Source organism: Dendropsophus ebraccatus, chromosome 8 (assembly GCF_027789765.1).
Source record: "Dendropsophus ebraccatus isolate aDenEbr1 chromosome 8, aDenEbr1.pat, whole genome shotgun sequence".
NCBI lineage: Eukaryota > Metazoa > Chordata > Amphibia > Anura > Hylidae > Dendropsophus > Dendropsophus ebraccatus.
The window spans coordinates 41,715,585-41,859,763 of NC_091461.1; the positions used below are offsets into that span (position 1 = coordinate 41,715,585).

General features: G+C 42.6%; 1 protein-coding gene across 3 annotated transcripts; it reads right to left on the minus strand.

Moving 5' to 3' along the window:
- Positions 1-28,290: 28,290 nt before the first annotated feature.
- Positions 28,291-113,893, minus strand: WDR11 (WD repeat domain 11). 3 transcript variants are annotated; one of them, XM_069980264.1, is made up of 29 exons: positions 113,790-113,893; positions 108,210-108,321; positions 99,878-100,031; positions 97,885-98,058; positions 97,244-97,430; positions 96,601-96,766; positions 96,350-96,464; positions 93,863-94,061; positions 83,359-83,462; positions 82,464-82,634; positions 80,540-80,624; positions 77,763-77,869; positions 62,016-62,091; positions 61,717-61,825; positions 59,574-59,698; positions 57,978-58,125; positions 51,811-51,917; positions 49,942-50,056; positions 47,018-47,189; positions 41,520-41,628; positions 40,752-40,814; positions 39,993-40,058; positions 39,714-39,861; positions 38,918-39,013; positions 36,474-36,639; positions 35,803-35,900; positions 34,806-34,951; positions 33,714-33,793; positions 28,291-29,552 (listed from the first exon to the last, which is right to left on the minus strand). In XM_069980264.1, exons 1-29 carry the CDS (start codon positions 113,873-113,875, stop codon positions 29,398-29,400), a joined length of 3,639 nt encoding a protein of 1,212 aa, XP_069836365.1. In that variant the 5' UTR covers positions 113,876-113,893; the 3' UTR covers positions 28,291-29,397. The 3 variants fall into 3 exon arrangements, with proteins under 3 accessions (XP_069836365.1, XP_069836366.1, XP_069836364.1); XM_069980265.1 differs by having other exon boundaries at positions 47,018-47,192; XM_069980263.1 differs by lacking the exon at positions 28,291-29,552 and having other exon boundaries at positions 33,626-33,793; positions 47,018-47,192.
- Positions 113,894-144,179: the final 30,286 nt, after the last annotated feature.

The following is a 144,179-nucleotide window of genomic DNA, read 5'->3' on the forward strand; positions in this document are numbered from 1 at the left end:
GCTTTTGATGTCTCAATCGGAACCTAGCATTAATGGAAGTTTCTGTAGATATCAGAACCTTTACAAGGAGGCTCGGGGGAGAGGGCATTCAGCCATGTTATTGCATATCTCTTACTGCATGTGCCAGACCGATTATGATGCACATTAAACTGTATACTCCAACATTATTTGGACAAACAACAAAAACAGCAACCTTGGGAACAGGATTTTTCTTAAATAGGCAATAGGTATATGCGCGCTAGTTTTTTAATAAATTTTTCTTACCACAAAGCAGTACTAACAATGTATCATTGTGATTGTGTTTTGTGTCTCCACTTAAATGCAGATATTGGGAATAGAGATGAGCGAAATCTTGAGCACGCCACCGGTAATCAAATGCCGCACACATGGGTTTGGACGGATTTGTGCATGCTCAGGTTCGCTCATCTCTAATGGGGAACCTTCGACTCTTCGGGCATGACATGGATTGTTATTTTGCAACAGATGTAGGGCTGAAGGTTCCCCTCTTCTTATTTAATGTATAAGCTCCTGACATGTGTGTTAAATGGAGGTTGTGACAGATGCCTACGTAACCATAAACTGTTTATAAGATTTTCATGATATATCAATTACATAGATGCCATTATAGGCTATGGATGATGGTTACGGTTCTATACTACTCCATACTTTTCATTGAATTATACACTTTTTTAAATATATTTTTCCGCCTTGACATGTAGAAGCCAGTCGGTAGCAGAGCAGTATGTATAAATGAAGAGAATACATTGAACCCCATTGCGGTACTGGTTAAAAAACACCGGACTCCATATCTGCTAGGAATGGAGGACTTGTCTGCCCCATATGCTTTCTATAATTCTTGGTCTGAAGGGATATTTCCTTCTCATAATTATGGCATGTCCACCCTATATAACATAACTATATAACATAAATATCTGATACATGTGCCCCACCTCTGGGACCCACCAAAACAAGAGTCCTAGCCCCATTTGGCCCACTCTTTGCAACTGGATGTGGTCATGGAGCTAAAAATGGACACGTCCATCAGATATTCATATCATATCCTGTAGGAAGAGATCTGTACATTATGGTTGGGAAGAAGACACCCAGGACCACTCTGATGACTCCGATGACTCGACAACAGCCAGAACAATAGTAATGACATGTTCCATTAATGTCTCCACTCGCTTGATGGTAAGACCTATGGATAGATGATCCTCCATAGGTTCTCCCACTCATCAATATGGCTTTCCTTTGCTACCTTCTCCTTGGGTCTTCTCCGCCCTTGTGGTACATACACCCTTGATCTGGAGAGGTTATATGACCATCGCGGTCTCTCAAGTTACCTATTTAATCCATAAAAAAAAATTGTGTCTCATTATGAAAAATTTGGATGCAGTTTCATGGCTGCTTTTATACAAACACTAGTAATAAGTAGTATGAATACACTACACAGGTCCTATAAATTATCCGGACTTCCTGACTGACTGCAAAAAAATATCCCCAGGCATTGTAAGTTAATATTTATTGAACAGCACTACTTAACATGTCAAGGAAAACATATGATTATGAACTAGTTAGAATTTCATGATGGGGAATGTAGTCCCGGCCATGTCAGCATGATGAATTCATACATAATAGAATTAGATAGACCTGATAAGTGAAAATAGGTCCTGGGAAATTACTCAGTGCAGAAGCCGTAAATAAGGCTGTGGGCCAGGATGTGGGAAGCTTTCCATTATTCAATATATTAAGTTTGCTATGTGATGGGGATGATCTTCCAGTGGAGCAGCCAAAGCGTCCTTAATGTCTAGAAGAAAGGAGGTTTCACTATCAGAACTGATGGGGGTTCTTTACTGTAACAGCAATGAGAATATTTGGAGTTGTCCATAATTAACATTCAACTAGGCTAGATATGATGAACCTGTGTCCTTTCTACTTTATCAACTATGTTAGACTGGGTTCACAATGTGTATGTGGTGCATATTACAGGATTCTGTTGGCTTCCCACCAAGAATAAGATACTGATGTATACAGTGAAATGAATGGCGCCCACTGATGGTTGCCAAAGGCCTGGACTTAGTATTAGTAGTAGAAGTAGAACAGCTAGTGGCTGCAAGTTTGAGTCTTTAAAGCGACTCTGTACCCATAATCTTACCCCCCCCCTAAAACACTTGTACCTTCGGATAGCTGCTTTTAATCCAAGATCTGTCCTGCGGTCCGTTCGGCAGGTGATGCAGTTATTGTCCTAAAAAACAACTTTTAAACTTGCAGCCCCGTGCCAAACGGAAGTATCTGTGCCCTAACTTTGCACCACCCCTCCTCCCCACCCTCTTCATCATTAGGAATGCTCCACGCATTCCGTCTATTCCCCACTTGTGTCAGCCCGGCACATGGGCTGGATTGTTAAGGCACCTGTGCAATGTTCAGCATGGAGGAAATGTTCCAGTGGAATTCCTAATGATGAAGAGGGTGGGGAGGAGGGACGGAGGGGTGGTGCAAAGTTAGGGCACAGATACTCCCTTTGGCACGGGCAGATCTTGGATTAAAAGCAGCTATCCGAAGGTACAAGTGATTTGGGGGGGGGGGGGGGGGGGGGTGTCAGATTGTGGGTACAGATTCGCTTTAAAGGGAATGTATTACCTAGAATGGTTTTCACTGATTAGTTCCAGACACTGAATTATGTTCTTTTCTGTATTCCGCTTCTATCTTCTAATTGTAATTTTTTTTAAATATTTGTAATTCATTGTTATCGGTGTTGCCATCTTGCCTGAGCTGTTTCAACAGCATTTAGAGACATGCTTTATGGCAAGCCTCATTGAACATCCCCAGACCCTATTCTGTGTAGGGGATACACAGTAACTTCTGTGACCCATGGAAATGTCATTTCACAGGAAGGAGGGAAGCATAGATGCCATTGTCTTTTGTATCTACTAGTATCCCCTTTCACTGTAACGCTGTACAAATCACTTTTCAGCAGCCTAATCTGCCAATCATCGGCTAATTGCTTTCTTTTAAACAGGTTTAAAAATCATTGACCGCCAGTCACACATCGCTATATGTAACAGTGATGCGCAGACAATGACTGAGAAATGTGTGAAGAAAATAATAAAGTTATATACTGTACTTACCTTTCCCTGCTCCCTGGTGTCCTAGCTTCTTCCCGCTTACTACAGCCGCTGCTGGCATGTCTCAAGCCATCTGTGCAGTGACAGGCCGCTCAGCCAATCACTTCAGAAACTGCTTTAGACTTGCCAGCAGTGACTGCGGTGAGCTGGGAAAAGCTAGAAGGACACCAGGGAGAAGAGACAGGTAAGTATTAGAGATGAGCGAACAGGGTTCGGGTTCGTGTCGATTATTTGATTAGCGGGGGCTGCTGAACTTGGATAAAGCTCTAAGGTTGTCTGGAAAACATGGATACAGCCAATGACTATATCCATGTTTTCCACATAGCGTTAGGGCTTTATCCAACTTCAGCAGCCACCGCTAATCAAATGCCGAAAGTTCGGGTTCAGATCGACTCGAGCATGCTCGAGGTTCGCTCATCTCTAGTAAGTATATAACTTTATTATTTTACACTTTTAAAGCAAGAGCTGCACATACATCACTAACAATGTCCATGCAGTCTTCACAATCATTGAGTCTTGTAATAGGCTCACTAGGTGAGCGCCAATCTAGCAGGATAATCGGTCCATGTAAAAATGCCACCTGTCGGCTGATTTAATCTTTTGTCCAGCCAAAAAAAATCACTGTTATTAGCCACACATCTCTCTGTGTAAAGAGATGTACAAATGGAAACATTTTTTTTTAAAAATCACCAAAACAAAAAATTCTTAAAAAAAAAATATGCTTAACTTAAAAACTTAATTTACACAATTTTCGGATAAAACTTTCCCTTCTACTGTTTATAATTTTATAGCTATAATTTTATCATTGAATGGTGTTTTGTGAGTTAATCTGAGGATACCCCCCTTAGACACTGTGTCATAAAAATACAAAACACAAAATGGTATTAAAGGGGTGGGTCACAAAAAGTTTTCTTACAAATCAACTGATGCCAGAAAGTGCCAGAGATTTGTAATTTACTTCTATTAAAAAATCTCAGGTCTTCCAGTACTTATCAGCTGCTGGACATCCTGCAGGAAGTGGTGGATTCTTTCTAAGCTGGAAAGCAGGAGAAGTTTTCTATGGGTATTTGCCACTGCTCTGGACAGTTCCTGACATGGACAGAGAGCACTGTATCAGACTGGAGAATACACTCCTTTCTGCAGGACATAAAGCATCTGATAAGTACTGGAAGACTTGAGTTTTTTAAGAGAACTAAATTACAAATCTCTGGCACTTTCTGGCACCAGTTGATTTGTAAGAAAAAAAATTAGTCAACAACCCCTTTAACTGGTGGGTTCCTAGAATCAGGTCAAGCTATATGAACACCATAGGATATAATAGGAGTTATTGTAAAATTTGGTAAAAAAAAAATTAAAAGATACATAAGATCATGTACAAATGACTGTAACCTGGGGGCAGCACTGTAATACTTGGTACTGTAATTATACTTATTAAAGGTCAGAGTTTCTTCATATAACTCTACGGTTCATATAACTCATATAACTGTATGGTTGTGAGTCCGTACCATAGCGCTGCAGTGTTCTCCATCCGCCGCGCATGTCTGGTTTTTCAACTCAAGCACTAGAGATGCTGATGAACAATTAGCAACTTTTATGAGAAAAAAACAAGTTTCAGTCGTTCTCATTATCAAATGATCTACGATTCATATAGCCTGACTGTAAAACAGCGGCTGCCAGAATCATATTAGGAATGAGGTAAACAGTGTCTGCAGGGATTAGAGTGTATCGGTTATCTCAGCCGCTGAGGGTGTAAAGCTCTTGTTTGGCCTGTCTGCTGCAACAAGTCTGTCTCCTAGTATCTTCCAATCTATTAGACATGACTACTTGGCATTGCAGATCAGCTGAGCTTGTCTGCCACCTAGTGTATAAGAACAGAACTGCAATAACTGATGTTCTTCCATCATCAGCTACAGGATTCTGGGGGTCAGGTAGAATGATTTGTGTATCAATAACCTGTTGTTACAAGTAGAATGTACGACCTTCTACAACAGAAAAGTTTAGATTATAACCTCTCCCCATTTTCAAGATATTTGTCTGCTTCTAGTGAATGAAAACATTAGCTCAGATTTAGTAAAACCAGTATTTTTTAAATGTATTTAATTAATTAATTAATTTTGTTTTTGCACAAACTGAGCCAGAATTCTGGTGAATTAAATCTGGGCCATTGTTCTTGACCTTTACAGGTTGCAAACGCATACTGTACATATATAGTCCTGTATGCAAGCAGGGCAGATTAAATATACTCTGGGCCCTGGGCTGTCCACCCATCCTGTGCCCCATCCCAGTGGGCAGACACACTGACGTGGGACCCTAGAGTGTCCCCCTATAGTAGACAGCCCCCTGTGTTTCCCACTTTAGTAGATAGCCCCCTCTGTAGGTGCCCCTATAGTAGATAGCCCCCTCTGTAGGTGCCCCTATAGTATATACCCTTCCGTGTAGGTCCCTCTTTAGTAGATGGCCCCATGTGTAGTCTCCCTTTGGTAGATGGTCCTCTGTCTAGTCCCCTTTTAGTAGATGGCCCCCAAGTGGCCCAATGTTAATAGAAGGCCCCCTACTGGTTAGTTCACCCTTTGGTAGATGCCCCCCTCCTGTTTATTCCTTCTTAGGCACATGGCTCAAATGATGACAAAAAAATAATAATAAATAAATAAAAAAACTGACACTGCTTGTGCCAAACATCCGGGATGTGTCAGCATTTGGGGCACACACAATTGAACAGTGCTTGCGCTGAGGGGCAGCCCTGAAATTCAATTCACTTGGGGGCCCATTGGATTCCAGGACAGGATCAGATGCTGTCCAAACCGCCCACATTATGGTCCGCCACTGCCTACAAGCTGAACAGCTTAGACTTATACATGGCAGCAAGCTACCTAGCAGAGAGATTAGTGTAGCTACAGCTGAAGTATTTCGCTGACAGAGCACTGGCTAGTCTGGTTACAGTTGTATTCACTTCTCAGGTAATAGCAGGACTCCTGGGATTTGCAAACTAAACACTGGGAAGTTACCATACTGATCAAGTCCTGAGATCTCTGTATTGTGCAGGATCTGCCTGGGTCCTGTAGGTGGGGAAGTCTGCTGGTTAAATGCAGCTCAGATTTGTAACAGCAGAAACTTTCTCTAAAAGTTGGGAATCTAGAATGTTCTATGGGACCTTATAATATATTAACATTAATGGCCAGAATAGTTTTCCTAATAATTTACGTTTTACTATAAATATTTTAAGCCATTCCATCTTTTGTGACATTCCTCCGATGTGTAGTAGCTCCACAGCCCTAGTCTGCTAGGTTTCCTATGTTCATTTCAATTTAACATCCTAATTAGGGATGGTACGAACCTGGTTCGGGTCGGGTTCGTATGAACCTGAACTCCCGGCAATGATTCCCGCTGTCTGCCCGCTCCATGAACAGGGTGGATACAGCGGGAGGACCGCCTGGAAAACTGGGATTCAGCCATAACCAAAGGCTATATCCCAGTTTTCCAGGCGGTCCTCCCGCTGTATCCACCTGCTGCACGGAGCGGGCAGATAGCGGGAATCTGATGCTGAGCGTTTGGGTTTATACGGCAGGTTCGGACCATCCCTAATCCTAATCTAAATGTTACCATATCATGTAGATGTTGTATCCTGTCCACATTAAGATGTCAAACAAACAGTAGACGGTGCCCAATCAGCCTTTGTATGGGAATGGGCTGGAAATGTTTAGTATGTTAGCCTTCTCAGAACCCCATTAAAAGGGTTATCCAGGATTAGAAAAAAACCCAGTTACTTTCTTGCAAAAACAGCACCACCCCTGTCCTCATATTGTGTGTGGTATTACAATTTCGCTTCATTCACTTCAATGGAACACAGCTGCAAAACCCAAACCCAAACTGAGGACAGGAGAGGTACTGAAGAAAGGGGCCATGTTTTTCTAAGCCTGGATAATCCTCTTACTCTGCACCACTGCACTGTACAGACTATCCTGATGTATTCATGAGAAGCGTTGGTTGTGAATAACATTTTCTCTCCTTCAGCTTAAAACAAATGCACCAGCAGATTTTATCAGTATTATTATTTTACAGTAGGGGGGAAGTTGCCATGTTTTTGTAGCGCTGGATAACCCCTTTAAAGCCATACATGACCTAAGGCATTACCTAAGGTACAGTCTACCTGATGGTGGAGTTTAAAGGTGACCATATCCCTTTTTAAAGGTGCCCTTTAAAAAAAAAAAAAGAGCCAAATTTGCCAACTTCAGTGGGATCAGCTGAATGTCGAAAGTGTTTGGCAGTATTCCAGTTCTCCTTTTTTATATAGAGGTCAGACAGTTCCTCTTCGTTCCCCACCCCTGATCAATGTACCAGCTTCCTTTGGAGTCCACCAAATGTATGCAGTATGCAAGATGGTGGTCAGACGTGGCTTTAGGGGCTCTTACCAGTTTGGGACACAGATGTTTCATCATATGTAGTAACATGTTCATAACCAAAAGTTGGAATATTCTATGTCAAACCATACAGTCATGGCCAAAAGTTTTGAGAATGAGACAAATATTATATTTTCACATGATCTGCTGCCCTCTGGTTTTTATGTGTGTTTGTCAGATGTTTTTATCACATACAGAAATATAATTGCAATCATATTATGAGTAACAAAAGCTTATATTGGCAGTTAGAAAGAGTTAATGCAGCAAGTCAATATTTGCAGTGTTGACCCTTCTTCTTCAGGACCTCTGCAATTCTTCCTGGCATGCTCTCAATCAACTTCTGGACCAAATCCTCACTGATAGCAGTCCATTCTTGCACAATCAATGCTTGCATTTTGTCAGAATTTGTTGGTTTTTGTTTGTCCACCCGTCTCTGGATGATTGACCACAAGTTCTCAATGGGATTAAAATGTGGGGAGTTTCCAGGCCATGGACCCAAAATCTCTATGTTTTGTTCCCTGAGCCATTTAGTTATCACCTTTGCTTTATGGCAAGGTGCTTCATCATGCTGGAAAAGGCATTGTTGATCGCCAAACTGCTCTTGGACGGTTGGGAGAAGTTGCTCTTGGAGGACATTCTGGCACCATTCTTTATTCATGGCTGTGTTTTTAGGCAAGACTGTGAGAGAGCCGATTCCCTTGGCTGAGAAGCAACCCCACACATGAATGGTTTCAGGATGCTTTACAGTTGGCATGAGACAAGACTGGAGGTAGCCGCTCACCTCATCTTCTCCGAATAAGCTTTTTTCCAGATGTCCCAAACAATCGGAAAGGGGATTCATCAGAGAAAATGACTTTACCCCAGTCCTCAGCAGTCCACTCCCTGTACCTTTTGCAGAATATCAGTCCAATATTGAGACCAGGCCTTGCTTTAAGAGTCTCCGCCTCACAGTGCGTGCAGATGCACTCACACCTGCCTGCTGCCATTCCTGAGCAAGCTCTGCACTGCTGGTAGCCCGATCCCGCAGCTGAAACACTTTTAAGAGACGGTCCTGGCGCTTGCTGGTTATTTTTGGGCGCCCTGAAGCCTTTTTGGCAACAATGGAACCTCTCTTCTTGAAGTTCTTGATGATGCGATAGATTGTTGACTGCAGTAGACTTTGTAAAAATTAATACTTGTATCATTCTCAAAACTTTTGGCCATGACTGTAGACAGTATCATTGATAGTTGTGGTAAATAACAAACTCAGCTCAGCCAGGACTTGTTAGGTGAGTATCACATGTCTACTAATATACTAGCCATGAAGTTAGCGTGATATAGGTTTTCTTGAGTGTTACAGTGATGGTGACTGGATTAATACTACATGTACACACATGAACATGGCAACGGATAACATTAAATTCTCTCATTGTAAACGTTGAGTCAATAAATACACATAATGGAGTCTGCTTTCACATCTTGGAACAACATGACAAGCCTGGGAAGCTGGAACATATGTTTTCATGTTCTTTGCTGGTGTACGTAAGAGGGATTATGGTATAAACATTGTGGGCCCCCGTCAGTGGTGTGACGTGGACAGCAGTAAGCCCCTGCACTGTACTAGGCCCAGTGCTTAGCTCTGCAGAGCAGGATCACATCTGCCAGATGTTCAGGCAGTCAAGACAAGGAAATACCGAGTTCACGCACCTCACACCACCATTGTTTATAGACTTGCTGTATACATTCATTTGTGCGAGGGGATCTTTATGAAGGAAACTCCTTTCACTTAATAAGCATACAACAGTCTAGGAGAAAATGGAAGGAATCCAAATAGCTCTACTTGTGACATTATATTATATAAAAGAAGGAGAAGAAAGAATGAGAAGAGGTATTTAGACTTGGAGACTTCATTTATGGTGAAGAAAATCTTTGAGACCATGTTCAATTATTGAGACCCCCTGAACTCTCCCACTCACACTGAATGAGTTCCACCAACTCCACCGACTTGGACAGGCAGTAGGTTTCTTAGTTGATAAAACCTTTTCCAGTGTCTTCCTCCTCGGCACTGGTCTTTCTAGATATAGTACCCTTCTCATGTCTACAGTATAATACCATCAACCTTATTTGGAGCCATAAAAGGTTCAACCTTGGGCAATTTATAAATCTGGCATATCTGACTTCTCATACCCATGGCCCTTTCTCTGGACACCATATATGCCATGTTTTTGGTACACCTTGTTCAGTTATCTGTAGTATAACTGTATTATATTACATCTCTATACTCCTATCTTGACCACAAAAAGGGCTGGTCCCTCAGCCCAATCTACTACAAAAAGGACATTTATCGTGTTCAATATCAATATAGTATGATCTATATGTGATTTGTCTTCTCCCCATGTTTACTATTTTAGGCCACTGGGCTTGAGTGCAATACTATACATTAAGGGGATTGTGCAACGAGTCATTATTTATAGACTACTACTAAATTTATTTATTGATTCTTGTGCAATACTACTTATTAATTTCCTGTGGATTAAGATTTTTTTGTCCTTATGTGCATGGCTATGTGGCTTCTTTTAAGAAAATGTATAAATCATGTTTTTATGAAATTTGACAAATAAAGTTTATTGATATTGAACTCGATAAATGTCCTTTTTGTAGGAGATAGTAGATTACATCTCTGTAATCTCTGTATTAATATTATTATTATTATTATTACACGGGCATCCTTGGTCATTAGTTGTCATCACTATATATATATATATATATATATATATATATATATTATAGCCCTTAGACCATGATATGAATTTGTCTATCCCTGGACTGTTACTTTACTGTGTGCATTATTCTCTTACTCTGAGATCACTGTATAATCACTGTCTGCAAAATATTTAAAGGGAATCTGTCACCAGATAAGTTGTTTTCTTATTATCTCTGTTTATCGGTCACAGGATGAGCCAAGTGTACTAGTTCTCTTCATAATACGTGTGTGGTCACTATCAATGTTCGTAATTTACCTCTGCCCACCCTCTCTTGGCTCATTTCTGCTTATGCACAGTAAGGGATGAAAGCTGTCAATCATCAGCAGAAGGGGAGGGGCCTACTGCTCATGACTATAAGGACTACAGAGTGCTGCAGCTAAAAAAGACACTTTTTTTTATACTACTACTACTACAAGAAAGTAAGCAACACAGTGCTTACATCAGGGTTTACATTGCTTGCAGAACTTAGTCATTCTGATGTACCTCATTAGTAGAGGTGATCGAACATCTGAAAAGGCTAGGTTCAATCGAACTAAAACCTAGCCGGACCTTCCATATTTTATTGATGATGTCTTCGTGGTCCGTGCTAAAGCAGGAGACAGCCCAGGGACCGCCTGGAATTTCGGGATACAGCCTATTACCTAGGCTGAATCCTGGAATTCCAGGCGGTCCCAGGATGTCTCCTCCTTTGGCACGGACCACGAAAACACCAGCAATCAAATACGGAAGGTCCGGCTAGGTTTGAGTTCGATCGAACCTAGCCTTTTCAGATGTTCGATCATCTCTATTTATCAGTTCTTGTATAATATGGGTTTGCTTTTATCTCATTGGCGGCATGTAATACCACATTACCCCTGTAGTGGGCACCCCAGATTAAAATGAATAAATCAACATAACCTTTCCTTCTCAATAAAGTGACTGCTGGCAGCTTTAGACGTCTCTATAATCAGAAGGCCCCTTTAAGGAACATTTCTTCACAGGCGAAACACCAATGGTCAAGACCCCTCTGTCCTTTCCCAACATTGTGGCATCATAAAATATGGTATTAGTAAGCATATACTAATACACAGGGGGACTCTGGCATCTGAGCTTTTTTGTTTGATGTGACGACTTCACACAGAACCTTGTGCCATAAGTGGAGTCCACGTGTCTGGAAAATGTCTGAAAACCACAAATTTCAACAAAGTTGCATCTGGAAAAATCAACAGACGGACACATTGGGTTGTTGTAAATTCTCTTTGTGTATCTCCTTTGTGGAGTTGTATATGTTTATTATATAATATTGCAGTTACACAGCGTATATCGATAGCGATGTCTGTGCTGCCCTTGCTTCAAAAGTGTAATAATAAAGTTCATACATTACCTCTCCACGATCCTTGGTGTCGCAACCCAGCCAGTGATTGGCTGAGCCGCCTGTCACTACAGAGAGGGGCTCTAAAGCTGCGGGGAGAAGGACGGGGAGTGTGGAGAGGTAATGTATGAACTTTATTATTTTCTTTACAGATTAATCAGCCGTCGGACACGCACCACTATTACACGTAGCGATGCGCACCTGGCGCTCTATGATTTTAGGCCAGGACCTAAAAGGACTACTCTAATAATTCTTTATGGGACTTCCCTATATCTTGAGCACCCAGGCATGTCCAGGAGTTCCATAGAGTATGAACAGAGTTGCAAGTGATCATGTGTGTGGCTGTACCATTCCCCTGAGACAAAAGGGGCATCTGTCCTGAGTGGTGAGAGCCACAGTAGTCAGATCACCACCAGTAGGAAACGTATCACAAATCTCCATTAAACTGCTCCCATGGTTTCCCTATCTCCCATATACTGCTACCATGGACTCCCCTATCTCCTATATACTGCACACAATGCAGCCCCCATATATACTGCTTCATATGGCCCCCTCTTACCAATATACTGCTCCCCATGACCCTCTTCTAATGAGCTTATGGCCACCTTTCTTACATAAACTCATCCCTCTGAGCCCCCCCCCCCCATTCTACTTCTCATCTCCCATATGCCCCCCCCCCATATACTTCTTCCCTGGGTCCCCACAACCATGCTCCCCTAGTACCTCCTCCTGTGTATACTCTGTCTGCAAATACCTGAAGACATCATCAGGAGAATCCTTGCAGATGGAATGAGTGTCTGTGCCAGTGTATGTAGTATAGTAGAGAGGCGGCAATCTGTTGGTGGTGCTAGTGGCAGGATGGTCCAGGCATAGTTGGTAAAGGATACCGGCACTCACCAAGTTGCACAATCGCTAAAGTATTATAACTGTTCTGGGGGCCCCCTTAGAGATGGGGACCCTGGTCAGTTGCCCAGATACCCCTGCTCCAATGCCACTCTTGCTCATTGATTCTGAATAAACACAACTTGATTCGTGCTATAAAGCCTAGCAGATTTAGCAGTGCTGTAAGAGGAGAATGGGGGCATTCAGGGTTTTGCTATAGGGCTCTAGTATATTATTTATAGAGCTCTGTGATTTCTTTACATTATGATATTAAGATTTTGTAGCAATGACTGATTCTTACTGACCGTCCTGCTAGATCTGTTGCCATTCCTATTAGGGAAATGCTGGTGAGGAAGTTGCCTAATATAAAATTGTGAACCAAAGGTGAACTCACACTTTACAATGTATGAACTGACATTGAAATCCTTAACTCTGATGGCAGATTGATAAGTCTGGAGCCAGTGAGATATGTCTGACTGCATGTAAACAATACCTCATGACTCCAGCTTCCTGCCAACACTGTGGGCTCAGGTACAATACGAGTCCCTGGCCAGTGACTTGGGTCAGAGGTGCGGCCCCAGAGAGGCCTCCTCTCCAGTATATGTGCACATGGTTCTGTTTACTACAGAATAACTTCCCTCATATCTATCAGCTGATGATAACCATGGGCGACAATTGCGTCACATGAGGCCTTATGCCTAGAACGGTTACATAGAGCACAATATACACAACATTTAGTGCACCGCCATGTGGAACCTCAGAACCCTCAAGAGCCACATAAGAAATTCTGAATCTGAAATGTAATTACTAATACAGAGATGTATAAAGAGAGCAGCCCATCTGAACATACCGTAGTTGTGGTCATGAGTTCAATATATATACTGAACACAAGAACAAGGGGCCACAATCTGAGGTTAGTTGGGGGAATATCAGAAGCAACATAAAAAAAATATTGGGGTATACCAAAGCAAAGTTTATTTGGGATAAAACACTATTTTGTTCAGTAAGGCTGGGTTCACACTGCGTTTTCAGCATACGTTTAACGGATCCGTATTTTGCAAAAAAATAAATGGATGAAAAAAACGGATTGCAAAAACGCAGTGTGAACCCAGCCTAAGATTAAAACAGAAACCACATAAATGTGGCTAACACAAAACATATAACAATAGGACGAGAACCTTACGTACCGTAAAAGAAAGGGGCTCATATGACATGTATTTCCAATATCTTTAACATAAAGAGATAAGTGAAGTCAGGGGAAGAAACACAACATAAGAATGGATGAAGTGAATAAGTATAAGTTTACACCAAATGGCGAACATATATGAATAGGCTAAGAGAAAAAAATGGCCCTTAAAGGAGAAGTTCAGGCTCAGACTTTTTTTTTTTTTCTAAAAGAGCCGAGGAGGAGGTGGGTGAACATAACAACATACACCTATCTTCCCAGCTCCAGCGCTGGAGTCCACTGTCCTCCACCCTGGTTACCAATCTGAGCAGGGACCCAGGTTGTGACGTGTCAGGTCTGCTCAGCTAGTCAACGGCCATAGTGGGGTCACTGACTGGCTTATCGGACCTGACATGTCACAACCCGAGTCCCTACTCAACTCAGACCAGGAAGCATCCGGTAACCGGAGTGGAGGAGAGCGGACCCCAGCAATGATATCGGGGGTGGGGGTGTTGAGTAGGTGCATGTTGTGATGTTCTGCCACATCTTCTGCACTTTTGAGGGGGAAAAAAAATAAAGTCTATGCCTGAGTCTGTGTAAAAAGTTCCTGCTACAGTGATATTGTTTGCATTTTAATTAAAAACTACGGGCACTCATTTCATTAAAAGTACGGTGTGTGAATATAGCCTGAAAAATCATGTTTCATACTGTTCATAAGTCGACATATTGTCTGTGGAGGCGCGGCATGCCACATTTATTGAAGAGCAGGTCATTGAGGTTCTGGAGTACAGGTAGGAGCCTCTACCCATCATTTTTCTATGGGATTCACTTCTGGAAAAAATTCAGGGCCCTCCATGTGAGCTCCCCCAGTCTCCAGTAGCCGTTCCCTAATGATGATGAGACCTCGATGTGCTGGAGCATTGTCTTCCATGGAGATGATATTAGGCTTGTATTCATGCAGAGGTACAATGACTGGTTTACTGTTATTCAAGTAGTCAGGGCTTGTCACTGTACCATTCACAAAGTGTAGGGCAGTCCTGTATTGACTAGACACATCTGCTCTGTACACTGTAACACCACCACCACCACCACCACCAAAGACAACATTGACTGCTGAACAGCACTGGGCCCACTGGTCACTTGTCCAGCATAGATGCTCTCTGGCCCATGTAAGATGTTGAAAATAAGAAAATATGTGAAAAAAGTGAAGGGGTCTGAAAACTTTCTGAAGGCATTGCATATCACAGCAAGGAAATGCATGTGTGGAGTCAACAATAAATTGCAGCATGCTTCAGTGCATTCAAGGGAGAAACCTCAGCAGAATGGTTCTGTTTTACCCCTTCAAGACCAAACCCATTGATGCACAAAAGCCAGGGTCAGATTAATGCAATGTTCCTCCCTGCCTTCTAAAAGCCATAGCATTTTTTTTTCACCCACAGGGCTGGTTGGGGTGTCATTTTTTGTGCCATGATCTCTAGTTTTTATTAATATCATATTAGTGTAGCATAAAAATTTGTATAGCTTTTTATTAATTTTTTCTGATATATAATTTTTAAAAATCAGCAATCTTGTTTTTTGTCATTTACGCCGTTCACCGTGCGGGAACAATAATGTTATATTTTAATAGATCGGACAATTCCACACGCTACGATATACAATATATTTATTTTTTTAATATTTTCAGTTTTATAATTACATTAGATTGCATGTACTGATCTATGCTATGCCATAGCATAGCATAGATCAGTGTTATCGGCAATCTAAGCTTAGAGCCTGCCTGTGCATGGATGGCCGATCCGACAGGATGGAGGTAAGTGACTTACCCTGCCCGTAGGTGCAAGCGATCGGGACCCCCGCAGCATGGCTTGTCCTGTCACTGAGTACCTTAAACACTGCGATCGCTATAGATCTTGCGTTTAAAGGGTTAATGAGAGGCAGCTGCTAGATCGCAGCTGCATCTCTTATCCTCAGCCCTGGACACACTGATGTGTGCGGGGCTGCTCACATCATGTTCCAACAGCCAATATGATGATCTAATGTACATTTGCGCCTGTAAAGTATGGAGACCAGTTTGCATAGGTCATACCTGATCACCACCCCAAGTTATCTTCTACTAACAGTATTACACTTTGTGTAGGATATATTTCATAACCTTTTCTATACCAAATATTTGAATTTAGAACAAGACGTGGCAAGAGCAGTGTTCGCGGGCTTTGATATTTTATCTTCAGTTTTTCCTGCAATGTATAAGAACAAGGCTGTGTTTACTTACGATACTCAGGAGGAGACAGACTTCCTATGGTAAATAAACTTCATTGTATGGTTTAGACTCGCGCTCTATAAGTTGTATTCTGTAACTGTAACAAAGAGCCGGGAGCTTTACAGAATGAACACGTTACAGAAGTTTCGGCTTGTTAGAATCTGATACTTTATTTACACATCTCTAAAGCCATGAGCTGATTTCATCCTGCAGACAAAACACCAAGGCAACACATACAGACTCTCCATTAACCTCTTCATAGGTCACTGCTCTTCCACGGGTGCAATGTGAATGGAGAGCCTTACTATGGATTAAAGGGGAACTCCAGATAGGGGGGAAAACGTCTATTAAAAGTACATTAAGGGTAGCTTCACACACACCCCGTATTGCAGCGGATTTGATTTAAATAATTGAACACAGCATCAAATCTGCACACGGATCCTGTATGTGTGAATGTACCCTAAAAGTTATACAGATGTGTCTATATAATGTATTACCATTAGAGATGAGCGAACCTGGAGCATGCTTGAGTCCATCCGAACCGGAACTTTTGGCATTTGATTAGCGGTGGCTGCTGAACTTGGATGAAGCCCTAAGGCTATGTGGAAAACATGGATATAGTCATTGGTTGTATCCATGTTTTCCAGACAACCTTAGAGCTTTATCCAAGTTCAGCAGCCACCGCTAATCAAATACCGAACGTTCGGATTCAGATGGACTCGAACCCGGTTCGCTCATCTCTAATAACCATATCTGTCCGATTCTGCCAAACTGATAGTTGAAAACTGGCCTCTGTGCCAATGCACTGTGTCTTCTGCTCCCTCTGCTCTCCCTCCTCAGGAGACAAAGATTCCATGCCTCTGTCTCACATTGTGTTTGTTTGCTGAGCACAGGCTGATGATGCAGACAGGGGGCAGGGCTTAATGTCCCAGGAGGCTCGGCTGGATCTTTTCTCCCAACCCCTGAGTGATTCACTATCTCTGACCGGTCTCTCTAGTCTACAACTGAGTAGGCAAGGAGTGACAGAAACTCTGCAGTGAAATTATTGCTATGTTTACACATGTTGGAGATTCATTGCAGTACTGCAGCGTCTTCATAAAAATTATGCAGTAACACAATTAAATCATGCTAAATGGCAGAGAGGATCAGAGCCAGAACTGCCAATCCCACCTGGACAGAAAAACAGCCATAAACTGTATATGCCATATAAGATAATATTGGATAAAGTCCTTATTGTGGGGCTCAACTTCAAAGATAAAAGATGCTTGATCATAATATGTTTGTGGCGATGAGAAGAAAAAGAAAAGAAATTCAAAAAGTTATTTACTTCATTCCAATATTTGCGTCACAGGTAGTAACTGTGTGCTGTGTGGTGTTACAGGTAGTAACTGTGTGCTGTGTGGTGTTACAGGTAGTAACAGTGGGTGTTACAGGTAGAGAGTACAGTGTGTGTATGTGTATGTGTGTGTGTGTGTGTGTGTGTGTGGGTGTGTGTGTGTAGCCGGGGGGGGCACAATGAAATGATAAAGTACTGCAATTAATTCAGTAACACAATGAAACTGCAATGTGTGAACACAGCCTAGATGTTCTGCAACAGCTTTGGACAGGGAATGGGCAGGGTGGAGGACTGTGATAAATAGTTGAGGGAAAGCATTGCATTCTGGAACCTGTAGTACTGTGTACAACTGCTCAGCCAGGAAGTGCAGAAACACAAAACAGAACAAACCCCCCCAAAACAAATGGATTTTTGGTAGTTTAAGAATAGGGTCAGACAGGTAAGCAATGCTATATGCTTATGCAGCAGGTTTTTTTTTTTTTTTTTTTTACTTCTACCTATAGTTCCCCTTTAAAGGGAATCTGTCAGCTGCAATTCACATTCCAAACTGCGGACACCTAATACCTTTCATATAAGCCGTCTGTAATTCCAGAACATAGAAAAATGCCCTTATTACATAGGAAGAAGAGTCATAGGTAGTGATGAGCGAGCATGCTCGTCCGAGCTTGGTACTCGATCAAGTATTAGGGTACTCGATGGTACTCGTTACTCGGACGAGCATCTCATGATGCTCGAGAAAATCTCATCATCCGTTTCCTGTAAGTTTGCACGCTTTTTCTCAGCCAATAAACATGTAGGAGACTCTTTGGTACATCCTGCGATCATGTGGGACCCATACATGGCAGTGCTCGCTTCAGACGCATGCTGTGAGAGATTAGGGTCAGGGAGAGTGTCAGTGTAGGATTTAGGGTTCCAGTAGGCAGGGAATACTAGCAATACAAATAAACAGCCCTTTTCAGGGCTTCAAATAATTTTTTAATACTATTACTACAGACTGCTGGCTGGGACTTGCAGTGCTGCTACCACGATTTCACCAGCACACTGTGGTGATCGGCTGCTGGCAGAAAGGTGACATTAGGTGTTGCATACAGACCCCTAAGAAGTGCTCAGTGTACTCTTTTTTTATTTTGGGGCTGGTGGTCCTGCTGTACTACATTGGATTGCTGGGATGTGTAGTACACCTGCATAGAACTTCACTGCTCATTGGACGGGGGTGTCAGAGTGTGTCTAGGTCCTGCCACTACCAGATTGTACCGTACAGCCCCCCTAAACTAGTGGGTACTACACTGTATTGCTGGGATTTGTAGAACACCTGCATAAAACTTCACTGCTCATCGTAAGGGGGTATCCCAGCGTGTGTCTAGGTCCTGCCACTGCCAGATTGTACCTTACAGCCCCCCCCTAAACTAGTGGGTACTACACTGTATTGCTGGGATTTGTAGAACACCTGCATAAAACTTCACTGCTCATCGTAAGGGGGTATCCCAGCGTGTCTAGGTCCAGCCACTACCAGATTGTACCGTACAGCCCCCCCCCCGCCTAAACTAGTAGGTACTACACTGTATTGCTGGGATTTGTCGTACACCTGCATAAAACTTCACAGCTCATTGTAAGGGGGTATCCCAGCGTGTGTCTAGGTCCAGCCACTACTGCTGTTCCTGCCCATGCCTCCATGTTGGCTACTGCTGGGCCTTAACTGGCATCCATGTTGACTACTGCTGGGCCTTTACTGGCATCCATGTTGACTACTGCTGGGCCTTTACTGGCATCCATGTTGACTACTGCTGGGCCTTTACTGGCATCCATGTTGACTACTGCTGTGCCTGCCCTTACCTTCCTTGTCTTGTCCATTTCAAACCATATTATCTGTGGATGTCATCTTATCTTATGGGTGTCCTATGCCATTCTTTCACCAGTACCTTCTACCTTTTTTCAATGTTGTAGCCGTTTTTAAGGCAGGATTGACCACAGCAGTAATGGACATCCATGTTGACTACTGCTGTGCCTGCCCTTGCCTCCATGTTGGCTTTTGCTGGGCCTTCACTGGGACCCATGTTGACTACTGTTGGGCCTTTACTGGCATCCATGTTGACTACTGGTGTGCCTGCCCTTGCCTCCATGTTGGCTACTGCTGGGCCTTAATTGGCATCCCGGGTTCGTGTGTAATTAGCAGTTAGCTTGGTTGCGTGTGACAAGGGGCGGAACCTGGTGGCGGCTCTGCAACTTGGCAGCCTCACACATGTACCATGCCTGGCCCACGTCTTCAACCTAGTGTTGCTGCGGTTCCTTAAAACTTGCCCCAATGTGGCTGACTTGCTCACCAAGGTGCATCACATCTGTGCGCATTTCCGCAAGTCAACCAGTTAAGCTAACTTCAACTGCTACAGTCAAATTCAAACTCAAAACAATGGTGGGGGGAGAAGTGCGGAGTCACATGATGCAGGGAATGTTACCCCAACTGCTAAAGTCAAATTCATAGTCAAATTCAATTTACCTTCCTTGTCTTGTCCATTTTGAAAGATATTATCTGTGGATGTCATCTTATCTTAGGGGTGTCCTCTGCCATCCTTTCACCAGTACCTTCTACCTTTTTTCGATGTTGTAGCCGTTTTGAAGGCAGGATTGACCAGGCCTTTCACCAGTACCGCCTACCTTCCTTGGATGTTGTAGCCTTTTCGAAGGCAGGATTGACCAGGTCTTTTTAATAGACACTTGCCCTCTCTTAGAGACTCTTTAAAGGATTGAGAGTGTATTCATTCGTTCAAATCAAATTCTGGAGCCTCTTAAGAGGACTGTATTGTTATTCTTCGTCCCTACCTCCAAAGATATGCCTCTCACGCACAACTGCATGTGGGTGTGAGGCTAAATCTAGTCAGAATTGTATTGTCCATCTTGGTCTGGGTCTGTGGTGTCAGGCTGTTTTTGGGTGGTCCTTATGCTACCGGTGTTTGAATGGTTCCATATGTTCTCACCACCATGCTGTGTCAGGGTGGGTTGGTTGGGTTGGTTCAAATGCTAACTCTGCTTTAATGAAACTCTGTGTCCTCACCGCCATGCTGTGTCAGGCCTAATATTTGGGAGGCTCACTTGCTACCTCACTTTTAATGGATCTCTGTGTCCTCACTGCCATGCTCTGACGTCACACTACATCTACGGAGGAGCGGGACTGGTTGCCAGGGGCCCGCCGATCGTGCCCCCGCCAACCAGCGAGCTGTTTTATTTTTTTATTTTCTTACTCTTACTCTACTGTGTCAGGCCTAATTTTTGTGAGGTTCCACGCCTGCCTCATCTAAAGGCCGGTAATGGCCACTTTATGTTTTTTTTTTATTCTAACCTTCAATTTAAATTTTAAAATCAAATGGACTTCAATTCAAGTGCTATTTTGCAGGGCTGTCTGGTCATCTATTGTATCTCCAAGATACACGCCACTGTTCAAAGGAACAGACAGTGATAATGGTGGATCCTAATTTAGCATCCTTGTGTTTCATTTCGTACCAATCTGTGGATGTCAATTTGCCGGTGTTCTCTGACATCCTTTCATTTTTTAGCTCGGGGCCTCTTAAGAAGACTGTATTATTATTCTTCATCCCTTCCTCCAAAGAGATGCCTCTCACGCACAACTGCATGTGGGTGTGAGGCTAAATCTAGCCATAATCCGGCTATTTTAGTTTTAGACGCAGCAGCACTGCCATGGGTAAGCGCCAACAGGCGGTGCTCAAACTGCCTTCCTTGGATGTTTTAGCCGTTTTGAGGGCAGGATTGAATAGGCCTTTTACCAGTAGATTCTTTACTTCCGTGGATGTTGTAGCCTTTTTAACCCTTTAACGACCATGGGCGTATATTTACGCCCTGCGGTCGTTAAGGACGTTAAGCTTGTAGCCCGGGACCGCAGGTATTAGCGGGCACGGTCCGATCGCCGTGCCCGCTAATACAGTAATCGGATGCAGCTGTCAAAGTTGACAGCTGCATCCGATTACCGTTTGCAGCATCATCCCTGGTGTCTAGTGGGGAGATCGCTCCTCCGGGACGTTGTCCCGGAGGAGCGATCTCCGTTTCTGAAGCTGGCCGGGGACCGCTCCAAGATGGCGCCTTCCTCGGCTCGGAAGAATTGACCAGGCCTTTCATCAGTAGCTTCTATCCTTCCTTGAATGTTGTCGTAGCCTTTTTGAAGGCAGGATTGACCAGGTCTTTTAAATACACAGGCTACCGCACTTGCCGTCTCTTAGAGACTCTTTAAAGGATTGAAAGTGTATTCGTTCAAATTTCGGGGCCTCTTAAGCAGACTGCATTGTTCTCTGTGTCCTCACCGCCATGCTCCAACGTCACACTACGTCTGCGGAGGAGCGGGACTGGTTGCCGGGGGCCCACCGATCGCACCCTTGCCAACCAGCCAGCTGTTTTATTTTATTTATTTTTTTGTCTAGCCGTGGCCTCACCATCCCCCGGTCGAGATGCATGAGGTGTACCCTTGACGGTGACTGACAGCTGGCCTAGCCAGTTAACTGTCAGCACCTAGGTTCACGTCCACTGAAAATCCCAGCCCCTTGACTCACTCCAATTTTTGGGTGGGCTCACTTGCTTCCTCACTCACTTTTAATGGTTCTCTGTGTGCTCAATGCCATGCAGTGTCTGGCCTAACTTTGGGGAGGCTCACTTGCTTACTCACTCACTTCTAATGGTTGTCTGTTTCCTCACTGCCATGCTTTGACGTCACATGTCTGCGGAGGAGCAGGACTGGTTGGCGGGGGCCCGCTGATCGCGCCCCAGCCAACTGTTTTATTTATTTTTTTTGTCTAGCTGTGGCCAGGGCCTCACCACCCCCGGTCGAGAGAAATTAGATGTACCCTTGATAGTGACTGACAGCTGGCCTAACCAGTTAGCTGTCAGCAACCGGGTTTGTGTCCGCAATAAATCCCAGCCCCTGGACTCACTCCAATTTTTGGGTGGGCTCACTTGCTTCCTCACTCACTTTTAATGATTCTCTGTGTGCTCAATGCCATGCTGTGTCTGGTATAATTCTCTGTGTCTGGCCTAATTTTTGGGAGGCTCACTTGCTTCCTCACTCACTTTTAATGGTTCTCGGTGTGCTCAATGCCATGCTGTGTCTGGTATAATTTTGGAAGGCTGACTGGCTACTGCTTCTACCTTGATCACTCTGTCCTTACCGCCATGCTGTGTCAGGCTAAATTTTGGGGTGTTTCATCATATGCCACCTCTGTTTTAATGGTTCCCTGTGTTCTCACTGCCATGCTGTGTCAGGCTGAGTTTTTGGGTTGTCCATATGCCTACCTCTGTTTTAACCAGGCTGTTGCACAGAATTAGGCATAATGGTGCCATTAGGCAGCCTCAGAGGCATGCATACATGCTGCCCCTGCTGTTTCCTGCCCATTTCCGTTGTGTTTCCATCAATTTCTGAGGTTGACAGGTTCTCACACGACCTTCCCTCTACCGAACTTGAGTCTCGAGTCTCCCATTGACTTCAATGGGGTTCGTTACTCGAAACGAGCACTCGAGTATCAGGAAATACTCGTCTTGAGTAACGAGCACCTGAGCATTTTAGTACTCGCTCATCACTAGTCAGAGGCTTTCCTGAGCTCCTAAAGTGCAGCAAGCTGTAACACCTCACTACTCACTCCTACCATACCTGACCCTGCTTGGGACTCCAGGTGTCAATCAAGCAGGGAGGAGGGGAGAGATGAGACATTTTTAGCTTGCTTAATATGAGGAGCATGAAAAACCTCTTTGACCGCTTGTACCAGAGAATAAAAGTATTTTCTACTTCCTGGAAGCACAGACAGATATATGACAAGTATCATGTGTCTCCTTGATGTAACATCATCTAACAGTGTCAGCAGTTTGGATAATGAATTACAGCTGATAGATTCATCTTAATGTGGTAATAGTCTATAAAGTTTATTATTAAGTGAGATGTCATCTGTAGGCTTATATCTTGGGCTAATTTTTAGGTCTAGTTGTTTAGTGATATAGGTGCCCTTTAAGAATATTGCAAATAGACCCTGACACTATAAAGTCTTTAAAGTGACTTTGTAAGCTGCAATTCACATTCCAAACTGCGGACACTGTTACATAGCTGTGAGGAGACACATGGTACCTTTCATATATCTGTCTTGTTCCTGTGTTGTGCCTACATATAATAGTGCTTAGGTGCCAGACTTAGAATCAGGGCTCAGCTTCCAACTGTCAATCAAGCAGGTATAGGCTTGTGAAGGGGAGAGAGAAGATGTTACAGCCCTGAGCACTTCAGGGTCTTAGGAAAGCCTGACACTTTTATGGATATTTATACTTTATGGAAGCACAGAAAGATATATAAAACGGTACCTAGTCTTCTGTATTTCACCTGATCACCTTTCATTTCCCACTGTGAATACAGTAAGGTAAAAAATGTTTAATATATTTGCTTTCTTCCATCAGTTTCTTACATTAGCTCCATCTTGTAAATCTAGCCCTAACCTTAGGCCCATTATATTCTTTTTTTCTAAGGGTTTCAATATTTGGCCTTATTAAATTGGGAGGGGGGGGGGGGGGAGTTTAGGGAATTATTGAGACTTATGTCTCTACTAAATCCCTGCCCCCAAGTCCCATGCCGCCACCACAGGAAACTTTCATTGACTTATACTGATACTATCTATCTACTGGTGTCACATGTCGCTGCAATGCTGTGCAGATCACTTTCCAGCAGCCTCCTCTTATCAACACAGACAGAACAGGAAGTATCGGCTTAGTTTCAGACCCAGTGGTGAGAATGAAAACTGCAAGATTCCAAGATATATTTTTTTCAATATTATACAATTGAATGAATTTTGGTGCATATTGGTAGCAGGACCAATAGAGAGACCAGTATATTCATCAACTTTTGCTTAGGTACTTCTATGAATTATTGGGCTGTGCCAGATGACAAACTGAGCTTTGCTACATCCACATCAGTAAGAGAGGAATACCATTCTGCTACATAAGTTGTACGCACAGTTAAAGCATAACTACATGTAGTTTCCGCACATCTCAGCACATACTGTTCTAGCTGTAGAATTAGATTTTGTCCTGGGGAATTGGCCTGGAGGAGAATCTCCACTCTCCTCTGCTTTCCTGTTTACAAGATGGGGAAGTGATAGCTTCTCTCCAGCAAGATTGGCCTCCTCCTCCTCAAATGCAGGGTGTTTACCTAAACTTGTCACTGGTTTCTGAGCCTAATCCATTACACCTCTCTGCGGAGTCTATGAACTTCAGGTCCACGACAGGAAAGTATGAGGCACAGTTCAGTAGAGGTTTATACATGTGGCAAAGGAGCCTGGGCAACACACAGACCATAATATAGCTTCTTCCCTAGAGGCTCTAGAACAGCTTGTCAAAGAACCTAAAGGGGTTGTCCGAGTGGAATTTTTTAAATATGCGGCCAGGGCCAAATTGAAAATAATAAATCTGTATAATATAAATCATGTTCCAAATTGTTGATACTGTTTGATGGCTGTTAAACACCTGGTACCTTTGTCTTGTCTATCTGTCTGTCCTTTCAGAATGCAAAAAAATTAGGCTTTCCTGAGCTCCTAAAGTTCAGCATGCTATAACACCTTCTAATGGTGTGTTTACACAGAGAGTTATCGGACAGATCTTTGTTTATAGTCTGTTCTTGGCTTTGGCTTCAGAGAACAGATCATAAAAGGAAAGATTTCTCCTGTTTTTAAACCAATTCGCAGCTTTGGCTTAAAAAATCTGTCAGATAAATCTCTGTGTAAATGCACCCTTATGCTGCGTTTACACAGAACGATTATCGTGCGAATTCGCACGATAACGATCGAATTCGAACAATAATCGTACGTGTAAACGCAGTGAACGATCAAACGACGAGCGAGAAATCGTTCATTTCTTCAGGAGTTTGCTAGCAACATCCCTACATCATCCCTGGGAGCTCAATTGGCACAAATGTGCTGATTGGTTCCCTTTAAGGGAACCTTAAGACCCTCCCCTTATCTGAAACCTCTCAGTCACATCTAGGTGAGGCGATAGGGTACTTGCATGGCTATCTCCACTGACACCAGGAGAATCTGCTGGTCAATTGGTTTTCCTGATACAGTAATGATTTTGCCTGTCTAGTCATAGGAATTGGCCTTGGCAGTGAGGGTTACGTCTCCAAAGTGGTAAATACCCTGAGGTGTGTGCCCACTATGCCATTAGTATTAGTGTCCAGTCCAATGCAAAATTGCAAATTATATACTGCACTGCAAATTATCCTACGGGCAGCTCTTGCAGGGCAACAAAGGCACAGGATAGAGTACAATAATATATTATCAATCATGTAATGCAGGGTCAGATTCAGTTTTATTGTGAGAAATGGCCTAATATGTGCTGTTTACTAATTTTTCTTTCTTCAGTTCACCGGATACACCAGCAGATGGCAGTATTTTACATTCAGCTCAGTCATGTTTGTGACTATTCTATTAAGTGTAGTGATAAGAACTTTATAGGAGTAATATTCATTGTATAATAAAAACTTGCTGAAAAGCCAAAATCACAGAGATTTAGTGTGTATAAAGCTAATTTTACATCTTAAAAGGGATTTAGGATTAGTATTGCTGCTTACCCCTATTTGTTTGATTTTTTTCTGGACAACCCTTTACTTCTCAGTAATTATGGAATTGAACAGAAGTTGTGATTTCCACAGTATATTAACGACAAAACATGTAATAACAATTTCATTTCTTTATTAGAGTCGTCAAAAAGACAAAAATCAGGTAAGGAATGTAAAGAAATCATAGGATCCACCCAGACAGGACACATTCCTGGAGATCCGTGCAGCTGGCTGACCCCACGGAACCTCTTACAGCAAATAATTGCTTTGTGAAAATAAATACCTATCTCTTCTTGTTTTTAGGTTACATCCCCAGAGAAGATTTACTGTCTGTGAGATGACTTCGAGGGGAGGTCCACTCTGCATTGTAAGTTTGGAAAACTAATCAGGTAGGGTTCCCCCGACATCTGTTTAGATGAGACTGGAGCAGATCATGCAAAAATCTATTAAGTAAGTGACCCCAAGAGACTTTTCTTAGACAGAAGATGTTCTGTGCAGGGGACGGCAGAAGTAATGAGTTGCCACTAGAGCAGCAGCTGCTGAATGACAACTAGCACATTATTTCCACATTCTCTAATGCATACAAATTCTTGGGCATTTTCGCAATTTTTTTCCCATGTCTGCAAAAAATAAGCAACTTCATAACTTGAAAAAAAAAAAGAAAAAATTATATATGTGTGTGTATAGAGAGAGAGAGTGAGAGAGAGAGAGAGAGACACATACACACACACACTGTTATGTGTGGAGATGAGCCAAATTACAGTGAGGTCCGGTTCTCACAAACCTGATCGCTCTGCATTTGATTCCTGCAGCCCAGAGAACATGGATTACCACTCCTTTTGTGAATGAGTATGGCGAATATCTTACAAGACACTGGTATCACTTGCAGGGTGGTTTATGATGTCATCAATTTATTAAGATACTCCTTGATGAGAAGGTATATGAGCTCCTTTAGGTCAACTGTACAAATGTCTAATACAGTACAAAAATACAGATCTGCTAAATATTACTACAGCTACTACCATACATAACTGCGAGTCCCATGAATGCGATCAGGTTGAGATTTCTTGGTCAATACTATTACTTGTTTTGTGTTTTTACCTGCTGTAACCGATGGCTGAAAGATCAAGTGAATACTAGAATGTCACAATTCCCACCCTCAGCTGAACATATGTGCTCATGTAGACATAGTTTTGCTGCAATTTAAATGGCCAACACGTTAGACTATGCTGTACAATTATTTAAAGGGAATGTGTCAGTTGCACGATCCAAACTGCTGACAATGTTAAATAGTTGTTTGGTCAAGACACATGGTACAAGACACATGGTACCTTTCATAAAGCTGTCTGCGCTTCCAGAACAAAGAAAAATGCTTTTATTCTATAGTTAAAAGAGCCAGAGGCTTTCCAAGCTCCTGAAGTGCAGCAAGCTGTAATACCTCCTCCCTCCCCCTCCCATATCTGACCTTGCTGGGAGCTTCCAGGTGCCAATCAAGCAGGGAGGGGGCGAGAGGAGGCATTACAGTTAGCTGCTTCTCAGGAGCTTGGAAAGGCCTATTTGACTCCTTGTACACGATAATAAAAGCATTTTTTACATTCTGGAAGCACGGATGAATATATAAAAGGTACCATGTGTCTCTTTGACCTAACAGCATCTAACAGTGTCTGCAGTTTGGAAGGTGAATTACATTTCAAAGATTCTCTTTAAAGGGCTCATGCAGGATCAGAGAAAAAAAAAAACACAGCTACTTTTGTGCAACTACAGCACCACACCTGTCCCTAGGTTGTTTTTTAAAGCCTGGAAAAACCCTTTAAGGTCTTTCCAGGGCAATGAAATTACTAGTGCAACATATATTCAAATGTTGTGTACCCTTTTTTGTATTGTTCTAAAAAATCCTACATAAACAAACTTAGGAAGTTTCTCAATCAAAACAATGTGCTATCATATTGTTTCTATACAGACCTGAACCTTAACATTTTTTATTCAAGTATTGTATTGCCCCCAAAAGTTATACAAATTACCAATATGCACTTATTATGGGAAATGCACATGCAAGTGCTTTTTTCCCTGCACTTACTACAGCATCAAGGCTTCACTTCCTGGATAACATGGTGATGTCACTTCCTGGATAACATGGTGATGTCACGACCCGACTCCCAGAGCTGTGCGGTCTGTGGCTGCTGGAGAGGATGATGGCAGAGAGATGCTCAGTGTCCCTCCAGTGCCCTGTGTCCCTCAGTGTCCCCCTACCATCATCCTCTCCAGCAGCCACAACCCGCATAGCTCTGGGAGTCAGGTCGTGACATCACCATGTTATCCAGGAAGTGACATCACCATGTTATCCTGGAAGTGAAGTCTTGATGCAGTAGTAAGTGCACGGCAAAAAGCACTTTATGTGCATTTCCCGTAATAAGTGTATATTGGTGATTTGTATAACTTTTGGGGGGCAATACAATACTTTAATAAAAATTTTCGCTGGACTTCTCCTTTAATTTTGAGTCTATGGGATAATAGAAAAATGCATGCACAGCTGCACATAGCCTTGCTTAGCCTATCAGTGTGTTGCCCTGCTGCTCAGCCAATCAGTGGCTGCAGCAGGGCAGCGTACTGACTGGCTGAGTGGGACACCAAGGAGCTGGGAGCCTGAGAGGCAAGCAGGAGCGCGGCCAGGTAACATATTAGCCTGGCAGCGGTGGGATAAATGGGGAGGGGCTTTAGATACTCGTAGCCGAATGAAAAATTTGCTGCGAGTATGTAAAGCCATAGAAAATTACAGTAACTGCAGCGGATTTCACCACAAAACTCAGCGTGAAACCTGCTGTGATTCGATACGTATGAAGGCACCCTTATGTATTATTTAAAGCCAAGGAAATTGCACGCATGAAGGGCCCTAGATCAGGAAAGCAGCTGTACAGAATACTCTAGCACTACTATAACTCCCTACCCTGGTGGACAGTTTCAGGATAAGTATTGGAACTTTTCCCAATTTACACACACAGTAACAGCAGGAAAGACTTCCTCAGATATGCGCCACATATAGACCTCCTGTAGATAAACACTTTATAACCGTATATCAGGAACATCTCTTCCCTCTGCAGGGTGAGCTCATCAGAATTACATCTGCACCTCACCTACAGGGTATCTTTATAACAGTCCTCTAGTCAGTCTTTATAAATTACATGAATAACACTGTTTATCCATATGAACACAAGACCATAGTTTCCATTCATCTCTATTTTTACCAAAAATCTGGTATGTATCCCACCAGCACAGGACTAAGCTAGACTACCCAATGTGTAAGCACTATACTGCTTGGGGTTTATGGTGGTAACCCTGCATATAGTGTCATACTGGAAAGTCTGTGTCAGGTCCTGCCACTTATAAATATCTGACTGCATGGTGACGCTCCACATCCAATGTTGGAGTAAAGTGAATAGCAGAGGGATGAACGAAGTACAGTTTTTAGTGCAACGACCTGTCAAAATGATTAGGAACCTCCTTCCAAGTTTTCTTCATTCTCTCAGCTTTCAGTAGATGTGCAAGTTAAATTATATCATTTCTCATCTTCGGATTTGTTGCTTTGAAGCTCAGAGACTATCTCTGCCCCAACATCTCCCGACTTCTGGGCAAAGCGCAGAGCTCCCCCAATGAAACCTATAGAGCGGAGGGTGCGTGCATAATCTGCAAACACTGCAGAGATCAATTTATGTGAGACTGGGTTAAGGAAAAGTCAGCCGTACATGATAAAGCACTTGACAAGCACTAATCTGTTGCTCCAAACTTATATTACTTATCACGTTCTCTGCAGTCCGAAAATGTTAAATCATCTGTCAAATGAAATAAAAGGAAAAAAAGATCACCTTAAAAGATAGTCTTAGTAACAAATCCCCTTAATAAGGAACTCTCTTTTCATGCATCCTTGTATTCCCCATGAAATAACACTTCTGGAGCATCTTTTCTTACAGCTCTATGATGTGCTGTTCCGCTATTACAATAAATAGCCAACTCGGTGTTACCAGTTGGGCGGGGTGTCCTAACATTGTCTGATCGTAGCCACTTAAAGCTGATGCAGTATTTGAAGTTCTAAGGACACGCCCCTAACTGGTAACACCCAGTTGGCTATTTAGACATACATTTCTTGTAAGAATAATAGAGGAATATCACATTACAGAGCTATAGGAAAAGGTGAACCAGAATTATTTAATGGGGAATACTAGGATTAAAGAAGTTATCCAGCGCTACAAAAACATGGACACTTTTCCCCCTCTCTTGTCTCCAGATTGGGTGAGGTTTGGAACTCAGTTCCATTGAAGTAAATGGAGCTTAATTGCAAACCACATCTAAACTGGAGACAAGAGCGGGGGAAAAGTGGCCATGTTTTTGTAGCGCTGGATAACCCCTTGAACTAAAACGGACAAATCGGGAAGAGACAACAGATCCTTTTTAGCAAGAAATGCTGTGATACTATGGAATGAGTTCCCTTTTTTGTATTCAGACAGCAAACAGCTTTAATGTTCCAGGGTTTCATGTAACTACTTATGAGGTTGTCATAAGTTTATTACAGCTATGTTCTGTTACCAGAGAGCTATATTACTTTGCAATTACATTATGTTCCAATTGCATCTCAGTGCTGAGCACATGGAGACAGCGGCTCTATGGATGTCTACTGTGGTTATTTGCACACAAATCAATACAGCCGAGTCTATGGAGAACTGTTCATTGAACGCTACAGCACAGATTTTGGGAACCTTGGCTACAAGGCTCTGTTTAATTATAAATGCCCATATACTTTAATGCACAACATGTCCATAGACTAATCCTGCACATCTGTACAGCATAAAGCATTTCTACTGTTTCATTTTTAATCTAAACGTGTCTAAAAATCTTATGTCAATTGTATAATAAATATTTATCGCTAAAGCTTCCCCTCACACACAAAGAATAAAATTCTGGCTCCTGGCAGCTGCCACTAAGAAGGATAGTTCATTAATAAGCTTAATAATATTTGTAGAAATCTGTCTTCAGTGAGCACCTCCTAGTGGTGGCAGCAGGTAACTAGAACTTTATCATTCAACTCCATGACTGCATGAAGCAAAGCAGATATTTTAAAAGGGGTTGTCCAGAAATTAAAAAAAAAAAAATGGAGGAGCTTAAAACGTCGAGGAAAAAAAACCCAAAGAAAAAAGTCTAAGCAGCACCAGTTAAGCAGTATATGAGCTTGGGTGCATGTCTTACCGGACCGGACCTAGGTCTGTGTAGGTATCCAAAAAATGTAGAGGAGACTGCATCCAAAAGAAATCTTCACTTTAATCACACCAGTGCAACGTTTCGGCTGTGCAAGCAGGCTTTCTCAAGCAGTGATACAACATACTTACAAGTGCCTAGTGCAGCAACTAACCAACAGCGGCGCAGGCTCAACCAGGACCATCACAGACTAAGACGCCACCATGATGGAAAAGGGCAAATCTGCCCCTGCATCATGAAAAGTCCCAGAATGTATAGGCAAACATATGAGAATGGCAAAAATGTATAAATTGGCATCTAGGAGCCTATAATGAGCTAAATAAAGTTGGATATAAAGGCAAAAGGTCTATATTAGTATGCCAGTATCTTAAAAATATATAGATGATCCCTAATCCATGAGGAATATAGTCAGTAAACACCCATTAAAAGTTAGTTGTTGACGTACGTAGGATACGTAAATGCCCATCTATACACTTTATCCATTCTCATATGTTTGCCTATACATTGTGGGACTTTTCATGATGGAGGGGCAGAGTTGCCCTTTTCCATAATGGCGGTGTCTTAGTCTGTGATGGTTCTGGTTGAGCCTGCGCCGCTGTTGGTTTGTTGCTGCATGGCGCATGCGCTCTGGAGCGCGGCAGTCACGTGACATTGGTCCCAGTCATGTGACTAGATTGGCGGCGTCTCATGAGCGTGTGTGGCGTGTGCCGTCATCGGCGGGTGGCGTGGTCGCCTCCAGGCTCGTCATCCTCCATGTGGGTTCTCAAACATCAGCGTTATGTATTACCTGATTGTTTGTTTTTGTTTTTGTACTTGGGACACTTATGATCGCTGATTATTTAGGCACGTGTCCACACACTAGACTGGACATACTGGACATTTTGTTTATTACACTATATGTATTTTGATGATTGATTTTCACATTGTTTACATTTGTTATTCACTTGATTGATTAAGTATGGCTTATTATGCACACATGTATTTATACTAGGCACTTGTGAGTATGTTGTATCACTGCTTGAGAAATGTTGCACTGGTGTGATTAAAGTGAAGATAACTTTTGGATGTGCAGTCTCCTCTACATTTTGAGGGGAAAAAAAAAACCTTTACTCATCTGTAATTCCAATCACTCCCATGGTCCCTCCTGGACATGCAAAGACAACATCACATACACTGTTTATGTGACTTTACAGCCAGTTACTCGTCTCAATGGTCTCTGCCTCCATATACAGCTTGTGACCAACGGTTATAGCATCACATGAACAATGTATGTGGTGTCACTGCTGTTGGCCCATTCTTTTCCCTGTCATTTCAAGCTGTTTTTTATTTAAATTCAGACAAATCCTTTATATTTTTGAAATGATGACACAGCACTTTGACACATTTAGATCACAGAGATTGTTTGCCCATTTAGAGTAAAAAAAAAAAAAAGGAATAGTAAAGGCCCTATTATGGTGTGTTTACACAGAGAGATTTATCTGACCGATTTTTATAGCCAAAGCCAGGAATGGATTTGAAAAGAACAGAAATATCAGTCTTTCTTTTATTACCTGTTTATAGTCTGTTCCTGGCTTTGGCTTCAAAAACCTGTCAGATAAATCTCTCTGTGTAAATGCACCCTTACACCAAGCGATTATTGGCTGTTGCGACCGATAATCGCTTGGTGTAATAGCTCCTGGTAAAAGGCAATGATCAGCCGACATGCACGATGTCGGCTGATCCTTGCCTATCAACATGCCGAAAAGACTAGAACGATAGCGATGGTCTGGCTTTGTGTAATAGGAGTGTCAAAAGCTGACTGCTGATATCTCCTATGGGTGCCCCAGATGATCTTAAGATTGTCCACAGCTCGCAGCTCCCCCGCTTTAACAAACTCATTGTGGGTGCGTGTAATAGCGGGGAACGGGGAACAAGCAAGCGCTGACCTGACAGGTTGGTGCTCGCTTGCTCCTCCAGATCGACCTGTGTAATAGGGCCTTTACAAGAAAAAAAAAGAAAAAAAACTAGACTAGTTATACTCATTTATATGAGCACAGAATTAAAGTGAACATCAGGTATTTGCATGCTGCTCCAAAATCCATTGTGTCCTTAAAAGGGGTTATCCAGCAAAAATCTTTTTCTTTCAAATTAACTGGTTTCAGAATGTTTTATAGATTTGACATTTACTTCTATTTAAAAATTTCAGTTATTCCCATACTTATCAGCTGCAGTGTGTCCTGCAGGAAGTGGTGTATTCCTTTCAGTCTGACACCGTGCTCTCTACTGACATTTCTGTCCGAGACAGGAACTGTCCAGAGCAGCAGCAAATCACCATAGAAAACCTTTCCTGCTCTGGACAGTTCCTGTCTCGGTCAGCAGAGAGCACTGTGTCAGACTGGAAAGAAAACACTAGTTCCCGCACGACATGCAGCAGCTGATAAGTACTGGAAAACTGGAGATTTTCAAATAGAAGTAAATTACAAATCTATATAACTTTCTGAAACCAGATGATCTGAAAGAGAAAGATTTTTGCCAGAGTAACCAATTAAGCTGTTAACACTTAAAACAAGATTTTTAGGTTCCATAGTAACTTCCCGAATGACAATGGAGGCTCAGAGTTACTGTTAACAACACAGAAAAGGATATTGGTCTCATCGCTGATTTCAATTGCCGAGTTCTGCAGACAGGCTTCCAAAAACAAGGCAGCACGGTCAAAACACCTCATACTGAAAAACAATGGAAACATTCTCTATAAAAATAGACGCAATATCCCCTGGAATGCAAACATCAGTTTTAGTCCTAGATAACCTGTTGTTTTTCAGCTGCTATTGAAGAACTACGTCGAAATGTAGGGATTCAAAGTCAAGCTGGATTCAATGCCTACAACAACTGTTTCCATTTTTCGACTGTAAAGCATCACTCCGGACCTCAAGCTGTGCAAGAAATGAAACTAATCCCTATTCAATTGAAAATGGCTTTGTTGCAATACCAGAGACGACATCTGGTCAGAAGTGGCACTGTGTCAGGGGAAAGCCAAACAGGTCGGGGCTATATCAAGGTCTTTCATCTTGTAAGACACGCTACATATTGTTAGGACAGGTGTAAATACCACATACTGTTACCCAAAGCTATATCAGAGAGGATTCCAAGATCAAGTTGGATTTTGTAAAAACCCAATTACTGCCCAGGACATCAAGAAAGAAAAACATTATAAATATACCTACAAGCTTAAAAAAAAAAATTGTACTCGCTTTAAAATCTTTATCTAATAGTCTTCATTAATGGACACAGATAAAGCATGGGTATAGGCTCCGGCCACTAGAGGGCAGTCACCAAAAAAGTCGACACCTCAATGCAGCCGGGCTCGTAAGCTTACGCTTCAGCAGAAGACGACGCATAACAGATGTTGGGGACAAAACCCCCCCAAAAAACAGAAAACTACTGTCCAGAGGCAATATAACCTCAGAACAATGAGGGTAGCTGTCATGTGTCCAGATTTACCCCCCCCCCCCCCCCAAATAAAAAGAAAAAGAGGGTTTTAAATGATCCAGTGCAGCAAAATGATGTATAGCAGCTATAGGGCAGTGAGAGGCTTAATACTAGCTTCTCTGTAGTGTACAGGGGGCAGCATAGCAAGGTAAATTACTGTATAATGGTTGCACATGCTTGACCTTGCCCTTTTACTCCACAAAATATTGTATGTATATAAATATTCCAGGCAGCTAAATATAACTTTACCTGTGTAGCATCTCAATGACTTTTTTGAAGCAGCCAAGAGAGAGGAGAACAAGGATTGCTTTGTACTTTTGGTTGATGTGTGGTGAGCAGAGATGGTCGACCCAACGCTTCATGACCTCAGCACATTCCTCCGGATTCAGTCTCACCTGATAAAAAGACAGGTTGAACATTGTAAGGATAAAATCACACATGATGTTTTGGACTCTTTGGCTTCTTTTACAGCATGCTATTCTTTGTTTCGGGTTAAAAACATTACGATCACTTCATAGGAGAATCTATAGAACTTATAAACCAAAATATTTAAAATAAACAGAAGAAAAAAAAAAACAGCATTTGCAATTTTTTTTATTCTGAAATAAACTATGCCACCTAAAAGGCCTATTATTTTACATATATGTTTTAAAACTCAAAAGGTGTGTGTGTGTGTGTGTGTGTGTGTGTGAGAATGGTGTAAAGCTGCTGGTCAGTACTTTTCTTTGTTTCATGTAAGACCCCCATTCCCGTGTCTTAGAAGGTTTACTTCCGAAATCTCAAAGTGAATGCCGGCAAGTAAATGGTTCCAGCAGTCATCTGCTCACTGGACAACCCCTTTAATATGAAACTGGAGGCCAGTATACCGCAAAGATTGCTAGAACCAGCAAGACAAGTGTACTTCTCCCAACTGGTTCCAGTGAGTGGTTGGGGTCTGAACACAGAGATTGCGACAGATCATAAATGTTTGACATTTCTCTTGGACACGAAAAAACTTTTTTTTTTTCCCTAACAGGTACAATTTAAGGCCTTTATACTTGGACCTTTTACGGTTTTATACAGCCAGAAATTGGTAGAGGATCTTATGGTGATCTATGTCTGGTTCAGTAGAACCACTGAAAGTCTTTATAAATGACAATATAATGCACCCACAATATGACTATGTGAACGCGACCTCACATAGATTACATGTTATTAAATTCTCAGATAAATGTACCCTGCTTGTGTTCTCATCTGCAGTACTAACCTTTGCTAGCCAGGCTGCGTGGTTCCATTCATTATATGTCTGGAGGTAGCGGCAGGCGTCTGCAGCCTTGTCTATAAGGCAGAGAAGCTGCACCCCCTCTGTGTAGGAAGAAAAATACAATCTTAAGCTATTCTTCTATAGAATATGTTCTTGCTTTTGAGGCTGTAATACAGTATATAGCATCATATCCAAATTGTTATACAGCTAATAACATTGTTTGTATAAGTGTATTACACAGATGACACCACTTCAGGATAATAGTATACAGTACAGTGTTATTAACGTTCCATTGCATTTAGCTAACATGATTATTTCTAGAGATGAGCGAACCGGGTTCGGGTACGAGACGATCCGAACCCGAACATTTGGCATTTGATTAGCGGGGGCTGCTGAAGTTGGATAAAGCTCTAAGGTTGTCTAGAAAACATGGATACAGCCAATGACTATATCCATGATTTCCACATAGCCTTAGAGCTTTATCCAACTTCAGTAGCCAGCGCTAATCAAATGCCGAAAGTTCGGGTTCGGATCATGTCGGCTGATTGTTGCCTTCTTATACACGGAACGATTATCGACCGAATACAGACGATAATCGTTCCGTGTAATAGGCCCTTTAGTTCTTTTCATCTGAACTAGAATGATATATCGATCACAGGTGCTTCATGCCCTACCTGCCAGTTTCCCATTGGCGATCATGTTGGTTGCTACCAGCTTAATTGTGCTCTGGGAAGGTCCGGAGGAAGTGACTGTGGTAACCAAGCATGCCTTTAGGGAATCGCAGTAATACTGTGGGTTCTCAGCACTGGTTTCTAGAAGAAGCTGCACAGCTCGGTCTGTCTGTGGGATACATACACAAATTTAATGGCGATAAATGCATTTTGTGCAGGCACATTCTGGATGTTGGAGGAGCATTGCATCATCATTTATCACCTATCCAAGGGAAATGTTCAATGAAGGGAGGTCAAGGATCCTCACTGCTAATCTCACTGGATGTATGGAAACTGCAGAGCTCACTCCCTTGTTTCTGCCCCCTGCATACAGTTGTATGAAGCAGTCCCAACTCTGGTGGTGGAGAGCAATGGGGACTGGTGGAGGTCTCACTGCTTGTACCTCCTTTGATCTAGCATTTATTACTTATCTTATGGATAGTTGATAAATGTTGACCACTGAAATATCCCTGTAGATTCATGTTGCACTGATTTTCCCAGTTTATTTACAAAGTCTTACTGTAATAAAAGTCTAAATCGATTGAACACTGAGTAAATTGGTGTACAGACTGAGAACCAGACAGGTACTAACTAGACATATTTCCCAGTACCCTGTTTTTAACACTTGTAGTGTACCCAAACTTTTAGGCTGGGTTCACACTACGTATATTTCAGTCAGTATTGTGGTCCTCATATTGCAACCAAAACCAGGAGTGGATTGAATACACAGAAAGGATCTGTTCACACAATGTTGAAATTGAGTGGATGGCCGCCATATAACAGTAAATAACGTCCATTATTTCAATACAACAGCCGTTGTTTTAAAATACCAGCAAATATTTGCCATTAAATGGCGGCCATCCACTCAATTTCAACATTGTGTGAACAGAGCCTTTCTGTGTTTTCAATCCACTCCTGGTTTTGGTTACAATATGAGGACCACAATACTGACTGAAATATACATAGTGTGAACCCAGCCTTAATATGGAAGAATAAAGAATGGGACAATTACAGAGGTTGATGGTGGAATGTAAAATTTTCACATTTGGACCATAACTCTTCCCTTAGACTTGTTTCACATATACATGTGAAAGAATTAAAAAGTTGTCAAAAGAAATCGGGTCTAGATAATGAGATGGGTGGCCACATCCGGTGAGTGTGTTTAAGCCGGCTGGCACCGGGAGAGTAGGTGAGTAGTTGTCAGATGCAATGACAGGAGTGCACATTATGGCTGCACTGCTAGGGTATCTGTACAGCAATCATCCTCTGGTCATTGCAACGCAGATCGCAGCACGGATCGTGTGAATGAGGCCTTATAGGTTGTTTTTTTCCAGTACATAGTACAGCTGTAAATGTATGGCAAAAGAAGGAGACTTCAGCTCACCCTTATGGCAGTACGTGGTTACAGTATCATGCAGTTCCCCAGGAGCCAGGAGCGCGTGAAAAAATGTTGCGGGCCGTCACCCGTATGAATAGTATCAAAAACCAAGGGATATTCACAGCTCCTTAAAAAGTATATTCGTTTTTATTGGTACAACTTAAAAATAAACAGAAAACATTAAAACCGCGCGGTTTTAATGTTTTCTGTTTATTTTTAAGTTGTACCAATAAAAACGAATATACTTTTTAAGGAGCTGTGAATATCCCTTGGTTTTTGATAGTACAGCTGTACCTTGGTTTAAGAGCATTTTGCTTTAAGGGCTCACAGTTTTTCAAAATTGTGACTTGGTTTAAGAGCATTGCTTTGGTTTAAGAGCTCCCTGTATTGGGTGGGAGAGCGAGTAGAGGAGGGGCAGGGTCTGCATAGTGGGGTCTACAGCCCTGTACTCTGATCCAGGAAGTCTCCCTCACCTTTCAAATCATAGCAGATCCACTTCAGGCTGGGGCTTACTTTAGGGGACAGGACTGTGGAGGTAATCTCGCCATAGCTGTAACACCTCTCTTCCCAGACAGAGAGTGCTGCATGTATGTGCCCACATCTGCCCTGTTCATTCCTTCATGCTCCCTGCAGTCTCTGTCCGCCCTTGTGTTTTCCATCCTATATATTACTGTACAGTAACTTATAATATCACATATTCTGCTGTTTCTGAATGTTTGTTTCTTTTGTCTTACATGTTATTCAGAATAATAAATCATTATTTTCGGGGTGTTGAACCAATTGTCTGCATTTCTATGCTTTCTTATGGGAAAATTTGCTTTGGTTTAAGAGAGATTTGGATTACAAGCACGGCCCCGGAACGAATTATGCTCGTAATCCAAGGCACCACTGTACTTACAGTTTTATTATAATCACAATGCTTAACTTTTAACCTGAACATACACTAAAACACAGATACAACATGACACCATCACTTTACTGCAAACTATGTCTTGGTTCATTTAAGCTTCTCAATGTACTCTACATGTACCTGTCCTAGGAGAAGCAGCTGGTCCGCACACTTTCTTGTATGGTCATAGCTTGTTCGCTTTACCTCTTGAAGACAAATTCTATCCAACTGGAATTTCTGCAGGATACAAAAAAAGAAATACAAAAACTAAGATGACACATTCAGTTTTCCGATCATTAAACTCCCAAACTATATTCCAGCTGGGTCTATTAAAGGAGAAGTCCGCTCTCAGGGGGCTATTAAAAAAAAGGCAGGGGCACAGGGGAAGGTAAGTATTAACTCCCCCCTTCCCGCGACTCTTCATCCCCCAATCGCCACTCCAGGACCCATGGCGATGCACACCTCACGCGGCTGATGGACTGGGGTGAATGCTGCTCCAGTCACTGCCGCTCCAGTCACTGATTGGCTGAGTGGGCTGTCCATCAGCCGGCACAGGCATTACCAGCGGGGTTCCCACCACTCACAGTGGGCACAGGGAGAGGTAAGTTAGGACTCCTTATTACATTCCCCCCTGCCAGCTGCCGTTTTTTGAAAATGGCTGGACTTCTTTATTAAATCCAGATTTTGGTTCTCCCCATCAGTGGCGCACCTGAGAACTTCAATGGGCATTAGCCTAGCACTAAGGAGACATGTATAGGCATGGTATGTTACAATAGGAACTCTTACTGCCACTTTATGGTTCAATGGAAGGACTCAATTCCAAAAGATAAAAAACATGGACCTCACCCCCATTTTATATGAATAGCCAAAGTTATAGTCAGTCTGTATATACATTTCCAGGCTCTCCAAACAATAAGCTTAATTTTCTGGCTGTTACCTGGAAGTAGGAATTCTCACATAGGAGGTCATAGCAGATGTCCAAGGTGTTTGCTGAGATGTTCACATGAGGTGCGTCACTTTGGAAAACCTGAAGGTAATGGGATGCCACAGTCCAAAAGTGCAGCTCAGACTCATCGCCATATAACCTGAAAAAGAAAAAAAAAATAGATACACACTAGTTCTTATAAGCAAGTTTGGGTCAGGCAAAGTGCTAACCTGTTGAATGTAGCTAAAATACATAAACTTTCACAGCAAGACATGCAATGCAATACTGTACCTGGCGACCAGTAGGCACCTCTGCAGGAGAGTGAACTCAGAGTCCAGAATAAGATCCTTTATATCACTGTGGAGGCAAGTTCCATAGTTACTTTATATTGTATTTAGTTTTATTGTGTTAGTGGGTTAAGAGTTCTATTAACTATTATTTTGAGTGAGTGAATTTCCTGACCCTTATATAGTCCCAACACACCTGGCAGCACAGTGCAGAAAGTGTTCTTAGCAGAGGGTAGAAGACAGAGTTTCATGGGTAACCAGTAACTATGAGAATGATTATCTGTGAAGGGAAACCTATTCAGGCAGGACGAGCAAACCCTAACTGCACCTATATATTTGGGGATTATGGTACTCACTTTCAGACTTCTCTTAGGGTATGTTCACACTGAGTAAAATAGGCGTAATTCCGCGGCGGAACTCACCTGCCTCAGTGTGTCATATCATCTTAATGGCAGAGCGCGCGTTCCTCCGCAGATGCCGCTCTCCGCTCAAAGAAGTGACAACTCACTATTTTAAGCGGAGAGCGGCAGCAGCGGAGGAGCGCACGCCCTCTCATTCATTTACAGCGGGACACCGAGCACGGCGGGGTTCTGCGGCAGAGAGGTCAGCCTTATTTGCTCAGTGTGAACATACCCTTACGATTTTAGTAAAAAGTCTAACCATAAGTTCAGCCCCATCTACCACATGGATTGCTATAACTGCACATTGTTCTTTTCTCTTTTAGTTTTCCTCAATCTAACAGTAAAATCTTGGAGAGACTCACTTGTTCAATGCGTTGATCTGTTGCTGGATCAGGTTCTTGATGTCATCGTGCTCTGGATAGTCACTTTAATGGAAACACATAACAAGATGATGTTTATTCTACTTATCTCTCAATTATCATACTTTCTAGTAATATCGTTTGGCAAAACTAGCTGTGGAACTGGAAGAAACACAGCTGACAGATGTTGCAAGAGCCTATTATACAATCATTATCTGCCCCGGTCCGAGGCTTGTGTCTGGGACTGAATTTCTTCCCTACTGCAGCAAAGCTTCAATGACAGAGCTTTTTGGCAGGATGTTGTTTCTTAAAGTGTGTGTGAGTTGTGTTTTATTTTTAAACAGAATCCCTTTAAATGTTACTATTACATACCTTGTATAGTTGTGTCTCCATGTGTCCTCTCATCTGAAGAATAAAGTGTGCTGCCTATTCTTTCCATAAAGAAGAATGTGATGACTAATAAGTTTCAGCACAGTCCCTGGATTCAGGCTGCTATTTTCCATGTGTACAAAGGTATGGTACTGCTAAAACAACCTCAGGAGCTTTTTGCTGCTACTGTGGTTTTAACAGATACAGCTATTCAACCCATAATAAGTTATGAAACGTTCATGGAGACTACACAGGTTGCTATGCCTCTGCAGATAGATACTATTGCTAACATATCCTATATGACAAGCTTTAGATACAGAAACTCAATGCTCCATGTTGGCTTTAATGCTCAAACTCATAGAAAGCTGAATAGATGTTGGATTTATGTGAGACATAACTTACACACTGGAGATATCTAAGGAATGCCTCTCCCCCCAGGGCTGGTGCAGCAGGAAAGCTTTCAGGACCAGGGATGCTCTAGGGAGAAGCAGGTAAGGACACCAGACTGGATCTGAAATAAATAACAATTATTACCAGGCTCAGAAGTTACTTCCTCTCCTATCTGAACCCGCACTGTGTATATTTGTTGCACGTCGCCTAGCCAGCAGTTCTCACACCTAATCCTTCCATTAACAAGCATGTTCAGCTCAGGAAAGCACGCATGCTATTAGTACTGGAGGGAGAGCAGCTGCTGGGATGCAAACCCTGGTCATTCACAGGATGTGTATTCAAAACTTAAACATATTACACTGTTACCAGCTTTTATAACTTTCTATACTAACCAGCCTACCATTGAGCATTAAAGTGACTCTGTACCTAGGGCTGGGCGATATTGGCCTAAATCAATATCGCGGTTTATCGCGGTTGTAGCTGCGGTAACGATAATTGAACGATAATTATGACACGCCCCCTTTTTTGCAAACCACACCCACTTGCTATGCCAAACGAGCAATATTTTGATTAAAAAAAGTAAAAAAAAATAAAAGTAATGTCGTCATTATTAGGGGGTCTCAGCAGAGACCTGGACGTGTATCTACAGGGGGTTGCATAGGGAAAGGGGTGTATGACTGTAAAGGGAGGGGCAGATATGGGGTGTATTACTATACAGGGGGGCTGATAGCAGTGTATGTCTATATGGGGGGCTGATAGTGTATGACTATACAGGGGGCACGGACAGGGGTGTATGATATACAGGGGGGTGGATAGGGGTGTATGACTACAGGGGGGATGATAGCAGTGTATGACTATACAGGGGGGATGGACGGGTGTATGATTTACGGGGGGCAGATAGGGGTGTATGTGTATACGGGGGCTGATAGCAGTGTATGACTATACAGGGGGGACGGATGGGTGTATGACTACAGGGGGGCTGATAGTGTATGACCATAGAGGGAGGACGGATAGGGGTGTATGACTATACAGGGAGGACGGATAGGGGTGTATGACTACAGGGGGGCTGATAGTGTATGACTATACAGGGAGGACGGATAGGGGTGTATGACTATACAGGGAGGACGGATAGGGGTGTATGACTATACAGGGAGGACGGATAGGGGTGTATGACTACAGGGGGGCTGATAGTGTATGACTATACAGGGAGGACGGACAGGGGTGTATGACTATACAGGGAGGACGGATAGGGGTGTATGACTACAGGGGGGGGGATAGGGGTGTATGACTACAGGGGGGGGATAGGGGTGTATGACTATACAGGGAGGACGGACAGGGGTGTATGACTATACAGGGAGGACGGATAGGGGTGTATGACTACAGGGGGGCTGATAGCAGTGTATGTCTATACGGGGGGCTGATAGCAGTGTAAGTCTATACAGGGGGGGCTGATAGCAGTATATGACTAAACGGGGGCTGATAGGGGTGTATTACTATACGGGGGCTGATAGGGGTGTATTACTATACGGGGGGCGGATAGGGGTGTATTACTATACGGGGGGCGGATAGGGGTGTATTACTATACGGGGGGCGGATAGGGGTGTATGACTATACGGGGGCTGATAGAGGTGTATGACTATATAGGGGGCACATAGGGGTGGATAGAGGTGTATGACTATATAGGGGGCACATAGGGGTGAATAGGGGTGTATGACTATATAGGGGGCACATAGGGATAGATGGTGGATAGGGGTGTATGACTATAGGGGGGACGATTAGGGCTTTATTACTATATAAGGGGCACATAGGGATGAAGGTATGGGAAGTACAGTGCTGCAGCTTAGGAGGAATGAATGGGCTGCAGCAGGCAGGATGCCACACACATAACTTATAGGAGACATTGCTGTGTGCTGCAGCCCATTCATTCCTCCTAAGCTGCAGCACTGTACTGTTAATGATGCTGATGGAACTACAGTACGGCAGCCTCCCAAATGCTGCTCCACCATATCCTGCCCGTGTCCTCCCTGCATACACAGGACAACAGGTGCAGCGCTTCCCGGTCATGTGTGTGTGGTGTGAGATCGCTCGTACGGGACAGGACTGATGGGGGGGGGGCGCTCGGACGGGACTGGGGCGGGGGCGTTCGTACGGTACTGATTCGGGAGGGGATACTGGGACGGGTGCAGGCGCATTGATAACATGCGGGGGGGCGCTTGTACGGGCCGGGTGCAGGAGGATGGGGCACTCAGACACTCTCACCACTGCTGCTCCTCCTTCACCTCCCGCTCTGATACCGGTGTCCCTGCACATAACGTGCAGCGCTCACGCCGGGCCGCACGTGTGTGTGTGTGTTGGGGGACGCTCTGACAGGGGGAAGGTACTGACAAGCCGGGACTGGAGCGGGGAGGAGGCGCTCCGACAGGTCGGACAGCTCAGACCAGGAGATAAAAATACAAAAATACCGCAGATACCGTCCTGGCCAAGTTGAGGTCGGTTAACCGACGCCAGAGACGGTATCGGTATTTTTGCGGTATACCGCCCAGCCCTATCTGTACCCATAATCTGACACCCCCCCCCCCCCAAACCGCTTGTACCATCAGATAGCTGCTTTTAATCCAAGATCTGTCCTGGGGTCCGTTGGGCAGGTGATGCAGTTATGGTCCTAAAAAACAACTTTTAAATTTGCAGCCCTGTGTCAAATTGGCTTGGCGTGTGTGTGCCCAAGCCTTGCACAGCCTCTCCGTCCCTCCTACCCCACCCTCCTCACCATTAGGAATTCCCTGGGCAGCATTTGTCCTACTTATCACTTGTGTAAACACTGCACAGGTGCCTTAACGATCCAGCACATGTGCAGTGTTCACACAGGTGATGAATAGGAGAAATTGTTCAAGGGGCATTCCTAATAATGAGGAGAGACGGAGAGGCTGTGCAAGGCTTGGGCACACACACGCTAAGCCAATTTGACACAGGGCTGCAAGTTTAACCCTTTGAGGACCAGGCCCAAAATGACCCAGTGGACCGTGCAAATTTTGATCTTAGTGCTTTCGTTTTTCCCTCCTCCCCTTCTAAGAGCTCTAGCACTCTCAGTTTTCTATCTACAAGCCATGTAAGTGCTTGTTTTTTACAGGGATAGTTGTACTATGTAATGGCGTCATTCATTTTACCATAACATGTATGATGGAATTCCAAATATATTATTTATGAAGATATAAATAGGTGAAATCGTAAATAAGAATGCAGTATGGTAACGTTTGGGGGGTTCCTGTGTCTACGTAATGCACTATATGGTAACAGCGACATGATACTATTATTCTATAGGTCAGTCCGAACACAACCATATGCAGGTTTACGCAGATTCTCTAATGTTATATATGTATTTTTTTTATGAAATCCTTTTTTTTGGCAATTAAATATTAATAAAATGGGCCTATTGTGAAGCTTATAACTGTTTTATTTTTTCACCTACGGGGCTGTATGGGGTGTCATTTTTTCCGCCATGATCTCTAGTTTTTATTAATACCATATTTGTGAAGATCGGACGTTTTGATCACTTTTTGATTTTTTAAAATATATAATGTAACATAAAATTGGTAATCTGCGCACTTTTTCCCCTCTTTTCGTGTACGCCGTTTACCGATCACAATGACGCTTGTTATATTTTAATAGATCGGACAATTACGCACGCTACGGTATATTATATGTTTATCTATTTATTCATTTTTATATGTTTTATTTATATAATGGGAAAGGGGGGTGATTTAGACTTTTATTGGGGGAGGGGTTTTGGGGTAGTGTGTGTGTGTTTTGAACTTTTTTTTTTTACACTTTTGAAGTCCCTTTGGGGGACTTTTACATGCACTACTCTGATTTTTACACTGACCATTGCTATGCCATAGGCATAGCATTGATCAGTGTTATCGGCGATCTGCTCATTGAGCCTGCCTGTGCAGGCTCAGTGTAGCAGATCGCCGATCGGACCGCACGGAGGCAGGTAAGAGACCTCCGGCAGTCCGTTTTACCGATCGGGACCCCCGCAGTCACACTGCGGGGGTCCCGATCGGTAAGTGACAGGGGACTCCCCCTGTCACTTACACTTAAACGTCGCGGTCGCGCCGCGATCGCGGCGTTTAAGGGGTTAATGACACGCGGCAGCGCGATCGCTGCAGCGTGTCATTACCGGTGAGGTCCCGGCTGCTGTTTGCAGCCGGCCCCCACCTGCTATGAAGCGCGCTTCATAGCGGGAAAAACACCCAGGACGTAAGGTTACGTCATGGGTCGTCTGGGGACAGACTTCCATGACGTAACCCTACGTCCAGGGTCGTCTAGGGGTTAAAAGTTGTTTTTTAGGACAATAACTGTATCCTCTGCCGAACAGACCCCAGGACAGATCTTGGATTAAAAGCAGCTATCTGATGGTACAAGCAGTTTGGGGGGGTCAGATTGTGGGTACAGAGTCGCTTTAAAGAAACTGAGGTTGAGGTGTAAGGGCCCTATTAGACGGGACGATTATTGCGCAGAAAATAGTTATATTGTTTGAATTTAAACAATAATCGTCCTGTGTAATTGCAGGCAACGAACAAAAATTGTTCGTGTGTCGTTGATTTAGATCTGACTCTAAAATCATCAATCGTTCGCTGTAATTCTGCATTTGATCACTGATCGTTCAGTGTAATTTCAAATCATTTCTTCTGGGATTAGATGGAGTAAATGATCATAATATTCATCGTAGTAATGATTGTAACTAACGATTATCGTTCTATGTAATATGGTGAACAACTTCAGGTTAATGATAAACAATCTTGTGTGCGATTTTAAAAATCGCTTTATCTAATAAGACCCTAATACTAGACACAGCTCACAGATATCAGTATCTGGGTGAACCAAAAATCATAATATTTCTTTTTTTTTCATAGAGGTCGACTATTTTTACTCCGTGATGGGACCTTTTGAGCAACATGTGATGTAAAAGAAAACAATAAACAAACATAAGTAAAAAAACAAAGTGCAAATAAAAAATAATAATTAAAAAAAAAACTTTGCAAGTGTCCTGAAACCATTGCTAGAGCCCACCTGTTCACCCAAGACTACCAGCTAATAAACCATTTAATTAGGGATGGTCCGAACTGAGTTTGGTTCGGGTTCGTACAAACCACCTGGAAAACTGGGATACAGCCATAGCCATAGGCTGTATCCCAGTTTTCCAGGCGTTCCTCCCGCTGTATCCCCCTGCTCCACGGAGCGGGCAGACAGCGGGAATCTGCTGCCGAGCGTTCAGGTTCATATGAACCCGAACCTCGGCAGGTTCGGACCATCCCTACATTTAATAAATGCTACAAAAATCACTTGGTAACCCGAAGAATTAAAAAAAAAAAAAGAATGTTAAACTACTACTTTTTTTGTTTATGTTTGGGACCAAAATACTACAGTAGTTATGGTGTTATTTTTATTTTTTTCTTACAAATAGGTGACCCAAGTTTTGCTGAACTACTGCTGGAAACCTATTAGCCTACCTAGCAGCTCTTGTTCATCCATTCTGAAGCAGGCAGGTTTCATGGACATCTCCAGGACTCTGATACAACCATCATCACAAGCTAAGATGACCTTGTCTGAAGAGCACCAGTCCACGTCCAGCACCCGATAATTCATATTTCTCCCAGTGCGTATGGAGCTCACCATCTGAAACTGCTTGAGGAAAGAGACACATGCTGCATTACATCAAGACTGTTATAATGATAATGGATTAGGAATTAAAAAATATTTCCATCTAAAGTAAAAACATATTTCCTTGGAGAATGTAATTCACCAGTGATCGATAAACCGCTTATGGAGGAGTGAAGTACAGGTCACTATATAACTATGCAGATTTACCAGTCTGAGAGACCTGGAAAGCAACCCTAAGGGTCCACTTACACAGAAAGATTATCTGACAGATTATCTGCCAAAGATTTTAAGCCAAAGCCAGGAATGGATTTGAAAAGAGGAGAAATCTCATACTTTCCTTTCTCTGTTTATAGTCTGTTTCTGGCTTTGGCTTCAAATCTTTGGCAGATAATCTGTCAGAAAATCTTTCTGTGTAAATGGACCCTTACGAGAGGTATATTGGTGGCCATAATTGACATTCAGGAAATATCATCACTTATAATGATTGGCAGCTGAAGGATTCCTCCTCACATATGATATATAGTGTTTAACAGGAAGTGCTCTTCAGTGAAGATGACAATTTATTATAATATAAAACTTGCATGTTACGTATTGTCAGGACAACAAAGCTCAAGCAAATATCGGTCTGTGTGCAATAAAAGTAACCGTGACGTCTGATTTATTGGTGAGCGCACAGATCTCGTGGCTTCAGGACAGAAGCTATGCACTCCACACATCTGTGTCTCTTTTCCAGCTACAGATGTAGCAGAGCTGTTATGGTGCAAATTTATCCTGCAAGCCTAGAAACACAATAGGTTTATTATAGGACACATACACACTTTGCCGAACCTACAATGCAATGTCACTTTAGATAATTATGACCCGTTGTGTTTTTTAAGCACAATTTACTGTTCGGTAAAGCTTCCACATTATCAATGTGATCTTTCAGTAAGTGGTCTGCAGGAACTAAAAGCTGGATAAAAGGTCACCGTGTCACACATTATCTGACGTCCATATAATTATATTGTAATGCCACATTAGTTCCAGGCTGTAATTAATGTCAATGGAAACTGGCAATTACCTTGAGCTGTTATTGAATGTAAAATGCAAATAGGTTTATAAGCAAGAACGAACCAAAGAACTTACAAACACACACTGTACGGCCCATCAATGCATTGAGATGTAGCTACCGCTATCTTTACATTATTGCCGTCGCGCACAGTTCAGAGGCTTACAAGTCAATTGTGTTGCAGCCCGTTAAATGTATATAGAAGTGATACTCCAACTGCAGCATAAAGTCAAGTATGGGATTTTGATGTCAGACATGTGAGGTATAACAACGTGATATATAGGACTAAATGACGACCGTGCCAGCAGTAATCACTACTTATTTTACAACAAGAATGGTGTTTCATTTTAACACTTGCCAGCTACACGACCATTACAATACTGCTGGTGGTGACCATTTTCTTCAACTACCATGTTCTTCTTCTTCCTTATGTTTCTGTTTGCACGTTATGTGTTTTTTTTTTTTTTTTAACTTTTAAAATAAAAGCAATCACTTCAAATTCACTTTATAGACATCTTCAGGGGAAACATGACTGTAGTATTGTGCAGAAAACCAACTGATGAGCAACACAAGCAACAGTGACCTCTGGTGGGCACAACAAGAAGCGCCATTAAGAACCGTCCGCATTCACATTAGTTTGTGATGCCAAGTACGTAAAATGATTCTTTTTAACCCCTTCAAGACAGAGTCCTTTGATGCACAAAAGTCTAGGTCAAATTAATGCAATGTTCCTCCTTGCCTTCTAAGAGCCATAACGCTTTTATTCTTCCACCTACAGGGCTGGTTTGGGTGTAATTTTTTGCGCCATGATCTCTAGTTTTTATTAAGATTATATGGGTGCAACAGAAACATTTTGATTGCTTTTTAGCAATTTTTTTCTGATATAAAATTTATTAAAATCAGCAATCCTGGTGTGTTATTTTTTATTTTTTTCATTTATGCCGTTCACCGTGCAGGAACAATAATGTTATATTTTAATATATCGGACAATTCCGCACACTACAATATGTAATATGTTTTTTTATTTTTTAATATTTTTATTTTTATAATGGGCAAGGGGGTATTTTAAACTGTTATAAGGGGGTTTATAAGGGTTTTTTAATACTTTTAAAAACTTATTACACTTTTTATCACTGTAAAACATGCAATCTATTCCATGATAAAAAGTGCATGATAAAAAGTGCCATAGCATAGCATAGATCAGTGTTATTGGCGATCTATGTATAGAGCCTTCCTGAGAGCAGACTCTATACATGGATCGCCGATCCGACAGGATGGAGGTAAGTAACTTACCCCCGCCTGTCGGCACAAGCATCCCGATCACTCCGTGACAGATGCTTGTTCTGAGATTGAGTACCTTAAACGCTGTGATCGCTATAGATCACAGTGTTTTAGGTGTTAATGAGACGCAGCTACTGGATCGCAGCTGCCTCTCATTACCTCCGGCCCAGGACACACTGATGTGTGCGGGACCGCTCCCACTGCAGCGGTCCCGCACACATCAGAAGGCCCTCAGTCAGGAACGTATATGTACATTCCTACTGCATGGGGTATGTGCAGTAGGAACGTATGTATACATGTTACTGATGGGAAGGGGTTAATGTGCTGCATAAGTATTTAAATAACAACAGTCTCTTGCATCACTCTATTTCTGTTTATGTACAAGTGTTGTAGTTTGGTGATGCAAAGACAAGACCACCTTGTATAGACTATTCAGACCCTTACCTCCTTTGTGTCCCAGACTTCTGCCCCATCAGTGTACAGCACTATAAGCTTCTGGTTTCCTTTGCCTGGAGCAAAGCGGATTTTCCATACACCGTTCCTGCGGGTTGGTATCCCTCTGAGACAAACAGGTCAAAAATATAAGTTAATGTTATCATTACCTAAATTGTGAATGTTTAGAACAGCTGGGAGAGGTGTACTAATGTACATATGAAGGGTCAATCATATCATTAACCTGGAGACCACACTATGTGGATGTAAGTGGTACAGAAACTCTGTGCATTGACATTTCCCTGGTGTTTTAACCTTAAAAAGGAACTAGTACAGTCTGAAACAGGCTGGTTTTCTGTATCTTTGTATCAATAAAATAAAGAAGTATATATGCAACCCAATGACTATGACACCTACAAGATCCAGTGTCATGGTCAGAGGAGGACTACAGCTCATATACACTTCTATCCCATTCAACTGACACTATAGCCACTAAGGGCCCTATTACATGGAAATCTTATCATGCAAAAAAGCGCTATATCACTCAAATTTAACCAATAATATTTCCGCGTGCATGCAGGCAACAATGAAATAATGATGAAAATTTCTTTGTGTGTTGGTGATCACATATTTGAGCTGACCATAAAACCATTGTTTTTCATTTGCAGCTCTTTTGGTGTATGTGCACAGAGTTCGTTAGTAAATTATGATCATTCAGATACGAGAATATACAATCATAATTATGATAGTAACTAATGGCTATTCGTGTATTATGGTGAATGATTTCAGGTCATCCCCAAAAGCACGCGTTTTCAAACGTTTATCGTTAATCGGTGGAAACGAAAAATCGTCTAAGGCTTTGATCTTATTTTTGGAATATGCTAAAAAACATGTTGAGGTAGTGTCACCCCAAACAGGCGGGTTATTTTAAGAATATGGTAGCTTTGCATTAAAATACCAACGACCCCCCACAAAATATAAAAAAAAATATATAATAATAATAATAATAATAATAATAATAATAATAATAATAATAATAATAATAATAATATTATATGTAAACACACACACCCACACCATATTTCCTAGGTGTATAAGACGACTCCTAACTTTTTAATTTAAAAAAAGATATACTTGCTGTATTAGACTACCCGTCTTCTAACGCACACCAAATAAAAAATAATAAAAAACATAAGACAGCAGCGAGATGTGAGAGGCAAAGAAGGAGGTACAGTAATACCAGTAGGATACAAGGGCGGGCCAGACGGTTGAAAGAGGCGTGTTTTTCTGGGCACAGCATCACTCTACCATATCTCTTTTTTTCTATACCCCGGACACCTGCAGCTTGCTCTGCCCTTCATATGGTCACCGCATACAGCTAGGATACAGCTTCTTGAGCTCCATACAGTATGCGGTGACGGCAGATTCTCCAGTCCGGTTCTAAAGTTTTTCAGCACCTGCCCTATAAGATGACCCCTGACTTTTGAGAAGATCTTCCTGGGTTAAAAAGTAGTCTTATACGCAGGAAAATACTGTATATATTATATATTTTATACACATATATACACATTGCTTTTTTGTGATCTAATCATTTGTAAAAATATATACTCTCCCTAGAAAAAACGGTTTGCCATCCCTCCTATCATCTTACAAAGGGCAAACATGAACAATATAACACGATATTTCTAGAATCTAAATTACGCATAAAAAAGGGATTTTTCATTTATTATATTCCCGATTATATATTCAAAATGGAAATCTAAATTCTCAGAAAATAACCTGGATGACTTTCACAATAAACTTTATTGTCCAATATCATCACTTTGGTTGAAATGTTAATCAGCTCTACATTTACTAGGACACCAGTCACAGACAACTCACCTTGAAACGCGGGCTTTTAAGTCCCAGAAGTTTAAGTTTCCATCCACGTCTCCCAGGACCAACGTGTCCCCCTTCCAAGCGATGCAGGAGATGCTTCCCATGCTGCCCTGGGAATTACAGACATCATGTTATGAGTCACAAAAAGTAAAAAAAAAAAAAAAAAACTTGAGTGAAAAAAAAATAAGACTATAACACAATATATAACCACATATTATCAATGTCAATGGTTAAAAGCCTAATTGCTCGGATCCTCCTGATTTTTTTTTTTAACTCCTCTTAGTCTAGTACTCTTCAGAATCTAACATGGCTCCTGTATGAAAAGTCATAGGGCATAAGACTGAGAAGGACATTAGGAGCTTTGGAGTGTTTTCCAACCTATGACTGTTGTGGAACTAATACTCCCAGCATGCCTGACAGCAGGAGCGCTGGAGAGTACCAGAACTCTCCTGAATAATAACAGCAAAGAGTCACCAGTCATTTTTGCAGGAATACATATTAATTTTCTGGATTTGATCTAGAATGATTTTCTCAATATTAGTTTATTCCAAATGGTGTCAGATTGCGATCTGTAACAAACAATGTAACACAGCAGCATAAAGGTCTAGTGAACCTGGAAAGGCCTGCTGAGAGTGAATATCATAAGATACCAGAACTCCAGAGTGGGTGGGAAACCTCTCCCATCACCCGTGATGTAAAGGGGAACATTTCTCAATGAACACATTGATGATGGAGGCAGAATGAGGGAAGGCAAGCCTGGCAACAGGACAAGACGAGAATATACATATACTATACTTGGAGTGGGGCACCACACCAATCTAGTCTCACGTACGAGGGGCAACAACTTAAAGAAACTCTTTTGGCTCAGTGTTCTCTAATAGGATGTAAAATAAGAGACCATCTAATCTAAACTACTTTCACTTTTACAAATTCCCTCCATTGGATAGCCTATACGAGTCCTAACATATCTGTAAATTAAGCATAATTTAACCTTTACTGTAAGGGTACAAACACACACAGTATATGCAGCGTATTTACTGCTGCGATACGCAGCAAATACGCTGCAGATTAGATCTAAATAACTGAACACAGCATCAAATCTGCACCATCAAATCTGCTGCGTATCTGCTGCGTATACAGTGTGGGTTTGTACCCTAAAAGAAAAGCGTTCCTCTCATCTCAGCATCTTACTGTGCTGCTGCCAGCATCTTGCCAGGTCAGTGCATCAGTAACGCCTTCTCCCTCTACATGCCATCTATAGTAGTCTACAGTAAATCATTCTCCAGTACTGTGCAAGCCTGTTCAGTCCTGTGTATTTTAACCAACACTGTGTCATGGCATAGCAGCAAGGAGTATGTTCTGTGCTGTAACTGGTCAGACAAGGAAAGGAACAACCGGTGTGTGCTACTGGCAAACAGCCTAGCTCTGGTCCTACCCCTGAAATGGGCAAACATATATCTTTGCACCATGGGTGTGGGGGAGTCATTAACAGCCATAAGAGCCCAAAAATCACATTGTCATTGTTCTAAAGGGTTGAATCGTTACTTAGAAAAAAAAAAATGTAGACATGTAAAAAGTTTTGGCGAGGATCTCAGCAGTGAGACCTTGTCCAAGTTCTTTAAGAGTCACTGTTGTTTTTTTGTTGTTGCAGAAATCAATAGTCCAGGCGATTTTAAGAAACTTTGTAATTGGGTTTATTAGGCAAATATGCCATTATCTGCATTCAAAAAGACTTTCCCCAGGTCCTCCCGCCTCCTCTCTCTCATCCACTGCTCATTATCAGGAAATCTCGACTCTTACATCAGACGAGCCCTCTGTATGGAGAGGGGAGGGGGAGGAGGGAGATTAGTCGCCAGCAGAGAGCAGAGAAGAAAGGATTACACAGCAGAAGCTGTATGAAAGCCGGTATTCAGAGGTCAGAGAGGTCAGTGCTGACTTCAGAAGAGATAGCCTGGTGATGTAGCTGTAAGTAACCCTTTGTTGTCCTGTTTTGGCGCCTCATCTCCCTCCACCCCTCTCCATACAAATCATGAAGACAGGGGGGAGAGCTTCAAACTGCTTTTTCATTATAAAAATGCATTTTTCAGCTATAAAACCCAATTACAAAGTTTCTTAAAAACACCAGTACTATTTATTTCTGTGGAAAAAAATAAATAAAAATTAAACGACACTGAAAGGCTGTCCACTCATAATTGGAATTGTACTTTTAAAACAGCTGCAGATCCATGTACTGAATACTAGAGACATAGGAGACACCAGTCCTTCAAGAGATGCTATGGACATCTGCGAGGCCTCCAAAATGTCACAAAGAAAAAGTAGGGCAGTAGCCCATAGCAATAAATTAAAATGACTGGTCTAAGGGGGCCTTTACACAGAGAGATGTATCTGACAGTTTTTGAAGTGAAGTAAAAAAAAAAGAATGTAATAAAAGAGCACAATAGCGGATGTAATTTATGACTCCAGTACATGGAGTAGAATATATATATTATATATATATATATATATATATATATATATATATATTATATAGAATATACAACAATCCCCTGCGCACCACTAAACACAATCTTCACACTTGGTTAATGTGCAGCTGACCAGCAGATACAGCATTAACACGATATTCGGTAGTGATTACATCAGGGCCTCGCCATAAAAGTGACAATAGCGGCTGAACATGTGTGATTCACAAGGCTCTCAGGTAGTAATCTCACCTCTGGCTTCACTGAGGAGGATCAGCAGTGGCACAGTAAGAAAGAGGACAGAAACCAGACACTATGACAAATGGCTTAGCTGCCCGCTCTTAAAGGCAGCTCTGCTGTCAAGAACATCTTCAACACATATAAATATAGTGGATTCTACTTCACAACACGCAATGGAGGAGATTGAAGTGCTCCTCAAAAAACTAAATCAATAATGTTATTTTCTAATAGGGGACAGAGAAAGAATTTCCTACAGCCATTATGACCACTATGTATAACTTCTTCCTGTGCAGCTGTTCTCCCGATACGCAGGAGATGAGCTCTGTGCCATGCTCATCCGTCTCTGCAACAAAATGAAGAGAGCTGGGTGCATGTGTAGCCACTAGAGATGAGCAAACCCGAGCGCGTGGTATGCAATTACTGGTGGCTGTAGAAGTCAGATGCAGCCCTAAGGCTGCCTGGAAAACATGGATACAGCCATAGGCCATAGGGCTTATTCTCACATTTCATGAAACACGGAACGCACAGACAGCGAGGTCCTGCATAAAATCTTTCCCCGTGCTGCATCATCTACCAATATAATACGGACATGGAGAGAGAAAGGAGGTGCTGCACCTCACACCTATGACTGACACCAATGCCTTTCGGCTACATTTAAACACCAATGCCAGGATGTTGGTATATAATTTGATCAAACCATATTGCCTCATGTACCACCTGCAGATCCCCTGGCCCACGAGTCCCTTTTTCACACTTGTGTTGCTTGGTGGCCGCTTTCTCTGCTGGCGGCGCCTGATGGGTTTTTGGGGGGCCTGTGATATAGGGGTTGCAGGGTCATTCCGTGGTCCCCCTTCCCTGCTTGCGCACGCTTTGCGGGGTTGGCGTTCGCTAACCAGCACAGTGTTGTTTGGTTAGGGACTGCACGTGGTGCATGAGGCAATATGGTTTGATCAAATTATATACTAACTTCTGATGTTGGTTTTTAATGTAGCTGAACAAGCTTTCGTGTCAACCATGGGTGCGATATGCAGCCATTTCTGACCTTTAGGCTTGTGCATCTACCAATATAATGTTGGGAGCGGGAAAGTGGTTGATGTTCGCAGCACTGTAATAAAGCAGCAGCACAGCTGTGTCATTACACAGTCAAACACCTTCAAACACCTTCCTCACTCTTAGCATCATATTGGTGGATGATGCCGTGCGGTAAAAGATTCCATTGCAGGGCTTAAGCCTGTAGACTGTATCTAGGTCTAGGGGCTGCATTCAACAGTAATCAAATGCTGCAGACTCGAATTCGAACAAACCCCAGCATGCTCGTGATTCGCTCATCTCTAGTATTCATCTCAGGTGGGATGGACGTGGGGTTTCCATCTATCAGACACTCCGGGTTTATTCAGATTATAAGCCATAAATGTCTCGGATAAGCTTTATTGCAGCCCTTGGAAGTTGTACAGCTTGAACAGCTTCAATTCAGGTTCCAGGAGTGTTCGATATTTCTCTGGTCTCATGGGGCATGCAACTTGATTTGACACTTGAATGTAAAGTTCACACGTGCCGGCGGCGGGGCAGGAAGTCAGCCATCACATAGAGTAAGGAAGCAGCAGGAGGGGGGAGCGGAGGGGGATGATAGCTGCAGTGATGAGCGGCTCCCCCTGCGCGGCATCGCGGCGGCGATCTCAGCCATATAACCCAGCTACTACTCTCCCATCACCTGCACATGCTATGAGCAGGTGGGGAGAGTAGTAGTTGAGTGTAGTCCACAGCGGCGGCAGCGGCGGTTCGGCGAGCTTACTGTGATGTACGGATTGCTTACATTTATGGAATACTTTGGGGAGCAAGGACACTTGCTCCCCAAAGTATTTCATAAATGTATTCAATCAAAAACACTGTATATTACATTACATACACATCCATTGTAATTCCAATGGAGTGTCCAGCAGGGGCGCACTATATATAGAAGTCAATGGTACTCATTGACTTCTATATATAGTGTGCCCCCTGCTGGACACTCCATAGGAATTACACCTTTCGTCGTGACGTCACTGCTTCTGAGAGAATTCTAACACTTCCTGGTACACTAAATTAAGGGAAATAGCAGTATAGGAGCATTTCCCATAATTAATGTACATTAGAAAATTGTATAACTTTCCATCAGTAATAACATATAAAAAAATAATTTTCGCCGGACTTCTCCTTTAAATACACTCAAGATCAGGGAATATTTAAGACACACTCACATGAGATCTTTGCACTTATTTTGACACTTAAAGGGAATAGAAAAGGAGAGTTGGGAATACTGTACAAGTCGATTATTAGAATTTGTACTAAGAATGCACATATGGTTTGTAAGCAAAAATGGGAGCGTGAGATAGGTGCTATCACGCAGGATGAATGGGATAATATTTTCAAAATGGTAAGTGCAGTCACTTTTAATAAGAATCACAAACTTATTCAATGGAAAATTTTTAAGAGACTGCATTATTCTCCAGTTTCTTAAAAAAAATTAATAAACGCACAGATGCAATATGTAGTAAATGCGGCTGGCATGATGCTTCGAATTTACACCTATTATGGGAGTGTAAGGTGATACAGGAATATTGGCAAAAGGTAGTGATCAAAATAGAAGAGCGAATAAAAGTAAAAATTCCATATAATCCCTTATGCATAATATTAGGCTGTACAGTGCAAATATCGGAACATCAAATACTAATAGCTAAATTATTACTCATAGCTCGGGTGATCCTTATGAGACACTGGGTGGATACAGAAGAGCCCCCCATGTTCGAGTGGTTACATTTGGTAAATAAGATCAGGAGTTATGAAAAGAATCATTTTGCAAATAATGATAAGGGAAAAAAACGATTTGGTAAAATATGGAGTATATGGTAAATGCGTTCTAAGTCATCACTGGTAAACATAATATAAAACTCTTTATTTATTTATCTATTTATTTTCATTTTTTTTTTTTTCCCCTTTCCTGCTCTCTCCTCTTTCCCCTCAGGGTCCTCATATGGGTAGGGGTGGGAGGGGTGTGTGTGGGGTAGCTGGGGTAGGGACCGGTATATAATAATCATTTCCTCTGCCTGTATACTATATCCGAGTCTCTTTTATGCATAAACTATATGACCCATATTTGTATATAGATCATAACACTTATATTGGTATTTGTAGGGTTTTGTACTTTAAAACCTGATTTTGGTCCGTAAAAAACAAACAAAAAAAAAGCATCTGAAACGTTTAGCAGAAATTTTTGCTTTTGTGCTGTTTTTAAAGCATCCTTATAACTAATGCTGCCTCTTAAGGATTTTGCAGAATAAAGCAGCGCTGCATCACTAGTCATATTATGCACAAAACAAACTGGAAAGGAAAATGACAATGGACAACAAAGAGCAGTGTTAACTTTACACTAGTCCCTTGGTATGCCTGTAGGGCAGGCATGCCACTAGTACAACAGCAGAGAGATACACTCACATCTGGGGGGATCCTGGCGCTGTCTTTCACACTGTTCCCTTCCACAGTAAGGTGATAAACTTGGCCATCTGTGTCTGCAAACACAAAGTGTTCCCTTGCAGAGATATTCTGGCTCAGCTCCGACTTGCTCTCGGCCTCCTGTAAGAGACTAATACGGCAGGTGAATGCTGGCACCAGCTACTCTGTAATTCTCCTTCCCTCCCCTCCATCTAATGGCCTCATTAGTGCAGCATTAATGCACAGCCAGCGGCCATAAAGCGAGACACTTAAAAAGCGCAAACCAGCAGCTTCCGTGATCAGCTCTTCAGACTAATGTTCTTTATTCTATCAGAAGTCTGTGCCTTCCTTCTACCACATCACCCACATGGACAGAGATTGGATGATGAGATGGAAAGCAATATAAGGCAGCAGCATGTGGGAGTCATGTGATCTATAAACCTACAAGAACAATTTCCTTTATACCAAAGCAGCAGATACGCAACTTAAAAGGAAAGTCATTGAGAGGTTCTCCCAATCTCCGCTCCCCGCTAAGGATTCTGCTCTAGAAGTCAAAGTGCAGTGGTGCTTAGTATCACCAGCCACCACTACCGTCCCGTTCTATATTACATAAATGGCTATTAACTTTAGTGGGCACCCCGTAACACTTCTCATGTAAAGCCAGGCCAGAACTTTCCTTGGCAATAAGAGACGACTGCTGAGTTTTTAGGAAGCTGGAGCGCATTGATCAGCTGTACCTGGGCTGCTTTATTTTTAACGCAGAAATTACGTACTATATATCATACATCATGCTTTTACCTCTGAATTAGATGAATTTGCAATAAAAAAAAATAAAAAAAAAATAAAAATAATTTGCTTTGTTAAACCAAGTCAAATTGCAAGGTTTTTCCGATCCTGAAAAGTCAAGCCTTTGATGCTTTATTTAAACGTTTGTTCACAACAAAAAAAATTCTTTCAAATCAAACGGTGGCGGAAATTGCCAGAGATTTGTAATTTACTTGTTAGAAATATTTTGTCTTCCAGTACTTATGAGTTGCTGTATGTCCTGCAGGAAGTGGTGTATTCTTTCCAGTTTGACACATTGCTCTCTGCTGCCACCTCTGCCCATGTCAGGAACTGTCCAGAGCAGCAGCAAATCCCCATACAAAAACCTCTCCTGCTCTCCAGGCTGGAAAGAATACCACTTCCTTCAGGATATGCAGCAGCTGATAAGTACTGGATAACTTGGTTTTTTTTTACTAGAAGTAAACTACAAATCTCTTGCCACCACTCTTGTCACTTTCTACCACCAGTTGATTTAAAAGAAAACATTTTTGATGAACTACCCCTTTAAGCACCATATAGCAACCCCACACATTCAGAGGGATTTAGTTTGGGATAGAAGAGCTGCATTCTGTTTGAATTCCGGTTGTATCTTTTTGCAATGTTTTATTTATACAGCAGCTTCTTAGTTGTCTAATGCTATCGATGTATACAGTTTTCCCCATTCCTTATAATTTCCAATGCCGTTTTATTTGCCATCTCAAACGTGACATACAAAACATGGTGAGTAGTCTTTCAACTATTAGTACAGTGCTAGAGAGCTGGCAGATGTTTTACCTGATGACAGAGGACTCGACGCTGCTCAGCTCGGAGTCTGAAGAGACGGTCTGACGTGCCATTGCCTCGCGAGCTGCCATCTGTTTCTTACGAAGACTCTTCAGGTTGTGAGAAGGCGACCACTCCTGAGATATAGAGAGGAAAGCTGCTTACAATGCCGAGAAAAGTAGGAATCAGAAATGTACTAGACTAGAAATGGTCAGAACACATAAGGCTAACATAACAATAAATGAAGACAAGAACACACCAGCACATATACCAAACTAGAGACCTTCAAAGCCAAGTGACAAGGTCTATGGTTGTTTGCCACTAAATAAATTATTTCACCACAATATCGGAGGCCCCATTGCCATCACATTTGTTCTGTAGCTGAGTATGGACCAGATTTACAGTACTATAACTGTAATATTGGACTTGGTTCACACTGCATTTTTTGCAGTCCGTTTTTCATCTATTTTTTGCAGAAACCCCAGATGAAAAACTGATGTTATTGTGTGCATCCGTTTTGATCTGTTTTTACCCTAACTTCCATTATTAAAAAAAAAAAGCATTTTTTTATTTCTTTTTTACATACACAAAAACGTGGTCTAGAAGTGATGCATTTTGATCCGTTTTTGGTTTTTCTTTTTTATAATGGAAGTCAATGGGAAAATGGATCAATGCCCACAAATACATCAGTTTTTTCACCCTTTTTTTCTGCAAAAAAAAAAAAAAAAAAAGACTGCAAAAAAACGCAATGTGAATCCAGCTTTAGCCTTCAAATGGAAAAATGTGGAGTGCATCTTGTTAGTGTATATAAGCATTATCTTAACAATTATAGAAGCAGTGGGGTAGCTACCATAGAGGCAGGGTAGGCAGTTGCTATGGGGCCTGTGCAGGAGGTGGGCCAGGGGGAGAAGGTAAGAGCGTGTGTCCTTCTGCTTAAACCCTTATGTACTGCAGTGTGTAAGTGACCCAATATTTACTAACATGCTGCAACCAAAAAAAAAAAAATGTTAAGAAGCAGAAGACAAAGAGATCTCCTCTGATAACCTCTGACCTCTAGCTGCCCAATCAAGTAGGAAAAGGTGCAGAGCTCTGTGCGAAGGTCAGGGATTATCAGTGAACGTGCAGTAAACAGATATCTCCTTGTCTTCTGAACTTTGGGTCATGTACACACTGCAGTACATAAGGGGTTAAGCAGAAGGTAGTCTGCTCCTGCACCTGCACCTATGTATTTAATCATAAGGGCTCCTAATGGGCCCTTATAGGTTAAAACTGTGGACTGTCATAGCAAGCAGCCATTGGCTCTCTGCTCTGTCAGTCACTTTTGTGGCTACAGGAAGGATTCTGTCTCTGGCCACAAGAGATTTTATTTTTGGCCACATCACAGAGCATATAATAAATATATATATATATATTTGTGTTGTACGTATAGGAGAGAGGCCCCTTAAATTTTTTTGCAATGGGGCCCCATGAATCCTAGCTACACCTCTGTATAGAAACATGAACAATTGTAAAGTGCTGCGGAATCTGTATATAAATTAAAATTATTATTATTATTAAGCATGACAAACATACTTAAGAATATGGCATTATGTGGATACAGATTGCTTTAACAGGATGTTTGCCATATTGGAAAACCTACATGTTACACCTACAGCGTCTTTAGGACATGCCAATCTAAATCCATAGGAATTAATATAGAGATTTCCCCACTGCACCATCATACACCACACTCTCTACCAGGATGTTGGTTAACCTCCTGCATCAGAGTCTCACTTTCAGAATAACTTAGGGGATCGCTACATGGCACTGACGTGGTCCACTACTTTATATACTATGTATGATTGGGATTTTCTATCCATTTTTAGATTTCACATTGTTTTACTAGTATTTAACCAAAGCTACGTTTTACTATTGTAGGGGAACACAAATCTTTCCTTCAGTGAAGCTTTCACAGCATTTCAGTTCTAACTTGTCATCTTGTTGTAGAACCTGAGTAATAATCACACCCCGGCAGTGGGAACAGGTTGTGTAGTAAATAATGGCTTCCATGAGACCTCTACTAACCATCAACCAACTGCTCCGATACCGTAATTAGAATAAATCACCCCTTGGTAAATGAGAAACAATGCTGTCGGCATTTGTTAACAGAACATACCAAGGCTGTTACAGTAAAGAAGATCTTGGACATTTCCCGCAGCAGGGTGCACGTCCTGATATCCCACAATTCCATTGGCTTGTCTTTAAACACCACAACCAGATACTGCCTGGAAAGCACAAGGACACATGTCAGACCTGCATACTCTTCCTGTGATGTAGGAGCAGCCATAGTAAATATATATCCCAAACAGAAGAAGGCGACATCTGCCAGCACTTGCTGAGAAGACTCAGGAGAAGAAAGACTTTACTGTTTTTTTTCCCCCCATCAAATAATCTCTCCGATACAGGAGCGCTTACTTCAGATGCGACACTTTAATCATTTCCATGGGCAGTTCGTCAGTGCCCCTCTCTCCTCTGAAAGCCATACTTTTGCCTGGAATAAAAAGAAAAAAGCTGACACATATGGAACAATGTCTGTTTTATGAGAAACAGACCCTGTTATTCCAAATGAACCCAACAATCATTACTACCATCTCTTGTTCATTTCACTAGATAAAACCAACAAACACGTCTGAATGAGATAAGTAGAAAGACTTAACGCTATGACAGCTTCTCGGGTTATCCCAGAACCCCACACAGCAGATCTTCCGTAGGAAAACTGCTGAAAGGGATTGCGGATTTTGCACTTTGTAATGACAAGAGTGAGGTGCTGCAAAGAGTAAAGCAAGCCCTAGCGTTTTTACCTAATGGCGCAAATTAACCCCTTAAGGTCAAAGCCTATTTTCGTTTTTGCGCTTTTGCTTATTCCATTTTAAGTTTAAAAGTCCATAGCGCTTGCATTTTTTCACCTAGAGACGTATATGAGCGCTTATTTTTTGCGAAACCAATTGTACTTTGCAATGACAGGCATTATTTTTCCATAACATATGCTGCGAAACCGTAAAAAAATCATTTGCGCTGTCAAATTGAAAAAAAAACAAATTTTTTTGATTTCGGGGAGTTTTGCATTTACGCAGTCCGTCCTATGGTAAAACTGACTTGTTATGCATGTTCCTCAAGTCGTTACGATTACTATGATATATAACATGTATAACTTATATTGTATCGGATGGCTTGTAAAAAATTCAAACCATTGTTAACAAATATACGTTCCTTAAAATCGCTCCATTCCCAGGCTTATAGCGCTTTTATCCTTTGGTCTATGGGGCTGTGTGAGGTGTCAGTTTTTGCGCCATGATGTGTTCTTTCTATCGGTACCTTGATTGCGCATATACGACTTTTTGATCGTTTTTTATTACATTTTTTCTGGATTTGATGCGACCAAAAATGCGCAATTTTGCACTTTGGAATTTTTTTGCGCTGACGCCGTTTACCGTGCGAGATCAGGAATGTGATTAATTAATAGTTCGGGCGATTACGCGCGCTTCGATACTAAATATGTTTATTTATTTATTTATTAATTTATAAAATGGGAAAAGGGGGGTGATTTGGACTTTTATTAGGGGAGGGGATTTTTCATTAATAAAAACACTTTTTTACTTTTTTTTTTTTTACTGTAACTAGAAGCCCCCCTGGGGGACTTGTATATAGACAGCACTGATCTCTCATAGAGATCAATGCTGTGTGTATACACAGCAAAGATCGATTAGATCGGTCATAGATTACTATGGCCTGCTGCAGGCCATAGCAATCTATTGCCGAGCCGGGATCAGCGTCATTCCGACGCTGAGGCCCGGCACGGGCAGAAGAACGGATCTCCCCCCCCCCCCCCCCGCGATCGCATCGTGGGGGGGGGGGGGGAGATCCGTCCCACTAGACACCAGGGACGTGCGGCGCAGTGCCTCTAAATGCAGCTGTCAGGTTTGACAGCTGCACTTAGAGGCTTAATTAGCCGGCGCGGCAACAGGACCCGCGCCGGCTAATAGAGACACTGCCCGGCTGCACGTGTCAGCCGGGATCAGCGCCGTTCAGAGCGGGGTCCCGGCGGGACCCCGCTCTGAACACCCCGAGCGGCACCATGACGTATCAGATACGTCATGGGTCGCAAAGGGGTTAAAGGAGAAGTCCAGCGAAATTTTTTATTAAAGTATTGTATTGCCCCCCAAAAGTTATACAAATCACTAATATACACTTATTACGGGAAATGCTTATAAAGTGCTTTTTTCCCTGCACTTACTACTGCATCAAGGCTACACTTCTTGGATAACATGGTGATGTCACTTCCTGGATAACATGGTGATGTCACGACCCGTCTACCAGGGCTCTGTGGGCTGTGGCTGCTGGAGAGGATGATGGCAGGGGGACACAGGACACTGGAGGGACACTGATCTTCCCACTGCCATCATTCTCTCCAGCAGCCACAGCCGCACAGCTTTGGGAGTCGGGTCGTGACATCACCATGTTATCCAGGAAGTGAAGCCTTAATGCAGTAGTAAGTGCTGGGAAAAAAGCACTTTATAAGCATTTCCCCTAATAAGTGTATATTGGTGATTTGTATAACTTTTGGGGGGGGGGGGGGGGGGGGGCAATAGAATACTTTAATACATTTTTTTGCCTTACTTTTCCTTTAACTAGAGCAAAAGCTTCCAGAATAGAATGTGGCAAAGAGACAGATTGGTGCTATCACAGCTGCTGAAAACATTAAACAGGCTTTGGGAAGGGAAAAGCACAGATACCTCTGTATGACTGGGAAAATGGATTATTACTGTCTTGAATTTTTTTTTTTGACTGGACGCTAGAGCTGTCAATTATTTGGAAAGAGGCAAGGCTAAGGAAGCTCCTATTACAAGGAGTTCTGGGAAAGATTCCGCCTCTTTGACTTTCTAGCAGCCAGCATTAGGACATTTTCACGGTCATGCAAAGTGAGTGACCGAAAGCAGAAGTATATATGCTCTCCATTTCCCAGTGTCCACTTAGGGTTGCCAGAGGTTTCGCTAGCACACAATGCTGACAGGTCCCCTTTAGGGCTCGTTCCCACTGAGCAAAAGCAGCTGAATTTCTGCGCTGAATCAGCGCTGAAATTTCAGCCGTTAAAATAGGTGCAGAGCTAATTTCCATTGTGTTGAATGGAAATTCTGCTCTGCAGTTCACACAGTGGAATTTCCGCACTGAACTAATCCGCTTTCCGCCAGAAGAATGAACATGTTCATTCTTCCGCTAGCGGAAGCCTATACAAATCAATGGGGCTCTGATTTTCTGTTTCAGCGCGGAATACGCGCGTATTCAGCGCGGAATACAAGCGGAAATTACTCGCTGAATCAGCGCGGAAATGGGGAAAAGGGGGGGGGGAGAAGGATTCTAGTATATGTTCTGGTATAGTCTAGTTTACTCACCAAATACTCGCTGAATTTCAGCGCTGAATGCATGCGGATTCAGCGCGGATTCCTCGAGTATTCCTCGCTGAATTTGTCAAGAGCTGATTACGAGCTGAACACTTTCCTAGCAGAATACGCAGGGATTCTGCTTACATTCTGCTTATATTCTGCTCGGAATTCAGCGTCAGTTGATTTCAGGCGGAAATATTTCCTTGCGTAATCCGCTCCTTTTGCTCTGTGTGAACGTAGCCTTAAGCCAAGTAAGAGTTAGCCTAAAATGCCTAAGATTTATTAAAGAGTTATTCTCCTCAAGTAAAATACATGCTGAAATACAGCTGTTCTCTCGGTCTCCCTTCCGAGACAGAGGTCATCGGTAACTTGATCTCAGATTAACCCTCCCAGTTTCAGAGAGTGCAAAAATTTCTTTTGAGTTTAGGGCCCTTATTAAACTGAATTGTGCAGTGTCTGTCAGAGGTTGGTTTGGCAACCGTCATACTGGTGGTATATATATTTCTTGCTAAAACCATTCAAAACTAAGGCCAAAATGACAAACTTTTGGCCTCCATTGGGTAACAGGGATCTAGTCCTACGATAAATACAACAAGTTACGGGAGAACCTTATTTTAGTTTTTCCTAGAAAATTGACTCAACAGCAGCCAGAGTAGAAGTGTGATCTCCATTAGACTTATGTCACTGTCTCACTGTTCCAATGATAATTTCAGAGTGCCAAAGTAATGATAACGTGAATCATTATTGTTACACCATAAAACACGAACGAATCGGGGATACTTTTTATAGGCATTGAAGACGTGGTAAATATTTCAGCCTCTCACTAATAAACACCTTATTACCGGTCAATAAGCACTTAGCCCAGGTAAGCGGGAACAGTATTTTCGTTCTCGCACCTTGGAGAGCGCAGAATCAGCCTGACATTCTCTGAATTCTGTGCTACAAAACCCAGCAGCCTCACATATCACCTCTGTGTTAAATAATTCACATTGTGAAAGCTGAGTCTGCTGCCAAGCACAGCGTGAAACCAGATTACTTAAAATGCTGGAGACAAAAAAGGTTTACTTAGCAGAGCAGCCACCAGACTTTGGCGCGCTCCTAATGAGGGTTACATTTACTTTCCAAAAAGATCAGAGAACGCTATATAGGTCGGAGTTAATACAAGTTATATATTTGGTTTCTTTTATGAGCTCCAACCATGCTCTTGTACACATTATACAGTTTTTATAAGAGAAAAAAAAATGATCGGCTACTGACTCAATGAGTCTCTGTCTTTAGGGACTCAAATAGGATTTTGGTTAAAGCATTGATGTAGCGGTATACAAAAAGTTAAATGGGTTCTTCACACAATCAGAGCTTATCAAAAGGATAGATGACAAGTGTCTGATTAGAGAGGATCCAATTGCTATTAATTTATATTTATATGAATAAGTAACTTAATTCAAACAGCTACTCCATTCTAAGGCTATGTGCACACAGAGCAAAAGTGGCGGAATTCTGTGACGGAGAATGCTGCCAGCCTCCCTGTCATAATGACAGTCTATGGGAGGCTCGTGCGCCTTCTCTCTCCGCGCTGAAGAATGAACATGTTCATTCTTTAGCGCGGGGAGAGGAGGCGCGCAAGCCTCCCATAGACTGTCATCATGACAGGAAGGCTGGCGGCATTCTCCGCCACGGAATTCCGCCACTTTTGCTCCGTGTGCACGGAGCCTAAAGGAGGGACACTGAACCGGCCTTGTTGTGACTAGTAGGAGACCAAGTGAACAAAACTAATACTTACATTTCTTTTATTTTCACATGCTAAGTAAATGAACTGACTCCATTTGCTGCAGAGGATACTGAGCCAATAATAAAGCCTGTAATAATACTAATAAGACTGATATGGTTGATTTTAGAACAGGAGAGAATTTTCGACAAAGCTCAGAATACCTATATGGTCGGCTGCCAATGTCATATATGCCGAAACGCAGTCAGCATTATTCAGTTAAATGGCCACTTTTAGAAACTTTTGACACGTGGGTCTAGCTCTTACTGTTAGGACCACCAGCAATCATGAGAACGAGACGGGAGAAGCACATAGTACACATTTTACTTTTTGGAAAGGAGAAAAGGCGAAAATAAAATGAAAAGATAAAATAAATGAATTGGTGCTGCTCACCTTTGCGGGTCGTGCTGCGAGCCCGACACCGCCAGAAGCTTTTAATCGCCCGCTGCCAACCAGAGGATCCGACAGAGTCGGTCGGGAGAATTGGTGTACAGTGTCGCTTGTCCAGGCAGGATGCGTGGTGTACTCTGGTGTCCGGCATTGAGCGGCTCTCTCAGGAATTTTACCATGAAAGATGGGAGTCGTAGTCTTTTAGTTTCTTCAACTACTTTAATGTGATGACGTAAAACAATAATACGTTTCGAGGATTACCTCTTCATCAGATAATTAAAAACCGTACATGCATCCTCTCTATTTATAGTGAGTCCAGCGCGGGAGATTCAGGATTCGAATTTCCCGAGATTGAATTTCATTGGTTGTGACATCCTGATCAATTCATCCATCTCATTTATTTATAAACATCAATAAAGTCTTCTCTAAAAGTTAGCTCATACAATCAGTTATATAATAAAAACAAGTTAATAAGAAAAAACATGAAAATACATAAAATTCATCTTATATACACAAGTACCACATGAAAACCGATACTTGTGTACATAAGATGAATTTTATGTATTTTTATGTTTTTTCTTATTAACTTGTTTTACTATATATAACTGATTGTATGAGCTAACTTTTAGATAACACTTTATTGGTGTTTATAAATAAATAAGATGGATGAATTGATCAGGATGTCACAACCAATGAAATTGAATCCCGGGAAATTCGAATCCTGAATCTCCCGCGCTGGACTCATTATAAATAGAGAGGATGCATGTACAGTTTTTAATTATCTGATGAAGAGGTAATCCTCGAAACGTTTTATTGTTTTAGGTCATCACATTAAAGTAGTTGAAGAAACTAAAAGACTACGACTCCCATCTTTCATGGAGAAATTCCTAAGAGAGCTGCTCAGCACCAGACACCAGAGTACACCACGCATCCTGCCTGGACAAGCGACACTGTACAACATTTTACTTTTTAGCTCACAGCACTTTCTGTCCAGCAGCCCCATAGACTTATAATACAAGCATCGGAACGAAGATTACTCTGAGGTGGGGAGTGGGTGCGTACCGCAAAGTTCTCCCGGCTCGTTTTTTTGAACTGTGGGGGGTGGGATCAGTGGGATCCTAAACAATCAAAACTTGACATGTCCCTGCAACAAGTCTCAAGGTTTTTTAAAGTGAAGCTTTAAAAGGACTATTACGGGAGGGGGAGAACAAAAAAAATAGTATGCACTTACCTCCCTGGCTCCATTGCTGGTGCTCATATAAAGCAGCTTCTCTCCCCGCCACTTCCTGGTTAGACAGTGGATCTAGGCATGATATTTCAGGCCTGCTGAGCCAGTCAGCAGCCGAGGCAGGACACAGATGCGGCCGATGACTGGCTGTGCGGGCCTAGAATGTCCCGTCCCAGGTCCTCTCTTTAACCAGGAAGCAGCTGGGGACCAGGGGAACTAGAGCTGCAGTATACCAGGCAGGGCTGTGGAGTCGGAGTTAAAGTTAGTTTTGGCTGGAGTCGGAGCTAGCTTTACCAGGAGTCGGAGTCAGAAAAAAATGTACCGAATCCAGCTTTAAAAAAAATCTTTAAAAAATGTAGAATTGAATTTTGATATGAATTTTACTCATGATTTACTAATGATTATACATTATGAGCAACATTCTAATAGGACACTGGCCCTATTACATAAGGGTGGTCATAAAAAAGTTGTCGGTCACTATTTGGCAGTTTCTTTCTGACCTGGAAGAGTCCATTGTGTGGTGGGAAATCTGTGCTGTTCTCTTCCTGGATGCTGGATGACTGTATATGAGCAGCAGTGTAATATGAAGATATCCTATCCTAAAGGAGGAGGAGGAGGAGAGGACACAAGTAGTGTAGCAGTAACCTCTGTCCTCAGTGTGGTGTTTTCTCTCTGGGAGAAGATTGTGAGTTTTTCCTCAGTGTTTAATGGCTGCAGCTGTGTGTATGTGTGTGCACGTGCTATGGCTGAAGTAGGCTGTGTGTGTGCTATGGCTGCAGCAGGCTGTGTGTATGTGTGTGTGCTATGGCTGCAGCAGGCTGTGTGTGTGTTATGGCTGCAGCAGGCTGTGTGTGTGTTATGGCTGCAGCAGGCTGTGTGTGTGTGCTATAGCTGGAGCAGGCTGTGTGGGTGTGTGTGCATGCTATGGCTGCAGCAGGCTGTGTGTGTGTGTGTGTGCGCGTGCTATTGCGTGCCCCCACAGTGACCTTCTATGTCACTGTGTGACCTCTATATCACCATGTGTGACCCCTCTCTATATCACTATGTGTGACCCCCTGTATATCACTATGGCTGACCTCTATATCACAGGGATCTGGCATTGTTAACAGTGTTTCTTTAAGTATGGTAAATATTTAGTCAGAAACATAGAAGACTGTCAGCAGGAAAAAATCACTTGCTCCATCTAGTCTAGTTCTGAGACTGGAGACTAGCTGCATCCACTGCACACACAGGAGAAGCTGCTTTATATCTTTCCTTATTCCCTCAGTAATTGCCCCAGGATCATGTAGGACATTAGAGAGAAGCTGCTGATCCAGTGTGATAAATAACTCCCCTGGTATATGACTGGTCATTTATGAAGGAGCAGGAGTCGGAGTCGGTCCTGATAAAATTCAGGAGTCGGAGCTGCGGGTTACCGACTCCACAGCCCCAATACCAGGATTGGCGATGGAGACAGGAAAGAGCATGTTTTGTTTTTTTATTCTTCCCCTCCCTGACAGTTCTGCAGAAAATCTCCCTGCCCAGAACTGTCCTTTAACCCCTTAAGGACCGGGCCTGAAATGGCCTTAAGGACCGGAGCAAATTTTATGAATTTGACCAGTGTCACTTTATTGATTAATAACTTCGGGATGCTTTTACCTATCCGGCTGATTCTGAGACTGTTTTCTCGTGACATATTGTACTTCGCATTTCTTGTAAATTGGAGTCGATACTTATAACGAATCTTTATGAAAAAACCCAAAATAGCGTGAAAAATTGTGAAAAAATGCATTTTTCCAACTTTAAAACTTTTCTGCTTATACAGAAAATGGTTATACCACATAAATTATATATTAAATAGCATTAGCAACATGTCTACTTTATGTTGGCGGCATTTATTAAACTATATTTCATCTTTTTTAGACAATAGAAAGCTTAAAACAGTAGCAGCAAATTTCCAAATTTTCAGTAAAATTTCAAAATCAGATATTTTTAGGGAACTGTTCAGGTTTAAAGTGTATTTGAGGGGACTGTGTGTTAGAAAGCCCCATGAAGCACCCCATTTCAGAAACTGCACCCCCCAAACTCTGCAAAAGCACATCCAAAAAGTTTTTTAACCCTTTAGGGGAGTCACAGAAATAAAAGCTAATTGTGTAAGAAATTTGAAAATTTTAATTTTCTGTGCAGAGATTTTATTGTAATCCAATATTTTTCATAATTATAAACTTATTACCAGAGAAATGCACCCCAATATTGATTGCCCCGTTTCTGCAGTTTATAGAAATACCCCATATGTGGCCCTATTGCGCTATTTGACGCAACCACAAGCCTCAGATATAAAGGAGCGCCTAGTGCATTTCAATGGCTCCGTTATATTTGGTCATTTTTGACTGTACCACTTCAGGTTGGCAGAGGCTCTGGGGTGCCAAAACCTAAAAAACACCCCTAAAGGGACACCATTTAGAAAACTACTCCCCTCAAGGAATGTAACAAGGGGTGCGGTGAGCATTTGGACCCCACAGGTGCTTCACAGATTTTCCGAACAATATGGCGTGAAAAAAGACTAAAGTATTTTTTACACTAAAACGTTGTTCTAGCCTTCAATTTTTCATTTTCACAAAGGGATAAAAGGAAAAAAAAAACACAAAACATGTAGCGCAGTTTCTCCCGAGTACAGAAATACCCCACATGTGGCGATAAAGTGCCAAGCGGGCGCAGGACGAGCCTCCAAAGGGAAGGAGCGCCAATTGGATTTTGGAAGCTGGATTTCACGGGCCATGTCGAATTTACAGAGCCCTCGTGCTACCAAGACACTGGAAACCCCCCACAAGTGACCCCATTCTGGAAACTACACCCCTCAAGGAATCTAACAAGGGGTGCAGTGAGCATATGGACCCCACTGGTGACGGGCACAAATGTGGAAAAATGTGATGTGAAAGTGAAAATTTTCATTTTTTCACTTTCACGACACAAATGTGCCCGTCATCAAGGGGTCCATATCCTCATTGCACCCCTTGTTAGATTCCTTGAGGGGTGCAGTTTCCAGAATGGGGTCACTTGTGGGGGGTTTCCAGTGTTTTGGCAGCACGAGGGCTCTGTAAATGCGACATGGCGTTCATCATCCATTCTAGCCAAATCCAACCTCCAAAATCCAAATGGCGCTCCTTCCCTTCGGAGGCTTGCCCTGCGCCCACATGGCGCTTTATGTCCACATGTGGGGTATTTACGGACTCGGGGGAAATTGCTCTACACATTGTGATTTTTTTTCTCTTTTAACCCCTTGTGAAAATGATAAATTCAAGGCTAGACCAACATTATAGTGTAAAAAATGTAATATTTCATTTTCACGCCACATTGTTCCACATTTGTGCCCGTCACCAGTGGGGTTCATATGCTCACTACACCCCTTGTTACATTCCTTGAGGGGTGTAGTTTCCATAATAGGGTCACTTGTGGGGGGTTTTAACTGTCTTGGCAACACAGGGGCCTTTTGAATGCAACATGGCCCCTCGAAATCCATTCCATCCAAATCCAGCCTTCAAAAACCAAATGGCACACCTTCCCTTTGGAGGCTTACCCTGCACCCGCATGGCGCTTTATGTCCACATGTGGGGTATTTCCGTACTCAGGGAAAATTGCTCTACACATTGTGTTTTTTTTTTATCTTTTAGCCCCTTGTGAAAATGAAAAAATCAAGACAAGATCAATGATTTAGAGTAAAAATTTTAAAAAAAATTACACTAAATATTGGTCTAGCCTTGATTTTTTTTCCATTACCACAAGGGGTTAAAAAAGAAAGTGAACACAAAACGTGTATGGTAGTTTCCCCTGAGTACGAAAATACCCCACATGTGGATATAATGGGCCATATGGGCACAGGGCAAGCCACCAAAGGGACAGAGCGCCATTTAGAGGCTGGAATGGAGGATGAAGGCCATGTCGCAATTACAAAGCTCCTGTGCTGCCAGGACAGTAGAAACCCCCGACAAGTGACCCCATTCTGGAAACTACACCCCATAAGGAATCTAACGAGGGGTGCAATGAGCATATGGACCCCACTGGTGACGGGCACATGTGTAGAACATGTGCCGTGAAAATAAAAAATACAATTTTTTTCATTTTCACGTCCCAAATGTGGCCGTCACCAGGGGGCCATATACCCGCTGCCCCCCTTGTTCGATTCCTTATGGGGTGTAATTTCCAGAATGGGTCACTTGTGGGGGGTTTCTACTGCCCTGGCAGCACAGAGGCTTTGTAATTGCATCGTGGCATCCTCTAATTGGAATGGCGGCCATACCTATTTAGCTGGGGAAAAGGGACAATTTTGATTTATTTGGGGGTATTAGGGCAATTATTAGTTTATAAGGTTGAAAATGACAGGTGTCCATCAAACTCAACCTGTGTTGATCCAGAGAAAGGCAAAAAAAACCCTCGTAAGGCAGACGACAGTAGCCTCATCACAGGGAAAAAATTCCTTCCCGACTCCATAATGGCGATCAGAATAATCCCTGGATCAACGTGACCCCTGAAATAGGAATAAGGGACAGAATTTAGATAATGTGGAACCCCAATGACGTGTGGTGCGCCTTGAAGCGATCCAGTATACAGAGGCCGGGGGGGAACAGGACAGGTGTCACACTGGAAAATGGTGTCCTTCCTGATCCCCCTGTTACCCCACACTCTGCACTTCTTCTGGGGTCTCCTGTTTTCCAGTGTGGGGGACGTCACCTGGAAAATGTTGCCCTGGTGCGATACGGGGTCCTTCATATCCAGAAGCGCTGGGTCCGCTCCATGGCTGCTAAATATTAGGGCTCTATTACGGCTTCTGATATTTACGGATCGTGCCGCAAGCTACAGAAGCTCGGGCAGCGAGGGACCGGAAGAGGGGGTGCTGGTATAAAAGTTATCCCAGTACAGGTGGTAACCTTTATCCAGCAGTGGGAAGATCAGTTCCCGGACGATCTCCCCACTAACTCCGAGGATTGGGGGGGCATCTGGGGGCTGGATTTGGGTGTCCCTTCCATCATACACTCTTAGGCTGGGTTCACACTACGTATATTTCAGGCAGTATTTGGTCCGCAAGTCAGGTCCTCATAGCAACCAAAACCAGGAGTGGATTGAAAACACAGAAAGGATCTGTTCACACAATGTTGAAATTGAGTGGATGGCCGTCATATAACAGTAAATAACGGCCATTATTTCAATATAACAGCCGTTGTTTTAAAATAACAGCAAATATTTGCCATTAAATGGCGGCCATCCACTCAATTACAACATTATGTGAACAGAGCCTTTCTGTGTTTTCAATCCACTCCTTGTTTTGGTTGCTATACAGCCTCAAAAATACAGCCTCAAATATACGTAGTGTGAACCCAGCCTAAGGGTACGTGCACAGTGCGGATAACCATTTGTGCATTCCGCAGCTGGCACCCGCCGGCGGACTGATGGAGGCGCGCGTCTCCATCCGTGTCATAGACTCCATTCTATGCACGGGCGGATTCCGCTCTCTGTCCAACGTGTTCATTCTTTGGACGGACGATGGAATCCGCCTGTGCATAACATGGAGTCTATGACACGGACGGAGACGTGCGCCTGCATCAGTCCGCCAGCGGGTGCCAGCTGCGGAATGCACGAAGGGTTATCCTTCGCCATTCCGCAGTGTGCACGTACCCTAAATCTGTAAGTGTACCCTGAGGTACTCTCACAGAGTTTGTAGAATTTCACGCCATACCGTCATCTCTTATTGGGACGGTACTGGCGGAAAAGACGTGTCTGGGGGGCAGCGTACGCTACGCTACCCCCAGACACGTCACTGGATGATGAGGATGAATGGAGGAACGAAGGATCCCCCCATTCATCCTCACTGGCTGTTTCAGTGTCAGAGGCAATAATAACGTATGCGTCCGACACCGAAAACACGCCGGGGGCCACTTTTATATAGGGATTGGTATATGGGGTATGTAGTGGTGTAGTGTAAAACTTTATTCAATGTAGTGTAGTGTGGTGTAATGTAGTGTTTTTTTTACGTGTTTTTTACAGTAAGTATAAAAAAAAACCTACGCCAAAAATGGTGTTGCTGATAAATGCCGCACTTATGTGCGGCACTTATCAGCAGACCGTGGCAGTAGGATATAGAAAAAAACCACCCTACACCAAAAAGGAGGAGTTGCTGATTAGCAGCGCACTTTCGTGCGATGCTAATCAACACTCAGCGGTGATAGGGTGAGGAAAATAGAAAAAAAAAATTGGAAAAAAAAAAAAAAACTTTTACTACATTCTGAACATCCCGATAGTGGCTGATACGTGTATTACACTTATCAGCTGCTAGGGGGCAGCAGAGCGCAAGATCCGAAAAAAGACGACGCTGGAGCCGGAAAAATACGAAAAAAGACGACGCTGGAGCCGATCGGGACGTCACGGAAGAAGCCGAAGACCCGACAAGAAGAAGAGGACGCCGATCAGGACCCCGGGACAGGTGAGTAATGTACAAATACCTGCTCTGGACCCCTCAGCTACCTAGCTGAGGGGTCCAGAGCAGGTATTCATTACTTGTGGGGACCACCATTACTTTTTACTCGGACAGCACCGACCGCCATTTTTTTCCGGGTCATCGGGCCACCGATGGCCCGGAAAGGTTCCAATCGCCGCTATGGGCTGATCAGCCAATAGCGGCGATCGTCGGCATGGGGGGGGGTTAACAACCCTCCATGCCGACAGGGAGAGATGGCCTGCTATGTATTATAGCAGGCTATCTCCCCCGATCGGGACCCGGCCGGCCGCGGCGCCCTCTTAATGGACCAGCGTACCGGTACGTCATGGGTCCTTAAGTGACAGTGATCCATGACGTACCGGTACGACATGGGTCCTTAAGAGGTTAAGGGAAAACCAAAGTACAAAACAAAATTAAAAAAAAAATCACAGCAATTTCTGCCTTAAAGGGGTATTCCAGGATTTAGTGATTGATGACCTATCCTCAGGACAATACCCCCCCCCCACCGCTCAGATGTTGTTGACCTACCTAAGTAGGCCATCAATCATATGTGAAACATATTATTCCATCTCTTATTACGATCACAAAACACAAAAAATATAAAGAATTCCTCTAAATATCTCCCAAAAGTTTATCCATCCCCTTCTGGCAGAACCATCTATCCCCCTAAAGAACCAGAACTCCCCACTGCTCCGTCTGTGATAGGAGACAAGACCCTCGGTGGACACCCCCTCGGCTGTCTGTCAGACCAATATGGAGATTAACAGCTGTATTAACATTTTTCTTCTACGCAATCATTCATTTCTGACTTTATTGTTTCTTTAACTAAGCTCAAGGGACTGACCGCTCACACATGTGTCTGGCCTATTGGCTTAAAAATAGGAGACCAATTATTCTGATATAGTCGGATACTGCTTAGTATGCTGGAAATATTCCTATACAATCTTTTAGCCAAGGCGCTTAAAAAAAACAAAACAGCAGACGACACAAAGCAAATAAAACCTATTTCCCGTTATTTGTATAAATTCCTTGCAGAGCTGTGCCTCAGGGGGCACTATTATATCACAATACTATATTGTATCTAAACACACACTTTATAACTAAACTTTTATAGTTTTTTTTCCCACAGGCTATTGGAAAGGCTAGAAATCCTCGGAGGACATATTTTATTCAATTCTCGCTCAGCTTCTAGTCTGGTATTGGATCACATCTCCATTCAACTCCTAAACAAAACTGGGTCACAAATGGTGCGGTGTAGAAGAAAAGCTAAAGGCGCCGTTGTGATCCACCTACTGTGAGCTGCTGACCCATTATTTTAGGAATTTGTACAGAATCACACATGCATAGCATATCTTCAAAAAAAAAAAAAATAAATAAATCATATAAAAAGGTTTTTCCAGGACTCAGATACTAATAGCTTATCCACAGCATAGGCCATCAATAGCAGATAAACAGGGGTCTGAATCCCAGCATTCCCACCAACTTACTACTAAAGGGGCTGTGGTACTTTTACAAACACTACGTCTAATAATGGTTGGACATGATACTGCAGCTCAAATCTATTTATGTGAATGGGACTAGGTGCAATCCCTACTTGTTATCAACCGGACAGAGGTGTGACTGGTAAACAATAAAGGGGATGTGGCACCTGTTGGTGTAAAGGTGGCTATACAAACTCAAACTGATGGCTTAATTACCATTCGGTCAGTTTGGACGTTTAGAGCAGCCAGACAGCTGATATTCTCTCCTAGAACAAAGAAGTCAGGCAAAGATTTTCCATCATGTCCGACCCCTATGTCCACCAACATCATCTGCCGGTGATCGGCCGGGAGAGCCCCACATATCTTATACTGATGGCCGAACCTGCTGGGAGAGGCGGCTAAGGCAGACTAAAGTACAGTGTATGGTGACCCTAACTGACAGGCCGAATTATCTTATTCTGATCAATATCCCCAGAAACCTCTTTTACATCTAAAGTGAAATACCCTCTTAAGGCCATATTACACAGCCTGAGCCACACTGCAAATGATCGGCACTGGATCGGCACTAGTTTACACAGACCAATACAGGCTTTATAATCACTTTGTCAGGGATGCACCGACAATCTTAAAGGGGTTATCCAGCGCTACAAAAACATGGCGACTTTCCCCCTACTGTTTCCAGTTTGGGTGGGGTTTGAAACTCAGTTCCATTGAAGTAAATGGAGTTTAATAAACCACACCTAAACTGGAGACAACAGTAGGGGAAAAAGTGGCCATGTTTTTGTAGCGCTGGATAACCCCTTTAACACAATGCTTCTTTGATCGGACGCAATCCCCAATTACACAGGAAGATGTGCAGCCAATTTTTTGACATGGTAGAATTGAGCGATTAGCCAACGTTTGCTAGTTTGTCAGCTGGTTGCTAACACTTGCCTTCAGTAAAAATCACAAGAGTACATTCATAAAGATAAGCTGCCGTCAATCAGATTTATTTAAAGTGCAATCAGATATTTAACTTGACTACAGGTGTTTACTGAATGCACATGTGATAAATAGATGTATATTAGGTGATCAGTGCAGACCACTGTATCTAATAATGGGTTTACATGGAAGGATTATTGTTCGAATTTTCGCAATAACGATCGCATTTGAGCAATAATCGGCTCGAGTAAACATAGTGAACGATCAAGCGACGAGCGAGAAATAGTTTGCTAAAAATTCGCAGATCGCTTCGTGTAAACAGTCTTTCAAAGATTCACCCTATGTGAAAGATGGGCTTAAGCGATCTTAAAAATCATCGCAATAACGATTTATTTTACAAATTTTCTAACGATTTATTCGTCTAATTGTTGATCGTTATGAAAACCAAATCTTTGCTTCAAAAAAGTTAAATGATTAATTGGGTGAATTATCGCTCCGTGTAAACGCAGCATAAGGCAAGGACTCACCAGTAAGAAGATCGACCAGCTGCAGCTCATTTCTCACCAGCCCCAAGTTATTTGGGGATGAGGTGGCAAAGGACAAGAAGCTTGTAAGACTGGTCCACTCGATGCCTCTAAAAGGAATAGAAGAAGAAGGCGGCTAATTACCTCTTACCAGTTACCACCAAGATGAGTTTTAGGCCGGCAATACACAAAATAGCTGTTGGCCAAGCTGCCGGCCTGCTGACTCCACCGTAAGGCCTCATTCACATGTCCGTAGCGCACTATGAATGTGCATCAGTAGTGCTTTGTGCAGCTAGTGATCCATGCCACAAAATTGGGTATACACTCAGACTGGTGCATTTTTTATTTTTTTGCAGCAAGGATCAAGGCACCATTAATGTTCTGACACTTTGTAACATGTTCACATTAGTGTATATTGTGTGTAACGTAAGCAAACTTACCTAAGATTACATCTTATACACATAAATATCTGGACCTGCACTAGGGAAAAACACAAGTACAAAAAGTACACAGAGCATTACTACAATGGGTAATGTACCTTCAACCGCACGGTGGAAGCAATCAAGTGAAACTATTCTTTTACATAAACACAGCCTTCTAGATTCTCCAAGCCAAATAAGTATGAAGTTTCGTATAAATGATACATCTACGTCTGGTATCCTGGGAATGGTTTACGTCTAATTCACTGTATTTCTGCAATCAAACTTCTAGCTGTATCTGATGAAAATCATATCCTTAGCTCTGGAGAAGCGGTGTAGGATTTCAGCAAGTGCTAATGTACCCAAGCAGCTTAGTTACAGACCGGCTTATTGATTTACACTATTTAACAATCAGGGATCGGCTTAAAAATATCCAAGCTTAAACTCAAGTTTGTAAACTGAAATTTAAAACAAGAGCTATGCTGAATACTATTCTCATTCACGTATAGACTGGACCCCCCCGGTGAAAGCTTTATAGCTAGCGCAAGAGAAGTAGATCACATAACGCATGCTAGCTACACAGCCGAACTGGTTATGTTACACAACATGTCTGTAATCACAAAAGCTTTATACAGTATCACCATGTAAGTCATTAGGCAATTCCCTCGTGTGTGGGGACATGGTGTGTGGTGCTGAGAGGGTTAAAAAGATATTGAAAACTCAGAGCTAAAGAACCATTAACTATTGTTCCTGATTCCCCACACACATGCACTCTCAGCTTGGCCAACTAAGTACTGTATTTTCTGGCGTACAAGGCGACTGGGCGTATAAGATGATCCCCGACTTTCAAAAAGATTGTTAGGGGTTCGCCTTATACGACGGAAAATGTTAACCCCTGCCTGATCGCAGCCGTAGGTTAACTGCAGCTAAATAAAAAAAAAAAAAAAAAGTTAACTCACTTTGGGACCGTTCCCAGCCTCCGAGCACCTCCTGGCCCATTCCCGGCGCAGGCAGTGTAAACTGACTGCGCCGGGGATCCCCGAAGCTCTCCCGAGCAGCCGAGCGTCTCAGAGCTTCTCAGACGAGGCGCTCGTCTGCTCAGGAGAGATTCGGGGATCCTCGGCGCAGTGAGTGTACGTCACACTGCCTGCGCCGGGAACAGGCCAGGAGGCCCACAGAGGTCGGGAACGGACCCCAGGTGAGTTAACTGGGTTTTTTTTGTTTTGTTTTTATAGTGGTAGCCCCATACGGTGGAATTGGCCATTTTCTAGCTCCCCCACCGTATGGGGCGACCATACCCAGCGTATAAGACGACGCCCGACTTCTAAAAATATTTTTTTGGGTTAAAAAGTCGTCTTATACACCGGAAAATACTGTATGTATTTAAAAAAAAAAAGGAGAAGAGAAACAGTCGCTAGTAGTTTTGAAATGGCTACAGGTTCCTCCATCTCTGCATTAGATGATTGGCCAGTCCTATCAAAATCAGCAGGTCCAGCCAAAACTTATCTACGGCCACCAAAATAGTAGTGTTTTCTTATAAACGTTTTACATTCTCTCTCCCTTAAACCTTCATAAGGAAAGTCCATCATAAAGAAAGGCCATTCCTGATTCACTGGCAATTCTGGAAAGAAAGGACATGCAAAGAGCTCTCACACCACCTCCTTTCAAGTTAGTGTTTCCTTCCATCTAAAGGACAACACTTTGCCCAAGAGGTTTAAGAGCTGTTTATATCCCAGAATTGCCAGTGGAGCAGAAATGGCCGTTAAGTGTCCACATGATGGACTCTCTCTTGGAGAACTAGCACCCCTTTGACCCACGTCGATAGACACTAGCCAGTCAACACCCTGCTCTGCACTCAAGAACAGCAACAAACAAAACTGTGTACACATGGGAAATCTTATCTTTTGGAGAGATTTTTGACATATATACCCAGTCAATGTTCTAAGATGCCTAGATAGAGTAAAACGCTGACTTGAAGGGACAACACTCTGCTTAAAAGATGTGAGGGCTATTTGCATATCCTTTCTTCTCTAAGCCAGAAAAGTTTCTATGTGTTTGTAGATAAAAACAGAGCTCCAGCTACATTTATTTCTGTGTTGCTTACACCCCACTATGGTCTCAGGTATGTAAGAGATCACAAACCCTCTGATCATTACCAGGTATTATACTACACACATATGGCCCATATGGGTTGCAATATTTAAGAATTTTCCAACCTATGTGAACCACCTGGAAGTGTCACTTGGAGTAAAAGTGGACTTTGATCAGTGTGTCTGTGAGATCTGTGCAATCTGTTTGCTGTACCCCCATCAACATTTTAGGACTATATGATCCACTTTGTAGTATTACCAAACAACTCACCTGACCTCACAGGAATGTATGTTTAACTCTTTGTGAAGCAGTCCGCTGGTCAGATTATACACAAAGACTGAACCATTGCTCGTACCTGCAAATCAAGAAGACTATGAAAAGTCTTAAACTATAGGTAGAATTTTACATGGTAATTGCACAATAAATGATTGCACTAGTTTATTGTCTTATTCTTTTCTAATAATGTTATAATCGCGCTATCCAAGTAGAAAAAAATAAAACAAAATTCTTCATTCCCACCGGCAGCTAAAGTTGAAATAACTGCTTTGATGCATTAGTTTTCTCCAAACAGCTGAATGCACCATCCTCCCATTTCATTACTACATTGTCTACGGACAGAATAAATACCCATCATTAACCATAATTTCTAGCTCGGAGTACAGCCTTTGTTTAGTAAGAGGCTTCATTAACTGCACACTCTCTGCCTTCACATTAGTCCCTGGAAAAATTCCAGCAGTCAAGCCAAGTAAGACAGGAACGCAAATTAAAGGGGTATGCCGCTATTAGTAAATAAGTGGGTTTTTTGTCTAAGTAAAATAAAGGTGAAAAAAAATTATTACATTTTCCAATAATTAAACAATCAGGGTTTTGAAAAAAAGCAAGCGGAGATGCTGGAAATCATGAAGAATTCATATATTAAACTGAATTTAGAGGTGTTACTGGCTTGCTCTTCAGTTTTTATTTTCTAGTTAAAGGGACTGCAGTTCACACTTTGACACTGTCTGATACTGAGGCAGACGGGGTTCCGCGTGGGAGAGCTCAAGTTTAATGGGACTGTCACCTCCAAAACACTTGCTAAACTTATGTTACTTATGTAAACATATTTATCATTCTATGTTCCTGCATTTCTTTGCTAAAAGCCTAGAAATGAAGGAGTCTAAGTAGTCCTCTCCATTATATTCTTGAGCTAAGTAGTCCTCTCTATGTAGTAACATGCCCAGTTTGTAGGCCTACAATGGTGAAATACAAAGTATTTCACGCATTAGCCCTCCCATAGACACGCTGTTCGACACTGAGGCAGGCGGAATTGCACGGCGAAGAGCTCTGCCGCGGGATTCCGACGAATTTCCTTAGTGTGAACTGGCCCTTACTTTGTATTTCACCATTGTAAGCCTACAAACTGGGTATGTTGATACATAGAGAGGACTACTTAGCTCAAGAATATAATGGAGAGGACTACTTAGCCTCCTTCATTTGTGGGCTCATAGCAAAGAAATGCATGAACATAGAAAGATAAAAACTGCAGATATAGAATAAGTGTTGTATACCTTACTGATGTATAATCTACTGATAACATAAGTTTAGCCGCTGTTTGGAGGTTACAGTCCCTTTAAACTTGAAAAAAAAAAGTGGCAAAGCAGGTTTTCTAGTCTGGGACCTGACATTGAGACATAGTGCTGATCAGTTTAATCTATGCACCATTCTCCCCTTCCACAGTTTATAAGGGACCTCTCCTTTGTGCTAACAAGAGCTTGAATAATCAACAATAACAGTTAAATTATATTCTGATCCTAATGAAATGTTTATTCACAATCCTAATATTTGATATAGAAGATACTATGAGTCTTTTGGGAACTGGTACACAGAAAAATTATGGATACGTTAAAGATAAAGTTTGAACTAAGCCCAGTAATGGCTGTTTTGGGGGATTCTTCGTCTGTACCATGTAAGAGGAATAGTAGGAGAAAAATTCAGAGAATGTTATTTTATGCAAGACTGGTGATTGTGAGGAAATGACTAGCACCGGAAACTCCTAGCATAAAAAACTGGGAGAACTGTATAGAGAAATTTGAAAGATGTCAATAAGTCTTATTCTGTGAATGTGTAAAATTTATATGCTTTTGTACCCTGTGTTGGAAAATAAAAATTCTTAAAAAAAAAAAAAAAAAAAAAAAAAAGGTACTATGAGTCTTACCTACTGCTAGGAGGGGTTTGTACTGCGTGATATTTTTTGTGGTAAGTGGAGGGCACATTCTCACCACAAAAGGGGGCTGAGGCAAACCAGAGAGGAGACCAGTGAGAAGAAACTTGAGGTGGACTTCTTGAGAGCTGGTAGACTGCAGAGAGTCAGACAGACCCTGGCCTGCTGCAGAGAAACAAAGGGTTTTATGAGTGACGGCATACAGGAGTCAACAGTCTAGGGGCATACATCTGTTTAAACAAGGCAGGGGCAAATATACATTCGACAACTTCAGAAATTAGAAGGAAGAATAAATATATTGAAACAAGTAAACAATTACTTGAAGTAAGAAAAAGAAAACATTTTAAAGGGTTGTCTGGTTTAGGAAACCCACTTTAGAATTTAGAGTTCATTGAAGGCGTCCCCTGCAGCGTATACTCATCTTTTAGTTATAGTGGAGAATCAGTACAAAGTGAGTCTTTCACACTCAGGGACCCAGCATGTCCGCGCATCACAGAAAAGTCATTGGTTTTAATTGGAACGGCATAACTCTGTAGTGGTGCTGTGGGGGTATTGGCCACTTGCTGTTTCTACTAGACTTTATACCTAATTACTAGGGGTCCCAACTGTGGGACAAGCCACGATCAGCTTATCCTTGGGGTGACCCTTCTAACAAAAAAGGGACTTCCAAAGCGAAAACACCCTTTAATGCTTTGTCAAACATAAGCCCAATCTAAAAGTAAATTAGGATCCAGAGTGCCAGAAAATCTTAATATATATTTTGACAAATTGGTTCCATTTGTCACAGCAAGGAAACAGGTAAGAGTGAGGAGGAAAACACTATCTCCAGTCTCCTTGAAACGTCAGCAGCTAATAAAGCAGTAACATGTATGGAGAGGTGGTCTCTTACCTATCATACTGTCAAGTGAAAGATCTGGACGTTTCTTCAGCAGAAGTCCTATTGGTTTTCCACAGAATGCCAGAGGAGCATATAATGGGCAGGCATTCGAGCCACTAAAGAGAAAAAACAATCATTATAGTAGTGTATGCTTACACATTCACAGCAACATAAAGGAACAGCAGCCACTGATCTCTATATTCACATACTAAGTGCCATAGGCTAACAAGCTATTTTTATTCTCCTTTGCATATAAATATGAAGCAACTCTGCAAATAGTCTGTGAGATTGAGGAAGATCGTTTTTTTTGCAGAAATGACTAATCTCCCCGCCTCCCCTCTCCATAGAACAGACAGGGCCTGACTGTTGTAAAAGAGTCGAGATTTCTTGATAATGAGCAGTGGATGAGAGAGAGAGAGAGGGGGGGGGGGCTGGGGAAAGTCTTTTTGAATGCAGATAATGGTAAATTTGCCTAATAAACCCAATTACAAAGTTTCTTAAAATCACCTGTACTAAAAAAAATAAGACACTGACACTTTAAGTCAGGATAGCCCTGATGTTTGCAAAGATGGGCTTTCCCTTTAAAGGGAACCAATCAGCCTGTTTGAGTTGATATGGTTCCCTTGAGCATTGTATAAAGCACCTGGAGCGGCCCCGGCCCCGGCAGGTGCTTTATAACAGAGAAAATAACTTTTATTCCCCGGCTCGTGACTAGATACGAGCGGGGAAGTAGTCATGGTGGGCGGCTCCCCGCTCGTATCTAGTCACTGCGCTCTGCCGGTCAGCGTGCTCGGCGGCATGATTGACAGGCATAGAGGCCAGTAACGGACCTCTCTGCCTGTCAATCATCCCCTCTGAGCGCGCTGACTAGATACGAGCGGGGAGCCGCCCACCATGACTACTTCCCCGCTCGTATCAAGTCACGAGCCGGGGAATAAAAGTCATTTTCTCCGTTATAAAGCACCTGCTGCGGCCGCGGCCGGTACGTGCCGGGGTTGCTCCAGGTGCTTTATACAATGCTCAAGGGAACCATATCAGCTCAAACGGGCTGATTGGTTCCCTTTAATCCTTCCACTTCCAGGACGTTTCACATATACAATAAATAATGAATTATAAAAAAAAAAAAAATATATACTATATGCCCATAACTACGTTAGGCAGACACTTGCCCCCTTTAGGGGTCTCCCTTAAAGCAGCACTAAAAAGTGTCTAACTGAGTCGTGTACTGGACATAGACCCACCACGTATTCTTACCTATTTTACAATAAACAGCTACAAATCCTGATACTGGCATCCACCATCATTCCTTATCTCATTTACACAAATAGACATGTATACAAATTGGAAAGCGATGACACACTGTTATTTCCTTGTTTGAACCCTGTTATTTTTTTATTCCATCTCTAAAACAGATAACGGATTACAAATCTATGTGAGGAAGCTTGATGGTGCAGACAGCGGAGATAAGCACAAGTCTACTTCCATGGCTGCGTTGTATGACAGCTCCTTTCCAGCTAATGCTAATCAGCAGACTAGCTGTCACACAGGAGACTAAACGCCCCGTACACGCGGCCTGCAGGCCTTCCTGACAACAGTCTTCTTTCAGGACGCCACTGACAGCAATTCACCCATCATAAAAAGTGTTCTCCTGACAGCAAAAAAATGAATAGATAAGTATGGGCTGTTAAAGGAATTATGAGATGCTGCGGACCATCACATTTAATAGGCTTAAAAGATAGGTGCCCGTGTGATGCCAGCCTTCATTTTGTCAGATTTAAAGGGGTTATCCAGCGCTACAAAAACATGGCCACTTTCTTCCAGAGACAGCCCCGCTCTTGTCTCCAGCTTTGGCGGGGTTTTGCTGCTCAGTTCTATTGAAGTAAATGGAGCTTAAAAGGGTTGTCCAGCACTACAAAAACACAGCCACTTTTACCCCTCTTGTCTCCAGTTTGGGTGGGGTTTCAAACTCAGTTACATTGAAGTAAATGGAGCTTAATTGCAAACCGCACCTGAACTGGAGATAAGAGAGGGGGGAAAAGTGGCCATGTTTTTGTGGCGCTGGATAACCCCTTTAAATGCAAACTGCACCTGAACTGGAGACAAGAGAGTGGTGCTGTCTCTGAAAGAAAGTGGCCAAGTTTTTGCAGCACTGGATAACACCTTTAACGTTAGTCAACATATCCCTTGAGTTTGATGTCCTTAGTTGTTTTTGTTCCAAAGACATACTCATGGCCATGTGTAAAAATAACCAAGGTGCTACAGGAAGCCTGAACGCTACCAAGAGAGAGGCTTCATGCTGATCAACAGTGGCCGTTTTACTATATCTGACTCTAGGTGCTGGAAAAAGTAAAACTGGTCAGGGATTTCAGATATATATGGTTCAGTTCTTTCAGATATCTATTGCTCCTGATGAGCAGAATGGCATTGTCAGCAGAAAACATGGAAATCGGATAATGGGATATGTTAAGCTCCAAAAATAATTTGCAATAGAAACAGTATTTTCACAAGCCAGTCTTGGAGTGACTGGGGAATCCTTCTTGGCCCACCATGTTCTGTCAACCTTAGAGTGTCCAGAAATAGATCATACTATTATTCATCTACCCTAAGAGCCAGAAATGTGATCAATAACCAATTATATAGTAGTAATGGCAATGTGTAAAGGGCTTAAAGGTTTGATCATACCTCAGAGCAATGTTGTAATGTCATGTTATCTCTACAGAGAGTTACAGCAAGTACACTACAGTTACAATGTTCCAGTTATAGCCATATTATAACCTAGTTAAAGGGACTCAGCCAGCTCTAGATTATGCTTAGAGCTCAAGTGTCAAGGAGGCACTGCCAAGCTGCAGCATGCACTTCTCCTCCCATCCCCACTTGGCTGATTCACATACAGGGCTTGGCTTCCAGCACTGAGCCCTGCACATCACATCAGTCAAGACAGAGGGCAGCTTGGCACAGCCTTTCTTAATAAAATTATTTTAACTGAATTTTATAATTTTTTAAAACTTTACAATTGGCACAGCCTCATTGACACTAGGCACTGAAGATCATTATGCCGATTGGGGTCAGGATCTGTGAGCAAGGTCTTGAAAACAAGAGAAGTGAGGAGAGGTAAGCAGACACTCATTTTTACTTGATGTTCCCCTTATCTGGGATCTGAATTAAATCTGGGGTTTCCTGCCTGGGGTCTGATGTGTGCAGGCAATCATCTAATGTCTATATAAATTGTGGAGTCTGTTATCTGGGGTCTATATAAACTAAGGCGTCTGACATATGAGGTATAAATATATTTTTTGCCAAAAACTGATGAAAAACGGATGGAAAAAATGGAAGCATGTATATGCATCAGTTTTGATCCATTTTTACATTGAATTACATTAAAAAAGAACGGATCAAAACGGATCCTTTATTAACGTACACAAAAACTGATCCGTTTTTCCACTGAATTCCACTATAAAAAAAAGGATCAAAACGGATGCACACACATGCATCCGTTTTTCGCAAAAAAAAAAACGGACTGCAAAAACGTAGTCTGAACCCAGCCTAGACGACCCCCAATTCTTCCAGTTAAAATATAGAGTTTGGGATATACTTGCCGTAAAAGACTACCCCTCTTCCAACGTATACCGATTAAAAATACAGCAGCGAGATTTGAGAGTCAGAGGAGGTGGTACAGTAATACCGGTAGGATACAAGGGTGGCCAGACGGGTGAAAGAGGTGTGTTCTTCTGGGCACAGCGCCACTTAACCGTATCTTTTTCCCATACCTTGGACGCCTGCAGCTTGCTCTGCCCTTAATACAGTCACCACATACAGCAGGGATGCGGACGTCTTTGAGCTCTCCCCACCATATGCGGCGACCACAGATTTTCCAGTCCGTTTCCAAAGTTTATCAGCACCCACCCTATAAGACAACACCCAGCGTATAAGGCAACCCCTGACTTTTGAGAAGATTTTCCTGGGTTAAAAAGTAATTCTATACACAGGAAAATACTGTAAAATATACCTGCAGTAATGAAGCGAGTGCTGGGATTCCATTTATTTGTGAATACGGGTCAGAGATATGAATTACTTTTCTCTATTACCTTTTCTTTAACCTCTTCTCAAAACGTAAGAAAAACTAGAAGACCCTAATTTTTTTTCCAGGTAAACAGTGTATTACCAACCTCACCAATGTGGTAAGAGATAAGACTGTAAAAAGGGCTATGAAACCTACACGGTATACTATTAGTGTGAGGCGGGGCAGTGATTTACAGATCATAAAGCAGGATCAGGACTTTCCATAATCGGTTGTTTTTCCCCCCAATTTAAAATGTCAGACTTTCAATCACAAGAAGCGACGGCTGCGGATGTAACCAGCTATAGAGGAAAGTAAAGGCCACGTTACAAAGTGCATCGCATTTCTCCACAAAGTCAGGCGTTTTCAGGCGCTCTATTACCAACGATAATGCTGGCTTTTTTTCATCAGAACATACTCCAATGCAGAACATATGGTAATTGTAAGGGAGATACAGGAGGCTAATAACATGGACTGCTGCAGGGAATCCTTCTGCGTCTTATCAAATGGCAGCATGGCGTGAAATGACAGATAATGACTTGATTATGCCTACAAGCTGAAGTTTAATAATCCAGAATAAACACTGCACGGATGAACTCAATAAATACACCAGCCGAGAATGTTAAATACTATGGGAGCGAGTGCAGGGTAAGAGATACGGACGCTTATGTAGCCGCTAAGGTAATGATGGTGACATTTTGTACAATCTTTACATTATAAAAAGAGCCGGAGGAGGTTTTTTGTAAGGTCGCCTTCATTGAGACTGTAACCTGCAGAGCTTTTCTTAATGATTCCACTGAGAGTATGCCATACAGGTAGGAGATTTATATGCATAGCTTATCCCACACACGTCTCAGATAGCACATAACACAAATGATATGCTGATGAAACGCTTTATACAAGTGTAAGGGTATAAACCCACACACCGTATATGCAGCAGATACGCAACAAATACGCAGCAGATTTGTTGGTACAGATTTCATGCTGTGTTCAGTTATTTAGATCTAATCTGCTGCGAGTTTGCTGCGTATCGCAGCAGTAAATACGCTGCATATACTGTGTGTGGGTTTATACCCTAAGGTAGACTTCTGTCTTGTTGCTATGGGAATATATATATTGGGATGGTATCTGACAAATGGAAAAAAGGATTTTTCTAAAATAATTGCTAAACCCTCAAACTAAAAGTCCTTGCACTGGAACCATTATATAGACATGTATTATTTATGGCAACCTGGCAGAGCACGGTTAAAAACTTGTTAAAAAAAATCTTCCCTCTAAGGATTTGAGTAGGCAGCATGTGAATCGTAGATTTGGTGAATTTGCTAGAATCAGTTCATGGTAAATACAATAAAGTGTCACTTGAAGGGGTTATCCAAGATTAGAAAAAAAGCACAGCTACATTCTTGCATACACAGCACCACCCCTGTCCCCAGGTTGTGTGTGGTATTGCAATTCAGCTCCATTCACTTAAATGGAACAAAGGTGCAAAATCGCACCCAGACTGAGGACAAGAATGGAAGAAAGTGCCCCTTTCCGAGATTGGATAACCCCCCCTTAAAATAAAAAAAAACTTCTGACAAGTCAAAAGTTTTATCGGTTAGTGTTTTAGTGCTGAGATCATAAGCAATGGCTAGAATGAGTAAAGAGAAGCAGCCAAGGACTTCTGTCCCAGTGCAGAGATGGGGTGAGCGTTTCTTGCCACTTGTTCTAGTGATTCTTGAGAAAGACCCTAACTAACCAAAACAACTGACATCTCCATAACACAGCACAGTTTTGTTTTCAACGATAGTGACACTTTAAACATATCCAAAGGTATCCATATACCTGACAGGGGGCAAAGGAGTGTCTTTTTGGTCTCAGTGTGGTGATACAGTTGGTAAGAAGGTCTTTCCTATACAGAGTGTTGCTGTAAAAAGATGAGGTAACGTACTCTTATATTGTGACATGAATAAAAGCTTTCATTGCAGGTGTATGTGGGAATATACATACCCTGCACACAGCCGTAGTACCATAATAGCAAAAATCCGGTCATCTTTCTTATTCTAATAGCATCTGATACAAGTCATAGAGCTGAAGCTCCAATCTTCTGCGGTGCTATAAAAGATATTGGATCCTGTATCTCCAGATAGAACTACCAACCTTCTAAGCCCAAAGTATACTTGACATTCAGTTAGCTACTCGATGAGAGCTGTGATAAGAAATTACATTAGAGTACATAATGATGAGCATATTAAAGAAGGTATTACTGCCGCCTAACGCCACTGTGAATGCAGTTCTATCTAACACACCATTTCAGACCCTTAATCATTCTCAGAGGGGTCTAGAACGTTGTGAGGCGTTCATGACAAGGACTGACGGAAAGTGTAAGGAGTGTCATATAATGTGATAATACGCAGCAGAACTTTAGATATGGTTTCCTTACAATTACTGCAGCGTGAACGTAGCATACACTAACCAATTGGTACAGAATATCTATAGGAAGCTGGCTGAAGGGAAGCTATAAGGATGAATAAGGTGGAGGACTAGATGAGGGTAAAGTGACTTGTGTATATCCAAAGTGTCAGTATAAAGACCAATGACAAGTAACAATGACCAGGAGGACGTCATAATCCTGTGATGCTGGGTTGATATGCAGTGTCAGTAAACAGGCCAATGACGAGTATCAATGAGCAGGGTGGTATCATCACCACATGATGCTGGGTGTATATGCACAGTGTCAGTATACAGGCCAATGACTAGTATCAATGACCAGGGTGACATCTCTGGACTGGACTTATGGCACAGATGGACAGATGTCATTCAGCATTCAGAAATCAGCATACCTTTGTTGATTATGTCTGTGTTGTTAATTTTCATTAAAAAAATAAACAAACAAACAAACAAAAAAAAAACAACCCCACAACTTTATTTGGGCTGTGGTGTCAAAGAGGTGTAGTCAATTATTCCTTGGGCCCTACCACCACTTCGCCTGTTGTATGCCCACCGCTTGCATAATCAGTGCCATACAGTCTGCACACAGCACAGTCAGGTGTACCTCCTAGAGCCCAGGGAGAAATAGGCTCCGCCTCTTTAACGCTATTCACATATGAAAACAACACAGGTATGTTCTCAATAAGTTCCTTGATATCTATATAGCGGTGCCACCAGCTTGGCAAGCACTCAGGGGGTCACCCATTTTAAAGTACTGCTGCCACTACATGGAGCCAAGAGAAGCCCATGGTTGAGGGTTCTACTACCTGGCTCCATCTAACATGTAGCAGATGACAGGCCCTATAGACCTAACATTGGAATCCTTGTCCTGCAGGGAGTTGCATCAAGAAAGCAATATGTTAGGAAGTGAAGCAAAGAGATGCGCACATGACACTGACAGCTATCCATGATGCCCAAAATGGTGGGGAGTAAGCAGTGGAGACCTGCATCCATTATTTTATAACTTTTTCCTGGCTATAATTAAACTATGATTCCTCTGCAATATTGTAGTTTTTCAGAGTAAATGAAAGCTGGCTGTAATAAGGGAGTGTGCATTGGTCATAGTGGCTGAGGTCTGGGCAGCAAGAAGCACCTGACAGGTTTCCATTATACGTAACTACAATACCAAGGTCGCTTTATTGCACCGCTGCTTTAGAAAATCTCTACTGAATCGTTTAGTGGCATATTGCCTCTATTAATCTTAATCTCCCAAACATCCCGACGGCCAAACTCTCTTGTCTAAAATAAAATTAAGTCATGAAGATCTTAAAGCGTAACTGTAATGTTTTTTTTTTTATTGCAGAAATCAGTAGTATAAGCGATTTTAAGAAACTCTGAAATAGGTTTCATCAGCCAAAAAAGCCTCCTTCTGTACTCAAGAAGCAATCGCCCAGCCTCCCCCCTGACTTCTTATCTGTGCATTATCAGGCAAACACGTCTTCATTACAGAGAAGCCAGTGAAGACGGGCTCTGCTCTCTCCATTGTAAGCCTATGAAGGGGGGAGGGGCTGAGGGAGATGAGGGAGCAGGAAGAGGTGACATGAAGGTCAGCCGTTTGTAGACTCTCTGGGCACCTAAAACGCTAAATTCAGGTATCAGAAAGGTCAGTGCTTATCTATGAACTTACTGAGAGAGGATTGCAGGGTGTTGTGCTGTGCAGGACTGTTCTGTGCTCAGTCACTCCTAACTGCCCCTCCCCTCTCCATAGCCACATAATGGAGACAGAAATCCTGCTTCATTTGATGTGAGGGGGGAGGCTGGGAGATTGCTTTTTCAGTACAGAAGGAAACTCTTTTAGTACATAAAACCTATTACAGAGTTTCTTAAAATCGCTTGTACTGTTGATATTTAATGTTTTCAGAAAAATGGCCCTGAAATGACAGTTACGCTTTAAGTAATAAGGGAGTATGAGAAATACTACAGCCAGATCAATAAAGGACATATATAGTTATAGGAGTTGACATGAAGACTAAAATATACGATACCGAACCAAAGAAATAACCTACCAAAAAAAAAAATGCTGTGTCTACACCAAAATTTGCACGTTACATGCAGATTCATCGTTGTTACATTAAAAAGGAGCAAAATCGGCAATAAACATCCACAACCTGACAGGCTGCTGACAAAAATCCACTTTATATAGAAATTTCAGCATTATGGCAATGAGACCTGTAAAATCCCATCCCCATGCTTGTTACTGTATTCTGCTGTGGTTTTTAACACATGCTCAGGGAGCACCGCCATTTTTCTCCCATATGACCAGAACACAGAAAAATGTGCACCAGCAATTGAACATGGTATACACCATAGTACGACATTAGTCTATAAGCTTGTAGATCAGGGCTTGTTGCTTCAACTAGAGCAGAGTAAGCTGGTTTATTGCAAGTTGGATTTCTACGGACATATCACATGTATCTTACACAATAGAGAAACACTGTAGTCACGCAATCACACCGTCAGGTAAATAAAATAGACTATTGGGGAGATTTATCAAACTGGGTGTAAAGTAGAATTGTCTTAGTTGCCTCTAGCAACCAATCAGATTCCACTTTTCATTTCTCAAAGAATCTGTGAGGAATGAAAGGTGGAATCTGATTGGTTTCTAGGGGCAACTAAGACAATTCTACTTTTCACCAGTTTGATAAATCTCCCCTTATGTACGTAGTGGGAGACATTTATGAATATGCCGGTCTTGAATAAAACCCCTTCCCCAATTGCCCCGCCAGATTCACTAAGAGGTGCATGCTGCTCAGCAGGTGTACATTACTGCCATGATTTACGCCTGCAAGCAGACGTAAATCAGGCAGTGGAAGAGGTCACGCCTCATCCCTGCCTTGCCAGTGGCTGGCATACAGCAGTGGAGCAGGCTTCGTAAATGTCCCCCACTATATTTGATCTGATTTAGACATATACTGTAGAGAAGGACTTTGGGTCTCTGGAAACAGTATCTAGATGTAGAAAGCACTATTCACTTACCTCCCACAGCTGCTGCTGTTGTTTCTGTGCTGATTGGGTCTCTACCAATCTCTACACAAGAAAATACCTGCTCAGTCAATCACTCGCTGGTGACCACTGTGGCAAGCAACTGGTTGAGCAGGCATTTCTGAGGGGACTAGAAAGTATTGATCATCATTTTTTTTTTTTTTTTATCCCAAGTCCATGAGATGAGTCTGAGACTGAAATTCAATTTAAGTGGTTATCCAGGGAGCTGAAAGGTCCCATACCTTCTGCTTTCCAGCACGCCACTTCTTCCCTCTCAGTCTCTGGTGATAACCTCCACAAACTAGAGGGGTGCAGGAGCACGTTGCAGCAAATGGTCAACAGCAACATGCTCACATACCCCTCTTGTCTGAGAAAGGTATCAGCAAAGACAGTCAAAGGGAGGAATTGGAGCGCCAGAGAGCAGAAAAGGTAGAACAGTTTATGCTTTCTGGATAATTCCTTTAAAGGGGTTGGCCACTTATAGTAAAATTCTTTCATGTATGTATAGATGTACTCACTGTACTTACTGACAGCAGCTCCCTGTGTACCTCATAGAGCTAAAATTTGATTCCCCTTCTCCAGGCTGGGCCGCCCTGCTCTGTGGTGGTTATGACCATAAGATGGCCTATACGCAAGAGGATGTTACCTCTCTCCACCCCCATTGTCCACCACTGAGCCTGTATATGTCTATGGAGGACACTGGGGGCATGCTGACCATCTTATAGACAGACTTACCACAGAGCTTGGAGGAGGGGAGTCGATTTTAGCTCTATGAGGTACACAGGGAGCTGCTGTCAGTAAGTGCAGTGAGTACATTTATTTACACTAAGCAATTTTACTATAAAGTGGCCAAGTACCAGTAAATTGGGATGATACCCATGGACAAGAATTATACTGCTTCTGAAACAGAACAGCCAAGTTTTTCTTAACTCATACAAGCCTTCGGCCATTGCAAATGATCCTCATACACAGCGTATATGCGAAACATCCAATAAAACAACGTCCAACCTTGGATTGCGGAGCTTCCTCCCCGGAACGCTCGACTTCAACTCCCAAATCATGACCCTTCCATCGCTGATAATAAGAGCTAAAGCATTTTCATTAATAGGGTTGCAAGTTATGCTGTAAGGACGCACAGTCTTGGTAACCCGAATAGCATCACACTGACAGCGCAAATCATAAGTCATCTCCGGCACTGGATCTGACTCTGGTAAAAAGAAGAAGAAAAAAAAAACATGATTAATTCAGCTAAAGTGATAAGTCCCATTGGAGAGATGACATAATGTGGAGAAGTTGAGCTACACATCTATGTAAAAATGATGAATAAAGCCATTAAAACAGCCCCCCGGGCACTCATTTAGGGAGCTCACAATCACAGCAGTTTGCATAGTTTATTAAGTTTCCATCTATAGCCAAAATACAATGATTTTCCAGGATGTAATGGAAAGCCTAAAGCTTGCTTTACACCACTTAATCTATGAAGGAAAAACAAACTTATTTTTCAGATCTCAGTCCCTATTGAGTTTGTTTTTTCATGTTTTTTTTTGTTCCCGGAAACAAAAATGACTGCAATTCATAAAGCCGTACAAACAGGAATTAGGGAATACAAGTATCGCTCGGGAGGAAAGACGGCTAATTCAGACTTTGGGTTTCTGGCTTGGCGAGTGAGAGGCATCTGCAGGTGTCCCTGATTCTTCATTAATTCTTCATAGAATGACTTGCACTCATTTTGTCCCATGCTGATGTCTGACACCCTGGCAGCTGTTACACGCTGCAAAATTAATGCTGCTGCCCTTTATTTTTATTCGGTTTCTGGGTTTTTATTCAGTTGCCGCTTTTAGTTGCTATGGTGATAAAAGATTGCAAACACTGGTATTAAGGTAGGCGATTAATCTTGGTGTCAGACAGAAGATGTGTGCGAATACGATAATTCTTGGGACCAAGGAATTGTACGTAAAACTTTTTTCTTGAAACTCAAAAGCTTTCCGATATGACCTTTCACCATCTGGTTTGTTGCCTTATCTTCCTGCATAAACGATTACGTAGAAGACCTTTGATTAAAGTTAAAATTGGCAGGAGATGATACGTCGTTTAATCATCCACATTTTAACGTATGATGTATACATCAATTAATCAATGAGGAACAGAAAGTTTTGTATATATTTATCCCAACTAGAAACCACAATCCAGATTACCCGAGCTTCTCTCCTCTATGTGCAGTCACTCTCCGTCACACTCTGCTACTTCCCCAGCAATAATTACGACATCACTGCGATCGGCCATTACACAGATCAGCACTTGTTTACATACAGGATCAGGCTGTCCAACAATCCTTAGGCTAGACAGTCTACAAAAAGGCACCAGGTTTATCATAATGGCTCTTGCTGTTTAAATAATCTGGCACATCTTTAGACAATGAAGTTCAGATCGACCAATAGCCATAGACTTACCATACGCCAAAATGTTAGATGATTTTTTTTTTACTGCAATTTGTGGTATCCACTTTCTGCTAAACCATATCCCTTTGTCGAATAAGTTGAAAATAAGTGTCTTAAAGTGTTTTCAAGGAGCAATTGAGTGTAGGGTCTTTGATCAGAGGTATCATGGAGCTGGGGCGATCACCCCACAGGTTCCCTGAGCCGGTAGGGGCAGATTGGTGCAGCTGTCAAGGGACATCTAAGGATGGACCATTTCCTCACCTAGGAATTATAGCTACCCATGCACTACATGACCTGCACTAAGGGCCCATTCACACTACGGAATCATCGAGCCAATTCCGTAGTGTGAACGGGCTCTAAGGGCATGTTCACACTGAGTAAATCAGGTGGAATTCCGCGGCAGAATCCAGTCTGCCTCAGTGTGCCATAGCCTGTCTATGGGAGAGCGCACGCTGCTCCGCTGCCGACGCTCTCCTGACATGTCAGGAGTTCTGCCTGATTTACTGTGAACATACCCTAAGGAATGGATACCTCCCCACCAACAGCCATTACAGGTGGTAAGATTGCAATTCAGAATGTTTACACAATGGTATATATAATGGTAGTTGGAGGACTGCCTATCAAGGCTTTCTTTTTATGTAGTTTATTTGTGGCGGTTATGCTAGTTTTGTGGAGGGGTGTAATACTGTGGATTGTAGCGTCTGTTTTAATGCATATTTTATGTGGGATACCACTGTGTGATAGTTTGGTTTTCTTGCAGATGGCCGGCATTATATATTCTGCCCATATATGTTTTTACACCGAGTAGGACAAAAATTATGGAACTATTCAATATAATACTTTTTTTTTTTTTTAAGGTAGCCCAATACAAAACAATTACATGTGTAAAATAAAACGTGAACTTTTCAGTTTTTCTATTAAATTAAATGTGAAATGCAGGTGTATTTTGAAGCATATAAACGGTTTACACCTTAACATACACCTACTGATACCTAGCGTTAACACACACAAAAAAAAAAAAAGTCTTAGATGTCTTGTATTATATCATTTCTTTTACCTCCCTCTTCAGTTGGCGCTCCCAAGTTTCCACAGCCCTGTCTGCCCACACGTAATGTAATACACCCATTCTCATGCAGACAGAATAGCAAATCTCTCTGAAAGCAAGGGGTCACCTGGATGTGGGAAGACAAGGTGTAGATTTTAAAAAAGAAACACACAAAAAAAGTAGTACACAGTAAAAGGTCGACCTAATAAAGTAAAAAAAAAAAATTATAAATATATATATATATCATACACACACACACACACCTGCAAGAAAGGCACTCCTGTCCTCTCAATTGCTACAACTCCCACAGTCTGGTTAACCTCCAGGTCCAGGATGAGGATTTCCCTGGGATAAAGCAGCAGCATGTGGTTGCGCTTCGAAGGCAAGTAGGATAATTGCAGACACTCGTTCAGGGTTACAGCCTCGGCACTAGAAGGAGAAAGAAGAAGATGTCAGCCACCTGTCATGAAACGCAGTGATGTCTAAAACAAGAGTACAGCTCAGGGTACAAATGCCTTCATGTGCCCATTTTATTTGAAGCTGACATGTAGTGCACCTGTGTCTCAAAAACTGAACAGGATTAGCGGTGTCTGTTAAAGATCTCACTCTTAAGCCGTGTGATCAGATACCTAGAAAAGTATGTGGCTGAAAGCAGGCCCCCATGTGTTTACCAATAGCCATGGTATGTTGCCAGGATTCCACAGCTATAGGTGAATGCGTTGGGGTAAAGTTTCAGCCAAATGTGTTCCTAGGTTTGTTGAATAGCCAGCGCCTACTTAATTAGTTCTTCCTCTACTAAGCTCTATTAAAATGAGAAAAAAAAGTTAGTTTTTTTTTAATTAAGTCTCCCAAAATGAAAAAATAAAAATACATGCACAAATTTGCCGACAGAACGGCTCGGCTTACCTGGGCTTCTCATTGGTGATGAGGATCTTAACTTTGTTCAGCGCTTTCTTAGCACCTGTAGCAGACACTGGCTTTGCATGCGCAGGGCTGGAGTGAGGGCTTGAGATATAAACTTTCCTCCCACTACTTGCTGGAGGCTTAGATGGTGAAAAGTCGGATACGAATACAATGCCTTCACTGGTCAGTACTGTAACAAAACAATTGCAAAAGTCACAACCTTACAAAGATACTCACCTAACCTAAAAACCTAGTATTAGGTATGTAACCTGAAAATAATCTGAATCTAAGAAGCATATCTAGAGAGCTTATGGGTCCCCTTTAAGGTACTGTACATATATTGTTTTCAACAACTTTCTGGCAATATAGCTCAAGGGTGGAGGGAACAGACAGAATTACACTAAGCAATGGCTGCATGGAGCCAATACGTTATGTTCTTCCTGCATCTATGACAGTTACATAGATTTCTTCCGCATACAAAAAATACAATCATACATTAAATTGGTTTCCTATGAAAGTGATACCAGTGCATCGGCTGGGGAAATTAAATCTTCTGCCCCACTGGGTATGGGGGGATTGTCACGCCTTAAATACAGTCAGCACAGTGCTGCAATAATGGGTAATAAATAATGAACGATTCTCACAGGCAAGTTGTGACGGCTGGAAAGGATTGAAGGAAAAACTCAGGATGTTCTCTGCGTAGCTTTTCTTCCATAGTTTGGTCCCAGTGTCTGCATTCCACAGCACAATAAGATTAGGAGGGTGAACGGCCAGCAGCAGGTCACGAGAGGCATCCTGGCTCCACAACCACTGCATATCTGAGACAAGACACAGGATAACATTATAGAGGACAACCAGAAATTGCTAATCATTGCAAACATCAAGTTTCTGATGACCAGCGCTTAAAGTGTCACTGTCGTGAAAATTTTTTTTGCAGAAATCAATAGTCCAGGCGATTTTAAGAAACTTTGTAATTGGGTTTATTATCAGAAAAATGCATTTTTATCATGAAAAAGCAGTTTGAAGCTCTCCCCCCTGTCTTCATGGTTCTCCTATGGAGAGAGCTAAACAAAAGACCAAAACAGGACAACAAAGAGTTAATCTACAAATCCCTCAGCCATTATCTGTTCTGACCATCACCAGTGACCTGTCTGAGCTCGGATTACAGCTGTCACCCAGCTCCGTGCCTGTAATCCTCTGTTATCTGCTTTCTGCTGCCAGCTAACTCCCTCCTTCCTCCTCCCCCTCCCCTCTCCCTAGAACAGACAGGGTACGTCTCCTGCAACAAGTCACAATTTTCAGATTTTTCAGAGTGGATGAAAAAGAGGAAGGAGGGGGGGACCTGGGAAAAGGCTTTTTACATGCAGATAATGGCAGATTTGGCTAATAAACCCAATTACAAAGTTTCTTAAAATCGCCTGGACTATTGATTTCTGCAAAAAAAAAAAATACGACAGTGACTCTTTAAAGGGGTACTCCAGAGAAATAAACTGGTTTTCTAATTAACCGGTGTCAGAAGGTTATACAGATTGTTCTAAATTAAATCACTTCTACTTAAAAACCTCAAGTCTTCTAGTACTCATCAGCTGACACAGTGCTCTCTGCTGCCACCTCTGTCTGTGAAAGGAACTGTCCAGAGCAGAAGAGGTTTTCTATAGGGATTTACAACTCTGAACAGTTCCTGACACAGACAGAGGTGGCAGCAGAGAGCAGTGTGTCAGGCTGGAAAGAATAAATCACTTCCTGCAGGGCATACAACAGCTGATGAGTACTGAAGGACTTTAGTTTTTTAAAATCATTTACAAATCTGTATAACTTTAACAATAGATTTGAAAACAATTTTTTCTCTCTCTGAAGTACCCCTTTAACCGACAACAAGCTATTAAAGGTGGTTAAAATTATCCCCTATACATTCACAATATTATACCGCACTCAGCAGCTATATCTTTCACACTCGCACAATGTTTCATCATTTAAAAGGGAAGGGACCACAAACATGACAATACTATGATTAGAATGAAAGGTGACACAACTATATAGATAAGGTAGGATTAAGACACTCACAATAAGTAATAGTTAGAACTTCCCACACCTTCCATGCATAGGTCACAGAGCATGCCTAGAACACTGTCCAGTCTACTGTAATGCCATCTTTGCCCATGGGGCTTGCTGTAAGGCATCTCTAAATGCTGTTAACCAAGCAGAAGCTTAGACTACGGAAACAGTGAGTGGGCCCTTGCACCGATCAGGATCACCCGATGGGCGCTCGCTGATCCATAGAACATTATAAAAAAAAGTCTGTCGACAAAGTCTGAATTTCAGTTCAACAAAGAAAATAATGTTAATGTGATTCAAACCCCAATTCGGCAATGTAGTTAGTTTAACAGTAAAAACAGTTCTGACAGACTCCCTTGAATGGTTTCATGAGCTGAAGGTGATGCTGAAAGTCTTGCATTTCAATGTGGGAATGTTTAATCTCTATGCAGTTTTCAGCCTGGGTGAAACTTGAGCTGGATTGCTAGATAAATCGGCACGTCATCTACAATGGTAACATATATAGACAATGCCTTGTTGATAGATTTGCATTGCAAAAGTGGTAGAAAAAGAAAGCAAGCAGTGCATAAATTACAACTTTACCATGGATTGGTTTGGAGTGTTCTTGTATTTCACATCGCGTTGTACCGGTTGTAACATCCCATACCACAATTTTTCCACTTGCATCAGCAGATGCTAAACGTAGGGCATAAGGGGAGCCCAAATTATGATGATAGTTTTCTCTAGCCCATTTAACCTGCAAAAAAAAAAAAAAAAAAAGTGTCAACACAAATCAAGAATGTGAGATAAGAATAACCCTTTAAGAAAGAGTAGATCACTTATTAGCAGATCACACTGGAGGGTGGTGGGACAATGGGGTATTATCAGTGAAACAAAGCATCATGTAACAGGGCCGAGCAGGCGAACCATTTAACTTCACCATGACTGATCAGTGGGGGTCCCTTGTCTCCAGTCTGATAGGAGGATGCTGTATAGGGACGACACATGGCCACACAAGCAGCAGGAGTTACGCAAATTAATTACTGTAAAAATGGCAGACTGCTCTATATAGAGGCCTGAAACTTGCAGGACCCAGGAAAACTGTCGTCTGCTGACAAGCCACAGCTCTAGTGGTCTCCTGAATCAATATATGTATATCCTAATATAGTTAATAGTACTTTTATTTGCATAGCGCCAACTGATTTCGCAGCATTTTACATTGTTTTTGCCAATTTTTGGTCCCTGTCCCCATTAGGGCTCACAATCAAAATTCACCTGTATGTTTTGGGTGTGGGAGGAAACCGGAGTACCCAGACGAAACCCACGCAAACAGGGAGAGAACATACAAACTCTTTGCAGATGTTGCCCTTAATGGGATTTGAACCCAGGACCCCAGCGCTGCAAGGCTACAGTGCTAACCACTGAGGATCAAAAAATTTATTCTTTTCCCAATTGGTAGAATGGGCCGAGAAAAGTGTGTACTAAGCATATTCTCTCGTCTTGCCGCATACAATGTAAGTCTATGGGACCAATCCAATCACAAGCACAGAGAGTGGGAAGAGATCAGCCTCCAGCTTCCTTCCCCATTCATTCCAGCAATCAGTTAGGGTCTCAGAACACAGTCCCGACCGATCTAAAGTTGTCCCCAGAACATATCAAAAGGTTTTGTTTTTTTGTTAAAATGACAGGTACACTACAAGGTTTCCATATTGAAAATAATGGAGCCTGTCTTAGATTTTACTTCAGTTCCATTTACCATTACCCTCCAGATTAACGGCCAGGACAGGGCCCAGACTTGAGTCATCATTTTCTGAGCTATGATATGCAACAAGACCAGGAGGCTTTGATACATCAAACAACTATTAACTTTAATCTACCATTGAGAATGATTTCCAAGTGTTCCACCCAGGTTAAAAAGGGAATAAACTACATGAATAAAATCCATTAAAGCTGTAAGTTGAATTTGTTCACTTTTATGCAAGACATGCCGGTCGGAGGGCTGCGGTAGCGGCTGTCAGATGAATACTAATTATCCTAAAGTCGTAGATGGATCGGGGAAGGAGCCTCGGCTGGATGCCTCTCCATCTGACACCCTAGGGAGGCTGGAGACAACTTATATATGCAACACACAGAACCGTGATGATGATTCCCGGCTCTACAGCCACATGTAGTACATCAAATCTACATACACACAAACATATATATTTATGTATGTACATACAATTACTCCCAACTAAGAACTCAAGTGCTTAGGGTGTGTGTAACCTGACAGCTCTATTGGCTTACGTCGTACCACAACCAAATCAAAACCTCACAACTTTTATCATTAGGACACAAGGGGGATTTATCAAACATAGTGTAAAGTGAAACTGGCTCAGCTACCCCTAGCAACCAATCAGATTCCACCTTTCATTTTCCAAAGAGTCTGTAAAGAATGAAAGGTGGAATCTGATTGGTTGCTAGGGGTAACTCAGCCAATTTCACTTTACACCATGGGGGAGATTTATCAAACATGGTGTAAAGTGAAACTGGCTTCTGTCTTGAGAGCCCAAATTACAACCCAGTGTATATAAGTGCAGGTCCTCCTTTTTTGTGGCCCGGCCACACACACAGATTTGTTTAAATTTGTGGAAGAACACATTGAAATCTATGGGTCCTTTTTCTGTCTGTAAATCAGGATCCTGATTAAGCCTGGGTTCACACTGCGTTTTTGCAATCCGTTCAACATATCCGTTTTTAATTAGTTACTTTTAAAGGGAACCTGTCACCCCCCGTGCCGGGGTGACAGGCTCCCGACCCCCCGTTAGAGCCCCATATACTTACCTAATCCCGCCGGGTCCCGCTTCTGGAGGTGGTCGGGTGATGAAGATCTCAGCCGCTGCAGTCCGGCGCGCGCACTGAGAGATGAGTCCAACGCTCATAGAGAATGACGGAGCGCTGGACTCTCCTGTCATTCTCTATGGGTGTTGGACTCATCTCTCAGCGCGTGCGCCGGGCTGCAGCGGCTGAGATCTTCATCACCCGACCACCTCCAGAAGCGGGACCCGGCGGGATTAGGTAAGTATATGGGGCTCTAACGGGGGGTCGGGAGCCTGTCACCCCGGCACGGGGGGTGACAGGTTCCCTTTAAAGGAAAGAAAAATGTAATCAACACTACTTTTGTCGCAGTAAAAAAAAAAAAAAAAAAAAAAAAAAAATGCATCCGCTTCGATACATTTTTTTTTTAATAATGGAAGTCAATGGAAAAACGGATCCAAACAGATGACACAAAATTGCATCCGTTTTTTACATAAAACGTATATGTTAAACAGATTGCAAAAACACAGTGCGAACCCAGCCTTACAGACAAAAAAACAAACAAACTGACGTGTGGATGAAGTCTTAGCCCTTAGAGGACTGGGCCAATTAAAATTTTAGCATTTCCGTTTTTTCCTCCTTGTGCCTAAAAGGCCATAGCACTTGCATTGTTTCACCTAGAAACCGATATGAGCCCTTATTTTTTGCGAAACCAATTGTACTTTGCAATGACAGGCATTATTTTTCCATAAAATATGCAGCGAAACCGGAAAAAAATAATTTGCGCTGTCAAATTGAAAAAAAAAAAAAGGAATTTGTTTTGATTTTGGGGAGTTTTGCATTTACGCTGTTCGCCCTATGGTAAAACTGACTTGTTATGCATGTTCCTCAAGTCGTTACGATTGCAACGATATGTAACATGTATAGCTTTTATTGTATCTGATGGCCTGTAAAAAATTCAAACCATTGTTAACAAATATATGTTCCTTAAAATCGCTCTATTCCCAGGCTTATAGCGCTTTTATCCTTGGGTCTATGGGCCTGTGTGAGGTGTAATTTTTTGCGCCATGACATGTACTTTCTATCGGTACCTTGATTGCGCATATGCGACTTTTTGATCACTTTTTATTTTATTTTTTTCTGGATTTGACGCAACCAAAAATGCGCAATTTTGCACTTTGCACTTTTTTTGCGCTGACACTGTTTACCGTGCGGGATCGGGAATGTGATTAAATTAATAGTTCGGGCGATTATGTGGGCGGCGATAACAAATATGTTTATTTGTTTATTTATTTATATTTGTAAAATGGGAAAAGGGGGGTGATTTGAACTTTTATTAGGGGAGGGTTTTTCTTTATTAATAAAAAAACATTTTTACTTTTTTTTCTTTTACTGCAACTAGAAGTCCCCCCTCTCATAGAGATCAATGCTGTGTATACACACAGCAAAGATCGATTATATCAGTCATAGATTGCTTTGGCCTGCTGCACGGGCTGAATAACGGATGCGATCGCGGGGGGAGATCTGTCCCACTAGACACCAGGGACTTAAGGTGTAAAGCCTCTAAATGCAGCTGTCAGGTTTGATAGCTGCATTTAGAGGCTTAATTAGCCGGCGTGGCAACGTGACCCACGCCGGCTAATAGTGGCACTGCCCAGCTGCACATATCAGCCGGGATCAGCGCCATTCAGAGCGGGGTCCCGGCGGGACCCCTCTCTGAACACCCCCCGCAGCACCATGACGTATCAGATACGTCAAGGGTCGCTAAGGGGTTAAAGAAGTGCAAGCACTGGTTGGCTGTCTAGTATCTCCTCTTTACAATACAGTGTGATACTACATGTCCTGTACTGCTCTCTGCCTGCGCCAGGATGAGCTGTGCCTTTGGGCACAAGGTGAGGACGGATTCATTTTATTTTTCTGGGACCCTGAGTGATCTGTACAGGACTGTGAATATGCTCTCATCTTCTACTTAGAAAGAGCTACTGGAGACTGTAAATTACTTTCTGACTGTTATATGTAAGGATTTGCTTTATCCATATTAGATATCTGCTTATTTTTCTTCAAATCTTATTTTTTTCTCATTTTGGGAGATTCAGAACCAATTATCAGTTTTCCATAGAATTTTGGTCTCAACATACAATTAATATCGTATGTTGAGGGAACACTGTCTATGGAGTTGAACTGAAATACCACACACAACCTGATGACAAAGGAGGTGCTGTTTTTGCAATAAAGTAGCTGTGCTTTTTCTAATCCTGGATGACCCCTTTCAAAATAATCTGTCACCCCCAGACTTCCTTATGTTACCCTGGACCTTAGCTCTGCTCCATCTTACTGTGCAGTATACACAGTGTGCTGCTGATTTCTCAAAAGGGCAGACATACAGTACAGTAAGACATAGTGGTGCTAGGGCCCAGGGTACAACTAGCCCCACCTCCTTGCTATGCATGGGAAGTAATCTGTCAGTAATCTGACCGTCCTAAATTTAAAGGGGTACTCTGGTAAAAATATTTTTCTTTCAGATCAAGTTTTACAGGTTTATAATTTACTTCTATTTAAAATTAAAAGCCTTCCAGTACCTATCAGTGGCTATATGTCCTGCAGGAAGTGGTACATTCTTTCCAGTTTTCCAGGGTGCTCTCTGCTACTACCTCAGTCTGTGAAAGGAACTGTCCAGAGCAGCAGCAAATCCCCATAGAAAGCTTCTCCTGCTCTGGACAGTTCCTGTCACAGACAGAGGTGGCAGCAGAGAGCACTGTGTCAGACTGGAAAGAATACACCACTTCCTGCAGAGAATACAGCAGCTGATAAGTACTGGAAGACTCAAGATTTTTAAATAGAATTAAATTAGAATTCTATATAACTTTCTCACACCAATTGATTTGAAAGAATGTTTTGCTGGAGTACCCCTTTAATCCAATTAGGTAACTAAGGCTGATTTCAGACAGGAATAGACAGCCCACTCAGCCAATCACAGCCTTCTCCTGCCTCAGTCAGTGACTGGCTGGATTGCAAAGACAAGTCAGTCTCAGAGGTAGGAAGAAGAGTGACAAAGGACTTGAAGGCTTTACAACAATAATGGGAGAGACCCAGTTAGGGAGTATTTTTTTTTCTTTTAATTTATTATTTTCGTGTTATCCCCAGTAACATAACTTTTTTGGTCCCTGGATAAACCCTTTAAACCTGCATAACAGTAAGTGTACTGCATAGGTTTAACGCTTCTGAAAACCAACAGGAGCAGGATGGGATCATGGCTTTCAGAGATAGCTGGGAAAAGGGAGAGGAAGACAGAAGCCTCTGTTCTCTCCTTTCCTGTGTACATAGCAATGCTACTGGCTGCATAATGCTACGTTTATACGAAACGATAATTGGCCCGATCGTACGATTAACGATGTCAGAGTAACGATTTTTTTTTCCATAACGATCAGAGTTTATACGACACGATACATCGTACGGAAAATCGTTTTGCGATCACTTAAGCCTATCTCACACATTGGTTAAATCGGTGAACGACTGTTTACACGGAATGATCTGCGAATTTTTTGCGAACAACGAACGACGATTTGAGAACATGTTGTAAGATCAAAATGAACAATTTCTGGTTCGTCGTTTGATCGTTCGCTGCGTTTACACGTACGATTATCGTTTGAATTCGATTCGATCGTGAGCTGAAGTTTCCCTTTGTTAGATCCTGATCATCTCTGCCAGTTCCTATTCCCACAACAGGGGGTATTTCTCCTATGGAAGCCTCAGTTACAGTGGAAAAACAGAAAAGTAGTTTTATTCACATTGGTGGTAAGGCAGATGTAATCTGCCTTTACCACTAATGGGAATAAAACTACTTTAATTTGCAACTAACAGTGCGACGTACCTACATTCTGTACTGAAGCAGCAGGGACTCCAGGCAGAGACTACACTGATAATAGCAGTGTCATGATATCATGATCACAGTCACATGACCATGATCTCCCAAGTTTTTAAAGTGACTCTGTACCCACAATCTGCCCCCCCCCCCAAACCGCTTGTACCTTCAAATAGCTGCTTTTAATCCAAGCTCTGTCCTGGGGTCCGTTCAGCAGATGATGCAGTTATTGTCCTAAAAACAACTTTTAAACTTGCAGCCCTGTGTCAAATTGGCGTGGCCTAGAGTGTGTGTGCTCAAGCTTTGCACCGCCTCTCCGTCCCTCCTCATCATTAGGAATGCTCCAGGCAGGTTTTCTCCTATACACGTGTTGGATCGTTAAGGCACCTGTGCAGTGTTCAGACAAATTAGGAATAGGAGAAGTTCTGCCCAGGGGCATTCCCAATGGTTAAGAGGGCAGGAAGGAGGGACAGAGAGGCGGTGCAAGCCTAGGGCATAGACACTCTAGGCCATGCCAGTTTGACACAGCGCTGCAAGTTTAAAAGTTGTTTTTTAGGACAAAAACTGCATCACCTGCCAAAATGACCCCAGGACAGATCATGGATTAAAAGCAGCTATCCGAAGGTACCAGCGGTTTCGGGGGGGGCAGATTGTGGGTACAGAGTCGCTTTAAGCTAGAGTAACAGAAGAAGGACCGCAGGGCAGCTGATGAAGAAGAAATAGACAACCTCTTTCATGGTAATATGGAGTGTGTGTGTGTGTGTGTCTGTCCCTCTATCCGTATGTACAGTATGTGCGTGTGTCTTACTATCTGTGTGTAAAAAAAAGTTTTTTTTTGCACCAATAAAATGGCCATTTTAAAGGTGAAAAATAAGTCCCCACACTGTCCTTTTTTTTAAATACTCAAGTTCATACGTATGGCCTATTTTCCTTCATCTTTTCTGATTTCTTACTTTAGGATGACATTTTGGGGTCACTAGAAAAAGTTTTCCATAAATAAATATCATCCCATAATATAGGGAACCCACGTTCATATTTTAGTACAAAAGTTGGAAATTTGAAAACTAAAGTACAGCTTACCAGTTAGTTAGGTGGTTCTTTAGTTTAGTCATGTTTACTTATTGTGTTTATTAATTTCTGAAATACTTATCCCAATTCTGTTCACTGCACATTGCTGAATATTGCAGAATGTGTTTTCTCTTTTCCCACATGCTGGAATTCCGATGTGCTCTGAGGGTGCGTGCACACTACGGAATAGCGATGGAAAACAGGTTGCGCATTCCGCAGCTCGCACCCGCCAGCGGACTGATGCGGGCGCGCGTCTCCGCCCGTGTTATAGACTCCATTCTATGCACGGGCGGATTCCTTTATGCGTCCAAAGAATGAACAGCCCCGAGCATACTTTACCTGCTCGGTGCTGCGAGGCTGTGTGAGGCTCCCGGCTCCCCTCGCTCCCCATCAGCCAATCAGTGCACTGGGGAGCGTCACACACAGCCGCGGTGCCAAGCAGGTAATGTATGCTTGCGGCTGCTGGTGGCAGGGGGGGGGGGGGGGGGGTGTTAAAAGGGCCGGGTCGAATACCCTGCGTGTATGGGACCCATTCAGCTTCACACTACAGGATCTGCAGCGGAGTTTGCTGCAAACTCGCAGTGTGAAATCCGCTGCGGATCTGGTACGTGTGAAGCTACCCTTAAGGTGACACTGTGCTTGCTCAAGTAAAAAGTAATCTTTTATCAACTGTAGATTGTGCTAAGTGGGCGGGGCTTCACAGCAACAGTGCCACTTAGCCCTGCCCACAGCACCACCATTGGTCCCACCCCTCCAAGACATCATTAAATAGGCCCCGCCCCCTCAACGCCCATTGGTATGGGCCGACCTAGAGGAGGTGGGGCCTAGACCTTTAGGCATGCCTGTTCCAATGATCGGCGAGGGGGCAGGGCCTATGTGCCTATGACGTCATGGAGGGGCAGGGCCAATGGTGTTGCTGTGGGTGGGGCTAAGTGGCGATGTTGCCCCGCCCACTTAGCACAATCTGCAGTTGATAAAAGATCACTTTTTACTTGAAGCACCATGACGTATTTACCTTTTACACCTGTGTAGAGAAGTCAGAATGCAGAAAGGGGGTGACAGTGACACTTTAACCCCCAAATCCCATAGCCAACACCTCCCATGCTATACAGATAAGGCTCAGTAAGCTGATTTCATAACTGCTTCTGTCTTTATACAAAAAACACTATACAATATAAAAGTATACATCTCACAAAACACCAAACTTACCTTGACTACATCAGATTTGTGTTTTTCTAGGACCTGTAGTGTCTGTGCGGTGCTGGGGTCCACCACAAGGACCAGTGAGTGGCAGCCATATGCAATAAGACCTTGGCAGCCCCTGGAAAGAAAGTACTGATAGAGTGAAGACAGAAAAGGAAATAATAAAGCAGGAACTATGTCAGGTATAAATGTATACGAGCCTTGTGACTTTGCAGCTATGGTCCTACAGAACAGGGTATACTGGATTTTATGCTTGACTTGCAGTAAACTATAATCCAGGCCTGACCCTAAGGAGTAGAAGTCTTCTACTATAAGGCCGTGCACAGATACACAGCTGCTGTGACCAATGGAAAATCCAGCCATGGGAACTAGAGAATCACAATGTAAATATTTACTACTATATGTAAATATGCATGTATCTATGGTAATAGCTGGAGATTATAAAGGCTTAGCCTCTTCACTATATCTATTATCTGTCAACCAACACTGTAAAAGAGAGTGGCCCTGCCACTAGAAAAAGTTTGGACATGTCTCAGAGAAATGGCAAACGTTTTTATCAGTTAAAGAATTCAGACCTACAGCAATCTCTAGATATAACAAGAAGTGCGCAAAGTGCTTCTCTCCTCGACTTGCTTCAGTCCTTATCTCATTGTGAGAGATAAGCTCCATTTTAAGTCTATGCAGCGCATCTCGGGCAGCATGACAAAAATCCAGGGGGAGAAGTGCTCAGCTGCGTGCTTCTCCCAACTATATTTAGAAATTGTAGGAATCTGAACACTCAGACCCTGGCTAACGCCAGGGACACCCATAGCCTGTGTTACACAGATGGCAGTTTTGTTGCAATCGTATTTTGGACTAGTGTTTTGCTCACTCTAAAGATATATAATAAAACATACACATTAGAAACAATGGCAGCCTGTCTATTGGATTCATGCTGTTAATCCCTATCCCGATACTACTAAAGCAATGCATGTATGAAGCCAATGGCAGATAGGTCCCATCATCCAAGGTAATCTGTGCTGGAAAAGACAATTATAGAAGGTTCCTGACTGCTGAAGTGGTGAGATCCGACATATAAGGCCGGGTTCACACTGTGTTTTTGTTTTTGTGTGCATCCGTTTTGATCCATCTTTCTATTGACTTCCATTGTAAAAAAAACGGATCAAAACGGATCCGTTTTTTTGACAGACACAAAAACGTAGCTGACACTACTTTTGTGTCCGTTAAAAAAAACAGATCCGTCTTTATCCTTTTTTTTTACAATGGAAGTCAATGGAAAAACGGATCAAAACGGATGCACACTAATGCATCCGTTTTTTCCATCCGTTTTTTGCAAAAAAACGGATGAAAAAATACGATTGCAAAAAAGCAGTGTGAACCCAGCCTAACAAGCTACAGCATAGATTCCTCCTCTATAACTGCAACATAGTAACGTCACCCTCCCTAGTTATATGTCATATTCCGGCCAGTCTGACACCTAAGAAGACGGCACAAATCATACTATAACTAGTATGGGCTCAACACATCTGCTATCCCATCACAGAGCAGTAAACATCTACAACCTGCTGTCATCCGGCTGCTGCAAAACTACAATTCCCACAATGTCTGGACAGTGAAAGCTTTGGCTGCTCAGGCATGATGGGAGTTGTAGTTTTGCAACAACTGGAGGGTTACAGGTTTGGGACCTGAAATCTACATTATCCCATTAAAGTGACTGTACCACCAGGCCCAGGCTGAAGCACTGGAGGCGGGCCGACCCACCCTTAGTAGGAGGAAACCCTAGTGGGCCTGGTGGTACAGTCACTTTAAGCACGAACACAAAAACCTAATCTAATCTATTGGTTATTTGTATATGGGGAGATCTCTGTATGTAGTAACATAAGGAAGGAAAACCCAACATACACAGAGCAGCTGAATATCATCTGAAAAAGAAGAACTGAAAAAGATGTATCACATACTTTCCAATGCTTCTCAGTGCCTACAGTTTTGAAGCTATGTTAATTCACATCTGAATAAAAGCCTACACTCAAGATATAAGTCAGCATGATGCTATATACACTAGACACAGGCTACATGGTAAATGCGGCCTTACAGTGGAGTGTTATCTACAAGATTTGCTATGAGGGTTGAGCAAACTTCAGCAACAAAATTTGATTACAAGTGGCTGAAGAAGTGGGATGCAGCCCTATTAAATCCAAGAAAAATACAAGTTTGCGCAGCTCTACTTTCTATGCATTCTGCGAGTAATTGGGGATTTGCTCCAACGAATGACAATGAATTATTCGCATGTAAACTTTGTATTACTTCATTCACTGTAGAAGTATAAGGGTATGTTCCCACCAAGGAATTAAGCAGGGAATTTCCAGCAGAATTCACACCACAGACTCTGCTTGAAGTTCCGCCTGTCCCATTGATTGCTGATAGTGAACAAAACACTTGCGGTATTGGTTACACTGAACCCTGGCAGCCGGTCATGAGTAGCGTTGCGCGGATCGGTCAAATTGTTCGGGTTTGGCAATGTTCTCTAATCCTGAGGGCTCAGCATTTGACTACCAGTGGCTGGAGAAGTTGGATGACGCCAGAAAAATATGAATACAGTCTGTGGCTGTATCCATTAGACTCCCCAGCCACCAGGAGTCAAATGCTGAGCCCTCGGGTTCGGATAACATTGCCAAACCCAAACACCACTTTTTCATGAACTTTTTCTACACATTACCATTGTCATGTCACAGACAGAGGCCTACTTGCTGACAGAGACCTGTACAGAGCTCATACGTCTCCCAGCTGTGCATTTATTACATGTTTATTCGGTCTGAACCATTCACTGTGAGGTAAACCAATCCGAAAATCTCTCTCCTGTCCCATGTTTACTGCAGTGTATCAGTGTGTATAGTATATAGTTATAATGCACCACAGATAGCATGAAACAGAGACAGCAAGAGCGATCACAACACACTACAATGTACTGTGAAATGCTGCTTTTAGAGAAATCACATGGTCTAATAGCTGGCAGGAGTGGGGTAACTAATCATGTGGGGACGATCCCCGGGGGCTCCTCCCTGGCTCCTCCCTGCCAGGAGTGGGGTAACTAGTCACGTGGGGGCGATCCCTGGGGGCATCTCCCTACCAGGAGTGGGGTAACTAGTCACGTGATGGCAATCCCCAGGGGATCCTCCCTGCCAGGAGTGGAGTAACTAGTCACGTGGGGGCAATCCCCGGGGGCTTCTTCCTTGCCAGGAGTTGGGTAACTAGTCACGTGGGGGCGATCCCCCCACTCTGCTGTCCAGTTGCATCTTCTCATGCCTAATATCAGATTAGATGGGAGGGTATGCCTGGACAACCCCTTTAAGTGAGAACCATCTAGGACAGGGATGTCCAACTCAGGCTCTCCATCTGTTGCAAAACTAAAATTACCATCATGTCTGGACAGCTAAACCTTGGAATTGTAGTTTAGCAACATCTGGAGGGCCTGGGTTTGACCCCGCTGATCCAGGACTACTCTGAATTGCAGTTAGCTGCTCAACAATCCAGTGTAGTGACCAGTATGTCTGTCAGATTATTTTCCTACATCTGTGTCTCAGGTTGTTAATATCTTGCATTCAGAATCTGTCCATGTACATGTTCTGTTACTTGTACATTATAGCATCAGCCCCAGAGCAGCACATGAGGCTCTACACCAGGGGAGAAGAACCTGTACCTACGGAACAGGGGAGGACAACCCACCACGGATTCCGTCGCTCACCCAGGCTGGCGCACATCTCTGTCTGTGCCATAGACTTCATTTTATGGTCAGGTGGACTCCGCTGGAAAAATTGACTTGTCAATTCGTTTGGTGGACGGCAAAATTTGCTCGACCATAAAATGGGGTCTATGACACGGGGCGGCGATGCACGCCAGCCGGGGTGAGCGACGGAATCCGTGGCCGGTTACCCTCCCCTGTTCCATAGTATGAACCTATTATAGTGGTATGCCCAGCATACATGCCACATGACTGGTATAGTGCTATGCCTAGCCTAGATGCCACATAACTGGTATAGAGGTATGCCCAGCATAGATGCCACATAACAGGTATAGAATGCCTAGCCTAGATGCCACATAACTGGTATAGAGGTATGCCCAGCATAGATGCCACATAACTGGTATAGAGGTATGCCCAGCATAGATGCCACATAACTGGTATAGTGCTATGCCCAGCATAGATGCCACATAACTGGTATAGAGGTATGCCCAGCATAGATGCCACATTACTGGTATAGTGCTATGCCCAGCATAGATGCCACATAACTGGTATAGTGCTATGCCCAGCATAGATGCCACATAACTGGTGTAGTGCTATGCCCAGCATAGATGCCACATAACTGGTATAGTGCTATGCCCAGCATAGATGCCACATAACTGGTATAGAGGTATGCCCAGCATAGATGCCACATAACTGGTATAGAGGTATGCCCAGCATAGATGCCACATAACTGGTATAGTGCTATGCCCAGCATAGATGCCACATAACTGGTATAGTGCTATGCCTAGCTTAGATGCCACATAACTGGTATAGTGCTATGCCTAGCTTAGGCCAGAGGTGGCGCCACATAACTGTCATTATCTGGGATCACAGTGTATTGGGGGGGGGGGGGGGACAGAACAAGTTAGAGCAGTGGCCAAGCATACATGCAGCTCTCTCCATTGTAACCTATAGGAGTTGGAAATTAAGTGAGGTGCTGCAATGTGACCCTAATAACAGAGAAGTGTGCGCCCCCCCCCTTCTATACAGAAGTGTGCGCCCCCCCCCTTCTATACAGAAGTGTGCACCCCCCCCTTCTATACAGAAGTGTGCGCCCCCCCCTTCTATACAGAAGTGTGCGCCCCCCCCTTCTATACAGAAGTGTGCGCCCCCCCCTTCTATACAGAAGTGTGCACCCCCCCCTGCTATACAGAAGTGTGCGCCCCCCCCCCTGCTATACAGAAGTGTGCACCCCCCCCCTGCTATACAGAAGTGTGCACCCCCCCCCTGCTATACAGAAGTGGGCGCCCCCCCCCCCTGCTCTACAGAAGTGTGCGCCCCCCCCTGCTATACAGAAGTGTGCACCCCCCCCTGCTATACAGAAGTGTGCGCCCCCCCTGCTATACAGAAGTGTGCGCCCCCCCCCTGCTATACAGAAGTGTGTGCCCCCCTGCTATACAGAAGTGTGTGCCCCCCTGCTATACAGAAGTGTGTGCCCCCCTGCTATACAAAAGTGTGTGCCCCCCCAGCTATGTCAGAAGTGTGCGCCCCCCCCCCCTGCTATACAGAAGTGTGCGCCCCCCCCTGCTATACACCAACTAGGATAATCCCCTGCTGTCTAATATCTGCACCAGTGATGCCTGCTGGGAGTTCTGCAACAGCTGGATAGGTTGGGGGGTATAGAAGACTGCACCCCTATCACACCTATAGCCCAGTACACACTATGGCTGCAATGTCCCTGTGCGTTTCTTACATCTCATATAGTCTGTGACTTACTGCAGCACATATCCTACACCTGTATCCGCTCCTTCATGCTGGCACTTGTAATCCTCCTCTGACCGCAGACCCCGCCCCCTGCAGGCACTCACCAGTCTAGCGCCCCCTTGTTGTGCTGGGTGAGAGCTCCGGTCAGCGTCCTAGTGGACAGCTTTATATTCACGGTGAAGGGAATCATGGCCGGAGTACAGGGATGTATAATACAGAGCTCTGTTACATGACAGCTGACCGGGACCCGGCCTCCATGTTCAACTTCCTGGTCCTGACACGATTCACGCGTCAACTTCCGGGCAGGCGTGTCGTCATACGCTCTGACGCTGCCGCGGCCATCTTTGATTAGGGAGGTACTGGCAGCGATTACTATTATAATGCTTCTATGTGTTTTAGTGCTCTATTTTTCCATCTTCCTCAGAATTTTTTATTTTTTATTTTAGATGTGTTGGTACCATATGTGCAGCAAGGAGGGAGGTTTATGGGAAGAAAGTTTAGAAAAGTTTTATGTATACAGTCATTGACCAAAATAATGCACCCACATACTGTAGAGATGTTGGATTGCTGCTACACTGTCTGCAGTTATGTCAGTGCATATGTGTAAATGACTACAAGTGTGCTCTGATTAGACACTGGGTCTTGTCACCAGAGGGCATAAACATGTTTTCCCTCTGTCCTATAAAAGAGGCTCTCAGAGGCTACTTTTGAGTAGTGTACCTAAAGGTGAGAGATTGTTGCCTGCTAGACATGTGTCTATGATGCACTAGAAGACAGTTTCCTTAGTCGATAGATGTGCTTGAGGAAGCATATCATTGAATCATTGGGCCATTTCCAGGTGTATAGCAGAAGAACATTTGGTCAGATCTTATATATTATCACAAGTCATATGCTGTGCCTGTTTTCATGACCTAACTTCCTTACGGATAGGAGGCGACAGAAACTTAAACGTAACATACATGTATGTTAATTAAAGTGTCACTGTTGTTGTTTTTTTTTGTTGCAGAAATCAATAGTACAGGCGATTTTAAGAAACTTTGTAATTGGGTTTATTAGCCAAAAATGAATTTTTATCATGAAAAAGCAGTTTGAAGCTCTCCCCCCTGTCTTCATCAGGGTTGGAGGGAGATAAGGCACCAAAACGGGACAATAAAGAGTTAATTTACAGCTACATCACCGGGCTATCTCCTCTGAAGTTAGCACTGACCTCTCTGACCTCTAAATACAGCTTTCATACAGGTCCCACTGTGTAAACCTTTGTTCTCTTTGTTCTCCCTCCTCCCCCCTCCATAGAACAGACAGGGCCAGACTGATGTAAAGGAGTCGAGATTTCCTGATAATGAGCAGTGAATGAGAGAGAGGAGAGGGCGGGGACCTCAGGAAAGTCTTTTTGAATGCAGATAATGGCATATTTGCCTAATAAACCCAATTACAAAGTTTCTTAAGGCTACAAACCCACTTGGCGGGTCTGCAGCGAGTCCCCTTGCTGCGTATTTGCAGCGAGACTCGCTGCAGATCCCGGCCCTATACTTTTAATGGCAGACAAACACGCAGCAGGGATGTACATCCCTGCTGCGAGTTTGTCTGCAGCCCACCCCATTAACCCCCCGGCCGCCGTAGCTGATACTTCACCTGATCCCGGCTCCGACGGTTCCCGATGTCTTTAGCAAGCCGGAGCGGGGAGCAGGTGAAGTATATGCTCCAGCCAGCCGCCCGCAGCCCCGGCCACCCGATCGCCCCCCCCCCGCAGCACCGATCGCACGCCCCCCCCAATCGCGCCCCCACAGCCCCGGCCGCTTGATCGCCCCCCGGCAGCACCGATCGCCCCCCCTGCAGCCCCGGCCGCCCGATCGCCCCCCGCAGCACCGATCGCACGCCCCCCCAATCGCCCCCCCCCGCAGCACCGATCGCTCGCACACCCCCCCTGCAGCCCCGGCCGCCTGATCGCACCCCCCCCCCCAGGGGGCTGCAGGGGGGCGATCGGTGCTGCCGGGGGGCGATCGAGCGGCCGGGGCGCGATTGGGGGGGCGTGCAAGCGATCGGTGCTGCGGGGGGGGGGGGGGGGCGTGCGATCGGTGCTGCGGGGGGGGGGTGCGTTCGGTGCTGCGGGCGGGGGGGGGCGATCGGGCGGCCGGGGCTGCGGGCAGCTGGCTGGAGCATATACTTCACCTGGTCCCCGCTCCGGCTTGTTGAAGACATCGGGAACCGCCGGAGCCGGGATCAGGTGAAGTATCAGCTCCGGCGGGTTAATGGGGCGGGCTGCAGACAAACTCGCAGCAGAGATGTACATCCCTGCTGCGTGTTTGTCTGCCATTAAAAGTATAGGGCCGGGATCTGCAGCGAGTCTCGCTGCAAATACGCAGCAAAGGGACTCGCTGCAGACCCGCCAAGTGGGTTTGTAGCCTAAAATCGCCTGGACTATTAATTTCTGCAAAAAAACAAACAAAAACAAACCACAGCGACACTTAACCCCTTAAGGACGGAGCTTAAAAAGGACCAGGACAATTTTCAATTTAGCGGTTTCGTTTTTTCTTCCTTGTCTTCTAAGAGCCATAACTTTTTTGTTTTTCCAGCTACTGAACCATGTATGGGCTTGTTTTTTTAAGGAACAGGTGTACTTTGTAAAGGCGCCTTTTGATCTACCATACCATGTACGACGAAACCCCCAAAATATCATTTATGGGGTGAAATTGGGGAAACAAAAATACAATTCTGCAAATTGGGGGGGGGGGGGGGGCTTCTGTGTTTACGCCATTAACCGTGGGAGAACAATATTGATTTATTTTATTAGATCGGACGATTACACATGCTACGGTATATTATATGTTTATTAATTTATTTATTTTTATGTGTTTTATTTATAATATGTGAAAGGGGCTGATTTAAATCTCATAGGGGCACCTCTGGGGGCATTATTAGTATATGGGGGCACCTCTGGGGGCATTAGTAGTGTATGGGGGCACCTCTGGGGGCATTATTAGCTCATGGGGGGCACCTCTGGGGGCATTATTAGCTCATGGGGGGCACCTCTGGGGGCATTATTAGTTCATGGGGCACTTCTGGGGGCATTATTAGTGTATGGGGGCACCTCTGGGGACATTATTAGTGTATTGGGGCACCTCTGGGCATTATTAGCTCATGGGGGCACCTCTGGGGGCATTATTAGTATATGGGGGCACCTCTGGGGGCATTATTAGTGTATGGGGGCACCTCTGGGGGCATTATTAGTGTATGGGGGCACCTCTGGGGGCATTATTAGTGTATGGGGGCACGTCTGGGGGCATTAGTAGTGTATGGGGGCACCTCTGGGGGCATTATTAGTTCATGGGGGCACCTCTGGGGGCATTATTAGTATATGGGGGTACCTCTGGGGGCATTATTAGTTCATGGGGGCACCTCTGGGGGCATTATTAGTATATGGTGGCACTTCTGGGGGCATTATTAGTATATGGGGGCACCTCTGGGGGCATTATTAGTATATGGGGGCACCTCTGGGGGCATTATTAGTGTATGGGGGCACCTCTGGGGGCATTATTAGTGTATGGGGGCATCTCTGGGGGCATTATTAGTGTATGGGGGCACGTCTGGGGGCATTAGTAGTGTATGGGGGCACCTCTGGGGGCATTAGTAGTTCATGGGGGCACCTCTGGGGGCATTATTAGTATATGGGGGCACCTCTGGGGGCATTATTAGTATATGGGGGCACCTCTGGGGGCATTATTAGTATATGGGGGCACCTCTGGGGGCATTATTAGTTCATGGGGGCACCTCTGGGGGCATTATTAACTCATGGGGGCATCTCTGGGGGCATTATTAGTGCATGGAGGTACCTCTGGGGGCATTATTAGTTCATGGGGGCCACCTCTAGGGGCATTATTAGCTCATGGGGGCACCTCTAGGGGCATTATTAGTTCATGGGGGTACCTCTAGGGGCATTAATAGCTCATGGGGGCACAGCAGGGAATCCTACATACAGGGGGCACAGCAGGGGATCCTACATACAGGGGGCATCCCACACAGCGCAGTTACTATGGGAGCCTACAGGGGGGAGAAAGGAAAGGAAGTTGCTAGAAATGTGCGGAGCCTAAATTGTTTGTCTCGCAGGTTCTAAGGGGATGAAACGTATCTGGAAGGAATCATCATGGAGGACTGGGCCGGATGGAGAGGAAAAGGGAAAGTGACGCCTCAGATCAAAGAAGACATCACCGGTGAGTCACTGTATGACACTTTTCTTATTTTGTAGAACATCATTTAGTAGGGGCGCCCCGAGGTGACAGCTACTACATTATCTGTACTCAGAGATATCACTGTGTTATCTGTTGTGTTACATAGGACTGCAGGTGACTACTACATTATCTGTACTCAGAGATATCGCTGTGTTATCTGTGGTGTTACATAGAACTGCAGGTGACAGCTACTACATTATCTGTACTCAGAGATATCACTGTGTTATCTGTGGTGTTACATAGGACTGCAGGTGACATCTACATTATCTGTACTCAGAGGGATATCACTGTGTTATCTGTGCTGTTACATAGGACTGCAGGTGACATCTACTACATGATCTATACTCTGAGATATCACTGTGTTATCTGTGCTGTTACATAGGACTGCAGGTGAAATCTACTACATTATCTGCACTCAGAGATACCACTGTGTTATGTGGTGTTACATAGGACTGCAGGTGATATCAGGTGATTTCTCCAGGTTGCAGAAGTTCAAACTTCATCATGCCCTGGTGTGCTGGTGTCTGTATGTCTGTATACATGTGTGCTGGTGTCTGTATGTCTGTATACATGTGTGCTGGTGTCTGTATACATGTGTGCTGGTGTCTATGTCTGTATACATGTGTGCTGGTGTCTGTATACATGTGTGCTGGTGTCTGTATACATGTGTGCTGGTGTCTGTGTGTGAGATCAATTCTAGAGAACTGGCTCATATATCCCATTTTCCCCAGTGGCTTAAAATGTAACCTCTGTTATACAGTTATGAAATTATAGAACCTAAATGTGAACAAGGTGCAATTCAAATAGACACTTACTTGTATAGCTGTCTCTTTTGCTCTGTATGCAGTGCATTATATTCACCCTTGCAACGTAAAATTTATAGCATGTCTACAAGCCCAGCGGGGCTCATTATGATGGAGACTAAAACTTATACAAGAGTGGGGTAGGGGTTCCCCTGTATTCAGAATGCTGTTGAGTACTAGGCAATGCCCCGTCTGGGATTATTGAATTTCGAGGGTCTATGCAGAGCAGGATAAAGACACCTCTGCTGCACAAACAGGATCTCCTAGAAAGCGTTCTCACCGCCATGTATTCGCTATCACTGGCTTTCCGGCCAGTACAGATTCACGGCTCAATATGTCCATCAATCACATGACTGCCTTCTGTCTGTGAGCGCTCAGATGGCCTGGGATACACACTTTTCTGACGGTTTCCTGTTTTTAGACTCTTTGGGGGAAAAAGGAGTCAGAAAACAGGAAGTGCCGTGTTTTCCATGATAACTAAAAAAAAAATAATGTAAATTGCAAACTTGCTTTTTATCATATCTACTGATGATTAAGGTTTTGAAAGTTAGAACGACAGTGACACTTAAAAACACAATCATAGTAAATCATTCAAATTATGAAACAACCATGTTATAAGAGGAAACACGTGTTTCTTGGAGCAAAAAACCCTCAAGTCTCCTTGGTGGCAGCTTGAAAAATGTTTAGAAACTGCAGAGATGTTGAGTGCAGTGGGATTCGTCTTATCTGACAAATGTCGGCCTATGTGCACTTTAAGTGGACCCTTTATGCACTCAACATATTGGACAGTACAGATATTACAGGTAATTAAAGGTAATTTGAGTTTTTCCACTCAAACATTACTTTTCATATGTTGCTGCCCTTATTGAGAATAACAATTCATTCCATACTTAATATTATCTATCTGCTGAAGACACAAAAAACTGTTTGAGCTTCTTTTCCCCTTTCCTCCTCCTCCCCGCTCGCTTCCAAGTCAACTAATGTAAACATGTCTCTGACAGGCTGTATCTGCAACTTTGTAGCTTTTTTGTAATGCTGGGAGGGTCAATCTGAGGTCAAGTTATTGATAAACTCCCTGAGATGAATCTTTCCAGAATAACAAAGAAGCTAAAATGTTGCATATAAAGCCTGACAAGGACTTGTTTACATCAGCTGTCTCAGAAGGGAGGGGGGAGATTGAGAGAAAAGCTCACACAGTTTTTTTCTGTCTTTAGCAGAAAGCAGCAGTTCAGAAATGGGTGAAGGAGACTAAATAGATAATAACAAGTGTGTAAGGAATTGTTAGGCTCGCCATAGGCAGCAACATATGAATAGTTATGTTTGAGTGGAATACCCCTTTAAGTTTATGACATATGCAGTGTTACAATATATAAAAGCCTTTATTCTAAAATGGTAAAATGATTCTCCACCCGTACATATTTGCACATTTTGCAATATTACTGTATGTCTTATATCATTTTCTGGCTTTTGAATATAAGTATAGTGTATAGCTATACTTATATAGCTATACTTATATAGCTATAGCTTTCCCGGCAGCCGAGCGTCTCCGAGCTTCTCTGATGAGACGTTCGGCTGCCCGCGAGAGCAGGGCCGTTTCTACAGCTAGGGGGCACTGGTAGCACCTCCCGGATCTCATTTAGCGGCATACGGCCAATTCTCTGCCCAAGTCGCCGCCACCCCGCCCGGGACCGCGCTCAGCACCTGCGAGGCCGCTCGCAGGCTGGAGAAGAGGAGAGATGGACCCGCTCTGTATGCTATAATAAGGTGAGTATAAGGTGTTTCCCCCCCCCCCATGTGTGTGTTTGGCAACGGGCGGGGATATATTACTATGGGGCAGAGAGGGGGGGATTATTGCTATGTGGACAAAGCATGGGGGGATTATTACCATCACCGTGTGCAGCAACCATACCCGGCGTATAAGACAACCCCTGACTTCTAGGATTTTTCGGGGTTAAAAAGTCGCCTTATACACTGGAAAATACGGTATCAAACCTACCTACTGCAATGTCCTTATAGCGCATGGGGCGCCGAGGAGTTATAAGAGGTGGATTGGTGCACTGATGGTGGTAGCCATGCCCCCAGGTCACCAAAATACATCACTAGCATATAAAATAACTCTGTGTACTGGCCGGGACTTCATGTGTTTAGTCTGTTTTATTCAACCAGTACAAATCTAAAAATCTGCCTTCAGGAGACTGGACCTGGATTTCTGATAAGTATAGTGTGGTATCCCACCACGGGTGTTTCTGTTTTGAACACCCCTTGCAAAAGCCTGGTACTTCAGAAGTAAAGAGGTGATGAAGTCATGTATAAGTTTTGCCACTAGATGTCAGTATTATGTATATTTATGTATATATGTTGCACAGCTGTAGTCATGTAAGGGTTACTGTATTGTATCTCGTGATTCTGTGCATCAATGAGAGAGACTCTTTTCTTCTACCTATTTCTATTCTCTTTTCTTCTCACATTCTCTTCTCCACCACTCACAGGACCTGTTACATACACACTGTAGGAAGTAGTCACATGGGGAGAGGAAGTGTAGGGGAGTTCTTCTTTGATTCTCTGAGGAGTAGGAACTGATCCGGATAGAGCAAAGCAGCCAAGGGCCTACGTACTCTATCTCGCAGTGCAGGTGACACCGGGACATGCTCGGACACTTTGCTCAACTCGGTAACTAGGACTGGGGCTTGATTCACCTTGGCAGGACAGGTAGGTCGACACTACAAGGCAAAAGGTGGTATAGCGACAAAGGTTGAAACATGGACACAAGTATTCTTCCTCTTTCAAGTATTCACTTCTCAAGTATTCTTCTTCTTCTAAAGTTCTGGCAGAGCACAGTACTACATTGGGTTGGGTCTCTCAGGACGAACTCCTCGCCACTTCTCTGAACTCTCTACTCTTCTTAGCACGTAACCAAGTCCACACTGCTATTCTACTCACTACCTCAGTATCTCTCAGCACAGATTCAGTGAACCCAAGTCTGTATCTCCACAGTCACTTTTTATCCTGTATTACCAGAGACTTGCTAGTAAAGAAAAGTTTATTTATTCTACTGGGACTCAGTGATCATTGCACCAGCACCTACACATAAGCTACACCGTCCTTGGGTCATTTACCCTTTCTGTCGGTGGCGGTACTGACAGTCCAGGTGGGTCACATCTCCACTCTGGACCACCATGATAAGCGCCCAAGAGACCCATCACAACCCGGCAGGTCACCGACCATTGGGGACCAATATAGCCAGCCACAAAAAACTAAAAGCAGGTATACCATAACACCTGTGTGCTGAGCTAGCATTGGTGTCACGACAACTAAACCGGCTGAGCTATATTCCACCGACCATCCACCATAGAAGTGGTGTCACACTTAACCACCTAGCTAGTGACCGGTCGCAGCAGGGCAGCCTACCACAAAATCATGTATGCAAATTGCAAACTTGCTTTATATCACATTTACTGTTGATTAAGATTTTGAAAGTTATAATGACAGTGACACTTTAAACAATATAATTGAACAGACAACACATACAGCATATCTACCTGGTCATAATGGTAACAGGCAGCAGATGTTGACCTGCTGATCTGAACTGGTTTTATAGGGAGTAAAATCTAAGTGCCCTCTAGGTCTTCAGTCTTCATCCCCAGGATGTGGAAGCTGGACTTCTACGGCTAAAGGACACCAAGTCACTCCACAAGTATGGTCCTGATATGGACAGCTGCTGACCCTGAAATTAGCCAGTGCCGGTGCGAAAAAACAAACAAACAGAATATGTATAGTCAGCAGGACCGGTCATCAACAGGAGAATCAGAACAGCGTCAGGCAACGGACCAGGACAAGCAGCAACATAAGGGGCAAACGGTACAAAGCGGTCAGACAGGCAAGAGTAGACCGAGGAACAGGTATGGACCAGGATACTAAGAATTTCAGACACAGAACACAAGGAACCAACAACACTCAGGCAAGAAGGAACGGGCAAAACAGCCTTAAATGGGTGCAGGAGAAACAGGACAGGTGGTTCTGTGAAGTCAATGATGTTAGATATGAACTAAGGTAGGTAGCCCCCATATTAGATAAATAGTTAGCTACACTTATATTAGGTAAGTGGAAGGTAGCCCCCATATTAGCTAGGTTGATAGTAGGAAGCCCCCCATATCAACTACATAGGTAGTAGATGGTGGCACCCTGCATCACACACACATATTTATATACAGTATATGTATATCTATCTATCTATCTATCTATCTATCTATCTATCTATCTATATATATATATATATATATATATATAATCACTGACAATTAGGAAAAATAAAATATACCTTTTATTTCTTTTTTTAAAAAATTGTGCCAAGAAAAAATGTATATTCAAAATAGAAAAAACAAAACACTAAACAAAACAAAAGAAAAACGGCTTTTAAACCGAACAAAATTTCATATGTGCATAGTAGTCTTCACGGCCATCATCCCGCTGTCTATGAATATTATAAGGATTATGAGCGCAAGTGAATATATTCGCTCTTTAATCAGTTATATTATTTTCACTTCTCCAGTGCCAGCATATATTGCTAATTGTTCCTATTGCACTTTATTATTTGCACTTCTCTTTATTGCACATGTCGTTATTGCACTTTATTGTATTTTCTATTTCTTATTGCACATAACCTCTTTTTACATTGCAACAGTCACTTAGATAAGGTGCAAATTCCATCTTAATCACATCTTGCATCGTCCCATTTTTTAAAAATGCATCCACTTTTTAGACATAAATAAAGAATGACTTCCCTTTTGTTAGAATTTCTTGGAGTCCATTCAGTCGTATTGTTGTAATCCCTACGCGTTTCCTCCACGACAAATCCTCAGTGGCTGGTTGCGCTCTGTCTCAGATGGATTCAGTAGTGATCAGCTCTGATGATGGCCGCACACTGAATTTTGTCCTACAGCCTCCTTCTTATATCGTCCATGATTCCGCCCCTCCTTTGATTGACGTCTACGTTAGCCACTCATCAGTCACTCCACTGAAATTAGCGTGAGCGCTTCTGAGTACCAACGTCAATACGTCTGAGGTCCCGCTCATGTGACCATTACGTACTTCCAATCATGTGATCTCTCTGGAACGCATTTGCGTTCCAAATCCCCGCTTACGACTTCCATGGCTGTTTTATTCTGGATGATCCGTGGTTCGTTCAGCAAGGTAAGGTATCTCAGACTCTTTCTTGTATTCAGAGCAGTATATAGGAAGCTACTTGTTTTACAAACAGCATTTAATCAGCATTGAACGAGCGCTTCTGGAGAGAATGTTTTTTTATTATATTTATTATTATTTATTTATTTTTATGAACACAGTCCACGTCTTACTTGAAGCACATATAGGATATAAAATCGTTAAGTCCTTCCGGTTTCACTGTATTTAATTTGAAGGTCCATTGAGCCTCCTTCTGTAACAGCAATTTGTTGTAATTTCCTTGGCGTCTTGTCCGCTCTATGACTTCCAGCACTTGACACTTTAAACCTTCTGTTTTTCCTTTGTGTGCTTCCATAAAATGCAGTGCAACAGGTGATTCTCTTTTATTTTTTATATCTCCAATGTGCTCACTTAATCTTTTCCTTAAGGATCTGAATGTCTTGCCCACATAGCCTTTTGGGCATGGGCACGTGAGCAGATATACCACTCCCTCTGTGGAGCAATTGGCAAAGTTCCACATCGTATAGGCTTCACCTGTTTTGATACATGAGAATGTCTTGCTCTCACTGACAAATTTACACATAGTGCAGTGTCCACATTTATAGGTGCCTTTTGGTTTTCCTTTGTTTCTTTTCTCATTTTCTTTGCCAGGAAGATAGCTGTGAACCAATCTATCTTTTAAATTTCTCCCTCTCCTGTATGTTATTTGAGGGTATTCAGGGATGAGATGGCCGTGAAGACTACTATGCACATATGAAATTTTGTTCGGTTTAAAAGCCGTTTTTCTTTTGTTTTGTTTAGTGTTTTGTTTTTTTCTATTTTGAATATACATTTTTTCTTGGCACAATTTTTTTTAAAAAGAAATAAAAGGTATATTTTATTTTTCCTAATTGTCAGTGATTATATTAATATCAGGAAAGAGAGAAGGATTTGAACAGTACTCAGTTTATACATATATACCCCTCTATTGGAGGGAATGGCGGGACTTCTGAACAACAAAGTGGATAATGAGAAATGGTTGGAAGAGGCTAAGGAGGTTTTTTCAGAAAAAGAAGTGAGTTTTCAAACACAATCAGCATCGTTAAAAACATCTTTTAAAATAATTACCAAACTATATAAAGATCATGCAAGGTCACGGTGGGAGATATTCAGTTTGGAGAACTATATAAAAGAAAAAATCGTCCCTCGTCGTCTAAGAAACCCCCTTACCCCAGCTCCACGAGTGAAAACAGACACCATAAAAGATAGATGGGAGAAAGAGGCAACGGAAGGGTCACTGCGATTAATGCAAATCCTGCTTAAGGAGGAGAAAAAATTATTGGAAACGATTACAGTGAAACTAAACGAGGCCAGAGAACAAATAAACAAACATCGGGACGATCAGGGATTTGAGAAAAAGGAGAAAATCCTGGAAGAAGACATTACTAGATTTGTGGCGTTTATTAAAGAAAGGAAACACCAGCAATATAAAAGAGATCGACAGGATTTCAAAGATAAAAGAGTATATGAGGCAATAAAATACACAGTGGATAAAGCCGAAACTGAACCATCATCATCTGAAGCCGAATTTTCGGATACAGAACATCAAGCAAACCATGGACGCATTAGGGGTAGGGGTTCAGGAAGAGGACGACCCCGTGGCCGTGGAAGTGGAAGAGGACAAGGTTTTTTAGACGGGACTCCATCGATGTCCCAATATGTTCTGAGAGAGCGCAAATAGTAGAACAAGAAAAGAACACTGACGCGTTACAAATAATAAATTTAACACGAAAAACACTGACTGAAACAGAAATGCAGGTCCTTGCAAAAGGTTTATCCTATGTCCCCACAACTAAATACAATGCCTTTATGTGGGTTAAAGATCTTAATATGTTTTCCAGGAACCTAAAGTGGAAGAGATACTTTGAAATAAGAAACAAAAAAACAAGTTTGGAACTTGGTCTGGCCGAGGAAGATGTCAATGTGTATAGAGATATGATGGAACTGACACACACAGCCAATAGAGTGGAGGGTGAAGGTCCCTTCACTAATCTCAAACCTGTCAATGTAAAGACACCTCCAATTGGTGATTATAGTTGCATTGACACGTTTGTAGAAGTAGTAACGAGAGAACTCAGACAATTGGAAGAAAAAAATGTCAAAACACAAAATCTATCGGCTGCGGAAAGGGAGGCACTACTTGAACTTGAGCGCGATTCCTCCCTGGTCATCAAGCCCTCTGACAAGGGGGGTAATATTGTGTTGATAACCAGGGAGGAATATGATGTCATGTGCCTTGACCTACTAAATGACAAAAACTGCTATAAAAAATTAAGATCAGATCCTACATCTATGTACAAGGAAAAGCTCAATGCCATACTTGATCAAGCCAAACAGAAAAAGCTTATTGATGAAAATGAATTTAAGTTTTTGAAATCTGATAACCCGAAGATCGCTAGTTTTTATAGCATCCCTAAAATTCATAAAGGATACCCCCCCCTAAGAGGGCGCCCGATAGTGGCGGGGATTGACAATGTCACCCAGAATGCCAGCCAATATGTTGATGTCATACTGAGACCATTTGTGGAAGCATTACCCTCATATATAAGGGACACTACAGATGTACTTAGAAGAATTGAGGGAATACAGGTGGATGGAGGAGTATATTTGGCCTCGTTAGACGTTGAGGCTTTGTACTCCTCCATTCCACATGAAGGGGGAAAGCAGGCTGTACAATTCTATTTGAACTCCAGAGGCACACAATACGCAGCCCACAATGAGTTTGTATGCGAACTAATGGACTTCATACTTACCAGCAACTATTTCCTCTTCGGAGACGACCTTTTCCACCAGCAGCGGGGTACAGCTATGGGGAGTCCCTGCGCCCCAACTTATGCAAATCTGTACCTTGGCTGCTGGGAGGATCGGGTCGTCTTCGGAGAGGAATTGCAAGAATGGTCATGTCACATAGGCCTCTGGGTAAGATTTATAGATGACGTCCTGTTGATATGGACGTCCACAGCTGAGAAATTCCATGAATTTGTGGAACGCCTGAATATAAATCAACTGGGGCTCAGATTCACCCAGACTTTGAGTGAGAGAGAGGTTATCTTCTTAGATCTTAAAATCTGGATTGGAGAAGGGGGTAATCTTATGAGTACAGTATATAGGAAGGAAACAGCTACAAACTCTATACTCAAATGGGACAGCTGTCACCCCAGGTCTCTTAAAATAGGCATACTGGTGGGGCAGTATTTGCGCATAAGGCGCAACTGTTCCACGGTGGCTGAGTTCAAGGAAAAAGCAGGGGACTTGAAGAAAAGACTCATGAGGAGGGGATATCCTAAAAAGGTGCTTCGGTCGGCATACTGGAAAGCACTAACAAGGGACAGAAATCAATTATTGATGCCCTCAAGGGACATAAACCAGGAGGGAGCAATGAGAATAATTGGAACTTACGACGAAAAATCAGCACAGGTCAGACAGATACTGGCAAGATTCTGGCCAGTGCTGAAATCTGACAAGGTTATTTCTTATCTCATCCCTGAATACCCTCAAATAACATATAGGAGAGGGAGAGATTTAAAAGATAGATTGGTTCACAGCTATCTTCCTGGCAAAGAAAATGAGAAAAGAAACAAAGGAAAACCAAAAGGCACCTATAAATGTGGACACTGCACTATGTGTAAATTTGTCAGTGAGAGCAAGACATTCTCATGTATCAAAACAGGTGAAGCCTATACGATGTGGAACTTTGCCAATTGCTCCACAGAGGGAGTGGTATATCTGCTCACGTGCCCATGCCCAAAAGGCTATGTGGGCAAGACATTCAGATCCTTAAGGAAAAGATTAAGTGAGCACATTGGAGATATAAAAAATAAAAGAGAATCACCTGTTGCACTGCATTTTATGGAAGCACACAAAGGAAAAACAGAAGGTTTAAAGTGTCAAGTGCTGGAAGTCATAGAGCGGACAAGACGCCAAGGAAATTACAACAAATTGCTGTTACAGAAGGAGGCTCAATGGACCTTCAAATTAAATACAGTGAAACCGGAAGGACTTAACGATTTTATATCCTATATGTGCTTCAAGTAAGACGTGGACTGTGTTCATAAAAATAAATAAATAATAATAAATATAATAAAAAAACATTCTCTCCAGAAGCGCTCGTTCAATGCTGATTAAATGCTGTTTGTAAAACAAGTAGCTTCCTATATACTGCTCTGAATACAAGAAAGAGTCTGAGATACCTTACCTTGCGGAACGAACCACGGATCATCCAGAATAAAACAGCCATGGAAGTCGTAAGCGGGGATTTGGAACGCAAATGCGTTCCAGAGAGATCACATGATTGGAAGTACGTAATGGTCACATGAGCGGGACCTCGGACGTATTGACGTTGGTACTCAGAAGCGCTCACGCTAATTTCAGTGGAGTGACTGACGAGTGGCTAACGTAGATGTCAATCAAAGGAGGGGCGGAATCATGGACGATATAAGAAGGAGGCTGTAGGACAAAATTCAGTGTGCGGCCATCATCAGAGCTGATCACTACTGAATCCATCTGAGACAGAGCGCAACCAGCCCCTGAGGATTTGTCGCGGAGGAAACGCGTAGGGATTACAACAATACGACTGAATGGACTCCAAGAAATTTTAACAAAAGGGAAGTCATTCTTTATTTATGTCTAAAAAGTGGATGCATTTTTAAAAAATGGGACGATGCAAGATGTGATTAAGATGGAATTTGCACCTTATCTAAGTGACTGCTGCAATGTAAAAAGAGGTTATGTGCAATAAGAAATAGAAAATACAATAAAGTGCAATAACGACATGTGCAATAAAGAGAAGTGCAAATAATAAAGTGCAATAGGAACAATTAGCAATATATGCTGGCACTGGAGAAGTGAAAATAATATAACTGATTAAAGAGCAAATATATTCACTTGCGCTCATAATCCTTATAATATTCATAGACAGCGGGATGATGGCCGTGAAGACTACTATGCACATATGAAATTTTGTTCGGTTTAAAAGCCGTTTTTCTTTTGTTTTGTTTAGTGTTTTGTTTTTTCTATTTTGAATATACATTTTTTCTTGGCACAATTTTTTAAAAAAAGAAATAAAAGGTATATTTTATTTTTCCTAATTGTCAGTGATTATATTAATATCAGGAAAGAGAGAAGGATTTGAACAGTACTCAGTTTAAATATATATATATACACACAGAGACTTTTTATTTAGTTTTTTATGTCGGAATAACAGTCTAGTATAAAGTTTTGTACTTTGGAAATTGAAAGGATATCAAATATTATGTAAAAATTGATTTCTTCACAAACTGTCCAGGAAACTTCAAAGTCACTCAATTCTGTTACATAGTATTCCATTTTAGATTTACAATTTTTTCTATTAAAATTTTATATTGAACATTTTTTCACTTACAGTTTCTTACAATTTATTCTCACATGTCTCCATTTGCCAGTGGGGCATTTATAAAGTGTGCCACAGTTTGTACTTCTCTCTTCTTCTATCACTTTGTCTTCCCTATGCAAACTATTTACAAAATAATATCTCTACCTACTGCCTGGTATGTTACAGATTGTGCCCTAAAAGTAAAGAAAGAACAATTTCGCCAAATCCAAATTACCGTATTTTCCAGCATATAAGACGACTGGGCGTATAAGACGACCTCCAACTTTTCCAGTTAAAATATTGAGCTTGGGAGATACTCGCTGTATAAGATTACCCCTATTCCAATGCACACAAAATAAAAATTAATAAAAAAACATCAGACAGCAGTGATATCTGAGAGGCAGAGAAGGAGGTACAGTAATACCGGTAGGATACAAGGGTGGATCAGATGGGTGATAGAGGTCACACAGCGCCATTCTACCGTATGTCTTTTTTAACATACCCCGGATGCCTGCAGCTTGCGCTGCCCTTCATACAGTCACCACATACATCGGGGATGAGGCTGTTTTTTAGCTCCACCATATGCGGCGACCACAGATTCTCCAGTCTGGTTCCGAGATTTCTCAGCACCCGCCCAAGAAGATGATACCTGGCGTATAAGACAACCCCTGACTTTTTAGAGGATTTTTCTGAGTTTAAAGTAGTCTTATACGCAGGAAAATACTGTAAACACTAAAGCCCTTCAGTACTTATCATCATCTATATGTCATACAGGAAGTGATGTATTTTTTCCAGTGCTCTCCGTTGCTTCCTCTGTGTCTGTGACAGCAACCATTCAGAGCAGGAAAGGCTTTCTATGGGGATTTGCTGCTGCTCTGGACAGTTCTTGACATGGACAGAGGTGGCAGCAGAGAGCACTGTGTCAGACTGGAAAGAATACACCACTTCCTGCAGGACATACAGCAGCAGATAAGTACTGGAAGGCTTTATTTCTCTAATTAGAAGTAATTTACAAATCTGTATAACTTTCTGTACCAGTTGATTCGGAAACTACTTTTGTGTCTTTGGAGTACCCCTTTCAACTTTTTACTTTTGGTACTGAAACATGTCAGTCTGATTCTGTGCTACATGTGTCAAACTAGATTTGTCACACAACCATCAGATTTCCATCCGAACATTACTTGCAGGCTGAGATTCTCTTAATCTGTCCTGGAATTTTCACTTTTTCTATTAAATTTGCAATAAAGGAAAGTAAAAAGACATGTAGCGTATTCTCTATGGCCAATTTATAATTAAAAATATGTTTCAGTCCCTGGATACCAAGGATGGCTTGCAGTGTATGGAAACATTGGCATTTCTCTGCATAGTGGAGCCGGGTCTCTGAGTGCTAGTCTTCCCTCTAGTAGTGACAGGCATTGTGTTCCTCGTGTTCTGCAGATAGGAAAGAGTGCACGGAGGTGTCTACAAACACATAAAGGTGACACTCTAGTAATAGAATACGGAGGCGGCAAGCGTAACTATAAACTAGCACTGAGTCACTAGAGGATAAATTCTCATTTGTCTCCATTCCCGGACACATTTCTTTCTATAATCTATTTTCTTTTGCATTTAGTTTACTTAGTTTGCTGTCCAAAATAAACACAAGGTTTTCCAGAGGTGGATGTTTATCGGATTTTCTGTGACATAAACAAAGCCTTCTTACCGTGCTAAGTCTTAGAGGGTTTTCTTATTTCTTAAAGAGAATCTGTCAGCGGTTCTGAGGATGGGGAGGGGAGAGAAAACTTATCCTGGGATTATGGTCAGGCAGGTTGCTCTGTGCACCTAACAATTCTCCATACTGATAGGTCGCTGGGTGCATGCTAGAGCTGATGGGACGGCATCTGTAAGGCTGCATTCACATGTTCAGTGATTTTCCCTGTCCGTGATTGTGGTCCGATAGCTACCTCCGTGATCCATGCAAAACAGTTAGTTTTGCATCCGTTTTGCATCCGTGTCCGTTTTTTTTCACGGATTTGTTTTACAGCATTTTAAATTATATTGATTACATCACATCCGTGTTTTTCATGGATGAACACGGATGTCACATCCGTGTACATCCATGAAAAACACGGATCTCATTGATTTCTATGGAGAATCCGTTCCGTGCTTCCGTTCCGAGTTAAGACATGTCCTATTTTTAAACGGAACGGATCACGGCTCCGTGAAATCACGGAACGTCTGAATAGCCCAATAGAAAGCAATGGGCTGTAAAATTCTGTGAGCACGGACAACTTCCCGGAACATGTGAATGCAGCCTAAGGGCTCTGGGCACTTGTCATGGTTTTTCTTGGTCATGCAACCTTAGGGCCAGAAGAAGCGTCACGTGACCTGGTCATAGACTAGTGTGTCTTCTACATGGTCGGTACCCACTTTGAAGCTTCAAGAATGGGTTATCCGGTTAGGTAAAATATATGTTAAAGGGGTTATCCAGCATTTTTTTTTCCTTTTAAATCAACTGGTGTCATAAAGTTATATAGATTTTTAATTTACTTCGATTTAAAAATCTGAAGTCTTCCCATACTTATCAGCTGCTGTATATCCTGCAGGAAGTGGTGTTTTATTTACATTCTGACACAGTGCTCTCTGCTGACACCTCTGTCTCTGTCAGGAACTGTTCAGAGCAGTAGCAAATCCCCATGGAAAACCTCTCCTGCTCAGGACAGTTCCTGTCTCAGCCAGAGATGTCAGCAGAGAGCACTATGTCTGAATGTAAATAAAATTAATTCCTGCAGGACATACAGCATCTGATAAGTATGGGAAGACTTGAGATTTTTAAATAGAAGTAAATTACAAACCTATATAACTTTCTAACACCAGTTGATTTGAAAGAAAATAATTTCCACTGGATAACCCCTTTAAATCGCCCCCTCTCCTGGAGACTAACAGTTCATTCCATATACAGTATGTCATTACCTTTTCTGTCTCCTTCCCTCAGTTTTAAGCCTGCTGCTTTTTTCTGAAGACATAGAGAACTGTATCTGAGCTGTTCAGTCCGTCCCTGCTCTTATCCCCCTCCTCCCCCCTCCCTTCTGAGATGGCTCATCTAAACACGTCCCTATCTGCAAATTTGCAGCAACTTTATAATGCCAGGTGGATTAATCCCAGTAAATTCATCAGCAACTTGACCTCAGATTAACCCTCCCAGCAGTTCAAAGAAGCTACAAAACTGCAGATAAAGCCAGTCAGAGACTTATTTACATCAGCCAGCAGTGTGGATGTCAACAGCACCAATGGACCCAATGGTGCCTTGGTGTCGGATGCACGCTGGTAAACCCACAATCCCTCCAGTGGGTCAAGGCAATGTAGAATAGAGGAGGTCCAACAGCGTCCACAGGAATACTTCAATGCTTTATTAAGCAGAACAGCTTACATGAGCTATCTCATGTAAGCTGTTCTGCTTAATAAAGCATTGAAGTATTCCTGTGGATGCTGTTGGACCTCCTCTATTCCTTATTTACATCAGCCGTCTCGGAAGGGAGAAGAGGGGAGGGGAAGGCTGAGAGAAAAGCTTACACACAGATTTTTGTGACTTCAGCAGAAGGCAGCATGCTCAGATCTGGAAGAAGGAGACTGAAAAGGTAAAAGGTAACCAGAATACCCCTTTAACCTCTTAAGGACGGAGCCCAAAATGGCCTTAAGGACCGGTTCAAATTTCAGGAATATGACCTGTGTCACTTTATCCATTAGTAACTTTGTGATGCTTTTACCTATCCGGCTGATTCTGAGATTGTTTTCTCGTGACATGTTATACTTTATATTTCTGGTAAAATTGAGTCGATACTTACAGCCTATCTTTATGAAAAAAACCAAAATAACGTGAAAAATTTAGAAAAATTGCATTTTCTAACTTTTAAATTTCGTGCTAGTAAGGAAAATGGTTATGCCACATAAATTAGATATGAAATAGCATTCGCTACATGTCTACTTTATGATGGCGGCATTTATTAAACTTTCCTTCAATTTTTTAAGACAATAGAAAGCTTCAAAGTTTAGCAGCACTTTTCCAAATTTTCACAAGAATTTCAAAATCTGATTTTTCAAGGGACCAGTTCACGTTTGAAGTGTATTTGAGGGGACTGTTTGTTATGAAGCCCCACAAAGCACCCCATTTCAGAAACTGCACCCCCCAAACTCTGCAAAAGCACATCCAGAAAGTTTTTTAACCCTTTAGGGGAGTCACAGAAATAAAAGCTAAGTGTGTAAGAAATTTGAAAATTTTAATTTTCTGTGCAGAAATTTTATTGTGATCCAATATCTTTCATAATTATAAACCTATTACCAGAGAAATGCACCCCAATATTGATTTCCCCGTTTCTAAAGTTTATAGAAATACCCCATATGTGGCCCTAATGCGCTATTTGACGCAACCACAAGCCTCAGATATAAAGGAGCGCCTGGTGAATTTCAACGCCTCCGTTATATTTGGTCATTTGTGACTGTACCACTTCAGGTTGGCAGAGGCTCTGGGGTGCCAAAACATAAAAAAACACCCCTAAAGGGACACCATTTAAAAAAACTACACCCCTCAAGGAATGTAACAAGGGGTGCGGTGAGCATTTGGACCTCACAGGTGCTGCACAGATTTTCAGAACAATGTGGCGTGAAAAATGAAAAAATATTTTTTTTTCACTAAGACTAAGATTCTAGCCTAGAATATTTCATTTTAACAAGGGGATAAAAGAAAACAAAAACCCCAAACGTGTAGCGCAGTTTCTCCCAAGTACGGAAATACCCCACATGTGGACATAAAGTGCCAAGCGGGCGCAGGACGAGCCTCCAAAGGGAAGGAGCGCCAATTGGCCTTTGCAAGCTGGATTTCACTGGAATGGATTTCAAGGGCCATGTCGCATTTACAGAGCCCTCGTGTTGCCAAAACACTGGAAACCCCCCAAAAGTGACCCCATTCTGGAAACTACACCCTTCAAGGAATCTAACAAGGGGGGCAGTGAGCATATGGACCCCACTGGTGACGGGCAAAAATGTGGAACAATTAGACGTGAAAGTGAAAAGTTTAATTTTTTCCACTTTCACGGGACAAATGTGCCTGTAATCAAGGGTCCATATCCTCACTGCACATCTTGTTAGATTCCTTGAGGGGTGTAGTTTCCAGAATGGGGTCACTTGTGGGGGGTTTCCAGTGTTTTGGCAGCACGAGGGCTTTGTAAATGCGACATGGCGTTCATAATCCATTTTGGCCAAATCCAGCCTCCAAAATCCAAATGGCGCTCCTTCCCTTGAGAGGCTTGCCCTGTGCCCACCTGGCGCTTTATTTCCACATGTGGGGTATTTACGGACTCAGGGGAAATTGCTCTACACATTTTGTGTTTTTTTTTATTTTAACCCCTTGTAAAAATGAAAAATTCAAGGCTAGACAAACATTATAGTGTAAAAAAATTTAGATTTCATTTTCATGCATATTTTTCCACATTTGTGCCCGTCACCAGGTCCATATGCTCACTACACCCCTTGTTACATTCCTTGTGGGGTGGTAGTTTCCATAATGGGGTCACTTGTGGGGAGTTTCAACTGTCTTGGCAACACAGGGGCCTTTTACATGCAACATGGCCCTCGAAATCCATTCCAGCCAAATCCAGCCTCCAAAAGTCAAATGGCGATTCTTCCCTTTGGAGGCTTACCCTGAGTCCTCATGGCGCATTGTGTCGACATGTGGGGTATTTCTGTACTCGGGGGAAACTGCTCTACACATTTTTTGTTTTTATTTATCTTTTAACCCCTTGTGAAAATGAAAAAAATTAAGACTAGATCAATGATTTAGTGTAAATATTTAAAAATTTTTACACTAAATGTTGGTCTAGCCTTGATTTTTTTTCATTTCCACAAGGGGTTAAAAGAGAATACAAATGCAAAACGTGTAGGGTAATTACCCCTGAGTACTAAAATACCCCACATGTGGATATAATGTGCCATATGGGCACAGGGCAAGCAACCAAAGGGACAGAGCGCCATTTAGAGGCTGGAATGGAGGAAGGAGGCCATGTCGCATTTACAAAGCCCCTGTGCTGTGAGGACAGAGAGAACCCCCCACAAGCGACCCCATTCTGGAAACTACACCCCTCAAGGAATAGAACAAGGGGTGCAGTGAGGATATGGACCCCACTGGTGACGGGCACATATGTAGATGTAGAACATGTGCTGTGAAAATGAAAAATACCATTTTGTTTCATTTTCACGGCACGAATGTGCGCGTCACCAGGGGGCCATATCCCTGCTGCCCCCCTTGTTAGATGCCTTATGTGGTGTAGTTTTCAGAATGGGGTCACTTGTGGGGGGTTTCTACTGTCCTGGCCGCACAGAGGCTTAATAATTGCATCATGGCAAGCCTCTAATGTAAATGGTGGCCATACCTATTTAGCTGGGGAAAAGGGACTATTTTAATTTATTTGGGGGTATTAGGACAATTATTAGTTTATAAGGTTGAAAAGGACAGGTGTCCATCAAATTCAACCTGTGTTGATCCAGAGGAAGGCAAAAAAAAACCCTCATGAGGCAGACGACAGTAGCCTCATCACTGGGAAAAAATTCCTTCCCGACTCCATAATGGCAATCAGAATAATCCCTGGACCAACGTGACCCCTGAAATAGGAATAAGGGAAGGAATATAGAAAATGTAGAACTCCAGTGACATGTGGTACGCCTTGAAGCGATTCTGTATGCAGAGGCCGGGGTAATCAGGACAGGTGTCACACTGGAAAATGGTGTCCTTCCTGATCCCCCTGTTACACCACACTCTGTACTTCTTCTGGGGTCTCCTGTTTTCCAGTGTGCGGGATGTCACCTGGAAAATGTTGCCCTGGTGCGATACGGGGTCCTTCATATCCAGAAGCGCTGGGTCCGCTCCATGGCTGCTAAATATTAGGGCTTTATTACTGCTTCTGATATTTTTGGATCGTGCCGCAAGCTACAGTACAGCGAGGGACCGGAAGAGGGGGGTGCTGGTATAAAAGTTATCCCTGTACGGGTGGTAACCTTTATCCAGCAGTGGGAAGATCAGTTACCGAACGACCTTCCCACTAACTCGGAGGATGGGGCGGGGGGGGCATCTGGGGGCTGGATTCAGGTGTCCCTTCCTTCATACACTCTAAGGGTACGTGCACACTGCAGAATGATGACAGATAACCCATCGCGCATTCCGCAGCTGGCACCCCCTAACGGAGTGATGCGCGCACGTGAGTCTCCACTCGTGTCAGACTCCATTCTATGCACGGATGGATTCCGCCTTCTGTCCAAAGAGTGAACGTGTTCATTCTTTGGAGGGACGACGGAATCCGCCCGTGCATAGAATGTAGTCTATGACACGGGTGGAGATGCACCCGCCCGCATCAGTCCGCCGGCGGGTGTCAGCTGCGAAATGCACGAAGGGTTATCCGCTGCCATTCCGCAGTGTGCACATACCCTAAGGCTAGGTTCACACTATGTATCTGTGCGGCTGTATTGCGGGCGGTAAATCATTGGCCGGATTTTTCCGGTTTATGCGTCTGCTGGAAATTATACGATATACGGTTGCACAGTGCACACTATGTATGAACCTACGGCCCTATCGTAAACGGACCCGTAAAAAATGAACAAGACCATTGTTTACGGCTGGAAATGTGCAAATTCACGGCCGTGGATTGACAGGTGGTCCGTACGGAGTACTTCAAAAATAGCCAGCAATGATGCCGAATGCCGATGCCTCTAATAGTTAATATATTAAATTAATAAAACACATTTTCTTTGTAATAAAGTCCCTTTCGTTGTTCAATAATTTAATTCTAACAAATCCATCATTGTGCAATTAAATATACTGTTAAAATAAATATATATATATATATAAATAAATGTATATTTATATATATATATTTATTTTTTGACAGTATATTTAATTGCACAATGATGGATTCATTAGAATTAAATTATTGAACAACGAAACTGATTTTATTACAACAAAAATGTGTTTTATTAATTAAATATTAATTAGTACAGGAAGCTCCATTAAGCCGTTAATTCATATTCCCGGTAAATAGAGCATTCTGTACTAATCAACACTTTACTTTAATTAAAACATCAAATGTTTCTTCTAATTATGTTATCATAATAGCATTATTAGAGGAAACATTTAGAATTATATGTGCGCTCAGCTGATTGGCTGATCGGCTGAGCGCACATATAAAGAGCCGGTCCGCAGTACAGTCACTTCATTGTGCTGCGGACCAGCGAAGAGGACACATCGGGGTGAGTATACAGATCTCCCCACCCCCTCCCCTGCACTGCACCTTGCTGGGATGGGTGCAGTCTGACATCAGTCTGGCCCCCAAGGGGTTAAGGGGGATGCAATACATCCTCCCTTAACCTATTGGGGGCCAGACTGTAAGCAGCGATCTGTAAAGATGCTGCATACTGTAAGGAGCACAACACCGCTCACAATGATGGGTGTTGTGCTCCTGTTTGTGTGTTTTTTGTGTGTTTCTCCCTTTTTGTTTTTCAGATATCGGTATCCTGTGGATTACGTCTGATTCCGTGGACCACGTTGATGACCAGCGGTTGTTTGGTGTTTTTTTTTTAATAAAATGGTCAATGAGGGGTGTGGGGGTGTTTTTTTTTTTTTTTTTTTAAACAATATTTTATTAGTGGCTTATGTAATATTTGAACATACATATTGAAAATTCATTACATATTCAAAAAGAAAGTCGCTCACAGGCAACAAAGGATTGTATTATATCATACAGATACAATGAGCCTTTGTAATAACCTTAAAAGACATATTATCATATACAATACAACGTAGTCTTACCAAAAACATAAGTAGAAAAACAGTAATTTATAATATCACCTTAAAACATGGTATAGATGTCAGATATTCAGATATGCTACCAATAGAATGGAGAGAATTGTCTTTAACCTCTTAAGGACATAGGACGTACCGCTACGTCCTATGTCCTCACTTGCACTTCAAAGCGGGGCCGCGCGGCGGCCCCGCTTTGAAGTGCCGCGATCCCGGGTGCCGCGAGTAGCCCGGGACCGCCGCTATTAGCGGGCACGGTCTGATCGCCGTGCCCGCTAATTAGCTAATCGGAGGCAGCTGTCAAAGTTGACAGCTGCCTCCGATTACCGGAGGCAACGTTTCCCTGGTGTCTAGTGGGGGAGATCGCTCCTCCGGGACCTTGTCCCGGAGGAGCGATCTCCCTGTCTGATGCCGGCCGGGGACGCGTCCAAGATGGCGCCGTCCTCGGCTCGGCACTCGTTTGTTTCCGGCTGCAGCAGCCGAAAGCAAACGAGTGCCGATCTCATGGATCTCTGCAGCATATCTATGCTGCAGAGATCTCAATGAGAGATCAGTGCACTTATACTAGAAGTCCCCTAGGGGGGCTTCTAGTATATGTGTAAAAAAAAAAAAAAAAGTGTTGTTTATAGTAAAAAGCCCCCTCCCCTAATAAAAGTCTGAATCACCCCCCTTTTCCCAGGTTTTAAATAAAAGTAAACAAATAAATAAATAAATAAACATGTTTGGTATCGCCGCGTGCGTAATCGCCCGAACTATTAATTAATCACATTCCTGATCTCGTACGGTAAACGGCGTCAGCGCCAAAAAATCCCAAAGTGCAAAATTGCGCATTTTTGGTCGCATCAAATCCAGAAAAAATGTAATAAAAAGCGATCAAAAAGACGTATATGGGCAATCAAGGTACCGATAGAAAGATCACATCATGGCGCAAAAAATGACACCTCGCACAGCCCCATAGACCAAAGGATAAAAGCGCTATAAGCCTGGGAATGGAGCGATTTTAAGGAACGTATATTGGTTAACAACGGTTTGAATTTTTTACAGGCCATCAGATACAATATAAGTTATACATGTTATATATCGTTTTAATCGTAACAACTTGAGGAACATGCATAACAAGTCAGTTTTACCCCAGGGCGAATGGCGTAAAAACACATTTCCCCCAAATAAAAGAAATGCATTTTTTTTTTCAATTTCACCACACTTTGAATTTTTTTCTGGTTTCGCAGTGTACTTTATGCAAAAATTCAGCCTGTAATTGCAAAGTACAATTAGTGACGCAAAAAATAAGGGCTCATGTGGGTTTCTAGGTGGAAAAATGCAAGTGCAATGGCCTTTTATGCACAAGGAGGAAAAACCGAAAACGTAAAAACGAAAATGGGCCATGTCCTTAAAGGGTTAACAGAGAAAGGGAAAAGCTTAAATTATTTGGAGTGCTCCCAGAGTTCCCTTTTGGGCGGCCATGCAATACCAATCAGTGTCCTTAAATTGATTAATGACAGAGTCTCTCTCTTCTATAGTAAAATCATGAATTAGAAATTGTGTCCATTTGGACATAAATGTTTTTGTTGATTTTTCTTTGGTGCACAATACATCCAAAAGTTCCCAATGAAAGATCTCCTTCAGAGCGGAGATTACCTCAGAAATGTCTGGTAGAGTATCCAGTATCCAGTGTCTTAATAAACATTTCAGGGAAACTAATAGAGTTAAATGAATTCCTTTAGAAGTAAGTAATTTAGGAGAGGGAGTAGTAGAGTCTATATCAATAAAATGAAAAAGATAACTAAGAGGGAGAAGTGGTATGGCATGGCCCTAAGTGGACAAAAGATAGAGCCGCACAGAGTCCCAAAATTCTTGCACTCGCGTGCAGGCCCAGGCACAGTGAAACAAGTCTGCTTTAGGAAGTGAACATTTCGGGCAACTGTTTATGTGAGAAGTGTGGGAGTTGGAAAAAGGAATATTAAAGGCATATATAGCCTTGTGTATAAAGCGGAAATGTATTATGTATTTCACGTAGAACCACATTAGGAGTGGCAGAATGCACTAGTTGAGATCCTCTCAATATTTGTTGGGTCAGATCCTCTGAAAAAATTACGGAGGACCATTTTTTGAAAAGCATTTGTCTAGATAAATTCTTTTGAGAGCGTGATCTAAGTTCTCCATATGTATGTGATAAAGAATTATGTACCGGTGGTGTTGGGAATAGATTATCAAATTCTATATCACTTTCTGCTTCTGCTATGTCCCGTACTCTGGAAGTAAGAAATTCAATTATAGAATCGTATTGAGGTAAATTAAATGAAGACAATTTAAATCGTGTTCTGACGATATCCCATGATAAGAAAGTGTTGGAATTAGTATCCAGCAGATCCCCAACAGAAGAAACATGTGCACTCTGCCACTCTGAGTAGTCCAATTTGTCTGAGTCAGGTGGGTAAAGTGGTGAATGCCACAGAGGAAATCTTTTCGATAGGCAAAAGGGTAAACCATATAATTTTCGTATCGCCTTCCATGTGGCAATGGTGTCTTTAAAGATAACATTTCTCTTAATTTCTGGGGGGAGTTCTGGTAATTTAGTATGTAGCAGGGTGGGTAAAGGCCAAGGTGCTGCTAAAGCTTTCTCAATTAAAATATTGGAGAAATATGACGTGTCCATAATCCAATCTTTAGCATGGCGAAAGAGAGCGGCTAAATTATATAATCTAATATCTGGGCATTGAGCGCCACCTTTAGAAGTAGGGAGACAGAGAGTGGAATAGGCAATACGAGGTCTCTTTGATTGCCAAATAAATTTAGTGAAATATGATTGGAGTAGGGAAACGTCAGAATGTTTGAGTAAAAGGGGTATTGTTTGCATTGGATATAACAGTTTTCCAAAACACATCATTTTGATTAAGTGGGTACGGCCTAGAATTGACAATGGTAGAGATTCCCATCTCTGCAGATCTTGTTTTATTCTCTTAATTATAGGGCGATAGTTCAGGCAATATAGTGAGGAGGGAGTTCTGCCAATCTGGATTCCAAGATAAGTAATACAGGATTTAGCGATGGAGACCCCCGCAGGACCCGAAGTAGACCTCTTATGTGGAGTTAGGTAAAGAAGTTGACTTTAATGTATATTGATTCTATACCCAGAGAAGGAACCAAAAATTTTTAAGGCATCTAATACTGGCGGAACATGTAGATCTGGGTTATCTAAATATATTAAAGTATCATCAGCAAAGCATGTAACTTTGATAATTTGGGAACCAACCCGTATGCCTGAGAAAAAGTCAGAAGAAATAAGATATTTAGCAAGAGGCTCCATCGCCAAATTGAACAATAGAGAGGATAGGGGGCAACCCTGTCTGGTACCTTTTTGTAAGGGAAAGCTATCTGAAAGGAAACCCGGGGTATGAATTCTAGCTTTTGGAGATGTGTATATTGTGGAAATAAAATCTTTGAATTGACCTGTGATACCAAATTTTGTTAAGGTCATGTCCAGCCACTCCCAGCTGATATTATCAAAAGCCTTTTTGGCGTCAATTGCCAACAGACCTGGAGAGTGGCTGGAATGACCCCCAGATTGGACACCAGACTGGGCCGCTAGTACAGTTCTTATATTAGTGACACCAGAACGTCCTTTTATAAAGCCAACTTGATGGCTGCCTATTAGTGATGGTAGGATGTCTGCCAATCTATTGGTCATAATCTTTGCCAACAATTTTAGGTCTACATTTATTAAAGAGATTGGCCTGTACGAATTAGGAGATGTCGGATCCTTCCCCTGTTTATGTAGTATTTTGATATATGCAGTATCTCCCGAGGGGAGCATGTGATGGTCAGTCAGAATAGTTTGGAAAGTAGAAAGAAGGGTAGGGGAGATGACAGAAGACATAGATTTATAAAATTCCGCACTGTAGCCGTCAGGGCCTGGAGCTTTGTTATTTTTAAGTGTAGAGATAGTGGCAGTAATTTCCTCCAATGTGACTGGGGCGTTGAGAGAATCAAGAGAAGGGGTATCAAGAGAAGGTAGAGTTAATGACTCTAGAAAGTTCTTACCAGCAGCTAGATCAAGCCTACCTTTGGAATATAGTGAGCGGTAAAATTGTTGTAAAAGTTGTGATATGACTTTAGGATCTTTTTGTATATTACCCGCTGTATCTTTGAGAGCAGGGATATGTGTAGCAGGTCTACGTCCTTTAGCAAGGTTAGCTAACATTTTCCCTGATTTATTACCATAGCGGAATAAACGGGATATGTATTGATCTCTATATATAGCATTGAGTTTTTCCTGTGCAACTTCGAAAGCTTGTCTAGCTGCTGTCCATTTAGATTTATTGTCATCTGTAGGGGAAGACAGGAAAAGAGTGTATGTAGAGCGCAGATCTTGGGAAAGTTGAAGATAGTTTTTTCGTGCTTCACGTTTCTGGGCAGCCACATAAGAAATTATTTGGCCCCTTAGAACTGCTTTTGCAGTCTCCCAGAAAAGTATTGGGGATTGTGTATGTTCAGCATTGTTAGAATAAAAGTCTGACCACCATTTTTTAAATAGTTTGATAAATGATTCATCATTAGCTAAATGAGAAGGAAGTCTCCAAATAATATCGGATCCCTTCTGAAAAATGTCTCTTAATTGTAAACTAACAGGGGAGTGATCCGAAATTACTATATCATGAATTTCAGAGTCTTCTACTCTGCCAAGAGAGTCCGGTGACACTAAACAGTAGTCTATTCTTGACCAGGCCGTTTGGGAGTGAGAGTAAAAAGAGTATTCTCTACCATCTGGGTGTAGATGACGCCAAGAATCAGATAGGGAGGTAGAATTAAGGAAGTTGGATAAAATATTATCTGATGAAGTATATACAGTAGGGGTCTTAGTTCTTTTTCTATCTTCAGTTGTATTAAGAACAGTATTTAGGTCTCCACCAACTATTTTAAGATTATTGTCATCTTGCAGAATGAGGTTTTCCAATTTTTTTTAAAAATCAGGTCTCTGAGTGTTGGGACCATAAACATTATAAATGCTATATTTGCCCGCTGGAGTGTCAATAAGAAGATGACATATCCTGCCTTCATCATCTTAAAATTGAGATAATACCGTACAGGCTAAATTTTTATGTGTAAGAATAACTACCCCGCCTTTACGGTTAATAGCTGGTGAACCATAAAGTGCACCCACCCAAAAACGTTTAAGTCTGAAATAATCCGATTCAGTTAAATGTGTTTCTTGCAATAATACTATATCGGCCCTAAGTCTCTTAAGGTGATTCAGTATAGAAGTCCTCTTCGATGGGATTGTAGTCCCTTAACATTCCAAGTGATTAATTTTATACACTATTAGGAGGTGTTAAGAAGAGACCCTGAAAGCACAATAACATAGTGGGTAACCCTTTCAGGCAGAAAAAGAGGATAGCATGTAGCATTTTCAGACAAACTAAAGGTGATATACCTAAGAATAAAACAGTTAACAATATAAACTAAGCGAATAAAGTTAGATGTGGACTTCTTTTTTTTCGTATTGTCCAATGTTCGGAGCATTAGCAAACTCCGCATTATGGAGAAGAAATAAAGAGAAAGAAATAACTGGTGGAGAGGTCACATCAACCTCCGCTCCACTAAATGAGTATATATTAAAATTAAAGACATACACATCCCTACCCTTCTGAGAAATGTGTAAGTTGTCACAGGGAAGCAAATAAATAAAATAAAATAAAATAAAAGGAAGAGCCAGTATATAATGATTAGTACTTAAAGAAGTTGTACTTAAACCTAAAACCATACAAGGTGGAATTATACATATACATACATATACATGCACACACACACACACACACACACACACATATATACATATATACATACATAAATACATACACACAGACACACACACCACCAAATGCATTACTACCTAGACTAAAGAAAATAATAATGTAGTAACAAGGTGTCCCTAATATAGTATTTAGTCAACATATATAGGGCTAAATAGAGAAAAAATACTCAGTTTTAATGAGCAGCATAGTGTCCAACAGAATAGAGATGGAGTTCATAATCATTCAATTTTTTCTACCGTGTCAGTAGGACCATCCAAACGT

Coding starts and splice junctions, on each gene's coding strand:
- WDR11 (XM_069980265.1), bottom strand. CDS start 113,875: ATGATTCCCTTCACCGTGAATATAAAGCTGTCCACTAGGACGCTGACC. Junction 96,465..96,600: donor CAGGAGTGCCTTTCTTGCAG/GTGTGTGTGTGT, acceptor TCCCACATCCAG/GTGACCCCTTGCTTTCAGAG. Junction 58,126..59,573: donor GTCGAGTCCTCTGTCATCAG/GTAAAACATCTG, acceptor CTGCCGTATTAG/TCTCTTACAGGAGGCCGAGA.